We start from the raw sequence: 122736 nt of genomic DNA, 5'->3' as shown, positions 1-122736 counted from the left end.
GCTTTTTGGCGCCCCCAACCACTTGGCGCCGTAGGCGACTGCCTAGTTCGCCTAGTGGTTGCACCAGCCCTGCCTCCCCCATCCATGTGGGGCTGGCCCGAGCCCTGGGAGTCCCCCCCACACATGTGGGGCTGGCCTGAGCCACCCACCTGCCCGGGCACAGCCTGAGCCATTGGCTCGAGCTGCTTGCCACCCCCACAGCACGCTGGTGCTCACCCAAGCCTTCCCTCCCCCTATCCAGGACTGGCATCACTCTCCCCCCCTCCCCCCCGTACATCTCTCCACACCCCGCTTGGGGTCGCACCCCACTTTTTTTTTGCAAAACCAGTTTTGTCAAAAAACTTGGGCCAGCTGGGACACGGCAAAAACGGGATATATGGTCACCCCATCTCTCATCTATGTGGGTTGGAGGCAGCAACGTAGCACCTTCAACTCACAAAAGCTATGTAGGCCTTGATCCCTGGGAGAAGATGCAAGCAGCAGAAAGCACCAGCAACTCATTAACAATAAGTGAAATATTCAGTTTGGGTTTTAGTGGTGGTTCTTGTTAAAGCCATACCTGGATCATTGATAATATTCCCTCATGTATGTTCTATTTCCTCCTCCTCCTCCCTGCTCTTTGGCAAATCACCCATTTCCAACAGTCCCTTTCAGATGCAAATTTCTCCCCAAACAAGCATTGCTGATCTACGCTTCTTTTCTCCCAAGTTTTGCACATGTGTTCATTAGCTGCTCTACTGTAGGGCCAGGAACTCCGATACCACAATGATGATTGCTGTATGAAAATCAGAATAGACCCCTTTTAGAAGTGCTTCATTACTATACAAGTTAAGGAAGACCCTTTATATGCACCTCAAGACAGAGAGCTAGATCTTTAAACAGCATATATACAGAACACAAAACAAAGATTAAAGTCCACATTGTACAGGCTGGACACTACATGTCGCAACATGCAAACATGCTTTTATTTACTCTCTGCAGGCAGAGCCAGTCTTGTGATTTTTTTCCCTTGGCGGTGCAGGCATCATTTGGGGCATGGTTTGACAGTAATCAGACAACAAAAAGCAATCACTAAGCGATACATTTATAACAAAAAAAGTAGGGGCTCAAGAAGCTGCCCCATTTGATTGTGCATGCATGACTCTGAGGGCTTGTCTTCACTGCAGAGTTAACTTGGACCTTTAGTATGATGTTGCCTCAACCCAGCTCCCATCCACACGTATAGGGTGATCAGATGTCCCGATTTTTATAGGGATAGTCCTAATTTTGGGGTCTTTTTCTTAAATAGGCTCCTATTACCCCCCACCCTCGTCTCGATTTTTCACACTTGCTGTCTGGTCATCCTACACACGTATAACACTTTCACCTAAGTGCGATGGTACTTTACACTCAGGCTAACTGGTCTGACCTGGGATTTAAGCATAAGCCCAAGTGCTGCTAACATTCTAGCTGGTAACCTGCCCACTTTGCAGTGAGAATGCAGGTTAAACCACCTTTGTGCTGATAGTCCTTCAAAGCCTTCCCACGATTCCTCTGTGTGCCTATCAGGACAGACCACTTCTCCCACAATTCACTGGGAAAGAATTATAGAATGGTCCATCTTACTGCAGTGCTAAAAACCATTGGATATGCCCCCAGAATTCCTAGTAACACACACAAGTGAGTACAGCACCAGTGTGTACACAGTTGAGTGGACATGCTTACACTCAGCTAGGTCACCCCTGGTGCTGATCCCCCGAGTTAACTCCACAGTGAAGACACCTTGGGAGGCTAAACCCTGCAGAATATATATGATGAATCTAAAAATCAGAGGCCTTGAATCTGCTGCTATTTGCACATCAAAACTCAAATTAGTCAAGAACAATTGCAGCTGAAAATTAGTTTCTTGCCACACACAAAAAAGCTTTCCTGGAGAGTTTGTAGCCTCTGCACATACAAATAACAACTGTGCCATATGCTGCACACAGAAAAGTGTGATCACACATACTGAAATGTATACTGTCACCTGCTTTCTTTAGGCATTAAATTAAGTGTGAAAATGTTTTAAGACTTTCATTCTGTTGATAATGATAATGTAGTGCTGTACTATAGGTTTGAAACATACTTCTTTTTTTACCAGGGAAATCAACAGGCCTTCTAGAATCCAGAGAACCTAGTGCAGGGGTGGGCAAACTTTTTGGCCGAGGGCCACATCGGGGTTGTGCAACTGTATGGAGGGCCGGGTAGGGAAGGCTGTGCCTCCCCAAACAGCCTGGCCCCCGCCTCCTCCCACTTCCCGCCCCCTGACTGCCCCCTTCAGAACCCCTGACCCATCCAACACCCCCTGCTCCCTGTCCCCTGACTGCCCCGACTCCTATTCACACCCCCGCCCCCTGACGGCCCTCCCGGACTCCCACCCCCTATCCAACTTCCCTCTGCTCCTCGTCCCCTGACCATCCCCTCCTGGGACCCCATGCCCCTAACTGCCCCCCCGGGATCCCACCCCCTTATCCAAACCCCCCTACTCCCTGTCCCCTGACTGCCCTCCCGACCCCTATCCACATCCCCGCCCCCTGACAGGCCCCCCGGGACTCCCACTCCCAACCCTCCCTGTTCCCCATCCCCTGACTGCCCCCCCAGCACCTCCACCCCATCCAACTGCCCCCTCCTCCCTGACTGCCCCCAGAACCCCTGCTTCCATACCCAACCCCCCCGCTCCCTGCCCCCTTACCAGCAGCAGGAGCTCGCAGCCACAACACCCAGCCAGAGCCAGCTGCACTCCCCACGCTGCCCAGGGGAGCGGCGGGCCAGAGCACAGCCCACACGGCGGCGCGGCTGCGGGGGATGGGGGAGAGCGGGGGAGGGGCCGGGGACTAGGATCCAGCTCAGGGGCCAGCAGGACAGTCCCGCGGGCCGTAGTTTGCCCACGTCTGACCTAGTGCATACTCTGAGAAAAGGCTAGTTATGTGGGACCTTAGCAAAATTATCATAGAATCATAGAAATGTGGCGCTGAAAGGGACCTCTAGAAGTCATCAAGTGCAGCCCCCTGCACTGAGGCAGGACCAAGTAAACCTAGACCATCCCTGATAGGTGTTTGTCTGGCCTCTTGAAAGCATCTAGTGATGGAGATTCCACAACCTCCCTTGGAAGTCTATTCAAGAGCTTAACTGCCCTTGTAGTTAGAAAGTTTTCCCTCAGATCTAACCAAAATCTCCCTTGCTGTAGATTAAGCCAATTATTTCTTGTTCTACCTCCCGTGAACACAACTCATCACAACAGTCCTTTATATAGCAGCCTTTATATTTGAAGACTGTAATTAGGTTCCTCTTAGTCTTCTTTTCTCAAGACTAAACATGCCCAGTTTTTCTTAACCTTTTCGCATAGGTCAGGTTTTCTAAATCTTTTATCATTTTTGATGCTCTCCTCTGGACTCTCCCTAATTTGGCCACAATTTTCTTAAAATGTGGCACCCAGAACTGGACACAGTACTCCAGCTGAGGCCTGGGTGGGATGTTTATCTTCCATCTCTTACATACAACAGTCCTGTTAATACACCCCAGAATGATATTTGCCTTTTTTGCCACTGCATCACATTATTGATTCATATTCAATTTGTGATCCACTATAACCCCCAGATCCTTTTTAGCAGTACTATCACCTCGCCAGGTATTCCCCATTTTGTAGTTGTGCACTTGATTTTTTTTTTCTTCTTTGCACCTGTCTTCAGTGAATTTCATCTTGTTGATTTCAAATCCCCTCTCCAATTTTTAAGGTCATTTTGAATTCTAATCCTGTCCTCCAAGGTGCTTGCTACCTTTCCCGGCTTGGTATCATCTGCAGATTTTCTAAACATACTCTCTACTCCGTTATCCAAGTCATTAATAAAAATTTTGAATAGTACTAGACCCCTGTGGGACTTGCACTAGATATGTCTTCCCTTTTTGACAGTGAACTGTTGATAAGTATTTTTAGTATAGTCGTTCAGTCAGTTATTCACGCCCCTTACAGTAATTTCCTCTAGAGTCAGACCATATTTCTTTAGTTTGCTTATGAGAATTTGGGACTGTGTCAAAAGCCTTACTAAAATCAAGATATATCCCATCTCTAAGGAATTGATATCTTCAAGACTTCTCTAGACAGGTGAAAAAACATATTCCTCTATTTTTATGAAAACTATCGATGGTCAATATGTTTAATAAAAATGTGGCTTCTGTCCTTTCAGATATTCGCTTGCCTGAGAAAGATAATGTAACTTCCCAATTCCTATCCAAAAGCTTTAGTCTTCAGAAAGAATTCTTTCCAGATGGCTCAGGTTTAGAGCAATGTAAACCTAATTGCTTTTTACTTCCAGACACGTCTGTTTTCTGGCATATAGTAGATATCCAGGCCTCCCAATAATAGCACTGCGTTCAGACACATTTAACCATGAGAGATTCAAGAGCTTGGCATGTATCCCAGATCTTAAAGGAAGAGCCAGGAGGAAAAAATCCAATGGGCTCTACAAGAACCCTGAATTTTAGGCTGTAATCCAGGATTTTTTGCAAATGTTGCCCAACTGACCTATCCATTTGAAAAATGCCAGGCTGCACCCTCATTAAGAGAGTCCATCTCAATCATATGTGCCTTTAGAAAGGAATCCTAGTAAGTTTTTCAACAAAGGCTACTGACCTGCTTTTCAGCTACCTCAGCCTTTCCGGAAAAAAGATCTAATAGGAGGATTTAGCTTTAGTTTGTGGGTCAGAAAAGAAGTGAAAATTATTCCCCTCTATTCGGCACTGGTGAGGCCACATCTGGAGTACTGCATCCAGTTTTGGGCCCCCCATTACAGAAAGGGTGCTGGCTGTGGGAGGTGGGTCAGGGATGGGGCTTGGGGTGCAGGAGGGGGTTTGGGGTGCAGAAGGAGTATGGGGTGCTGGCTCCAGGAGGGGCTCAGGGCTGGGGATTGGGGTGCAGGAGGTGGTTTGGGGTGCAGGAGGGGGCTTGGGGTGCTGGCTCCGGGAGGGGGCTCAGGGTGGGGCTTGAGGTGCAGGAGGAGGTTTGAGGTGTTGGATCTGGGAGGGGGCTCAGGGCTGGGGGTTGGGGTGCAGCCTCCCACTGGGCAGCACTTACCTCCAGCGACTCCCGGTCGGTGGCGGGCGCAGCGAGGCTAAGGCAGGGTCCCTGCCTACCCCAGCCTCACATCGCTCCCAGAAGGGGCCAAAGCACCCCTGTGGCCCCTGGGGGAAGCAGGGGGCACGTGGCTCTGCACGCTGCCCCTCTCTGCAAGCACTGCCCTCACAGTTCTCCTGGTCAATGGGAGCTGCGAGGGCAGTGCTTACAGGCAGGAGCAGCGCGCAGAGGGAGAGCCCTGCCCCCCTGCCCCCCCCCCCCCCGGACCACACTGGCTACTTCTGGGAGCGGTGTGGGGCCAGGGTAGGGAGTCTGCCTTAGTGGCAGCCACACTGCACTGCCAGAGATCGCGATCAACTGGGAGATTCTCTAGGATCGACTAGTGACTAGTCAGTTGTGATCGACCGGTTGGTGACCACTAATCTAGAACATCCCTGACAGGTGTCTGTCTAACCTAGGGTTACCATTCGTCCGGATTTACCCGGACATGTCCTCCTTTTTGTGCTAAAAATAGCGTCCCGGGGAATTTGTAAATAACTCAAACTGTCCGGGATTTCCCCTCTCCCCGGCAGAGCAGAGCGAGCGGCTGGGAGGGCTGCAGGAAAGTCCCGGGGTGGACTCCGGAGCAGCTGTAGAGGAGCTCCTCCTCCCTCCCTGCATTCTGAGCCGGCAGCTCCTCCTCCTGCAGCCCAGTGTCCCGGTCCGGCAGCACTGTGCAGGGCCAGAGACCGGGTTTTGTGTTGCGCTGGGGAGCGCAGCCACGTGTCTGGCTCGCACAGAGCCCAACACCCTGTTCTGAGCAGCAGGGTAAGGGGGCCAGGGGGCAGGAGAAGGGGCAGGGAGGTTCTGGACGGGGCAGTCAAGAAACGGGGGGGGTCGGGAGTTCGGGGGGGGGCTTTTTGGGGTGAGTGGAGAAAGTTTTGGGCAGTCAGGGTACAGGTAGGGGGTAGGGTCCTGGGGGGCAGTTGGGGGGGTCTCAGGAGGGGGCAGTTAGGGGACAAGGCACAGGGAGGCTTAGGTAGGGGGTGGGGTTCTGGAGGGCAGTTAGGAGCAGGGGGTCCCAGGAGGGGGCAGTCAGGGGACAAGGAGCGGGGGGGTGGGGGGCTGGGAGTTCTGGGGGGGCTGTCAGGGGGCAGGAGTGGGGAGAGGGATCGGAGCAGTCAGGGGACAGGGAGCAGAGGGGTTTAGATGGGTTGGGAGTTCTGGGGGGGCTGTCAGGGGGTGGGGAGTGGTTGGATGGGGCGTCGGAGTCCCAGGGGTCTGTCTGGGGGTGGGGGTGTGGATAAGGGTTGGGGCAGTCAGGGGACAAGAGGCAGGGAGGCTTAGATAGGGGGTGGAGTCCTGGGGGGCAGTTAGGGGCAGGGGTCCCAGGAGGGGGCAGTCAGGGGACAAGGAACGGGGGGAGGGTTGGGGGTTCTGGGGGGGCGGGAAGTGGGAGGGGCTAGGGCGGGGCTCCTCCCGTCCTCTTTTTTGCTTGCTGAAATATGGTAACCCTATCTAACCTGCTCTTAAAAATCTCCAACGATGGAGATTTCACAACCTTCCTAGGCAATTTATTCCAGTGCTTAACCACCCTGACAGGAAGTTTTTCCTAATGTCCAACCTAAACCTCCCTTGCTGCAATTTAAGCCCATTACTTCTTGTCCTATCCTCAGAGGTTAAGAAGAACAATTCTTCTCTCTCCTCCTTGTAACAACCTTTTATGTACTTGAAAACTGTTATCATGTCCCCTCTCCATTCTCTCTTTTCCAGACTAAACAAACCCAATTTTTTAAATCTTCCCCCATAGGTCATGTTTTCTAGATCTTTAATCATTTTTGTTGCTCTTCTCTGGACTTTCTCCAATTTGTGCACATCTTTCCTGAAATGTGGTGCCCAAAACTGGACACAATACTCCGGTTGAGGCCTAATCAGTGTGGAGTAGAGCGGAAGAATTACTTCTTGTGCCTTGCTTGCAACACTCCTGCTAATACATCCCAGAATGATGTTCACTTTTTTTTGCAAGTGTTACACTGTTGACTTGGCTTGTGATCCACTATGACCCCTGTGATGGGTTAGATCACAGAAACCCCCTTGGGGCTGCCAACTGATGTGCCAAGACTACTTCTGCCCCTGCTTTCCCTGCCAGCTTGGGACTCCAGCACCCCGTCTTGTTGAGCCAGACACGCCAGTCTGCTCCAACACAGACCCAGGGTCTGAACCACATGCCCCAAAGCTGCAGACTTAACTGAAAGCAACTTAAGAAGTGTTTCTGTCTTTAACACTCAGATGCCCAACTTCCAATGGGGTCCAAACCCCAAATAAATCCGTTTTACCCTGTATAAAGCGTATACAGGGTAAACTCATAAATTGTTCGCCCTCTATAACACTGATAGAGAGAGATGCACAGCTGTTTGCCCCCCCCCCTTCCCCAGTATTACTACATACTCTGGGTTAATGAATAAGTAAAAAGTGATTTTATTAAATACAGAAAGTAGGATTTAAATGGTTCCAAGTAGTAACAGATAGAACAAAGTGAATTACCAGGTAAAATAAAACATGCCAGTCTAAGCCTAATACAGTAATAAAACTGTATACAGATAAAATCTCATCCTCAGAGATGTTTCAATAAGTTTCTTTCACAGACTGGACGCCTTCCTAGTCTGGGCACAATCCTTCCCCCTGGTACAGCCCTTGTTCCAGCTCAGGTGGTAGCTAGGGGATTTCTCATGATGGCCACCCCTTTGTTCTGTTCCACGCACTTATATATCTTTTGCATAAGGCAGAAATCCTTTGTCCCTCTGGGTTCCCACCCCTCCTTTTCAATGGAAAAACACTATCTTAAAGATGGATTCCAGTTCAGGTGACATGATCACATGTCACTGTAAGACCCCAAGCCTTCATTCCTCCCAGCCTGACTCACAGAAAGGCCTGCCTGCAAACAGAGCCATCCACAGTCAATTGTCCTGGTTGATGGGAGCCATCAAGATTCCAAACCACCATTAATGGCCCATGCTTTGCATAATTACAATAGGCCCTCAGAGTTATATTTCATATTTCTAGTTTCAGATACAAGAGTGATATATTTATACAAATAGGATGAACACACTCAGTAGATTATAAGATTTGTAATGATACCTTACAAAAGACCTTTTGCATGAAGCATATTTTAGTTACATTGAATTCACACCCATCAGCGTACTTCCATAAAATCATATAGATGCAACGTCACAACCCCCAGATCCCATTCTGCAGTACTCCTTCCTAGGCAGTATTTTCACATTTTGTATGTGTGCAAATGAGAAAAGGTCCTGCTTAATCTACAGGCAAAATTGCTTTCATCTGGTGTACCACCTTAATTCTCAGTAGTTGTCCCATCTGATTACTAGGTAACTGTTTATAAAGTAAGCTCTGGGTTGCCCCTGAATTCTCAGTTCAACTCTCTCATTACTTCAGTTTTGAGGCCTGCAAGAGACTTTAATAAGAGTGAGCTCCCTACCTGACAATGCACTGGCACAGCTTCTGCACCCTGTCACAGGGATGTTAAAAAGACTGTCAGTGCTATAACATCAGCGCTCTAAGATCTTGTGATGAATCTATCTCACTGAGATGCTGAAATGTATGCTACTGGATGGCATGGTAGCCCTGCTTGAGTGTATGTGCTTACAGTTGTATAGTTGCTGACCTAAAGAATGTATATATGACCTAGTATTACTGGGATGCAGTTTTCAGTGACATCTGTGCTGTATGAACTCATTGCAGATTTTTGTAGAACTTGCTTATAGTATGGTTCATCCCTGATTGCTCTGGCCAGCAAGTTGGCATACCACCAATAAGTACTGTTTAAACAAAACCGTACTTAATCACAATTCTGGCTAACTTGGTGTCTCTCTATGACCTATGTCGTGAGCATTACTAAAGCACTCGGCACCTTATAGAATCACAGAAATGTAGGGCTGGAAGGGACCTTCAGAGGTCATCTAGTGCAGCCCCCTGCACTGAGGTAGGACCAAAAATCTAAACCATCCTTGATAGGTGTTTGTCTAACCTGTTCCTAAAAACCTCCACTGATGGGGATTTCACAGTCTCCTTTGGAAGCCTATTCCAGTGCTTAACTATCCTTATGATGAGAGAGATTTTCCTAATATCAAGTCCTCCCCTCAGTCTTTGTTTTCAATATTTCTCATAGGGCAACAGACTTGTAATACTGTATCTAAAATGTCCAGGAGAAGGCTAGACAGTGCAGAACACATTTGGGGGGAAATTCAGGACTGGGTGTGTTTTGGAGTCATCCTGCAAGTAGTAACCAAGGCTGCTGGAAGCCAGAGTGTTGCTGTCAGGCTGATGGGGTCAGAGTTGCTGGACCAGGGCTGCAGCTATATACAGACCCACAGGGTATGACCTACATGCTGGCAGGCTGATTGTGAGCGATCCAAGTTAGGGGCTACAACAGCAAAACACTATGAGGCAACCAAGGTTGCAGGGCAAGCAGTGACACAACCCCTCACTGGTCTGGCTTGCACCCTGGAATGTAACGATAACACTCCTGTTAATACAACTCACAATATTAGCCTTTTTTGCAACTGCATCACATTGGTGATTCATATTCAACAGCAAACAATGAATAACTACCCTTTGAGTACAGTCTTTCAACAAGTTGTGCACCCACTTTACAGTAATTTCATCTAGAAAAAAATTCTCTAGTTTCCTTACGAGATATCATGTGGAATTGTGTCAAAAGTCTTACTAATATGAAGATATAGCATGTCTACAGCTTCCCCCCATCTATTAGGCCAGTAACCCTGTCAAAGGAGGAAAATAGGTTGGTTTGGCTTGATTTGTTCTTGACAAATCCATGTTGACTATTACTTGGCATCCTATTATCCTCTAGGTGGTTACAAATTGATTGTTTCATAATTTGTTCCAGTATCTTTACAGGTATTGAAGTTAGGCTGACTGGTCTATAATTCCCTGGTCCTCTTTGTTCCCCTTTGTAAAGATAGGTACTATGTTTGCCCTTCTCCAGTTATCTGGGACCTCACTGGTACTCCACAAATTCTCAAAGATAATCACTAATGATTCTGAAATTACTTCAGCTAGTTCCTTAAGTACCCTAGGATGAATTTCTTCAGGACCTGCTGACTTGAATCTAACATCTAAATATTCTTTAACCTCTTCGGCTTTTGTTCCTTCTCCCATTGTTGTTAATATTAATTGTGTTAAGTATCTGGTTGCAATTAACGATTTTAGTGAAGACTGAAACAAAATAGGCGTTAACACCTCAGGCTTCTTGTTGTCATCTGTCATCTTCTTACCTGCTAAGTAGAGGACCTACATTTTTCTTCATTTTTTTTCTTGCTCCTAATGTATTTATAGAACCTCTTCTTATTGCCTTCTATGTCCCTTGCTAGGTGTAACTCATTTTTAGTATCTAGGTATTTAATACCAAATCTTTGCTGTAGTATCTGAACACCTCCCAGCTTTTAATGTATTTTATCCTCAAAACACCCCTGTGACGTAGGGAAGTACCCCCATTTTACAAATGGGGATCTGAGGCAGTGAGAAGCTCAGTGACTTGCCCGAGGTCACACAAGAAGTCTGTAGTCGAGCAGGGACTTCAACCTAGGGTTGCCAGGTGTCTGGGTTTCGAATGGAACACCCAGTTGAAAAGGGACCCTTGCGGTTCCAGTCAGCACTGCTGACCAGGCTGTTAAAAGTCCGATCGGCAGTGCAGTGTGGGGGCTAAGATCCCGGAAGCAGCAGCATGTCCCCCTCTAGCTCCTACGTGCAGGGGTAGCCAGGGGGATCCGGGTACTGTCCCCGCCCCAAGCGCCAGCTCCGCAACTTCCATTGGCTGGGAACCATGGCCAATGAGAGCTGCGGGGGCGGCGCCTGCAGACGAGGCAGTGTGCAGAGCCACCTGGCTGCGCCTCCGCATAGGAGCCGGAGAAGGGACATGCCGCTGCTTCTGGGAGTCACCTGAGGTAAGCGCCGCCGGAGCCTGCACTCCTCCCATGCCCCAACTCCCTGCCCCAGCCCTGAGACCCCCTTCCACCCTCTGAACCCCACAGTCCCAGCCTGGAGCACCCTCCTACACCCCCAAACACCTCATCCCCAGCCCCACCCCAGAGCCTGCACCCCCAGCCGGAGCCCTCACCCCTCCACACGCAACCCCCTGCCCCATCTCAGAGCCCCCTCCTGAACTCAGAACCCCTCAGCGCCAGCCCGGAGCCCCCTCCTGCACCCCAAATCTCTCATCCCTGGCCCCACACCCGAGCCTGCACCCCCCCACACACACCCTAACCTCTTGCCCCAATCTGGAGCCCCCCCCCCCCCCACTGATCCCCTCATTTCTGGACCCATCCCAGAGCCCGCACCCCCAGCCTAGAGCGCGTACCTCCTCCCATGCCCCAACCCCCTCTTCAGCCTGGAGCCCCCTCCTATACTCCAAACCCTTCGGTTCCACCCCGGAGCCCCCTCCTGCACCCCAAGCCCCTCATCCCTGGCCCCACCCCAGAGCCCTCAATCCTTCCACGTCTGAACCCACTGCCTCAGCCTGAAGCCCCTTCCCACACCCTGAACTCCTCATTTCTGGCCTCACCCCAGAGCCCGCACCCCTTCCTGCACCCCAACCCCGAGCCAACCCAGTGAAAATGAGTGAGTGAGAGAGTGAGCAACGGGGGTGGGGGGGGGATAGAGTGAGCCAGGGCATAGCCTCAGAGAAGGGGTGAGGCCTTGGAGGTGGGGTAGAGCAAGGATGTTCGGTTTTGTGCGAGTAGAAAGTTGGCAACTCTACTTTAACCTAGTTCTTCCTAAGCTAGTGCCTTAACCACCGGACCATGCTTTCTCGTTTTACACCATGCTTCCTCTCTCCAGTTAAGAACTCCATTAAGAAGGGACTTGTCTCTTGATCATTCTTGGATGTAGCTGCTGCTTCTTTGACTTTATTTTTTAACTTCCTCAACCTTCTTCTTTTGCTTTTACCTTCCTCTTTGTTAGGGTTACCATATCTCATAAATAAAAAAAGAGGACCCTCCACGGGCCCTGGCCCCGCCCATTTCCCCACCCCGTAGCCCCGCCCCAACTCCGCCCCTTCCCCACCCTAACTCCGCCCCCTCCTCCCTCCCACTCCCAGCCAGGGGGAAAGGGCTGCCCCAGTGCTACCGGCTTCAGGGTTTGCCGGGAGGGGAAGCGCCCAGCCGGGGGCGCAGGGTCTGGAGGCTGCCCGGCAAACCGTGAAGCTGGTAGCGCTTGGGCTTTGGGCAGCCCCTATGCCTCCGGACCCTGCGCCCCCAGCCGGGCACTTCCCCTCCCGGGCTCCAGCGGCGCAGGGTCCGGAGGCACGGGGGCTGCCCGAAGCCGGTAGCGCTCGGGCAGCCCGGCTCTTAAACAGAGCCAAAGAGGAGCAGAGCCTCCAGCCGCGGCGGCTCTGCTCCTCCCCGACTCTTCGGCTCTGTTTAAGAGCCGGGCTGCCCGAGCGCTACCGGCTTCGGGCAGCCCCCGTGCCTCCGGACCCTGCGCCGCCGGAGCCCGGGAGGGGAAGTGCCCGGCTGGGGGCGCGTGGTCTGGAGGCACAGGGGCTGCCCGAAGCCGGTAGTGCTCGGGCAGCCCGGCTCTTAAACAGAGCCGAAGAGTCGGGGAGGAGCAGAGCCGCCATTTTCCCGGACATGTTCGGCTTTTTGGCAATTCCCCCTGGACGGGGGTTTGACTGCCGAAAAGCCGGACATGTCCGGGAAAAAGAGGACGTATGGTAACCCTATCTTTGTAGACACCTCTCTACTTAACTTTTCTGTGCCGACTTGGCAACATTTGGACTAAAATCTGTTTAAAAGAGACTTCTACAGTTGTACTCTTCTTCTAGAACTTGATTCAAAGCCCACTGAAGTCAATCAAATAATGGATCAGCCCTTAGCTCTTTGCACTTTTATTATGATTTATGGAGTGCTGACATGGATGCAGCACTTTGCGGTCACTAAAACACATGGTTTTAATCCAGATGTGTTCAGGATTTCCCCCATGAGATGAGGGATGTGTGCATGGTAGTCATGCTTAGAAAGACAATAAAAAATAATTCTTGTTCCTGATTTATTCCTTCTTTATTTTTTAAATTTCCACCCACCAAAAATAGAGAATAGATTAAAATACACCAATATTTTCTTATCTAATTGCTTTGTTCTTCAGTCTTCCCACCTTAAAGATCTATCGTGCATGTTGGTTCTTTAAGACTAAAAATAAGACACAGAGATATGCATACTTCAGCATCAGTAAGTGCAATTTTTTATCACTAGATGTCACCATCGATTCATTTACAATATCATATTGTCCTACATGTTTTTCTTTCATAAGAAAGGAAGAATTGCCATACTGAATCAGAACAATAGTCTCCCTCGTCTCCTCCAGCACAAACCGGTACCTGAATCCTTTCTTCACTCTTTTTTCTCTAAACAGAATGTTGCTTTCACTATTTCCTTGATTTGGATGATCGATATAATCATGAAAACCCTCATTCAGCCTGCTGATTTTATAATTTTTAGTATAAACAGCATCCACCGTGACTCTTGAGTAAAAACCAGGTGTGGAAGTCTATGGAGAACCACAGGAAGATCTAAGACTTCTCCAGACACAAACTGTAATGAGCAGGCCTATCAGGGTAATGTGCTATATGTGCTTTACACTGTTGGTTAATCCTGTAATTAAAGGGTTAATTATCTCAATGTGTCCACAGGGCATCCATGGAAACTATTCTCCTGTTATCTGGAAGTGTTTTGTTACAGCAAAAGATAAACACTCGGTTTCAACTAGTATTCTAACTTGAACCTGTTTTAATTAGTTTGCTTGACACTTTCTGGAGACAATGCAAAACAGTTTGAACTGCCCAGCAAGAAGTGTGCTTGACTTTTAAAATGGTTACATTGCTGATTTGAGCTCCTGCCCTTCTTTAAAACATTTGATTTAAGAAATGTGGGCCAAATTGTGCCTGGCCCCTGAGCTGCTGTGGAAGAGTCCGGGAGTGAGTATGAACTATCCCTTGTGTGGGCAACACTCTAAGAAGCACAGGGACTGCTTATTCCTGTTACCCAAAGAAGACTGGGATGCGGGGAGGGGAAGAAGCTGGGGTGGGAAGGAGACAGAGTGATAGTGTTGATTTCCCCATACCCTTCCCCCTTCACTGCCTTCATACACCAGGCAGTAGATCTGAGCTGATGCCTCCAAGGGAGCATTTTATGCCAGCCAAAAAGCTGAGGCCATCTGAGCACCCGAAGAAGTGGGCTGTAGTCCACGAAAGCTTATGCTCTAATAAATTTGTTAGTCTCTAAGGTGCCACAAGTACTCCTGTTCTTTTTGCGGATACAGACTAACACGGCTGCTACTCTGAAACCTGAGCACCCTGGTGCTCCTTGTTGGGCACTACAGCTCTTATTCAGGGCTTGTCACAGTCTAGGGCTCTGTTAAGAAAATCCAGCCGCAGGCCTTTTTTTTTCTTCACTGTAAACAGCTGATCAAGAAGAAGAACCCTTGTGCATACACTATTACACTTTGCTCTCATTATACTTCAAGGTGGTTACTGCATCGTGTGTGGACTTCTGCCTCAAGAGGCCATTATTGCACAAACTGCTGTAGTTAAAAAACCACATGAGCAGCAATCTACTGTTTTTGTGTCTGAGTCCTAGGCTAATCAGTGGCAGACTATATGTGGGAGGCTATACAAACACTGAAAGTCTAACGCTAAAACCTACTGATTAAAAGTCCTAACAAATATGTTGAAAAGACAAGGAAGTAAGGCATTTTTCTCCCTGGGACTCAGCGAAGTAGGATTTAGGTAATAATTGGCAGATAATGCTATAACTGAGAGAGTACATGTTGTACTTGGCAAGCCTAGTGCTGTAGATTTCCCACCTCCTGGGGATCGTCCATCTCTTTCCCTTTTTTTTTTTTAAACTGTTCCTGAAATGTTATTTTTTCCCCTTTACTTTCAAGCAGCAACTTGCCTCTGTCAAAAATGCAAGAGGTATGTAGCATTCAAGAAATTAGCAGCCTAAAGAAATGTACATTTTGTAAAAGAACTTGTGCTTGACTTGAAATTGTCTGCATCCAGTTTGAATCCTTTCCCAAGATTGTGATTTAATTCAATAATACTCACTCTAGGCCAGACTACAAACCCTATCTGTACTCATAATAGGGAGCAGTCTTCAGCCAGGAAGTCCCACTGGAGCCAATAGAAGCAACTGCTAACCAAGGTTAGGGGTTTGCAGTCTGGCACTCTGTACCTTGTAAGAGAAGACAAGATGTTTTGCAAGATTTTATTTTGACAGAATACCACTGTCTCATTCCTTAGCAACGGCGGAGAGTTGTGTTGTTAAAAAACTCATCAATTAGCAGGGATTGCTAGATGTTGACAAGTCCAGATCTGAAAACACGCGCAGGAAAGAGCAAATATAGCTTTCAGCTGTTTAAATAAATGGGGCATGATCTTCAAAGCAGAGATTTGTATTTTTTTTTTAGGCCTTTTCTATAATAGAGAAATGTGTACCGGTACACATCTAATGTAGACTGGACCACAGTTTGAGCCATTGCTTGTCTTCTTTTATACAATATTGTGTCTATGGTAGCAATGGCCAACACAGTACCTTCTGAAGGAAGGCAGCATAGAGGGAGCAGAGATGCAACCAAACATGCACACAAGAATAGGAGGGAGAAGTGATGTATTGTGCAATGTGGTATGTGTGCAAGCCCTAGTCATAGAGCAAATGGGGAACAAAATTAATTCAACCATGATTTAAGGGGGAGGAGCAGCAACAAAATAGGAGCGGGGAGGGATAGCTCAGTGGTCTGAGAATTGGCCTGCTAAACCCAGCGTTGTGAGTTCAATCCTTGAGGGGGCCACTTGGGGATCTGGGGCAAAATCAGAACTTGGTCCTGCCTAGTGAAGGCAGGGGGCTTGATGACCTTTCAAGGTCCCTTCCAGTTCTAGGAGATGGGATATCTCCATTAATTAATATTTTGGACTGATTATCAGTTAAAACAAGAAGTGCATATCTAATAGTGCCCAGCATAATGGAGCCATGGTCTATGATACCAATAATCTGTGTAGAATATCTTGAAAAAATAAACATTCACCATATTATAACAATTGTTATAATACAATATTTCTTAAAATATAACTAAATTACAGCATCCGCCACAGAGACAACTAGACATTCCTTGAGAACCCATTCCAAAATATTTGTTATTGTACCAAAAATAAAATAAAAAAGCTGAGCAAGACATCTAGCCCAAAATGGTGATTTTATTTTTAAAAGTATGTTTTTTGTGATCAAAATTCTTAAATTTGGACAGTCAACAGACAAAGTACAATATATTCTGTTTACAACATGATACAGAGTGCAGACAATGACTGGCAGAATGTAACTCAGATTTCTGTGAAGAGGGTAAATTTGAAACTATAAACATCAGTAATCCATACATTTCCAGAATAAACCTTTTAGGACCCAATCCTGCAAGGATTCAAGCACATATAATTTGTGAAGACTACTCACACTGCATAAAGTTAAGCACATTCACAAATCTCTGCAGGATTAGGACCAATTATCGCTACATAGTAAAATTAATCTTTGGTATAAATCCAAGACACTGGAATTACTTCAGAGTTAATAAAACAAATGCATATTATTGAGATTTGGCCAATCACCACCGTGATTATTTATCTTTATTTAAGGTGGCACCTCTTTAACCCATATCCGTTCTCTATTTGTCTTGTTAGAGTGTAAGATATTTGGGGCTGGGATTGTGATGTACAGTTATGCTTGTACATGTAGTGTATTGTGGGCACTACCTGAAGCAATGTTAATTTGGTTCATACCAAATAACAACAGATGCATTTGCAAAACTATGAATTAATGATATTTTGAAATCAGTACACTTTTTGTTTTAGCTGGAGTATATATGGTATATCAAACTATCTGAAATATAGGTCTAGTAAGATGAGGCCCTGAAACATAAACTCTTGCATCAGAGGCCTGGTATGATGCCTGAGGCCTGAACTAAAGTAATGGTCAAGACTTTGCTAACATAAAGCAAAGTTAATCTGTGAGCCAGAGGCAGGCCCTGCTCACAGAATGTGGCAAGAAGAGGGCTGATGTTGCAAAAATACACATACCTAAAAGGTACTGGGCACTAGTTATGGAAACACATGCCAGGATGGTACCAGAACACTCCGGTACTAGTACATTCCCCACAGATAACAGGAACAGGCTGACTTATCCTAAAGACAGGGGCAGGAGGATAATGTGGTAAAGTTGTTTTGTGAGAGGCAGCACTCTAACACGTCGAGGGGTTGCTCCTCTATGTGTCAGGAGTGATGTGTAACTTGTTTGTACCTGTGTATAAGAAAGCATCCCTGAGTGGATGTCTTTGTCTGGCCTAGGGGGCAGTGGTAAATCCCACCACTGACTGAGATGGTCCATTGTCAGGGAGCACATATGTACTAGCAGAACTATAGACATATGATCCGGGGAGCTAGAGACTTTGTTTCGTTTGGCAATAAACCTGGCTGGGTGCCTTCATACCTTATCAGAGTCTGTGGTCATTGGGGATTCTCTCGGGGTCTGCTGTGTCAGCAATCTGCAGAACCAGGGCAGCACACAGAGGGAACACACGCACGAAGCCGACTGTTATCAACATTGAACAGAGCAGAGCACCACACCGGTGACTTCTGACAATAGTTATGCCAGTAATGTTTGAAATATTAATTTGCATGATGTAATTAAAATATCAGTTGCCAGCTGGAGAAAGACATAGGAATCCAAATAGCAGAAAACTCACAACCAAGATGGGTATGTGTAGCACATGTGGTGGTATTGGCATGAGTACGGAATGGGAGCTTTTTCATTGGAGTATAGATATGAACAGATCTTAAAGCCATCTGGTCAACCTGACATTGGTTCAATATTAGCTGTTAACATGTAACTCGTGTATATCTCACATTTCTTATTTTAGAAGGAAGCAGCTGTCCTGTCTTGCTTCATTCTCCAAGCAATTGAACATTTAAATCCCCCATTTTCAATATCCAAGGAGTGGTGGTTGTCTGATGTTAGCTATATTTCTGTAAACATCTAAAATTTACAAAAATGTAAAGCTGCTATAGGAGGAAAAGGTCTTGCAGGCTAGAACTAATTTGTGAAGGTGCCTCTTCCAATGACAACCTGGTTCTCTAATTTGGTATCTAACCAGAAAATATAGTAGTCACAATTTTGTCAGGAATCTAAATTTCTATGTGTTATGTGCGTCACATCCACACAATAACACAATATACATATACTACCTGTATGGCCCTGAGGATGTCACATGGGCCGCAGCTGATTGGGCCATAAGTGACCTGTGGATCGAGAACCACTGATTTATTGGCTGACTGAGTTGAAATTGTTTCCTGTACTTGACTAATTCTATGCTGCTGGGAGGTTATTTTGTGACTGTCCGTCTAATTAACTGTTGGGACATTTTAAACTTTAGTATGGGCTGTATTGTTTAAATTAACTGGAATAGAATACACTTGAGCGTCAAACATCAGTGTTCCTATCAACAATGAACACTCAGCTGTTAAATCAACAGTAGGAGAATTTCTGAAAATATTTTGTTACGCTGAGCATTTTCAGAAAGTATTTTCAGAAATCCCTCCATTGTTTTTGCAGCTGTACTGGTACTAGGAATATGTGAACCGGGTGTAAGCACTCCAGACCTACACTGACAGGGCTGGACAACATGGTGGCCTGCAAAAAAAGAAAAAAAGCCTATGCCCACTCAACACTAGACCTCCCATTGCTAGAACAGGGTGAGCCGCAGGGGTACTAGACCAATAGTGGCAGAATTCCTGAAAATGCTCAGTGTAGCTCATTCAGGGTATCTCCTGCCTTGCTCACAAAACCACTAAGGCTCTGATCCCGCAACTTATTCTACTATGGCAGACCTCAGTGCCCACCTGAAGCCCCATTGACTTTAATGGTTTAAATGCACACCAACATTCGATGGCTGGGTTTAAACATTTTATTTGCTTTTAATCACAGCTGCAAACAGCATAAAAGTTGTCAGCACCAGTGTAATGTTTTGTATAGAAATTTTAAGGTTAAAGAACATTTTAAAACCCAGTTAAATAATCTTTGGTAGTAGTTATTCCACTAGTGTTATTATTGATATGGACATAGCTAGCTTGAGTAATTCAAATTTGCAATGTTGGAGAATTTACTGAAACATGAGAGCCTTGGGTTGATTTATAGAAAAGCTTTACAGTGATGTATCCTATTAAATGCAGACAATCATCCATATAGACAAACAGTTTATGCTGGGTGATTGATTGTAGGAATCCTACTCATAGATCCAATGCATGACATATTCAATCACATCATCTTTCTATTTTTAAAATATTAAATGATCTTTGCAGCCTGATGTGATCTGTCCAGTGGAGATTGAACCACTTATTCATAAATTCAATTGATAGGACCAAATCTGGCAGTCCTGCCCTATTAAAACTCTCATTAGTCAATAGGAGTTTTGTCTGAGTAAAAGACTAAGGGGGTTTAGAATTTTGCTCACATGCCCAGAAAATAAACATATGGGACAAGATCCTACCCCCATTCCTGCCCTTTCACACCATTCAGGTGGTATAAAGGCTGGCATCAGGCCTAAATGCTCAGATAAGAATTCCCCCAGCCTGGGAAATCTGTCAACTGGTGTAACCTGTTTCTGTGCCAACCACACCCATCCACTCTATTGCAGGTGGAGCATCTGGAGCAGGAAAGGATGTACTGAAGGCTGGGCAGAGATTAGGGTGACCAGATGTCCCGATTTTATAGGGACAGTCCCGATATTTGGGGCTTTTTCTTATATAGGCTCCTATTACTCCCCACCCTCTGTCCCGATTTTTCACACTTGCTATCTGGTCCCCGAGCAGAGATAGAACAATGCCAGCTGAGAATGATCAGAATAGTTGTAGTCCTTTTAGGGGACCATGGCCAGCCTGTGTAAATATCAGTAGCCCCTAGGCCCCTCTAACTTTTTGCTGTAGCAGCCATATTTGTGAATCAGGTAATGATAAACCTACTCTTTCCTGCAACAAGCAGATCTTGTTGCAGGAGAAAATCGGGACCATTATATCATATTAAAATCAAATTACTGGTTGTTACAGCTGTATCCTGAGTGGGAAATAGGTCTTCTAAGAATTTGTTGTGCTCCATAAACCTGTTGCTAAAGATTATGGATGATGTAATTTTTATGCTAAAATGTGGTTGATGTTTAAATTTTCAAATTTTACAGAGATCAGAATAAGATTATCTAAGGAATGGTCATTATATTCTTAGGTATTAGTTTTTCCATAGGGGGGAGTCTGCCTCCTAAGCCTTGTAATGATCCTCCTTCTAGAACCCAAACTCCCAGGTGCACTCAGCTATGCCTATACTCTAGTAACTGCAGTGAGTAATTTATGTCTTTTATACACTTCAGTGGAAAGTTCACTAATCTTAGGTTTTCATTCATGTAAAAACTGCCTGGTAAGAATGGAAGCTGCCCACACAATTTCTTTGAACACTATGCTGACATAACAGTACTCATTCATAGCTGCCCCATTTTAGGTGGTGTAGTACTATGTGTACACACTTGTTAGGATGACCAGACAGCAAGTGTGAAAAAGTCAGGACAGGGGGTGGGGGGTAATAGGACCCTATATAAGAAAAAGCCCCAAATATTGGGACTGTCCCTATAAAATTGGGACATCTGGTCACCCTAACACTTGTATACATCTGTTTCTGTGCACAGCAGCCAATGCAGTTCTGCATTGCTGCACATGACTGACAGCTATCTTAATGCATGTAGCTGTGCTTTTTAACTCCCTTCCCCCTTTATGGCATGCACTAGAACTGAATTATTAACTTTTAAAGATGAAGGGATAAATTCATCCCAGTGCAACTACACTGATGTCTGAATTTCCTAGCTTTTTGTGAAGTCCCAAGCACAAGGGTCATGTTTTTCAGTCTTTTCTCTACAGCCATAACGTTAGAAACTTTTTTTTAAAATGAAAGACAAATTTCTCCCCTAATCTCATGCTTCCAGGAGCTGGGTCTTCAAAAAACAAACAAAACCAAAAACCCCAAAAGAAACAAAAAAACAACCACAGCCCACTACCATCAGGAATCTGGGCAACAATGAATTTTAAGTAAATAGCTTTAAACCATTTAATTGCCCTTTCAAGAGACTCACAGAGAAAAGAGAACAAACCCTGAGCGGTGGTGTCCCGCAGCAGCCCTATTTTTGCTGCAACACACTTTGAAAATAGCTTTTGTATCTGTTTTGGCGCCCAGAGCGCTGGCTGTGCCCCGCTAGCCATCTGAGCTCTGCTCATCAAGCAGCAGCTGGGATCTGCACCCACCGGCATGGGGTTGGGAAGCAGTAACAGGTGGGCTAACTCTGCAGCAGCCCTTTCGGGCCTCTGGTCAGTGCAATCAGGGGCAATTCCTGGTTTTCCCCCCCGGTGCCAAAGAAGAGGGAGGCCCGCTCCCACGGCTCTCTGCCCTGCGAGAAGGGGCCACATTTCCCTCCTGTCCCCGCAATCACGGAGCCCAGCCTGCGCTCTATCTAGCGGGCCCCAGGTCAGGTGGCGGCGGGGTAAGAGGCCGGGCCCGCTATGGGTCTCCAGATAGCAGCAGGCGAGAGGCGTGACTAATAGCTGGGCTTGCCCGGCGCTGCTGGGGGGCGGCCCGGGCTGTACCTAGCTCGGGGGCGGCTCCAGCCCGAACCTCCAGTCCCCGGCCGCGCGCCGGTGCCGCCCCCCGGATGGCGACACACTAGGAGCGGCGCCCGCCCCTCGGCACAGCCACGCACGGCGGGCAGAGCGAGCGGCAGCAGCAGCGGCGGCGGCGGGGGATGGCGGCGGCGGCTGGGCTCGGCCCCCGGACAGTGGCGGCGGCAGTAGCAGCCGGAGCCAGCACCGCCCCGAGCGGCTCATGGTGGCGCCCGAGACCCGAGAGCAGCGGCCGCTCCGGCAACGCCAGCTGAGCCGGATCCCGGCTCTCACCTCCCCGCGCGTCCCTCGGGGGCTCGCTCCTGCCGGGGCCGCCCGTCCCCCGGGGCCGCCTCAGGGCAGCGGCGAAGGGCGCCGAGCGGCGCCAGCGGCGGGACTATGGGCGCCAAGCAGAGCGGCCCGGCCGCCGCCAACGGCCGCACCCGGGCGTACTCGGGCGGGGATTTGCCCTCCGGCAGCGGCGGCGCGAACGGGGCCGGCGGGCGCTCGGCGGGGGCCGGCGGGCGATACACGCCGCTGGCGCCTCAGGCAGCCCCCGGGAGCTCGGCGGCGGGAGCTGCGGCCGCTCCGCCCGTGGCTGCGCCCCGGAGCAGGTCCCTAGTCGGGGCGGCAGCCTCCGGGACCAGGGCCGCCCAGTCAGCCTTCAGCATCCCCCACAGCAGCGGCCCCTACGGCTCGCAGGACTCGGTGAACAGCGCGGCCGAGGAGGGCGGCCGGGGGCGGCCCGCAGGGGGCGGAGGACACGGCGGGCCCCGGCTCGTGATCGGCTCGCTGCCAGCGCACCTCTCACCGCACCTGTTCGGAGGTAAAGTACCCACCCGTGCCCCTGTGTGAGAGAGAGAGAGAGAGACTGCAACCGCCTCGCTACCCCTGCCTGGGGATGTGGGGGTGGGGAGAACTGGAACAGTGCTACTCCAGCCCTCTCCATGGTATGGGGGGAGAGGGGATAGAGAGACTGATATTCAGCCCTTCCCCAGACAGAGAGACCATAAACATACAGTACCACAGACGTGTGTGGTGGGGGTAGGGAGTAGGCACATTGGAACAGTTTGTATCCTGGGGGTGCTGAGAGGCATTGAACCAAACTGTAAACCCTGTATAGGGTGGAAACAGCTTCAACCCATGGGGTGTGTGGCAGCTCCCCCAGCACCCCTGATTCCAGCACCTATGGGAGTAGGTCTCTAACTCTCAGTGATGGGCCAGGGAGCGGCTTGAGGGGTAGCACTATTTTTGGTGGGGTTGAGGTAGTGAGTACCCGGCTTGGGGCCGATTCGGTAGTGTTGTGGAGAGTTTTGTGTGTGTGTGTGTGTGTGTGTTGGGGGAGTTAGCAGAGGAGGCTTTACCCTTCTCCTTTTCCTATGGAAATCTCAGGCCTGAATCTAGGTCACTACCCTCATGTTAAGAGGACAATATATTCTTTCGTTTCAGTGCACCTTTCTTAGTTAACTGAAGAACTGATTGATTTCCTGTTCCATGTTTCCACATTCTGAATATTTTGTAACTCTCAGACTTATAAAGTGAAGTGAGTGTTTTTTGTATAGCTCTTTTTTGGCTCTTACTTGGGAGAGTAGTTTGTGACTTTGAGGGGATTACAATGAATCATTTTGTGAAAGGGGCAGCTTTCTAGTTCCTCCAGGCTTCAGTTTTATCTATACATGCTTCCGCTGCTGTTTCTTGGCCATGTATATTTAAAAAAAAATTAGAGGTCTGAAAGCAGAAGGAAGGAATTTAATAATGAAATAACTCCCCCCCAGCAATGTAGTTTGCACAGTGAAAAGGAAAAAAGAACCTCTCTGTCTTGCCACTTTAGACTTTAATATCGAATCTGTGCCTGTGTAAATATGCCAGTCTGCCTACTACTTACATAATTAGGATTTAATTGGATCATGTATTTGTGCAGTTTATTTTAAATCAGACTGAAATCTGTTTTTAGGTACTGATTAAAATGTGGCTGCAGCTTGTTCCTGTTTCTGAGTCACTGAATTGTCTGTACTGAAACGTGGTTAATAAAATAGAAGTTATTGTAATGGAAAGTTTCTTTGAATTAGCTTATTCTTTTTTCCAAAAGAAGAAAATGTTTAGATGAGGGGAGATATTTTAAAAAACAGTCTTTAAGAAAATATAGCACTCTTTTTCTAAAGACTGCAGTATGTTTCCTGGAGGCGATAGAAATGGAGGAGGAGGAGCAAAATATTGAATCTATTGAAACTGAAGTTAAACGCTCTGTAAATAGTTTGAAAAGATGAACTTGTTAGTTGTTTTTCCTGTACAGAATATTGTACAATTGTTGTTTAAATGAAAGTTTTTGGTGCATATTATGCTCTCTTCTATCTCCCTTTCAAGTGTAGATTTTTAATTTTTTAGGTACGGTTATTGAGTTGACTTTTCTATGACATTTATTATAAAGGTTTCACTGCTCATACGAGTAAGGTGCAACAGGACTGTCCTTTAATGTGTTAATTCTTGTTGATAGCTGTTGTAATTGTCTAGATTAACTTAATACGTATGTGTTATAGCTTGTGTAAAGTCTGAATTAAAAATAGAATGAAATGTTGTTTTGGGGGGAAGGGAGTTTTGATGCAAGGTGCCTGTCTGTGTGAACTTACTTTCACTTTTGATAGTGATCAATGAAAGCATTATTTACAGCAGTGTGATAATGTAGTTCTATAATATAAAACGTCCGTAGCTTTATATTTGAGATTTTTAGCCTTCAATGTAACTGATATAGACTCAAGAACAGTAGGTCAAATTAAGATATTTTTTTTCCCCAGTCCTGGCACTTCCTGGATGGTCAACATGTATGTGACAGACACCCCTGCAAACAGATTTCTGTTCAGTTGTGTTTTTGTGTGTGGGGACCTGAAGACAGTCCTGAGTCTCCTGAAGACTAAGTCCGCTCCTAGTGCTGTGATTGAACATGCTAATGGAGAGCATCGAGCGTACCTTAACAAGGAGCATTTGCCCTTGAGAAGGAAAATTTAAGTGCAAGTGTTCATATAGTGCTGAGTTGCTGCAAGTTTATTAATTGTTAGTTAAGAGTAGCAGGGCTTTGATGCAAGGATGCTGCAGTGTTATCAGAGTAGTATGCATGAAAGCTGGTGTGTGCAATTCCTTTTGCAATCAAAGGGTACTGTGCTATTGCATATTTACTGTCTATACAGTGAGAGAAAAGTATTAAAACATAAAGCATGTCGCCAATTTGTCAGTCAAAAGTAGGATTCCTTGCTTAAACCTTGCATCACAGCCTTAATTAGATTAGTTACAGACCATATTTTCCTCATTAGAATTTCAGGTGATAATTTACATAATTGCTAAGTAGTACCGTATGTTTTCTTATTAATGAATCTATTAAACTAGAATGCAGAATATTAAATATTTATTGACTGAGATGATGATATAGAATGTATGCCCTCCACTTATGCAATAAGCTTTAACCTTGCAAGGTGACTAATTGATGATGGGTGTCAGATATTAGATTTTTGATGATCAAGATGCAAAATGTAACCAGCAAAACTGGTTACAATCTCTATATCACTTATATCTAAATCTATCTGTGAATCAGTCTGAAGTAGCTTTTCTTTTTTTCATATGAAAATGAATGGCTGCTTAATCTAATCCTAGCATTCAGTTTTGTTAACAAGGGAGGGGAGGACCTTTACATGTCAAACTTTCCTATTATATATTTTTTGCAATTTAAATATTTTGTAATGTGGGTGGCATAATAACTTTCCAGTGCAATTAACATAGTAAATGTCATAGCTATACACTTTTAAAAAATTCAATATAGTATTCAGATGCTTGGTTCAAACAAGTGGTCTTGTTCTAGATCATAATTTCATAAGACTATCCATGGAGGAAAGTAACTTGGAGGACTGCTTTTGTGCTGTTTCTGACTAGCTTAAGCTTGTCTAGGTATGGTGCTTGGCAGTTACTGTGTGTATTGTGCGCATGCTTCAAGCACCTTCCCTTGTTTTGTAAACTGCAGTTTTGTTGTTGTTGTTTTTTAAACTGAAAACTACAGACGTTTATTTTGAGAATCTGTTCAGCAGTTTCTTTGGAGAATTAGTTTAATATGTAAAGATTAAACTGTATTTTCCTGGCAGACTTCTTGGCTTTGACAATCAATAACGCATGTGTGTTGCACTTGTAAGACTACTATAATTAATTGGCACTTATTGAGTTGTACTCCATTGTGACTTTTGAATTACCCAGAACAATGTTTAAATATTAGCTATCTAATCTGTTCGTTTTAAACTACGTGATTAGTACTAGAGGTACACTAAAATGCAAAAAATGAAACATTGCTATATGCTGCGATGTGCAAAAGTATGATCAGTCTGTTATTTCTTTGGTACAAACTGTAGTAATGTTTAAAAAATAATTCATTCAAAGTCATAGTTCTCCTTTGAGTTAAGACGATCTTGTGTTCGTGCTAATTTTAGGCTTGCAATCCTTTATGATCAAATATTGCTATATATCTTGTGATTAAGTATCAGAGCTGATTCAGTTCAGTAACAAATTTTGCAGAATCAGGGCCTAAGACTTGAGCATATACTTAACTTTATGCACTGTGAATACAGGGGGGTCCCCGGTATACATTGGGGTCGAGTTCTTGAAAAGGGTGATGGGTACTGAAATGATGTATACTGTGGACCCCCAGTACTCATGGTCGCCCCGCCTCGTTCAACCCCCTCCTCCGAGCACGACCCGTCTCCGCTCCTCCTTCTCTCTCTCCACCCTCCCTCCCCCCGCCTCCTGAACGCTGCTGAACAGATGATCAGAGCAGTCAGGAGGCACTGGGAGGGAGGGGGAGTAGCTGATTGGCAGACAGGTGGTGCTGAGGGGGGAGGGCACTGGTGGGTGGTAAACGCCCACAGAAAAGTGACGCAAAAGGTGAAGCGAGTACCGTACTAAGTTGCAAACGATGGATATGCGGATTGGGACTGATGTGAATCGGAACATGTTCCCCTATTGATGAGCGATGGATATGCGAAAAAACAGATAAAGGGGAGACATATCGGGGACCCCCTGTAGTTCTGTTTGTCAGTGTGTTACAGGATCCAGGCCTTATGCTGTAGTTAGGCGTAGACTCCTAAATGTTACATGTTCTTCAGTCAGTTCTTTGCACTATAGTACAAAGTTCCAATTTTGTCTAAGGAGATAAAATAGAGGCATTACTCTCATCTGTAAGAGTTGTCTCACCATTTCTTGACAGAGAGAACATTCTTTTTTTACATGAGACTTCCTATTAAAAACAGCCTGTGGAAAAAGTTGGCTTTGAAAAGAGTGAATACAGTTTAAATTTATGTGCCTGACTAAATAATTTGTGTTTTCAACACTTTGTATTTCTGGTTAAGACTGATGTCTAGGTGTATCCTGTTTAACTCATACTGTACCAGAGTTATTACGGTAGGCCTTGTATATGCTAGGATTTTTTGCCAAAAATTTCCCTCTATTGGAACAGCTAGTTCAGTTCCAATAGGAGGAACTTCAGGGTAGGCAGGGGCAGAGACGATCGGTAACTCTTGGGGAGAGGGCACGATATAAAGGTCGGGGGGGGGGAATGAGACACCTGATCACCCCATGTGTTCCCTCTGGCCCCTTTCCCACTCACCTTGCACCTCCCATACCTGCTCCAAGCTGGCACTACCTTGCCCCCTCTCCCCTCATAGCTCCTTCCTTCTCCCATTTACCTCCCCACTGTGTGCATGGTGCGGGCAAGAGCGGGCTCCGCACACCTACTGTCAAGCAGGTAACTGCGGTTGTGGGCAAGGAAGCAATGGGTCTCAGCAGGCTTTTCTGTCTCTTTCTCCTCTTCTCCCCCCCCCCCCCCCCCAGGTGTCAGTTACTTTCACGGGCACATCTCCCTGAGCTGCACTCAACCTGGCTCCCACCCTGGCAGAAATCGGAGGGGGGGGGAGGTAACATTTGACCCTGTGTGCCCCCCATGCATAGCCTCTGGATCCAGGCAGCTGCTGGTGTGTTTAACCCCTGTGCCATCTAAAACACAGAGCTCTGTGTAGCTCAAAAACTTGTACCTTCCACCAACAGAAGTTGGTCCAATAAAAGATATTGCTCAACTAACTTGCCCCTCTCATACCCTGGGATCAACACAGCTACAACAGTGCTGTGCACATCTAAAACAACTGCTTAGGATTTTGTTTACACTGGTGCGCCCACCTTTGGAGCAGAACTAATGATCACAATGGGGAAACTTTCTGGCAAAAAAGTCTAATGTAAATAACCCACTTGTGTCTTGACATACAGTCTCTTCTTAAGAGTGGTCAGGCAGGGAGACGAGTAAGGCCTTTTAAATTGAACTCCTATTTGTCCATAAAAGACTCTTGGTGGGGAGTGAGTTACACCAACTGTAGATAACAGAAAATATTTAATATCTTTTCATTTCTACTTCAGCTATTTCTCTGCTAATGTAATTTAAACTATTAGTAAAATATTTAAAGGGGAACCATTGACTGAAAGTGCAGTATGCCATGCTGTCTGGAGTTCATGACCTTGAGTGCCAACCTCAGGGCAGACACTCCAAACTGGTTGTATGTTCTGTAATTAGATTCCACCCAGCCAGTAACAAATGTGAACTCCTGAACTCTTACCATGGAGTCACAGACAAACTGAACTGCCCAAGGAAACTATCTTGCCATCCAGGCAAGCTGGATTTAGTGATGGTTGGTTGCTATACACCAAAGATCACAAAAGATTCAGGTTGCTTCCAGTCCGAAGAGACCAGTCACTTACCTCAGGTCAATTTGTACCTCAGATCTTGGGCGAAAGAAACACTTGTAGCCAATCCTATAGTAAACTAAGGATTAATTAACTAGGAAAAAGAAATGAGAACTATTTATAGGTTAAAGCAGGCAAGCATACACAAATGAGTTATAATCTATGGTTCCAAAAGGTCATAGAATTATAGCAGTCTGTCAGCACTGAATATCTTTTAGGGATAAGCCAAGTTGATCCTGGGGAAGTCTCCTTCTGTTTTGTAGTTCCAACCTTTGTGAGAGTTCAAACAGCAAAAGAGCTGACAATTTTTCTTGTTCATTGTCTATTTCCTTCTTCCAGAATTCAAACTGATTGGATAAGCCCTTTTGTATGTAGCCTCTTTATGGGTGTGAAGGGGAAATTAATAAAGTCTTGTGATGTCCCACAGTTGCCCATTTAATTTTAATAGCCTTCTTAATGATAGAGGCAATCCTTTCTGACAGGTTGACTGTTTCAGGGCAATTTTTTTACAGTTATAAACAAAAACTTAAATATTTTTTAATATTGAATTTTACTCCCTTGTTATATAAGCTTGCATAAATGACACAGATATCTGACTATTCACACAGTGCTGTCAAATGCACGAAGTTACTGAATAAGTTGTTTTTTTGTGTGATATTTCCATTCCAAAACCTTAGATGTTGAAACTACAATTGTTTAAAATAGTCACTTCTGTCTGATTTCTTTTTCTTTAAGAAAAGATGATTATGTCCTTTCAAGATGCATTTAAACTGTGTGTTGGTGTAATTTTTTTGATCATTCTGAAGGGGAAAATCTTATGTAAAAAGTACTTTTATATAGAATACAGCTGATATAGGAATGGCCACCACTGATTTGCAGACACCTCTCGGGTATAATAATGCAGCTCTTTTGCACCAGTAACACTATACGTTAACCTTCAGGAGAAGATGTGAAGAATAAATTCTCCAAGTGAACCTTTAAACCTATAATAGGAATCGAGGGAAAGCAGAATATAAGGCTTGAAATGCTTGCTGGACTGTAGGTGGATGCTGATAGCAGAGGGGTGTGAAGTTTGGTTAAAGGAAAGGGAAGGTTTTTGGGTTCCCTCCAAGGTGTTACTCTGCCTGGAGGCCACTTTTTTTTAAGCTGACTTGTGTAGGTATGCAGTATATTTGGGCATGTTCCTATGCTTCCTTTTCTTTTCCTTCCCTTCACTTTTCTAGCTTCTGGGGTAGGAATTATCTTTTTCTCCCATCCCAAACCTGCTTTTGACTGGCAAGTTTTGTGGGGAGGCTTATCTTTTCTCTCTTATCCTTGGCTTTGTGGAAGGGTAAAGAGATCAAATGTCTTTTTTCCCCCAAATCATGCAGGTACCAATGACAATAGAACTCTTAAGATGAGTCTGTTTCATTCCTGTTGTCACTCTGTATAATCAAAGCTAGGGATGGGTGATTTTGCTTTCTGATTTGAGAGCAGAGGTGCCAAGTACACATGGCTGGGCATTTACTGTGATGCTCTTCTGTGTGTAGGAGAAGAATAGTGATGGGAAGCACTAAAGTTGACCACAAAAGTCTTGCTGTTGTTTCAGCCCACGAAGGGGTTGGTAGGACTTGAAAAAGCTACTCTCCTGTGGTTAATAGGAAGCTTTTCTTGGTGATTGAGGGGCTGCAATGCCACTAGATTCTCCATGGAATTAATCTTTTGCTTAAATAAGTTTCTAAATGCTGTGTATGCAGAGATAATCTGTGTTCTCAGACAAATCTAGTTCCATTGCTGCTCCTTGTAGCTTTCCCAAACTGCAGCCAAGTGAAGACTGATGGGTCTTTTTACCTTTGATTATTGCTGTCAAAACCCTGTGGGCAGCAGTGAAACAGGCAAGAATCATGTCCATGTTGCTTTGTTCAGCTTTGGAAAGCTCTGAGTGGCAGCCCTGGAGCTGTTGATTGCAAAAGAGGATTAAAATGGTCACAAGGTTGGAAGTGGACAGTCACAGAAAGATGTGCATACAAGGTTTTCTGCAGTGACTGTGGGTTAGGGAAGTGGGATAGAATAGCTGAGGGTAGCCACCTTTGGCAGTTCCTAAGGGATCTAGAATGTGTAGGTGAAGGAGCAGAGTGCTGATTCCTTCCAGCAGCTGGTGGAGATTGGGAGACCTATTAACTAGAGTTTAGATACAAATTGTGGTGCCCTCCAGCTAGTAGCCAGGGACATTACCCTCATAGGACTGTACACCCTCCATCTTCCTGACAGCTGAGGCTGGCTCCTTAGCAAGGCATTATCCCTGGACAGAGGGGGACTGCTATGTTTCATATTGGCCCTAATGTGTGGTAAACTGCTTCAGCCCTGGTGTTAGGCAAAACACTGCAGTTTTATATTCTCAAATATGTTGGAGGGATTGGTTCTGGTGCTCTGTGTATAGTGGACTCCTAGAAGTGTGAACCTCACAAGGATCATCTCAGTTTCATGTTGTTGCTATTTAGACACAAGCAGCATAGGCACATCAAGGGAAGGTGGATCGAGAAAGGGAGCTAAAGTCAGAAAGAATAAGAAATAAAATTGAGAATATGGGGAGTACTTAGAAGGGACAAAAACACAAACGGGAAGGGGGACGATACATTGGAGAGGGTCTAAGGACAGATTTCATTTCCTCTCTTGGGGCAATTGGAAGTAGGAGAACTGGGGAAGCATTTCACATTGGTGGTGTTTGACTCCTTCATCCCTGTTACTGAAGGAAATAGTATTGATGAGCTTCACAGGAATCCTTGTCCAGATCTCTCAGTTGAAGCGAGAGAGGCCACTGTGATAGGGTGGCTTTGCAAAGGGCCTAGTAAGTGATTGGAAGGGGGGAGTGGGAATTAGATGATGATTGAAAAGGCCCCCCTTTTCCTTCCTCTCCCAAAAGTAAGTAGAGGAACCAATTAATAGAATGGGCAGTACTGTAACTAGGGTTGGGGAGAAACTCAAATACAAAGATTTTGGTCTTGGGGAGAGAAGCAAACTGCTTAATTTTACTAGGGTGTGTAAATGTTTCTTCTGATACCAACATAACCGTAATGTCTGAGCCTTTGGGCTGTCAGTTCAAACAAAAACTCCTGCATAATTTGTGTGGGTGTATGCGCACACATGTACATTCTTCCTGTTTCCTTGGTATAATAGAAATGAAAAGCCCTGCTCTTCTAGGATGTTCCCTAATTTGGGAATAATTGCTCGAATCCTGACAGAATATCTCCCCATGTGTCCCCTTGCACACAATCGCACACTAGTTTCTAGCAGCCTTCCAAGTGGTATTTCTTTTTTCTAAACATCTCGTAAAGGAGACTTTTTTTATTATTACTGGTAGGAATCTGAATACACTTTAAATAATTCTAGAGCAGGCTGAGCACCAAAGGTTTTAAACTATTTTGGTAAGTTCTCCCTAGCCCTTGCCAGTCTTTTTTTAGGGAACCGTACCACATAGATATTCTTGATTCACTGTCTTTTATACAGCCACATTTGAAGCCTTTAACCTCTGAATAATTCTGTACGGAGATGAGATTTTTTTCTACTCAAGTTTTCCTGTAACTGCAGCTGCATGAGCCAAATAATGCTTTGTTTAGAGTTTTCTTCAATGCTCCTGCCCCTTGTTAATGGTTTAATTACTTGCTGTAATCACCTTCATTAATTTCCACAGGCTGTGTTCACTTACAATGGTGATGGAGCAGATTGCTCTCGTTCACAGGGATGTTATTCTGTGAACAGACGGAGTGGAAAGCCTTTGGTTTCTGCACTCTGAGACCTTATTTTTGAGCATCTTGAGTGTCTGTTTCTTCTGGATCAAGGGGAAAAAAATCTTCTGAAACACACAATTCCTGAAGTTTAAAATATTCATGATCAGGTGTATGAGCAATGATTTTTGCTTAACTACCCCAATTGTGAATGTGTTGAGCTCAAATTTTTCAAAAACAGGCATTAAAAGTTAGGCTTCAAAGGCCATATCCTGACTTTCAAAAGTGCTGAGTATCTAGCACCTCCCATTGGCTACCTGACAGGTTTCACAAAAGTAGGAACACAAACCAAAATAATCCATGAGACTTCTTTCCAACCTGAAATGGACATGCAACTCATTACCAGTGCATGTGTCCCTGTTCCCTATGCATATGCAGAGAATTAATATTGCTCTGAAAAGATCAGGAAACTTTCAGGGTTTCCCCTAGGGGGTTGAGATGGCTGATTCCAACTCACAACAAAACACAAGTGTTGCTTTAGATTTGGCTTTGTCACCTTTCCCTTCTCCGTTGGCAGTTGTCTTAAAAAGGCGAGAACTCCCAGATAAGCCTTGACCAGTCCCAAATGAGCGGGTGTGCTGCATATGAGGGTGGAGATTTTTAGGAAATTCTGCTATTGTGTTGACTGACTTAAATGTACCATAAATTTGAAGTTTGCATGGTGCGTGCACATGCATTTCTTCTAATTGACAAATATACCAAAAATAACAAAAAGATGAGCTTTTGTGAATTATTCTCCCTAATATATGAAAAGGGAGTTTACATAAAGGATTCACATGGCAGCAGCCTTTATTTGTAAATGTTTTAAAACTAATGCTGTTCACACATCCTTGCTAGCCACTCAGACTGAAATTATTACCTGCAGCAATCACTTTGTATTGTGATTTCATCACATTTTATAAGCGAGAGAAGGTCATATGCTTTCATGCTAGTTGAACATATAGGTGCTCCAGGCAGAAGTTTTGATTTCAGTAAAGTAGTACAGTAGTCTTCTTTTTGTCAGTACTGAAACAATGCCTAAGCATGTGGTATTAATGGACACTGTTGCTGAAATGGTGTTTTTATTGTTGTCGTGAAAGATTCTATGGCACCTTGTAAATCTGGTGTTCAAGTTTAAATTTGTTTGGGATAGTTACATACTTCGTTATTGAGGCTACTGGTACACAGAGCAAACAGACTTGTTTAAGTCCTATTAAAACTCAGGAAAATCAGCTTGCCAAAAGAAAAGGATGAGGTGATAATGAAAAATTTTGTCTTGAGCCATCTTGGGAGAGCATTGCATTTGTTCGGAGTGGCTTTCAATCAAGAGTGTTTGTTAAAGTGTGTCAAAGTGGGACCTTAGTTTCTACATTGTATTAGTATAGCAGAAGTTGTGTGATGACTGTCATTTGTGAACTGTCATTTGTGAACACATTCCTTCCTGACCCCCAAAACAGGCAGTCGGTCAGACCTGCAGTGTCCCCAAAATAAAGCTGCTGAAATGGAACGAAGAGAGGCTCCACATGGCTCAGGCTAAGGTTTAAGTTAATGAAAGGGCAGGGTGAGGGACCTGTCAGCTTCTTTCCTCCCGCAGCTGGCCAATGAGTGCCTAGAGACTCTGGAGGGGGAGGAGGCATCCTTACCATCTCCCCAGCGTATGTTCTCCTCCCCCATTCACTTGGGGCTGTCCTGATCACTGTCGGCCCAATCACATTTTTCACCAGTCAAGACGGATGAGTGGTATTCTCATAAGCTAGCTTTCTGGTTAACTCTCATCCCCTAAACTGAACCAAAGGGCTGAATTAGCAAATTGAAAAGGAGAAACCTCAAAAGTGTATTAGTGTAGCTAAGAGCATGTCTACACTGGCAAAGTTACAGCGCCAGTAGTTACAACACCGCTCAGAGAGCACTGAAGGAAAGCCAGTGTTCACACTGACAGCTGCCTGTGCAATAGCGTGTTCACACTTGCAGCATTTACGGTGCTATTCGGAGTGGTGCACTCTGGGCAGCTATTCCACAGAGCACCTCTTTCTTTTTTGCTGCTAAGACTTGTGGGAAGGCGGAAGGGGTCGCGGGGCATCCTGGGTCCTGTCATAATGCCCCATGATGCATTGCTTTGCATCCCAGTAATCCCTATGCTTCTGTCCACATTTGGGGCCAACTTTCAACAGTTTGTGTACTAGCTGCAGGAATGGATCCTGAGCTGTTGACCAGAATGCTGCTCACCCTGCCCAACATGTTATGAGTGGCAGTGGAGTTACTCCTTAAACTACAAAGGCAAGAGGAGTGCGACATGGATCTCACCACGTGTAGTAGCTATGACATGAGATTGCTTGTGACATTCACGGAGGTGCTGACCACAGTCGAACGCCATATTTGGGCTTGGGAAATAAGCACTGAGTGGTGGGATCACATTGTGATGCACTCTGGGATGACAAGCAGCGGCTGCAAAACTTTCGCATGAGGAAGGCCACGTTCATGGGACTGTGTGATGAGCTCGCCCCAGCCCTGCGGCACAAGGACACGAGAATGAGAGCTGCCCTGCCATTGGAGAAGCATGTAGCAATTGCACTGTGGAATCTGGCTACTCCAGACTATCAATCAGTCGCTAACCAGTTTGGAGTTGGAAAGTCGACTGTTTGACTTGTGTTGCCAGAAGTGTGCAGGGCCATTAATTGCATCCTGCTTCGAAAGACTGTGACTCTGGGCAACCTGCGTGAGATTGTGGATGGCTTTGTACAAATGGGCTTCCCTAACTGCAGAGGGGCGATAGATGGCTGGCATGCATATTCCAGTTCTGGCACCAGATCACCTAGCAACTGAGTACATTAATCGCAAGGGATATTTCTCAATAGTTCTCCAGGCGCTTGTGGATCACCGTGAGCATTTCACAGACATTAAAGCAGGCTGGACTGGAAAGGTGCATGATGCATGCATCTTTCGGAACACTGGCCTGTTCAAGAAGCTGCAAGTAGGGACTTTCCTCCTGGACCAGAAGATGACGGTAGCAAAAGTCAAACTGCCTATTGTGATCCGGGGAGACCCCGCTTACCCCTTAATGCAGTGGTTTATGAAGCCATACACGGGTACCTTGACAGCAGCAAGGAGCGGTTTAACAGGCTGAACAAGTGCAGAATGACTGAGTTTGCTTTTGGCTGTTTAAAGGCCTGCTGGCTCTGCCTATATGGGACGCTGGACCTGGCCAATGACAATATTCCTATGCTTATAGCTGTGTGCTGTACGCTCCATAATATTTGTGAAGGGAAGGGTGAAAGCTTCACTCAGGGCTGGACCACTGAGGCTCAGCTCCTGGAGGCTGAATTTGAATAGCCAGAGACCAGGGCTATTAGAGGGGCACAGTGCAGGGCCATGAGGATCAGGGATGCCTTGAAGCTTTTAACTTCAAATTGCTGCCACTAATATTTGTTGCTATGCTCGGGAGTGCATTATAATCTCATGGAGAAAGTCCTCCTTAGTTCTTTGTGTCCGCTTTCTAATTCTGTGCAGCCATTCAGCTGGCGATAACAAAGAGGGAGGCTGGGCTCCCAAGGTAACCTCTGTGAAGCCAAAACGCAACATTTTACAGAAGCAGTATTATTTGCAACACACAGAACGCTGATTCAGTGATTTAAAACGCAGCCGGTATTCACGTACCTGTCACTAACTGGCTGACCCCAGGCAAGCACACAAGAGCCGTAAGACCCCCAAAATGGTGAGCAGCTGCAGGGGCAGGGTAAATCAGTGTTCCTGGACCCTACTGTATACTGGCCACGTGACTCTTGGGGAGAACCAGCACTGTGTGTGGGGGTGGGGGACCTGATAATCATTCCTTTCCCCACGTTTTCCCCAGGCTGTGTTCATTATGGAAGGTTATCTTGCTGCTGACGGTGAGCAGGGAATCAAGGGAGGGTCTTCTCCAAGCCTGCGGCTTCCACCCTGTCCCTTATGCAGCTTGCTGCACAAAGGCAATGATCCCCTGTGACGGCAGAGTGATGAGGGAAAGTTACCGTTAATGGGGCAAGAAACAAAGCAGCTCTGCCAAAGAACCTTGTGGCAGCGGATTGCCCAGTATCTCCATGAGGGTTTCCTGGAGATCTGAGGCAGATTCCCGTGAAGTGAGGGAGTCAATCAACAGCCTGTTCCGCTGCTCAGACTAGGAGTGTGGTGTATGTGCATCATACAGATACAAGCCTGCTTTCTGAAACCCTCCTGCCCTCAAAACTCGCTTCAGCGATTCCCAAAATCAAATCCACTTACCAGGGGTCTCGTCTGCTGTTTGCGTTTCGCCAAGATCCGACAGCTGTGACTGGCTAGCTTCCTCCTGGGTAGAAAAGAGCTCCTGGCTGCATGCATCTGTGACCTCTGAGTCCTCCTCTGCCCCTGGGTCCCCCTCCACATCCTCATCCAAGATTTCCTCCTCCTGGCTTGGTCCACTCTCGACTGGCACGCGAGCCACCAAAGTATCCACAGTGGCCTTCACAGTGGAGATGGGGTTGCCACCAAATATTGTGTCCAGCTCTTTGTAGAATTGGCAGCTTGCGGGCACAGCACCGGAGCGGCGGTTTGCCTCCCTCATCTTGTGGTAGGCGTTCCGCAGCTCCTTCACTTTGACCCTGCACTGGAGTGTGTCCTGGTCATGGCCCCTTTCTGTCATGCATCGTGAAATCTGTCCGTAGGTGGTATAATTCCTACGGCTGGAGCACAGCTGGGACTGGACAGCCGCCTCTCCCCAAATGTTGATGAGGTCCAGCAGCTCGGCCTTGCTCCAAGCAGGGGATCACCTGGTGCGTGGAACAGGCATGACCACCTGGAAAGATGCACTGAGACACTGCATGCATCACCGAGCAAACAGAAAGGGGACTTTCAAAATTCCAAAGGAATTTACAGGGTGGGCATGAAGGTTGGTTACCTGAGGACAGGGTGGATTTGATTTAAATCACTAGTCAGGAAGACTTGATTTAATCATGGGCTTCTGCATAAAAGTGCATTCTTTTTGGTTGTTATACCCTTAATACATATTCTTCACAACTCAGAGGTGGATGTAGGTTTCATTTTTAGAAGGTACACACTATCCGTTTTAAAGTGATTTATTTTGAAAACTTTTCAGATTAGTTTTACAGCTATATTAGAAAATGAATGATTGGTTATTTCACTTACCAAAGGTAATTGAAGCAGATAGTTCAGCTCCCAGTAACTTCATAAATATCTTCAATTCAACAGGTTAATATTTGGAGGATTTTCTCGCCATGATCTATTAGGAGGAGAGCATCACCAGACAGACATTTAAATTGTTTTATTTAACTAAAACAACGTTATGTATTCTGGATTTTTTTCTTCAACAGCAAACAAAGTATTATAACAAAACAAGCATATGAATTTTTGAATTTAAACATTCAAGTTTTTTAAAATCAGGTTTGTTTTTGTTAATTGTGTTAAATGAAATATTTAAAAAACTAAAATTACATCGACTGTTAGCCAGGTCAACATGAGAAACTTAAAATATTGGCTTCTGCAGCTAACTCAGTCATCTTCACCTTCATTTTCCTGTTTGTTCATAATCCGGAAAAGAAAAACAAGCTTTCCTGCTTTTTCAGGTACCAAACGATTTCTCAATTTGGAATGAATTAGTGCAAAGGAAGAAAATATTCTTTCTACACTGTCAGAAAAAGCCACTGTTGTTAAGTGAGATTATCACTTCAACAGTCTCTGAATCCAAGTGCTTAAGTGACTAACTTTCTTTAAAACATCATCAGCAAACATATATTTCTTGAAGGTTCACCCTTCGCTCTGAAGTTTATTATAGTTGGCATTATGGAGGGATGATTGCTGGATGTCCATGTTATAGCCAGCTCCTCTTTTTCAGCAGTTAAGGTTTGACCCCGGTACCGAGTATTGAGAATATTTGCAAGAAAATGAGGTGGAGATGGTGCTTGTCCCATTCGATTTTTAATGCTTGTAATTTAACTCTGTCATTGCATATTTCTCTTTCTAAGATCTCACTCAGTTCCTTCCAAATTTCAACAATAAAACAGCTATTTCCCTGTATTTTGTTCAAGGCTACGGAAATAGGCTTCAGGATAACCAGCATGTGTTCAACATTTCTCTTAAGCCCAATGTTGAGAACTTTGGCTGTGACAGTGCCATCTATTTTTTTTTTCACGGTTTTGTTCACAAACGGTCATCAGATTAGGCCAGTTCTTAATATAGTGCTCAAAACAGTCCACTACTGAGTTCCATCGCACATCTTGTGGGAGAGTTAGCTTGGTTCCTCCCACATTTTTCAGAGCAGCTGCTGCAAAGTGGTTGTTAGGGAAGTATTTTGCAATTTCAACAACATTAGCTTTTATTTCTGAAACACTGAAGTCTTTGGCTAGGAGGTGCATCAAATGAGCACTGCAACCATATGTCATGAGCTTGGGACTCTCTTCTAAATAATTTCTTCTCATCTTGGATACATTTGCAGCATTGTCTGTGACCAAGCTTAATACTAGACATTTGAATCCCCTCCCCCACCACACACAGTTTGTTATAGCTTTTTTGCTGTTACTTGTAAGTATTCTGCTGTGTGTACATTTCCTAATGTATCAATGGCTTCTGTAAGGAAGACATCCCCTTCTGCTGTTGTCACACAAGCACATACAACAGGATCATTGTGGACATTGCTCCACCCATCAAGACTCAGGTTAACAATTTCACCCTCTCTACCTTTTGCACACTGCTCAATTTCTCTTTCATACAATTTCTTTTATCCAGCAATTTGCCTGTGACATCTGCTCTGTTGGGTGGACTGTATCCTGGTTTCAATGACTGAACCATGTTAATGAAGTGTGGGTTCTCAATCATATGGAAAGGAGAGTGTGTTGCATAAACAAACCAGGCAATTTTTTCATCAGTTACTACTTTTTGTAATCTGCTGGTTGTGATCACAAACTTATCTATGGTGGTTTTTGGATGATGGAGATTTTTTTTTTTTTTTGCTACAGGTGACATACGTGGTGTGACTGAAACACAATAATTGGCAGATAACTCTGAAACTATAGAAAACTATGGTGATCTTGAAGGTGTATAGTCTTCAGAATCCTGTATGTTGAGAATGGATTCTCCTAAACAAAATAAGTCAATGCAGTTATTTTAATTATTAACATACTGCTCATTTAGTATTACTGATTGCATTCACTGACACTCAGGACTGCTTTAAAAGTGAAATTGTAGAAGGAAGATCTGCCTATTTCAGCTATTTATTTTTTTATCACAATTGCATCTAAAATGATAGTACCATAAAGTAACACCTATATTTTTTTGCTCAAACATGAGAATTCAAGAATAGTCCAGAAGGAAGACAGGCAGTCCAAGTATGAAATAAAAAAGTTTACCAACCTGAAGATCCTGCATGTTCAGACATGTTCCTTTCATCATCTTCAACGCAGCTTCCTCCTGAGAAGGAACACTTTTCATGATGTTTCATTCAGGCAACCAGGCCTTGCATTTCTTTGTTGACTGTTTGCATGCATGCCTGTTTTACCCACAGGTAGAGGAAATTCATTAAAATATTCCCAAACTGGGTCTCTTTTATGGCCTGCTGCCATTATAGGTTTTCCCTTCTAGTGAGAGAATGGTATGGTAGATCTCCAATCAATGAAGGCTACACTCAGAAAGACCTCAAGACTTCTGGAATATGCTCCTCAAACAGTTTCACTTTTGTTTCTACTGCCTGTCCCTCCCTTCTCACATTTTATCTCCAGACTTCTTCTCCTTGTCCAGATCTATTCCACCCGCAACAGTCTATTCATTGAACTTTTAGAAACTTTGCACTTTTAGAGAGAGGTAAGGGATTGACTCTGGGTACACAAATTTGCAGAGGGACAATAGGGTTGAGGTCTGTTATTTCTCACCTCTAAATTTTATTTATTTAAAAACATTTTTGCTGTTATCTCTTGAGAGACAAATCCGCAGTTTGAGAACTGCAAAACTAAGCATCTCTGATAGTCTAGAAGATACCAAGTCCCATTGAGTAGATAGAAAGATTAACTTGAATTAGTCTATACAGAAGCCCCTGGAACCCCATAAGATTGGGTTCCTCATCCATGAACTATTGGAATTTATTTACAAAATTTTTCTTAAACCTTACATAAATATATTGTCTCATACTATAGAATTAGAATTTATAATCCCTATTCCATGATGAGATATCTTTGAGCTATAATGTGTCTTCATTAAAACTACCTTTAGATAGGTTTTTTTCCCCTCAAAAAGCATTTTATAAAATAATAATAATTAATAAAAAAAATCATTGATTTTTATCCACCCTGCCGGAGGGCAGGGCAGTAGAGGTCAAACAGATGACCAGAGAGGCAAGAACAGGCACGTGGGACACTTACCGGCGGCCAATCGCAGCGCTGTAATTGACCTGGGTGTCTACACTGGCACTGCAGCGCTGTACCCCGGCGCAGGAAGCTCTACGACTCTCGTTGGGGGGAGGGGGTGTGGTGGTTTTTTGTTTGTTTGTTTTTTTTTTGTTTTTTTTTTAGTGCTGCAACTGCGCAGTTTCTGTGCACTAAGTAGCTTGGCAGTGTGTACACCTCAGGAGTTACAACGCAGAAAGCTGCTTTACTGTGCAGAAACTTGCCAGTGTAGACAGGGCCTAAATAAGCTAATAGCAATTTCATTGCTATTTAGTTGCATCCGACGAAGTGGGTATTCACCCATGAAAGCTCATGCTCCAATACGTCTGTTAGTCTATAAGGTGCCACAGGACACTCTGCTGCTTTTAGCAATTTAATTGTAATATAGCATTGTGATCTGTTTTAAAGGAGAAGCTGTGCCTTTTGGGATGTATGCTTATCTCAGTTTTTAGAGCATTTGTATACCACAGAAAGCTTTCTGGATCTCTGTAAGCCCAGTTTGATGTCTGTTTCTACTGAGGAATGGCTCTGGTGGGAATGAAGCAGGCTGCATTGTTTTAAGGCAGTTCGTGTCTCTCAATACCTGATTTGCTTCAGTTGCTGTTGCATGTTCCAGCAGTGCTGTCTTCCATGCTACATTCAAAACAGGGTGGATCAATAAGGCAGTTTTTTTAAAAAAATATAGCATCCTATATATAGTAGATGCAGACAACTCTTTTTGTTAGTTGGTAAACTTGAAGCTTTTTCCAGTATCCATAATAAAACCAGATGCAGCTTCTTTTTAAAACTTGAAATGCATGACATGACTATTTGGAACACATTTCTTTTCAAAGCTCAGACAAATTATAATTAAGGTGATCTGGCCAAACTCAGACCTAGTAGGAGATGTTCTTGGTGATTTTTTTCTCCCCTTTTTAAATTCACTTGAAGGAGGAAGGGGGAGGTATTTTTGCTTATTTAAGTGTGAAAGTTTCAGGCTTCTTCTCTTGCAAAGATTCATTTTATGCCAGAAATTCTGAAACTCCCAGGAATTGCCGCAATCTGACTACTTTAGATAAGAGCTCCCTCCTAACAGAGGGCTTCCACATTCTTCATGGCTATATATGCTGACTACTTCCCCAGAGGGTAAATATAAAAACCAAAGATGCCTGATCATGGCCTGGCTGCACAAGATCTAATTTATGTATTTAACCTGTCTACTTATAGCCTCACTGTAGAATCTGAGCAACTGCAAGCATTTAAAAATAGAAATAACAATCACTTTATCTTCCTTTACTTTCTATAGGAGAAATAGTGTCAGGTTCTCTCTTTCTTTCTCACTCACTCATACACAGTCTCCTTTATAAAAACAACAAGAAAAAAGTTTGAACATCCTAGTCCAAAGATCTATTCAGCACCTAGACCCTGGACAGCTCAAACTATAAGATTGGTTCATGAGCATCTGCTCCAAGGCATAGGCTTTATCAGACGGGATTCTCCTTGCTAACCTCCAGAAGGCAAGGTACCTCCAAGAATCATGTGCTGTAAGTGGTTATGTGTATGTTTTTGTCTTAGAGTAGGGCTAGGGAATCCTGTGTTTCAGAGACTGGAGTTGCTTTAGTTGGCTTGGACAAAGTTATTCTTCAGTTCTCTTTAGATGTAGGAAGTAGCTTTAGCAGTGCTGAAGGGCATCAAAGATGGCCTTTCTCTGGAAGGCCACCTTGCAGTCTTCCTTAGTCAGAGTAGCTGTCCATCTTGAATACCTTATGGCTCTAGTTTCCTCTTGTATCTTTAAATGCTTGTTGAGGTTTGCCTTCTTTTGAACCTGCTACCAGTACCACAGTATCTCTTCAGTTTTGGTTCTGGAAAGTAGATTTCCTTGTTGGCATTGTTGCCACCCTATCCTATGTTTCTTTTCTGTTTTAGTTTTCCACCTGGATAAAGTGCTCCTAATTTTCTGCCCAAGTTATTGTCCGGCTTGCCTTTTAATCTGGATTTCTTTTGCTAGTTTCTGCCTTCCAACTGATGGAGGAAGAGGAAGGCCCTATGCAACTCATTTCCCTTGGCTCTCATCTTTTGGCTACCCTCCTTGGCCCTTTCTCTTCACACAACTTGCTCAACTCCCTTTGTACAGTCTGTTTCACACACTTTTCAAATGAAAACACGGTAACTATTTGACCTGAGAGAAATAAATCTGGAGGAACTTCAGAGCACATTATTCTGATATACTGTTTGAATTAATGTGGGGGAGAAGTCTTAAGCAATGAGGAAGTTCTCTGAAAGTGAGATTAACCTTTAAGTAACAAAGATTTGTTTTTACCAGATAAGAAGCTAGAAACATCTACTCTAAAATAGTCACTTAAGGTCAGGGTTGGCGCAACCTATTAGGCGACCTAGGCAGTCGCCTAGGGTGCTACAATTTGGGGGGCAGCGACCGCGGCAGTATTTCGGTGGCGGGACCTTCCGCCGCCTCTGTGGGGGGTGGCATTTCGGGGTGGGACCTTCCACTGCCTAGGGCGGCAGAAAAGCTGGCGGCGCTCCTGCTTAAGGTAAAGGCAATTTTGCATCTAGTGAAGCTGAAAGTAACATACAAAGATAGAGGAAGGAGAGAGAACACAGAACTAAATATTTAATTCGTTTAATAGCTTTTGAAGCAGAAATGGAAAACGTGGTAAGACTTTGACTCAGATGTTTGAACACAAGACTTGTAAACATTCCAATGACATTTTTCCCTTTCTCTTTATGACCCTGTCTTGAGAAAACTAAGAGGCCTGAATATTTTCCATTGTTAAATGAAGTCCATTTAAGATAATGGAGTAGACCTTTTTCTACTTAATGTTATCTTTTTACAAATATTTTGTGTTGCCCTTTGGGTAGCTGAATCCTATAGTAAATATTATCTCTTTCTACATTAAAGTCTCCTCTGTGTTTGTGCATCACTTGTGTTAGGCTGTTGCTTCTGACAGAACATTTAGCTTTACATTGTTTACAGTCAGTTTACAAAATCATTTCATTTTAAAAGCTTTTTTTCCTTACTGGAAGACATCGCCTGCATCTCAGGAAAATCTATTAAAATAGAATATAGATATTTCTATTTCTAACAACAATGGAAAGATCAGTAGTAAACAAAATGAGTTTTAAAGTTTTTCATTGCATTGTAAAAGCTGCACTTCCAATTAAGTGTCCTACTTAAGTGAACTGTAACTAAGGCTCCCCAACTGTGCTTTGTTTAGGTTGAATGTCTGCCAGATAACCTTGGGAACTGTGACAAAACTATTTGGTATTTGCTGGAGAAGCATTTACATTTTTTTTCTTTTTTAAATACTGCTGTTACTGTAAACTTCTCTTTATTGCACATAATTTTTGAAACCCTGAAATACAGTTCAGTATTACTGTATATTTGTAAAGTAATGCATCGATAAAAGCCTTACAGTTTGTAGGTAGAATTATGTTACTAGTATTTTTGTTCAGCTCTATTAAGTGGTGAATAGGAATACAAACAGTTTCATTATTTTTTATATCTTCACAAAAGGTACTGAGCCTGTAACTTGGAGGAGGCATTTATATTCGCTTGGGGTGGGTGGGTTAGGGGAACACCTTTACATTTAAAACCTGTTGTTTGCAGCCTACACAAAGCAAGAAAGGGAGTGTTTAAGGTGGTGAGCCATTGCTGAGATGGTGAAATGGTGATCATGAATAACAAGTTTCCTCCCTAAAATTATTGATGGAAGGGCACCTCTGAAAATAGGGGTGAATAATAGAAATGCTGACACAACAATTTCTATACCAGGGCACTGCATGTTTTGTAAAATTGGCTAAAATGCTAGAGGACAAGAACTTAGTTGATTATAAAACTATATAGCAGTTTTTGTAGCCGAAGGCTGAATTTTAGCCTGCACTAGTTCTGGCACTTCCTGTATATTCAAACTTGTCATATGTACTATTTTTTTTTCTGAACTACAATAGAATAGAAAGTTGTATTGCCCTTTTCAGCTGCTTCAAAATGACTTGGGATTTTTTTTTTTAACCACTGAACTTTTCCCAGTAATTCCAAACAATTTCTCTGGCATTTTTTAGGCATTTGAATGCTGAATGGTACCATTATCAGGCTTGTCAGATGTCCAGCTAGTCTAGAAGTAGAGCAAGCTATAAGCATTGGCATTTTAATCCTCTGTGTCTTGGGTACTGGAGGTAAATTGGTGTGTAGAGATTGCAGTCTAGCAAGTCTCAGTGTACATAGGCCAGTCTGAAACCTTTGATTCGAAGACCTCAGGTGATTTCATTTAGTTATTTAAAAAAAAAAAAAGCCTTCTGTGCTTGTCTTCCTGGAGTAACTAGCTTATTGCCTACATTGTGAAAACAAGATTGCCCTGTCTACATATTTAGTCTGCCTTTAACAAATCTTGGTAAATTTAGTAAACCAGTGAATTGAAGCATTGATTAGTTTCATTCCCTTCCTAAAGATTATTATATGTGCATAGTTCTTCAAATGTAGAAGCGGACAACTTTTTCTGTTAAACCAAACTTAATTGTAGTTCTGAATGTCTCTGAAACCAAGACACAATATTGTACTGTGCATACATTAGTGAAAGGAAAATCTGCATGTTGATTTGATTTTTACTGTAACTAATCTTTCTAGAAGTTCTTATAGGGATGTGACGTAAGCCCTCAAATGGCTTCTGTTTTATTTTTATTTGTATTCTTGCTGCTTTTGTGGTGGTTTTTATGCATTTCAGCTCAGTAGGATAGATTATTCTCATGGTTTAAAATCAGTCTTGTGCAGGGGTAGGCAACCTATGGCACGGGTGCCGAAGGCGGCACGCGAGCTGATTTTCAGTGGCACTCACACTGCCCGGGTCCTGGCCACCAGTCTAGGGGGCTCTGCATTTTAATTTAATTTTAAATGAAGTTTCTTAAACATTTTAAAAACTTTATTTACTTTACATACAACAATAGTTTAGTTATATATTATAGACTTATAGAACGAGACCTTCTAAAAACGTTAAAATGTATGACTGGCATGCGAAACCTTAAATCAGAGTGAATAAATGAAGTCTCGGCACACCACATCTGAAAGGTTGCCGACCCCTGGTCTTGTGCTTGTGTAAAGTATCAGATTGACAGCACTATAGAAGTCACTTATTCACAGAATAAGTTCAGCATTTAGTTGATGTTCTTCAGTACTGAATGAGGATCCACCCGGAAGATGAAAGAGAAGTTTAGTTTCCTTACCTGTAACACTTATTCATAATAGAGGGCATCCCCTGGTCTGGAGTCTACTTGGGAGTTAGACTTGCTCATTTCCCTAGAGTGGAGGCAATTTAGGCTGATGCCCTGCATCCATCCTTCCTCCAGTGAGTTCAGATTCCCTTTCCTGGTCTGCTGTAGCACTGCATGCTACCCCTAAGGAGAACTGAAACGATGTATAGTAGAAAACATTAATAAAATCACTGTAGATTATAAGATTATTAGAATGAAAGGTATAATAGCCAAACACTTCAGGCAGAGAAATAGATTGGTTTAATTGGCATTTTTTTTTAACTGTACAAACTCAAGACTTGGACTTAGGGTGACCAGATCACTGACAGGAAATATCGGGATGCGGGGGGGGAGCACCCCCCTCGTCCTGGCTCCTCAGCTGAGCGGCATTCCTCCTCCCTCCCAGGCTTGCAGCTGGAATGCTGGCACAAGCCTGGAGGGAGGGGGTGGTGGCCAGCTTCCAGTTCCTGGAGCTGGTGAGTAGGGGCACCGGGCAGGCAAGGGGGGCTGGCAAGGGGGTTGCTCCCCCAGGAGGGGGACAGGGGGGCTCAGCTGAGGAGCCAGGAGGAGGGGGGAGGGGTGGACGCTACCCCCCTACAGGGGCGAGGAACCGGCCGGGGTCCACCCCGAGTCGATAAACTTTACATGGCCACTCGTGTGGCCCCGAGCCACTCTCCCCTGCCATGGTCTGGAGCCCCTCCATCGCCCTCCTGGGGGAGCAGCCCCCTTGCCAGCCCCCCTGCCCGCCCGGTGCCCCTACTCACCAGCTCCAGGAACTGGAAACCGGCCACCACCCCCTCCCTCCTGGCTTGCTGCCAGTACAGCAACAAGCCTGGGAGGGAGGAGGAAAGCCACGTGCTTGGGTAAGAGGCGGGGCCAGGGTGGGGATTTGGGGAGGGAGCCAATGGGGGAAGGAGGAGGTGGAGTCGGGAGGGGACGGGGGGGGCGGGGGCGAGAGCCCTCCAGGGAGGGCAAAATTGCTTGTTTGTACAGTGTCCCGACCGCATATCAGTCGGGACGCGGGACAAACAAATAAATATTGGGACAGTCCCGATAAAATCGGGACGTCTGGTCACCCTACCAGGACTGCGTATTTTCTCTTAAGTAATAAAGGAAGATTTTTTTTTTTTAAATTGGCAGAGCTCCCAACTCATTTACTTTCCTAGCTGATGCAGTTGCCATAAAAGAGAAAAAAATATGGTGGGGCCTCCATTAGCGGCTTAAAGATTTTGTGAAGACTTTCAGAATGCCACAGTTCCGCTGGCAGTTTTTCTCTTCATGGCTTTTGTGCAAGAGAAACTGGAGATGTGAAGTGATGGTTGTGACAGGTTCTCCCTGGGGTACCACCTGGAACTGGGGTACCACTGAGCCCCCCCGACCCACCAGCCTAGGTTCCCTTTACACCAGGGGTGGGCAAACTTTTTGGCCCAAGGGCCACATCTGGGTATGGAAATTGTATGGCAGGCCATGAATGCTCACGAAATTGGGGGTGGGATGCGGGAGGGGGTGAGGGATCTGGGGTGGGGCCAGAAATGAGGAGTTCAGGGTGTGGGAGGGGCCTCCGGACTGGGGCAGGGGTTGGAGTGTGAGTGGGGGGTTAAGGGCTCTGGCTGGGGGTGTGGGCTCTGGGAGGGGGCTGGGAATGAGGGGTTGGGGGTATAGGAGGGTGCTCTGGGATGGGACTGAGAGGCTCGGGGAGGAGGGGATCAGGGCTAGGGCAGGGGGTTAGGGTGTGGGAGGGGTCAAGGGTGCAGGCTCTGGGCTGCGCTTACCTCAAGCAGCTCCCAGAAGCAGTGGCATGTCCCGTCTCTAGTTCCTATGTGGAGGCGTGGCCAGGCAGCTCTGCGTGCTGCCCAATCCGCAGGCGCAGACCCTGCAGCTCCTATTGGCCGTGGTTCCCAGCCAATGGGAGCTGCAGAGGCGGCACTTGGGGCAGGGGCAGCGTGCGGAGCCGCCTGGCTGCCCCTAGGCATAGGAGCCGGAGTCAGGACATGCCACTGCTTCTCGGAGCCATGTGGAGCCGCAGCACATGCGGAGCAGGGCAAGCCCTGGACCCCACTACCCGGCAGGAGCTCGAGGGCTGGATTAAAATGTCTGAAGGGCTGGATGTGGCCCCCGGGGTGTAGTCTGCCCACCCCTGTTTTACACTGTACTGCTGTGACCAGCCTGTCAAGCCCTCTCCCAGGCTCTAGCACACATACAGGTAGGGACACACCCAGCTGCAGCACATACAGAGCTGTGATCAGCTCTGCATGGGAAGGCTATAGCTGAGGAACTGCCCAGCTACCCAAGTGGCACCCAACTCTGGCATTGTAAACCCAAAATGATACTGTCTTGCACTGCACAGAGATCTCTATAGCGTAAGCTCATGAAATTCGCCCCCTCCTTCTATGTGGAGAAGGGTATGCCACAGCCTTCTGCCCCAAGTTATGATTACCACACACTGGTTTTAGACAAAGCAAAAATAAGTTTATTAACGACTAAAGATATAATCACTTAAAAAAATCTAAGGGATAGCAAACAGATCAAAGCAGATTACCTAGCAAACAAAGAAAACCTGAAAACTAAGCTTAATATACTAAAGAAATTGGATATGAGGAGCAAATTCTCATCCTAAATGATGATTCAAGCAGGCTGCAGAGATTCTTAAGGGCCATCTACACTTGCTTACAGCTTAAAAACCCCAGGTGTGTGTTTCATAGGCTAAAGATCCCTTTAGTTGGGTCCAGCACTACTCTTCCCTCCCCCCCCCCCCCGTTTTTTTTTCTTGTTTGTTTCTAGAGTCTCTTTGGGTGAAGAGTCCGTGAAGAATCACGGTAATGTCACTCCCCTGCCTTAAATAGCTTTTGCATATGGCGGGAACCCTTTGTCTCGAAGCTTGGTTCCCATGCCAGTCAGTCGGAAAACACTGGTATTCCAAGATGGAGTCCAGTACCAGGTGGCCTGGTTACATGTTCCTGTAGTGCCACAGCAGCCATTGCTCAGAAGCTGTTTGTAGCGTCATCAGTATCTTTAGTGTGATATAAACTTCTTCTAAGGCCTATTGTTTTCTCCTAATGGCTCATCAACCTGAATGGGCCCTTCCCAGCCATCCATAGACTGAGTGCATTCTGCCAAGTGGGTGTTCCCCAAGCGTAAATACATTCATGGTACAGATACATAGTCAATATTCCTAACTTCAGATACAGAAATGATACGTGCATACAAATAGGATAATCCTATTCAGTAAATCATAACCTTTCCAATGATATCACATGACCTGCCTTGCATAAAATATATTGATTGTCATAATATTACTGTGAAGAATATTGGGTGCAGTTTTACAAAGGTGAAAACAAATTCCAAAAATTTTATTAATATCGAAAGCAGAAGATTATAGAGGTGGAGGATTGAACCTTTTAGTTATTTGTGGCTTAATCCTTAACAGAAGCTACCCATGAGAAATTGGAGGGAGTCTCTGAGGTTATGTAGAGTTAATTGGAGTGATCAGCACCAGGTCTGAGCACCTGAAAAACTATAAAAGTTGTTGCATCCACACTGATGCTGTACTCATGTGAGATGCTTGGAGTTCTGGAGGCATATTCAATGACATAGAGTGGATTAAGGCTGAGGTCTATTGTGACAGATGATGTAACTGCATGCAGGATCTTTGGGAGGAACATATTGTATTAAGCTGTACCACTGTGGGCTAGGGGTTGAAAGTATGCTGGTGTTCTACTCCGTGGTGGAGGGTTTACCACCGCTAGTTTAGGAACTAAAACAGTGGGGGTGGGGAGGGGTGATTAAAATGAATCCCTCATATTGTAAACACTTCCAGAGAGGTACCACCCCCAGTACAGGTTCACATACTGTTGTTCAAACTGGGTTTCGAGAGATTAGGAAAACAAAGAAAGGGCTTTGGGCATGAAAGGGCTGTGTTAAGCTGACTCAGGGCCTTCTTTCTGATCTAGCAAGTGGACAAGATCTTCTGTCCAAGGACCCCAGACCTTCTGGAAGGTTTGGAAAGACTTTGACCTACCAGAGCCTCATAAGACCTCTGAGCTTTTAGCATGTGTGTAGGAACTTTTATTGTTTTTATGTTTTCAACTAATGTTTTTGCCTTAAAAATGTTTTGCTTGCTTAGAAAGAGCTGTGTGGTAATGTGTAACTGCTGGTAATACACTATTCATAGTCCTTGGAGAGAAAGCAAAGTGCAGATGCTAGCCTTTAGGCAGACTGTCTTGTTATGGATATTACAATATAATACAGGGAGCTGAGAAACCTTAAAACCCCTCGACAGGAGGGAGAGAGACACAGTGTCCACCCAAGAGAGGTGATTGCTGGGAGCAAGGAGCTCAGTGGTATTGTAACTTTCCCCCCAAAGGCATTGAAAGTACCACCTCCATATGTTAGAAATAAAATCTTTTAGGACTGACGATGGCCCAGACTAAAGAGATGGAATTCCTTTGGAAAACACAGGAAAATGCCTGCGGTGAACTAGGTTTTTCCATATACTTTTTTTGGTATTTGATCTTTTGAAAGGTGATACTGTAAAAATATTGCAGGAGTAAAAACATGGCAGTAAGAAATGCATTTGGTTGTGGGTCCTTTTTTTCCTATTTACTTTTTATTAAATTTTTAATTATGTACGTGCAGAAATTTCCTCAATGAGTTAACCATTTCCTACATAATTTTAACTATATTTGAAACATTTGATTATATATAATTAAAGCTACCTTTTAGTCACGGGTATTTTTAGTAAGTCACAGACAGGTCACGGGCAGTAAACAAAAATTCACGGCCCGTGACCTGTCCATGATTTTTACTATATACCCCTGACTAAAACTTTGGGAGGGTGGGCAGCCCAGGTGCTTGGGGGGGTAGAGGGGGGCAGTAGCCCAGGACTCCTGCTAGGGCTGGGGGGGGGGTGTTGGTGGGTTCAACAGGCTCCCTGCCTGGCTCTGTGCCCCCCCCCCCCTGCAGCAGAGTTTGGGTGTGGGAGGAGGCAGGAGGTTGGGGCTTGGGATGGGGTGAAGCAGGCTCTGAGCGGCGCTTTACCTGGGGGGGCTCTCCGGAAGTGGTGACATTCCCCCTTGCTCAGCTTCTAGGCGGAGGCGTGGTCAGGCAGCTCTGTGTGGTGCCTCAGCCCAGAATGAAAGCTTCGCAGTCCCCATTGGCCAGGAACTGTGGCCAATGGGATCTGTGGGGGCTGGTGGCTGTAGGCGGAGGCAGCGTACAGAGCTGCCTGGCCAGGCCTCTGCCTAGGAGGGTGAGTGAGAGGGAAGGCACCGCTTCTGGGGAGCCCTCCAGGCAAGCATCGCCCAGAGCCAACCTCACCCTGCCCCAACTCCCTACGCCCTCCCATACCCAAACTCTGCTGCTGCTGTTGGGGGGTGGTGGGCAGTGCAGTGGCCAGAGACTGCCCCAGCAGCAGCTGGTGCGACTGGTGCAGGGGCTGCCTGAGCTGCCCCTGAACCAGGTGCACTGGCTGCTGCAGAAGTCACAGAGGTCATGGAAAGTCACAGAATCCATGACAAACTCGCAGCCTTCTATATAATATGAATGGTTGGGTTTCTTTTTTTTTTTTTTTTTTTTTTTTTTAAACTCAAACCTCTGTGGGGAATTGGCTTGTATTTTTCATAAGAGATTTGACGCCTCTGGTGGGAAGCATGAACGTTTTAGGTAAAACTCTTGCTTGTCTTGCCCCAAGGGGGAAGAGGCTGCAATGTGAAAATGTTGGTATTCAATGGGTCCCCTATTGACTCCTCATTAGAACATTACATGTATTCTTACCTCAGGATGTGAAAGGTCTTTGAGAGGGATGGAAACTTTTACAGCTGTTTGCTAGTGACTCAGTTAATGACAACCTTGAATGTTCAGAGATATGCAGGAATTTCTAGCCATGCATGAGATTTCAAGAAGAATGGGTTACTGGACAGAAGTATTTGCATTTAGGGAAGAGTTCCTTGCTCTAACATGCACTGTATACAGATAAGTTTGAGTAGCAGCTGTGTTAGTCTGTATCCACAAAAAGAACAGGAGTACTTATGGCACCTTTGGCTAGGTCTACACTACCCGCCTGAATCGGCGGGTAGAAATCGATCTCTCGGGGATCGAATTATCGCGTCTCGTCGGGACGCGGCAATCGATCCCTGAATCGACTGCCTTACTCCACCAGCGGAGGTGGTAGTAAGCGCCGTCGACAGGGAGCCGTGGAGGTCGATTTTTGCCACCATCCTCACAGCGGGGTAAGTCGGCTCCGATACGTCGGCTCCGATACGTAGCTGAATTTGCGTATCTTAAATCGACCCCCACCCTGTAGTGAAGACCTGCCTTTAAAGACTAACAAATTTATTTGAGCATAAGCTTTTGTGGGCTACAGCCCACTTCATCAGATACATAGAATGGAACATATAGTGAGGATATATATATATATATATACACACACACACACACACACACAGAACATGAAAAGGAGGAGTTGCCCTACCAACTCTAAGAGGTTAATTAATTAAGATGAGCTGTTGTCAACAGGAGGAAAAAAAACCTTTTGTAGCGATAATCAAGATAGCCCATTTAAGACAGTTTGACAAGAAGGTGTGAGGATACTTAACATGGGGAAATAGATTCAATGTGTGTAATGGCTCAGCCATTCCCAGTCTCTATTTAAGCCTAAATTAATAGTATCTAGGTTGCATATTAATTCAAGTTCAGCATTTCTCTCTGGAGTCTGGTTTTTGAAACTTTTCTGTTGCGAAATTGCCACCTTTAAATCTGTTACTGAGTGGCCAGAGAGGTTGAAGTGTTCTCCTACTGGTCACCAGCACAGATAGACTGGGAGTTCTCATGCGCTCAACCAGGACTTCAGATTTGTTGTCTGGAGGTTGATGGTTGGAATGCAGCTACTGAAGAAGGAGATTGGCGTCCTCTCGGGGGGGGAGGGGGGGCTGTGACTCAAAATGCTGTTGTTGCGAATACTTCGTCTGGTGGTAGCGTTGGGTACATAATTTCTGTTTTTTCTTGGGTTTGGGTGTATAGATTCCCAAGGATTAGAGTGTCGCTCATGAATTCTTGAGCGAGTCGAGAGAGTCATCTGTCTTCAAAGAGTTTGGGACCATTCATCAAAGACAAGGCCATTCAGATCCTTACAGACAACATAGCCTGTATGTTTTATATAAACAGACAAGGGGGAGCACGATCACAGTCCCTATGTGTGGAAGCCATAAAACTCTGGCAATTGGTGCATTAGACACTATCCACATCTCCGCATCTTACCTACCTGGATGCCAGAACACCACAGCGGATGCCTTAAGCAGGCATTTTTCTCGGAACCACGAGTGGGAGCGCGACAACAGAGTACTTCTACGCATATTTCAGCAGTGGGGGTTCCCAACAATAGATCTTTTTGCAACCGCATAAAATACCAAATGCCCTCGGTTTTGCTCCAGGACAGGTCTCGGCATACAGTCCTTAGGCGACGCATTCCTCCTAGAGTGGAGCGCTCCCATCCTATATGCCTTCCCTCCCATTCCTCTCCTGATCCAAGTGATCCATAAGATCAGGCAGGATGGGGCCACAATAATCCTAATAGCCCCCACATTATCTCGCCAACCCTGGTATCCTTACCTCCTCAGGATAGCATCAATCACACTCCCACTTCGGCCTCCTCTGCTGTCCCAGGACTCAGGTCATGTCCTGCATCCAGCCCCGCAAAAACTCCATCTCGGAGCATGTCTCCTCCATGGCTCACAGGATCTGAGATGACCTCCTCGGAAGAGGTACAAAACATATTATTAAATAGTTGTAGAGCAACTACCTGTCATATGTACACGTTCAGGTGGTGGCAATTTGAAGCATCCTGTTGTCAAAAACAGATGGCATCCATCTTACGCTCATTACCCTCAATATTAGATTACCTGTTGGAGCTTAAAAGGTCTGACCTCGCCATGAGTTCAATAAAAGTCCACCTGTCCGCCATAACAGCCTTTCATCCCAAGGTGAATCCATATTCTGTTTTTGCTCACCTGCTATCCAAACGTTTCCTCAAAGGACTCAACAACGTCTACCCAGAACTACGTGAGCCAACTACACCATGGGCCTCACCCTGGTCATTCAGGCCCTCACCCGTTCCCCATTTGAACCCATGGTAACATGTTCACTATTACACCTTTCCATGAAAGTGGCATTCCTTATGGCAATTACATCTGCCAGATGTGTAGGAGAGCTGGGGGCCCTCATGGCAGATCCCCCATACTTTATCTTTAAAAGAGGCTGTGTATCCCTGAGACCGCACCCCAAGTTTTTACCAAAAGTCGTCTGTGTTCCACCTTAACCAATCCATTTACCTACCGACATTCTACCCCAAACCCCACACAGATAGAACACAGTCCATGCTTCATACTCTGGATATATGGCGGGCATTGGCCTTTTACATAGACAGAACAAGGCCATTTCGTAAATCACACAGACTGTTCGTATCCATCATCGAATGTTCCAAAGGGAGTGCCATATCTAAACAAGGACTCTCCAAGTGGATCTCTGATTGCAAAAAACTATGCTATCATCAGTGCATCCGCCAACCCCCCCAAGGGGGTTCGCACACATTCCACCAGAGCCCTATCAGCCTCCATGGCTTTCCTGAACAATGTATCCATCACAGGCATTTGTAGAGCTGCTATCTGGGCCTCAGCCCACACCTTTACATAGCACTATGCATTAGAGCAACAGGCAACATCTGATACCTCATTCAGACTCTCTCTACTGTCATGTCACAATTTCAACTCTGAAGCCCCCTCCTTCCACTGGAGGGCACTGCTCTGAAGTCACCTAAAATGGAGCACCCACAGGAACAGCACTCGAAGAAGAGAAGGTTACTCACCTTGTGCAGTAACTGAGGTTCTTCGAGATGTGTGTTCCTGTGGGTGTTCCATTATCCACCCTCCTCCCCTCTACTTTGGAGTTTCTTACTCAGCCTCTGCAGTAGAGAAGGAACAGAATGGGGGTTGGTCGCACAGCGTCAGTTAACTGTCAGAAGCCGCACGAGACGGGGACCGCGTGTGCGCTACCCAACCAGGTACTGCTATCAAAAGTCTCCAAGTACGAGCACAGGGGCGCACAAACACCTAAAATGGAGCACCCACAGTGACACACATCTTGAAGAATCTCAGTTACTGCACAGGGTGAGTACCCCTCTCTTTATTAAAGAAACTCATTCTGATTTGTCACCACCTGACTTCCTTTTAGTTCCTGAGGAGGAACAAAAAGGAATACGTTCTCATTACTTGCACATCATCTTTTGGATCTTTCTGTGGGTCTTGGTTCAGGGTCATGCAGGGTTATGAGAGAAGGGATGGACTTTCAGTTGAAGCACTGGATTAAAACTCTGATTTGAGTTCGGTTCCTGGCTCTGCCACAAACTTCTTGCTTAACCTTGGAGTTGCTCAATTTTCTGTGAAACTGAAAGTTTGCCTCAGTTCCATCTATATAATAGGGATAATACTTCCTTTTTCTCCATCCTTTGCTTTATCTATTTAGATTGTAAGGTCTTTGGGGAAGGGACTGTCTCTCACTATATGTATGTTCAACTTCTCACACAATAGGGTGCTGACCCTGTTACGGCTTTACTCTAATACAAACAGTAATTATACACATACTGCTTCTCCATGTGGGCCTTTTCTTGATTCTAATAAGGGAGGAGGCACAGAGGTGATTAACATATTTTAGTTTCATATTGATTATATCTGTGAGCTTGAAAACTGGACATTGTCCTGAGTTTAAATGTATGCATTACATTACAGCTATGTAAATCAAAATTTTGTTTGCTGTCAGTGTTTCAGCACTATTGATATGTGAACATAACTCTTAAACAAAGCTCTTTATTACTTGAAATATTATGAAAGGGTGAGATATTAAATACATCCTTTTTATTCCTTTTCAGGAAAGCTTTAATTATTGTGTAGATTGAAATGTTTTTATTATTACACCTCTACTTGAAATGCTGAAATGTCAAAATATATGTCAGTGTGTGTGTATGCGAGTGTAAATATATGTTCATGTTCACCTGAACAATATACACACAGTGTGTATATATCATGTATAAATAGTGTGTGTGTGTGTGTGTGTAATTGGTGTAATTATCATGATCCAGTTACTATGAGCAAATAAACATCAAATTTCAAACCACAAAATACTCAAATGTCTAAGAACAGAAACTTGCATAATACCTCTAGCAAATTTCTCAGCAATCTAGTTTAGCTGGTAGACCTGTACCTAGCAGCCAAATTCAGGGATATATTTAATACTGACTGTCTTGTCACTTGCTGTAGTATTTGGATTTATTGATCAGAAAGTAATGTTTGTTTTAGAAAGGAGTTTCCTGCAGAGCTTAAAGCATCTAAAACACCCTACAGCAAATGTGCTGTGAAAGTAGTAGTAACCAATGCATTACGCTGTGTATTCATCTTTTTGTATTTGAAACGCTGATTTTAAGTTAAGAACAATCTACTATTACAAAAAGTGTCTAACCCCCCTTTCCTTTGATAACATTAAAGAAAACTTGGATTGTCACAGTTAGCTGAAGATTTTGTTTGTTTAATGGTGATAGGTACTGCCATTATTGGGGAAGAAAAATAGAAATCTGTACTAAAGGTTATTTAATAATGTCAGTGATGCCCCTATTTGAGGGAATTCTTATGAAAGCTTTTTGCATTATGGTTCTTGTTAAAGAGAGTAATTCCCCAATGCAAGCTGTAGCCTAGGATTTCTGCAGTCCTACTGAAAAGTACTTTAATATGTTTTTGTGTTCTTCTGAATGTGAATCTCTGTCTCTTTAAGTTTCAAATATTCAGCTTCAAATATACAGATAGTTTTGTTTTTTAACATCTTTTGAATACGGTTTGGCATTATTTTTAACATGAAAGCAATAGTGTTCAAGAATGCAAGCATTCTGGATCCATTGCAGCAGCTTTTGTACATTTCCTTGTGACAGATTGCATCTCAGGGCAGGTCTATACTATGGGGATCAGTTGACCTAAGTTAAGCAACTGCAGCTACGTCAATAATATAGCTGGAGTCGACATAGCTTAGGTCAACCTTTTGCAGTGTCTACACCACGCTGGGTCGACGGGAGAAACTCTCCTGTCGACTTACCTTATGAGTCTCGTTCTGGTGGAGTACAGGAGTTGACAGAGTGATTGGCGGTCCATTTAGCAGGTCTTCCCACTAAATCGACCCCTGGTGGATCGATAGCTGCGTGTCCATCCCACAGTAAGTGGAGACAAGCCTTACATTCCTTTTGCATGTGGGCAACTGTCTAGAATAGTGACTTAAAAAGGATCTTTCTATGTAGCTGTTCATTTTGGATGTTGAGTTTTTGGAAAGCTAGTTCCTCCTCCACAAACTGTTTTTCATCACTTATAACATGTACAGAGACTTGTAAATGAAATATTACCTGACTCTCTTTGAAGAATTAGTCTCAAATTAGGCATAATTCTCGTCACATTGTGCTGGAATTGAAATCTCATTTGAAGTCTGTAAATACTCGTGAGAGCCAAATGGCTAAATCAATGCACAGTGTGCTGAAACTTCCTCTTGTTGCCCTTTGTTTTCCCATATATTCTCATTCTCCCCCCCCTCCCCTAAAAAATTGTATATTGGAGGGGGGTTCTAAGAAGTATATAGCACAATACTGTACAAAATACAAGAATATTTCTCCAATTAATAATCCATACATGAGGATAATTATATTCCTAGTCAAGATAATGGAGAATTCACTGACGCAGCATGGTCTTTCTATTAGATTGGAATTTTCCTGTAAAGTTTCACCCAATGAGTTGAAAGGAAGATGCTTTATTGTAAGTGAATATGATCATGCTTCTTAAAAAGGATCTCTTGGGCAACTGGATTCCTGTGGGCCAAGGATAGTGATGAAGATGTAGATACCCTCCAGTCCCACACCTTTCTACTCACCTCAACATAGCATCATTTATCTGAAGGAGAGAGACACTTAACTCTTCTGGCCCACTTGAGCTGACTTAAAGTGAAATAGGTTGTAGGCTGAATCCCCTCCCCCATCTCCTGCCCTGGCTGATCTAAGAAATTAATATTTTCTGGAGATGATGTTGTATAAAGAACAGCTAAATTGGGAAAACTGGAAGAGGGAAAATTGAAGTATGTAATAATATAGGAGAAGTCTGCTATCTTGCTCAGTTCACATAATTTTCTCTCAGGAAATTTATTTTTTAGCCATTTTCCAGCTTTTTCCATTTCTAAATGGAGATATGTTTTAAATAATATTTGAAGTGTTTTGTGACACTTTAATTATTAGCAAAATACTGCATAGTTTCATCTGTTAAATAGTATGACAAATGTAGAGAAGGCCCAAAATACGAAGATTACTGTTGAGATTTATAAATTAAGGATTGCTTTTAAAACATTAAAGTAAAAAGTTGCAATACTTAAGGTAAGTTTTATATACAACATTTAAAGTCTGGTGAGCAGACCACATAACTATTTAACTTTGAACTTTCTCTCGCTATTGCTTTGTCTTTCCTCCCAGATGTACATCTTAATATTGCATTCTATTTTTTTGTTGTTGATTGGTTTTCCTTTTTTCTTTATCACTGCTACCTCTATTCCTCCAGGAACCAATAGGTTATTGGTAAGTATTTCAATTAAATCCGATTTTACAAAGTTTTTGCTCTAGTGAGGAATTTTTACACTTCCTTACTTTTGGTGGAAACTTTGTAGGCTACAGACAATAGTCTGTTAACTGTGCTTTCTCAGGTCTCCATTATCGCCTTGTTTGTTTAGTAGAATGATAGTAGTATTAAATCTCTCTGAGATACTTTGTCTTCTGCATGCTGTCAAGTGGCATCCATTTCTCTGTGGTCCACTATGATGCTGCCTTCTTCTGGATCCTGTTTTTCTCTGTCTGCTCGGTTTTTCTTAAGTCTGATGTCTTTTTCTACCCCATTTATTTTTGTTCTTTATACATGTTTTGATCAGTCTGCTCATAAGATTCCTCAGCTTTTGGGAGGATGTTTGATCAAGTCTTTTATATGTAATTCTTGCTAACTGTCACTCACGCCTTATTTTGTGTCTTCTTTCCTTTGACTCTTCCATTAAATAGACTTGCTCAGCATGGTGTTCTGACCCTACCCCCTGTTGTTATGCTTCATATAATCTTCATCCTATTCATTATTGTCTTGTACAGTATTAAGTTTTCAAGATATATAAATCTGTACTTTCTATTAACCAAAACTTTCTTCTTTCTTCTTACCTTGGATCAGTTCTTTCCATCCTTCCTCTTAAACTACATGACAATAACTTTCAACTGAATTTTTTTAAATTTTTGATGTTGTATTAACTTTTACTCTAGAAAAATAATTAAATCATTTGAAAAATCCCATCTTATTTCATTATGCAACTTTTCATTGACATGAAACAAGGCCATCCTTTTGCTCAATGGCCGTTTCTGTGCACTTTTTGGTATGCTGCCATTAAATCTGTCCAACCTAGTCATTACAAGAATTTGTTAATGAAAGTAACAGTTTGGCATAAGATGCTTCAGAACTGTGTAATTGTTTTTTAGATTGTAAACTCAGCATGATGCTGTTTTTATTTTGTATAGGACAACATGCTGTCTGTAAAATTCATTTAACTTTTCTGTGCCTCAGTGTATGCTTATATATAAGGGAATAATTCTAGCTTCAATGGGAGTGTTGAGTCTTAATTTACTTTTTAAAAAAGAATCTTAAATAACTTTTCAAGGTCCTAAAATACTGCAATGGATTAAACAAAGTATTTTCTGCTACAAAACAGTATTTCAACCACTTGTAACTTCATGCTAGATGGTATATTGCTAGTACGTGCAAAATACCACATGGTTGATCTGTTTAAATGGAATGTACTCATTGATAATACTTAAATGATAACTCATATGCAGGTACTTATTGAAATACAGTTCACAATGTCAAATATATTTAAACTGTTTTGACTCTTCTGCCTGTGCATCCATGCAGCCGTTCAGCTGTGCAATTATGAAGCAGCACTGCATTGCTGAGATTTTTTTTTGTCTAGTTTGGCTTTGTAATAGCATAACAATGGCAATTAAGTGCTCAAATCTTCCGCTTATGTTCTCTGAGATTTTTCTTTACTGTTATGTATCTCATAGGAATTAGATTTGTATAGTCTTTCCATTAAAATATTATTTCTTATAGGTAAGAACAATAATTTCTTGGACCGTAATGTTTATGTAGCTTTCTAAGAGGATTGAGAATTTATATAAATCAGCAGTTCTCAAACTTTTTAGTAACACAAGTACCTCCATTTTGATTTAAAATTTTGTTGTGGACCCCCAAGTCCCCCGCTCAGCCCCAGACCCTACCCCCACTCCACCCCTTCTCCTAAGGCTCCATCCCTGCTCCACTCCTGCCCCTCCTCTTCCCTGCCTCTTTCTGCCCCTGTCCCTGCTCCCAGCACCTCCTTCATGCCAGGGCACAGCTGTCCTGCGGCGTGCAGGAGGGACTGGGAGGGAGAGGGAGGAGTTGATCAGCGGGGCCTGCAGACCCCTGGAGTACCCTTGCGGACCCCAGTTTGAGAAACTCTGATATGAATGATAACACTATGTAAAGGTACGTTTAATTGAAAAAACTGTAGTTGGAAGATGTTGGAAAACCAGCCTCAGAAGTGCTGTCTTCCAATTTCTTTAGGAGTCTACCCATTTCAGGCCCCCTCTCCTGGCGGTCCTATTGGTTACTTTTCAGGCAGATGCTTGGAGCCTGAGAAAAGAGTGCCTGAAATTGGTCCAGAAACTGTGCACTCTGGCAGTTCTTCCCCCTCATCCTCTTCTCCCCTCTCCTTTTTGTTCTGCAATAGCTGTTTTTACTTTTCCTCAATTTCCAAAAATGTGAAGCTGTCAAAGAAAACCATTAGCATGTTACTTTGGCAATAGGTCATATGGAGTCAGGACCAAACTTACACAGATGATAAACGAAATTCTTTCACTATATAAAAAAATTTGTCTTGTTTGTTCAACTTCTTTTCTTTTTCCCTTCACTCCAGTTTTTCCCCCCTTTCACTGTTTTTCTCTTATGCTATCTTTCAGAGTTTGGTATTGATGACTCTGCTTTCCCCAGTTAACAAAAGGAGAGGATTAAAGAATTTCATGTAGTAAGATTTTTTTTTTAATCTTTCACAAATGTTAACTTAGTTTATAAAGTATTCTCTAAACAAGTTCTTCCAGTTGTTGGCTTATTCAGTCGCTTTTTCTAGCTTTATTCAAATAAGGAGGGTGTTTGACTCTTCTTTACAATTGTCTTTTCTCTTGAGTGCTATGGAAGTTTTGAATAAGGAAAGGCAGGCCAGGTTCATATTTGACTGTATGCGTGTGGGGATATGGTGCAGGGATGAAGCAAAGTTTAAGCCACCTTTCTGCCACATTAATCCATGTGCTAAACTGGCCTCTTGTACAAGTTAAAGCAGCTACTGTGGTTTGGGCATGTCCTTGCTAATCCCCCATCCTGCTCCCTAAGCGGGAAAGGTAATGCTGACTACAGTACCTTTATTCCAATAGGGGATTCCTCTCTAAATGGACTCCCCAGATGCTCTTTTTAGACAACTTTTAAGGCCTCTTTACTGCTCTGAGCTGAGGATTTGTCCCTACAAGTATTTGACTAATTAGTACTTTGTTGCCTACCACATCTGTCTTCAGTACATGGTTTACTTCATTTTCTTGAGAGGCACAAAATAAAGGGGAAAACTAGGACATCAGCACAAAAGTCTAACTAATGGAAGGACTTGGCATTATCTGGTCATATTGCAGTTCCTAGAAAACTTATAACAATATTTTTGCTGTGGAACCGTAGCAGGATCTTCCATAGTTGCTGTGGTTTCCTATCCCTCCCTTCTGAAATCTAAGGAGATGATTCACTTCCACCTGTTTAACCTTTAAAAATCTTTCTGTTTGATGCTATATCCTCTAGCGGGATTAGGGAGCTGGATGTACAAGGGGACAGAAAACTGGCAACATTTCAGCTGGGGATTCCTCCAATATTGGGGAGTCCCAGGAGGCCTAGTGCTAGATTATCCTCTTCCACACCCCATGCAGCTTTTGGTGTAGGGGACATGACAGGAGCATGCTGTACTCTGGTAATCCCGAGGTGGCAGGTGGCCCATCGGGACCATAGTAATAGTCCTTTGTCCTTTTGACTCCTTTAAGACTTCTTTAGGAATAACTACAAACTCAACTTTTGTGTTTTCTTCTGTGTTCTGACATTAATTTAAACAGGTTTGTATCCACTTTTAGGTTAGGTGAGGGAAGGTTACAGGGGGAGGAACTAGAAATCTTGCTAAAAGGATATATTTTCACAAATAATAAAGATTTGAAGATGTGCAGTTCAGTGTGTGTTTGGAGATGGATTTATACTTCCCTTTTAGTTTTATTTGGATCTTTTGGGGAATTTTATTTATCCAATTGGTTCTGTTGCAGCAGCTTTCACTGAAAATCAGTTTGTTTAATTTTACAAAATAGTTGACTAGGGCGCAAAGTAATCAAGAAACTTTCCCAAGGTGTCTGGCTCAGCAAGAATTAGAGTTAGTTCCTTTGGTCCTCCTAGTTCCCTGTCCTTTTAATAATAACTGGTCCACTCTACAATTAAATGTAAATTCATTACACTCAAAGAATTTGGCTTGCACATGATGACAGTAAACCTTATGTGGGTGATCTTTTTGCAAATCTGTCATTTTTGATTGGTAGTCATAAATACAGATTGTATGGACCTTTAATTCTCCCAATGCTGAAGAACAAGCAGAAGTATGGTCTTTCTACAGCTGTTCTCCCCCACCCCACCCCAAACTTTTTATTTTATTGTAAGACTATACAAGTATGTAATGCTTTGCTTTTGTTTTCAACAACCTTTTACATTGTGAGCATAGCTAACGTATCTGTGTAATAATATCCAAGGGATATTAAATCTTTATGGTAGTAGGAAATATGTTTGTTTTGAAATAACTGAGGATTTTTTAAAATATACTTTCAAACTGGCCTGAGTTCTGTGGTGTTCTGCCAGAGACTTGCTCTGTTATAAGTGTATTCTGATCAGGTTGAGCCACAGTGTCCTTTCTGGGTTTGTTCATGGCCTTTTGGCCAGTGTTAACAATATTAACCGAGCATTTTACAACTATATTTTATGCAGCTGTAACATTTCCTTAATATTTTTTTAATGTAGATTTATGGCATCGGTTAATGTGCTGAGCGTGAGTTCCATGTCTCTCTTCCATGTCGCTTTTGTGGTTACTACAGAGCAGTTGTATGTACTCTTAATGAATTTGATATCACATTAACTGATTTCGGTCCCTTTGTTGCCCTGATGTATCTGCATTTACATTATTGACAACAGTTTATCTACTAAACACAAAGGACTTCCCACTATCTCAGAGAGCAGGCCAATTCGAACCTTCCTTTGATTGCTTCATCGACAATGACTTTAGGCCCCTGAAAGTCTCTTATGGAATTGGTTATTGGAATGTTTCCTTGAGCTGGTGATAAAAAGCAAACGGCCATAAATGCTTTTCTTGGGTCTGCCTTGCAGTAGCACAGCAGTTCCTTTGTTCTCTGAGTTATTTATACATTGTGAGTCACTGAAGGACTGCTTTCTGAGAAGTTCTTCTCCTTTCCCACTTAACTCACCTTTTTTGTTTAGTACATTCAGTACTATTCAAACTCTGGTTGTTGATAAAACAAGTACAGTAGAACTTCAGTTATGAACACCTCAGGAATGGAGGTTGTTCATAACTCTGAAATGATAACTCAACCATAACATTTTGTTCTTCTTTCAAAAGTTTACGATTGAACATTGACATAATATAAGTTTGAAACTTTACTATGCAGAAGGAAAATGCTGCTTTTAACCATCCTAATTTAAATTAAACAGCACAGAAGCAGTTTCTTTACTTTGTCAAATCTTTTTTTAAACTTTCCCTTTTTTTAAAGTAGGTTACATTTAACACTGTACTGTACTGTGTGTGTGTGTGTATCTATATCTATATCTAAAATAATAATTTATTTTGGTCGCTGCTGCTGCCTGATTGTGTACTTCTGGTTCCAAATGAGGTTTGTGTTTGACCGGCCAGTTTGTAACTCTGGTGTTCATAACTCTGAAGTTCTACTGTAGTTCTTTCCCCTTTAAATATATATATATTAGGGTTGTAAAGCAATTAAAAAGATTAATTGTGTGATTAAAAAGATTAATCATGATTATTCGCACTGTTAATAATAGAATACCATTTATTGAAATATTTTTGTTTTCTACATTTTCTACATTTCTATATTTATTTCAGTTGCAACACAATACAAAGTGTACAGTGCTCACTTTATATTTTTGATTACAAATATTTCCACTGTAAAAAACAAAGGAAATAGTATTTTTCAATTCACCTAATACAAGTACTGTAGTGCAATCTCTTTATCATGAAAGTTGAATTTACAAATGTAGCATTATGTGGTTTAAAAAAAAAGCATTCAAAAATAAAACAATGTAAAACTTTAGAGCCTTCAAGTCCACTCAGTCCTATTTCTTGTTCAGCCAATCGCAGACAAAGTTTGTTTACATTTGCAGGAGATAATGCTGCCCGCTTCTTGTTCAAATTGTCACCTGAAAGTGAGAACAGGCAATCGCATGGCACTGCTGTAGCCGGCGTCGGAAGATATTTATATGTCCCTTCATTCTTCAACCACCATTCCAGAGGACATGTGTCCATGCTGATATCGAGTTCTGCTCGATAACAATCAAAAGCGGTGTGGACCGATGCATGTTCATTTTTATCATGAGAGTTAGATGCCACCAGCAGAAGGTTGATTTTCTTTTTTAGTGGTTCGGGTTCTGTAGTTTCCACATCAGAGTGTTGTTCTTTTAAGACATCTGAAAGCATGCGCCACGCCTCGTCCCTCTCGGATTTTGGAAGGCACTTCAGCTTCTTAAACCTTGGGTCGAGTGCTGTAGCTATCTTTAGAAATCTCACATTGGTACCTTCTTGGGTTTTGTCAGATCTGCAGCAAAAGTGTTCTTAAATCGAACATGTGCTGAGTCATCATCCAAGACTACTATAACATGAAATATATGGCAGAATACGGGTAAAACAGAACCGGAGACATACAATTCTCCCCAAAGGAGTTCAGTCACAAATGTAATACATTATTTTTTAACAAGCATCATCAGCACGGAAGCATGTCCTCTGGAATGGTGGCCAAAGCATGAAGGAACATATGAATACTTTACATATCCGGCATGTAAATATCTTGCAATGGCAGCTACAAAAGTCCCATGCGAATGCCTGTTCTCACTTTCTGGTGACATTGTAAATAAGAAGTGGGCAGCATTATCTCCTGTAAATGTAAACAAACTTGTTTGTTTTAGTGATTGTCTAAACAAGAAGTAGGACTGAATGGACTTGTAGGCTCTAAAGTTTTACATTGTTTTGTTTTTGAGTGCAATTACGTAACAAAAAAACCCTACGTTTGTAAGTTGCACTTCACGATAAAGAGATTGCATTACAGGACTTGTATGAGGTGAACTGAAAAATACTTTATCATTTTTACAGTGCAAATTTTACAGTGCACTGTACACTTTGTATTGTAATTGAAGTCAATATATTTGAAAATGTAAAAAACATCCAAAAATATTTAATAGATTTCAATTGGTATTCTATTCTTTAACAGTGCAATTCAAATTGCGGTGAATCGTGATTAATTTTTGTAGTTAATCACGTGAGTTAACTGCGATTAATCGACAGCCCGTGTGTGTGTGTGTGTGTGTGTGTGTGTGTATTTAAAGGCAGCTAATTCAAAATGCGGCTCTAAATTTCTTAGAGATCAGGGTAAGTCGTTTGCAGTGGCAGGAAGCAATAGCTAGAGTGGAGAGAGCCTGCTCCCTTAAAAATCTTGCTTGCTGTAGCTTTTGTCAGCTGCTTCATCCTCTCTCTCTCTGGTGACAATGATGAAGAGACGGATGGTGATATTAGGTCAAATCTTTTCATTCCCTCCCTGTTACCCATTCTCTGCTGCAGAAGATAGTGATGAGCACCATACGCTTTATTTCAACTCTGCAGCTATTATTGGGTTGGTAGTCAAACAGTTTAGTTTTAAAATTTAGGTCTCAGGCAATATTTCTTCACTATACTCCCACCTCTGCTTCATATATAGTCTGCAATTCCCTTCTAATTCCTCTACTACAGTTGATCAAATAAGAATGTCTGCTCCTATATGCTTCATTCTTAATTATTTGTATCTGTCAAAACTGGGCTGAAAGCAACTTAAAGTAGAAACTTGTTAAATTGTTTCTATTTTGATCTGTCAAATGAATTCCAGTGGTACAGATTAAAAACAAATATATTAGGAAGGCTTTGCCGTAGAAATATTTGGCATAATGTTTATAGGGTATTTGTGGTGTTAATTTTGATCCTTCTTTCTTTCTGAACTAATGAAGATATAGGTGGATAATACCCAAATCTACAAGTACAGTGTTCTCAATCAGGGGTACACGTACCCCTGGGCGTATGCAGAGGTCTTCCACAGGTTACATCAACTCATCTAGATATTTGCCTACAGGCTACATAAAAAGCACTAGCTAAGTCATGAAACGTTAGTTTGTACTACAGACAATGACTTGTTTATACTGCTCTATATACTATACGCTGAAGTGTAAGTACAATATTTATATTCCAGTTGATTTATAATTATATGGTAATGAGAAAGTAAGCAATTTTCAGTAATAGCGTGCTGGGATACTTTTGTAGGCTTATGTCTGATTTTGTAAGCAAGAAGTTAAATGAGGTGAAACCTGGGGGTAGGCAAGACAAATCAGACTTCTGAAAAGGGTACAGTAGTCTAGAAAAGTTGAGAGCCACTGCTGTAGAAAACAGACCATTTCAGTTTGGTTAGTGGCTGAAGAGAGGTGCTCAGTACATATTTATAAATCACTTGGTAGAACACTTCCTGTTGTGTGAAATCACAAGACTGAAGAGACTTCACATGATCGCTTTCTTAAAGCTGTTCAGTCTTTGGTGTTCTGAACTCATCACACCCATCAACAGTCACTTATTTGTCTTCAATTTTTATCTTGCACCAAAAATTTATAGTGTGGGTTTTTTTTGTTTTTTGTTTTGTATAAAGAAGAAATTAACAGTGGGAAAAAATCTATTGCACAATATTGGAAGTAAATAATATGGTTTGAAAAGTTGACTCCACATCTGTATAATTTTTCACAGATCAAAGCTGGTAAGAATTATTAGCTTAAAAGTGTGGCATCAAGTCATATGATTATCTTTGACTGACTTCTCTGCATTATGAATGATTTAGTGCTAGAGAGAGAACTAGGAGTACCACTGAGGAATAATATTGCAAAAAGCCTGGGAGCAGCCCTTCATAAGAACAGCCACATTGGTCTAACACAATCGTCCATGTAGCCCAGTCTTCTGACATTGGCCAATGCCAGATGCTTCAGAGGGAATGAACAGAAAAGGGCAAGTTATCAAGGCTTCCATCCCCTGTCGTCCAGTCCCAGCTTCTGGCAGTAAGAGGTTTAGGGACGCCCAGAGCATGGGGTTGCATCCCTGACCATCTTGGCTAATAGCCATTGATGTACCTATCCTCCGTGAACTTATCTAATTTTTTTAACTCAGTTATACTTCTGGGTTTCACAACATCCCCTGGCAATGAGTTCCATAGTTTGTGCATTGTGTGAAGTACTTGCTTTTGTTTGTTTTAAACCTGCTGCCTAGTAATTTCATTGGTTGACTCCTGTTCCTTGTTTATGTGAAGGGGTAAATCACATTTCCCTATTCACTTTCTCCACACCATTCATGATTATATAGACCTCTTATTACATCCCCCCTCAGTTGTCTTTTTTCCCTTAGATGAGCAATCCCATGTTCAGTTGGACATGGAAATGGGAGACTCCGTGTTTAACTGTACCCACCTCCATAAATGCTCTCCACGGTAGTTTTTTCTTCATCTTCCTATTTCTCTTACGCTGTTAGCAGAGGATGATTGCTGAAGGCTAGCTTTGAATGTTTTAGGTTCACATTTTTTTTTTTGCTGTATGTTATACTCATTAACAAGCTGTTAGACCTTAAGATGAGCATTTTTTCTTTGAGACAGCTTATTGCACCAGTGCAAAGCAAACCAATTCCATTGATCAAAAGCAGTCTGCCACTTGAAATTTCCTTGGGATGTGGGTTCCAAGACTTGACCAGCCAACCTTGTTCTTTAATTAGAAAGCCACTGTTGTTGCTAATCACAGATATTACAGCAGTAAGCAAAGTGTCATGCACCATTATGGCATTGCATCAGAGTCCAGGCTATCTAATTATTCCTTATGTCAAATTAGCTTGGGCTGTCATCTCACAAGCTAAGCAGGGTCATGCCTGGTTAGTATTTCAATGAGAGAAGTCAAATTAAAACTCTGCTGCAGGAAGTAATATCAGTGATTCAGTAGGTGAGCTGACACCTCTGAGTTAATATTAAATCTGTGCCCCAGTATGTGGTATTAGAGGATGTGATAGTATTGAAGCTGCAGTCTAGTGTTCCTAGTCACTTGTGATCACTAAAGGTTCATAGCATTCTTTGTAAGAGTGAAGGTGTTAACTCGGAGCTTCTGCCCAAATTCAAATTTTACTGACTACATTCTGTCTACCTTTTTAATTCCCATAGCCATTTCAGTTGGTTAAGATATTCTCCACCTACTGTCCTGAACTGTTTCTAAAGTTGCTCTGAGTTATTAAACAACTGTATATTCCATTCCAGCAGTATGTCTGTGCTAGGTGAAGAGACTCAAATACATTATAGGTAAAGATGAAATACTTTTGGGGCCTGATTTTCAAACAGGGCCCGAGGGTTTTCTTTGAAGACACAACTTTGTGCTTGCAGGATTTGCACCTGCAAAGCATTGCCAGGAAAAAGCATTCATGAAGTGTGAGACTGATATAATAGGGTCAGTTTCACAGAGTGCAAAACTGTGCCTTCCAAAAATAGTGTTCTGTTTGAACACCCATGTTCTTTGAGATTTTTCAGAATCCAGGGAACTATACAAATGTCAGACATATTATTTCTGTTAAATCCATAAAAGCCACTAGTTCGCTTTTGGTTTTTAATGTGTGTAAAATTTTGGATTCAGTACAAATATATAGCTTTCCATCAGAATAGTTCCTGTGATCAGTAGCTCTATATATTTATATATATGTATATATATTTTTTTAATAGGATTCAAGTGTCCTGTATGTTCAAAGTTTGTATCTTCAGATGAAATGGATTTGCATCTTGTGATGTGTTTGACGAAGCCAAGGATAACCTACAATGGTAAGTAAGAAGTAACCCAATATTTATTCATTTTAACTGTTAACTGGGATAAACATTCTTTTATTTTAGCTGTTGAGAAGCTCTTCTGATCGTGTGTGTGTGTGTGTGTGTGTGTGTGTATATATATATATATGTATATATTTAGACATGTATGCTAAAACTACATTGCTTCTAAGATGCACATAAGTAGTATCACTTCTAACAATATAGGTTTGCATTTCAAAGTTCTAGCCTACCTAACATGAATGGCCCTAATTACTATTCGCATACCTTTCTAAGGTGACTGTAAAGGTTGGCTTTGGGTCATTCAGCCTGCAAGCTGTTTAACCCTTTCTGGCCATGAGTTACTCTTTTTATAAGATTCGTTGCAAGTATACAACAGTGGTAGCAATAATGATTTACATGGTTATATTTTAATTAGACAACGTCACAGAGTGGTACAGCTGATAGCATAAAGGAGACTGTTCAGGAAGGGAGGGTTTTGAGCCACACCCTTCAGAAAGCTTCAAGGAAAGTGGGTGATGGACTCAGTTTGTTTGGAAACCTTGGAATAGTGCTGGGGGATGCTGAGCAATAGAGAAGAATGGGCTAACTATCCCCCAGTTAGGAGAGAGTAAAGCAGTTGGGCAGTAGTCAGAGTGGAGCAGGAGGGAAGCTGGCAGGGAGGAAACAGGCTATGGAGAATTCTCACCGCAATCGAACCATATGAGTGAGTAGCTGGTACGCGCACACTGCCTGCTGAGTGTCTGAAGTCTCTTGTCCTTGCCCAGAGGCAAGTGCATATGCTCAGCAGCTGATGGGTTAGCCCAGGGGTAGGCAACCTATGGCATGCGTGCCAAAGGCGGCACGCGAGCTGATTTTCAGTGGCACTCTCAGTGCCTGGGTCCTTGCCACAAGTCCGGGGGACCCTGCATTTTAATTTAATTTTAAATGAAGCTTCTTAAACATTTAAAAAACCTTATTTACTTTACATACAACAATAGTTTAGTTCTATATTATAGACTTATAGAAAGAGACCTTCTAAAAACGTTAAGATGTATTCCTGGCACGCGAAACCTTAAATTAGAGTGAATAAATGAAGACTCGGCACACCTCTTCTGAAAGGTTGCCAACCCATGGTCTAGCCAAAAAGATGATAGTAATCCACCTTGTGATTATAAGGAATGGTGAAGGAATATGCCAGGTTTCTCTGTACAATAGAACCTCAGAGTTATGAACATCTCGGGAAAGGAGGTTGTTTGTAACTCTGAACAAAAGGTTATGGTTGTTGTTTTTTTTTCAAAAGTTTACAACTGAACATTGATTTATACATCTTTGAAACTTTACTATGCAAAAGAAAAATGCTGCTTTCCCTTTATTTTTTAGTAGTTTACGTTTAACACAATACCATACTGTATTTGCTTTTTTTGTCTCTGCTGCCCAGTTCCAAATGAGGTTTGTGGTTGACTGATTGGTCAGTTCTTAACTCTTAAGTTCTACTGTAACTTGTAAGCATTGGATTGGCTTGATTTAATTGTTCTTTGATGGACTTTTTTCACTCTGAAATAATGGACTCTACTTAATTAGATGGACATCAGACATCTGCCGTTTTGGACTCGATAAGTTAAGTGTGATTTTTTTTTTTTTTTTTTTTTTTTTTTTTTATAATGAGTTTAAAGGAAGTGTAAGTGATGGAATTTGCTTTCCTGCCTTTACATTGCTGTTGTAATTTTTTCCTGGGTACAGCTTAATCTTTCCATCAAATTGCTTCTGGAAAGGTATTTTTGTATGTTTCCCTCTACTTCCCATACTTAACCATTGCTGCCTTGACAAAATCTATCCAAAAGGAGCAGAATGTTTCCTTATGCCAGCCAATGGCTATTTTAGAAACCTACTAAAGATGACAAGAAAAACATCCATTCTTCCTTCTCCTTTCTCTGAATTCTCTCTCTCAGGAAAACAAAGGCAGTCTTACACCTGGAAGTGTAAGCAGTTTAAGAACTGGACAGCTACTAAAGAAGTGAACTCCTTTATGTGATCAGTTTATTTAGTTCTCTATTAATTGTTCCTTCTGATATTGTAAATGTGTGAAGATTGCTTACTTCAACTCGAGGATGTCTAGCAGCATTTTTTATGCTACTGGAATAGATTAACATTATTTGCCCTTTTATTATTGAACAGTGTGGTAAATTTATATCCACTCTCCCCCAGCAAATTCATAAATCTGTTGAACTATTAACCTGGATTTAACAAAAATAACGGAGTCTCTTTTTTCAACTAATTTTTCTCTCTATCACTTTTCTTTGGACATGGCATTTTTGGCAGTTATAACTTCAGCAAGGAGGGTCCGTGAACAACAAGATCTGGTAGTTGATTGCTTCACATGTTCTTTTGCAAAGAGAGAATGGTTTTACAAATGTGCCCTAATTTCATGCTGACAGTTGCTGACAGTTTATATTTCATAAAATTGGTATATCTTGTCCTTATTCTTTCCAAGATTATATGACCTGCTAGGGGAGATTATGTTGCTTTATTGTATCTATTGTGTAAGAAGAGCCCTTTTTTATTTCTCTAGAATTATCTGTTCCATATATCTCCTAGATTAGTTGTTCTCTTCAGAGAACAACTGGTTCAATACTGCTGAAAAGGATCTGGGAGTTGTGATGGATCATAGCCTCAACCTGAGTCAGCAATGCAATGCTGTTGCAAAAAAAAGCAAATGCAGTTTTCGGTTGCATTAACAGAAGCATAGCATGCAAGTCATTGGAGGTGATAGTACCACTCTACATGGTGCTGGTTAGGCCTCAGCTGGAGTATTGTGCCCAATTTTGGTCACCAATGTATAGAAAGGATGCAGAGAAACTGGAAAGGATCCAGAGTCCAGCGACAAAGATGATCAAAGAGATGGAATGCAAGCCATATGAGCAAAGGCTGAAGGAACTGGGTATGTTTAGTTTGGAAAAGAGGAGAGTAAGGGGGGGGACATGATAGTGGTTTTCAGATACTTGAAAGGATGCCACAAAAAAGATCGAGAAAAGTTGTTCTCTCTTGCCACAGAGGGCAGGACATGGGGCAATGGGTTCAAACTACAGCATAGCAGATTTGGATTAAATCTCAGGAAAAACTTCCTAATTATAAGAACAGTAGGACAATGGAACAGACTGCCTAGGGAGCTTGTGGAAGCTTCTTCACCTTTGCGGTCTCTTCTAACCCTATGATTCTAGAAGTCAATCAAGGTAATTGGATTAAGATGTGCACTGTAATCTGCTACAATATAGCAGGAATCTTGGTTCCAGAAAGGGAAGCACTCACTCCACTGTGGGCAAAGCCATTTACAGCAATTTGCTTACGTAATGTAACCATCTGATTGTTTGCAGAGCTGTTTTTTGGAGTTCTGTCCATACTCCTGCTAAGCAGTACTCTTGGTTCAGATACAGTCAGCTGTTGGGTTTGAGCAGCGGCATGCGCAGGAATTTAAATGTGACCACTTTTGGAGGGCATGTTCTGTGCTGCCGTGACCCCAGGACTGGAGCAGCTGTCAGCTCCTGCTGATTATTGGGGGGGAGTGCCCCTGCTTGCTCTCCCCCTTGTGCATGCTCCTGGGTTTGAGTGAGGATTGCTTAAGTAGTATTCTCTTCTTTGTGGGTTATCTCTAGTAGCTTGCCTCCATACTATGGGGACCTACAGAGTCAAAGTGATGAAGCTGAAGGCAAAGTTACTTACTAAATTAACTGGGTTTTCAGAAAGTTTTTGCCTCTCCAGAACCATTGCGTGCGCACACTAGTACCTCCCATCATCCTCTCTTCTTCAGAATGTTGGTTGGGAACTTTATGGCCTCTGTAGAATGTTAATGGGTGACTTTTGAGTATTAGTGAAAGATGGTTTACAGAAAAAGGCCCACAACTCCTTACAGTGTGGATGGGCAAGAGCAATATATTTGGAGAACCCCACGCCTCCGCAGCTCCACTAATTAGGTGGATGGCCCTTCATTCTCTCGTGTGGCTGCCCAGGCACGCACCTTAGAGGGAACTATCCGCGGACCACCTGAATGGAGCTTGCGGACCACAGGTTCTCAAACTGTGGTCCGCAAGCTCCATTCAGGTGGTCCGCGGATAGTTCCCTCTAAGGTGTGTTCCCTCTAAGGCATAAAGCCATGGCAGAGGCCAAGAGTCATGTTTGCCCAGCTGACTCTGATGATGCTGGGACAACATCCAACTGCTTTTGTCCACAAGATGTCCTCCTTCCTCACATGACTATGAAGTTGCCAACTACTTCCTTGAGTAGTGCACATTCACTACCTGTTTCTCCAAAAATCCTTACTTTAATCAAAAACATACCAGGACTTAGTCTTAATGGTGTCCATGTTTGGTGGGTTAGAACTTGGATCACCTTATTGTGTTGCCTTTGTGCTCTTGCAGAAGCATGGACATGGAAGGGAGGACTGCTCTGCAGAACCTCTTACCTTTCTGGTAATATTAAAGTATAGGTGCTTCAGAGAGTGATATACATGAATGAGCATAGAGTGTGTGCGCAATCTGTGCAGAATATTTTCCAAAAGCCTTTGAAGGGAAAAAAATTAAGGAAAAGGAGTAGCAAACACAGTAGTGTCTGTGGCACTGAACTAGTTTTAGTTTCCATCTCAGAGAAATTGATTCCTTTTTTGACAAACCCTGCAACCTTATTCTGTTTTGAAATAATCCTTGCTATCATGTTAGACTTCCAGTCCTCTTTTTATTTCTTAGAGTATCTAAAGATTTTAAGAAGTCCTCTGTTTCTACAGCTGGTTTTATCTCAGAAGTTGTGGTCTTTCTCTTGCTCTTCCTCCTTGATATCAGTCTAAGTTAGATGAAACCAAAATGTGTCAGTCTCTCTCACTATTGGAGAGAATTTTTTCAAGGTAGTAAAGTTTTTGCGTAGACTGACTAATCATTAGTGTAATTTTAAAGGGAGAATGTCAAGGCATTTAGTGTGTAAACATAGTGTTGAACATTTTCTTACGCAAGGTAACTTTGTTGATATTCATTTGTTCAGCTACTAAAATAAGTGAAATTTGAGCCCTATCATCCAAAGAGACATTTCGACAGTTAAACTATGTCAACAGTATAGAATTGCCTATGGCTTTTGGATTTATATTTAAAATTAATTCAGGTTTTTTCTAAATCATAAGATAGTATGTGGCTACTGCTTTTATATTCAACGATCTCGAAAATTAAAGTAGAAGATTAAAGTAACAAAATATTTGATGGAAAATAAAGGTCAATATTCTCTCACTACAATCAGTTGTAGTTGTGTGTGAGCTAAACAGAGCATACACATGGCTCAATATTCCAATATTCTATAGCAGCATTCAAAGTGACTTGAGCCACAGCACTGCAACTGATCTTAATTAACAGAGGAAAGCAGAGTGGAGGGAGAAAATGCTACAAATATACATCCTAGTTTTTCTTATTATCCTGTACTGGCCCAGACACATGATATAGTTCCTTTCCATGGAGAGAAAGTAGAACTGATTTTTGATTACATTCAGGCCTATATGTAAGAGGGTTACTGGCTCAGAATCCTGAGTTGAAACTGCCTAAGTAATAAACCGGCTGTATGAATTAAAAGTAATCAGCATCTTGATCAGTTTAATTATTCATTTTCATTAACATATACACTCTTAATGCTGTGTTGACTAGCAAGGAGGGAGTTGGGGCTGGTATAAATAACTAAACAAAATTAAAGCACTAAATAAGCTATTGCTTTTATTCTTTTATCCAAATGCTTGGGATTTTCAAAAATCACTTTTCAAGAAAAGATGGGCTTACTGTCTTATGGCTGTTTGACAGAAAGGTTTTGCAAAGTTGTTTCAATAAGCTGTTGAGAAGGTATGTATTGCTGGAGATGTTGATCCAGCCTCTAAGGCTCTCTTGATTGACCTGTTAATGGGATGCATACTGTCATTCGGGTGTAGGCTTAATTAAGTGAGTTAAGAGCTGTTTGGACAAAAATGCCATTGCTTAATAATTCACCACCGCTAACAATAAAAAAACCAAACAAACCCAACAACCCTCCACTGATTCTGCATTTCTGAAGGTGAGCAAAAGAGTCAGTTTTGGTCAGTCTCAAAAGAAATGTTGCTGGACGCTAGACATACAATCAGTACATTGGAATATGTCCTTTAAAGAAACTCCTCCACTGCATTTCTATTTTAATCTATAATACTTAAGAAGGGATAAAAGTGAAGCGGAGTGCAGAAAGGCATGATCCTGGTGTGTCTCTAGGTTGGCTGTCAAGCTGCTGCCTCTAGAGACTTGTTCTCAGCAAGGAATCAAAAATATTGCCTAAATTGTTTCGGTGAGAGTCTGTGTCTTCTTCCCAAGAGGCACAACACAGAACTCTCAGACCTGGGAAAGTGGGGACTAAGGCAGCTTTAAGCCCTGTTTTGTGCTCTCCAAATCCTGGGATGTTCTGGAGGCTGGAGTGGCCTGCAGCATAATTTAGACATAAGAACAGCCGTACTGGGTCAGCCCAATGGCCCCTTTAACCCAGAATCCTGTTTAACAGTGGCCAGAGGAAATGAACAGAATAGGGCATTTTGAGTGATCCATCCCTTGTCATCCAGTCCCAGCTTCTGGTAGTTGGATGTTTAGGGACAACCGGAGCATGAGGTTGCTTTCCCTGACCATCTTGGTTAATAGCCATTGATGGACGTAGCCCTTAGATCAGTGGGTTCTCAAACTTTTTTTCACGGACTACTTGAAAATTGCTGGAGGTCTCGGCGAACCACTTAATGATCCAAATGAGGGCCGTTTCTCCCTGGCAGCCGCAGTCCTGGAGCTGGGGAAAGCTGCCTCTTTCTCTGACCGCAGCAGCCCTGCATGTTCCAAATTCCCCCCCACCCCCTCTCCACCCCACTGCCCCCTCATTCCCCCTGAAGCCACCACCTCATCTTCCATGTACATCTTCTCCAGGGTCCAGGCACCTAATTACTGTAGCCACGCCTCCGCAGCTCCACTAATTAGGTGGGTGGCCCTTCATTGTCTCATGTGCGGCTGCCCAGGCACGCACCTTAGAGGGAACTATCCACGGACCACCTGAATGGAGCTTGCGGACCACTGGTGGCTCACGGACCACAGTTTGAGAACCTCTGCCTTAAATGGTATAAGACGATGCCTGCACTATGGGTACTATAGTGACATACATATGGCATAACTATGCCACTGGAAGCCCATGATGTGGGCGCATACTACATTGACTGAAGGGGTTTTTCTGTTATGGTAAGAACTCGACCTTCCCAAGCGATGGTAGCTAGGTTAACAGAAGCGTTATTCTATCAGCCAAGATGGTCAAGGGCGCAACCCCATGCTCCGGATATCCCTAAATCTCCAACTGCCAGAAGCTGGGACTGGATGACTGGATGGAGCAGTCAAAATTGCTCTGTTCTGTTCATTCCCTCTGAAGCATCTGGTGCTGACCGCTGTCAGAAGACTGGATACTGGGCTAGGTGAATCATTGGGCTGACCCAGTATGGCTGTTCTTAGGTTCTAAGTCTTTAGAATTGGTACTGTGTCTACCTGTTGGTAAGGAAGGCTTTGCAGTTTCCATATTGGTACAAAAGAACTTGTCCAAAAAAATTCTGCATAAAAAATGTCTTATCCTTGACCCTTTTGTCTTTTGTGGCTCACATGGAATGCTGAGGGCTGACCACTGGCTTCTTCTCAACAAGCTATAATTCCCTTTAAACCCATCCCACAGTAATGATCTCCATACAGCATGGGACAAATCAATCAAGGTTTTTGAAAGAGCATGTAGAACCAATGAAACCTGATACATATTGCTGAACGTTTTAGAGGAAAAGTCATCCATATATTAAGTAACTAAAATTCCAATGGTTCTTCATTCTTCCCTTCATACACTGTTGCTAAGCCTATTCGTCATACGTAATCATATCTTTTTATCTTGTTTTGGTACTGACCATAAAAGGAAGTGCTAAAGGTAAATATTTTCATCGTTGTAGTATCTAAATGCCCTTCAAAACTAAGGATATACCTGTGAGGTAGTCCAGAATTTTTTTTTATTGTTTCAGAAAAAAGTCATTAAAAGCAGGTTAGAGAAAATATTTATATTCTGCTGCATTCCTTTTTATATGTGTGCACATCCATTGCACTGCTTTTATATGATGAAACTGCTGGGTAGTGAGCTGCAGAAACCTGAAATGCTATATACATGCCCAGTAGCAAATGCAAACTCATTACACACTGCATCATGTGATCCACCTGGATAGGAACTACCTACCACGTCCTACACTTAATCAGTCTTTCTCTTTGAGAGGTCATTCAGAGGATGTCATAAATCGTGTCTGCAACTGCCGCAGTCTTGTGACTGCTGGGAATTTTGCTACAGGGCAGACATTGTTCCTTGTCTTTCAGGTCATTTCTGCAGTGTTTAAATTTGATATTTTAAAACATTGGCGATTTTAGCATTTTGTCAGAAGGGAAGTGACTTATTTTGTGGAGGGGGGTCAGGAGATTTTGATGGTAAAGTAAAAAAAAAAAAATTTTTTTTTTTTTAAAACCACTGTCCAAAATAAATTGAGTAAGACTACATGTAGTAGTGAGAGCGAAGTCCTTTCATATATAAATCAGGGATTATCCTCAGTCTTTACAGAGGAGATATTTACCAGCTTTATGTATTATTTGCAATTGGATCCAATGATCCTGCAATAATTTTAAAACTGTGTCTACTTGGTGATTATATAGTGACAGTATTAGGTTAATATATTGCCAGTAATGGAATTATTTCTCTTTCTAAGGTTTGCATAATTGTCAGTCTTTCTTAGCTATATTTTGTTCTACTAAGGATTGAACCTACAGTACTAGTACAAAACTGAAATATGAAATACTGCCCTGCTACATTCATAGTAATGGGAAATGTTACAGTTGAATGATATTAACATTATGGAAACTCATTAAAACTTCGTAGTTAAGGCTGTAGGATGGTTTCAATTCAAAGACTCATTTTAACCCTGTGTTCCTCTGATACCTTTATTAACTTAACAAAAATTGCCCTGAAATTTCATATCCTAGTCTTGGATTAGAGGAGATTGCTTTCTTCAAAATATCTCATTTAATCATATAAGCCCTTCTGAGTTTTGAATAGTTGGGTGAACTATTCATAGCAAATTATTTATTTAGCTATTTGTCTGCAAACCGTATTTGAATTATGAACTTTGCTCAAAATTGTTCAAATACTTTGTGAACATATTTTAAGTCTATGGGTTGATTTACAGAGTGCTTGCTTCACATCTGTTTATTAGTGACACTGGTTATGTAGGCCATTCCTGTTGTTTCTTCTAGATTGGTGATAGAAACTTTGAAAATTACTTTTGAAATCAAAGAACTAGAATGTTTTGTCTCTGTGGCTTTATAGTGTAGGGAAACAGAGTCACTGTCACTGCCAGAATTGCCTGAGCTATTCACCATTAGTGTAGAGGACTACAGTAGGTTGAGTTAATGTAAAGCAGGCCAGTATAAATCAGCATATTTTTTTTTTTTTTTTTTTTTTTTTTTTACATTTGCTCATAATTTGAGGTTGGAGGGTTTTTTAACCTTTATCTGAAGCGTGTACTTTGAATTAAGTTTATATGCCCAAGGTGGTTGTGTTTTGGAATAGGAGTAGTTTGCAAAGTCGTTTGCCTTGAGCAGGAGAAATAATTTTGAGGAAATGTTTTGCAGTGACTTTGCTTCACTGCCCTAATTTTTCTGATTCTTGCTTCAATCCAAACTGTCCTTGCAAAACATAATTCTAGCACCATGGCTGCCACTAGTGCACTTTCTCAGCCTAGTTCTGTCTCTTGGCAATCATGCAAAAGATATGGAATCCATACGCAAAGATTTCTGGCATGAACATCTCCACCTCAGGTTCTTCCGTTATTCTGTCTGCCTAATCACTGATGCCAGGAAAAAAGTTTTTCAGGGAGAGACTTTGTGCCTTTTGATTTTAGCTTTCTGTTGATAACCATGAATTAGACTAGAAAACTGAAGTAATCCCCAGATTGCAACCTTCACTCCCATTTTATATAGTGTGGCCTGAGTGTACTGACACTACATGAAATCCAACCCCATTCCAGGCTTGTGCAGGGATGCCTCAGTCATCTGGTAAATTTCTGAAAGTGGAAAAGAACTAGGCAAGCTAGCTGTGCTTCAGTTCTGGGACTAGCAACAGGACTTGGTAGAGGAGAAGAAGACATGGAACTAAGGCACACCTTCAAATTAGATATTTTTCATCCCTACAGTTTGCCCCCTCTCCCTTCATACTGTCAAAGTATTCCACATCCAGGAGAAGCTTCTAAGGATAAAGGCTCTCATGACTCCTTTTCCCCCCCATAACAACAGACTTTTATTCCAGACATGCATGTCCATCATAGGTACACTAGTGTCATTCTAGAGCTTAGTACTATGTGCTCAGTTCCACTCAAGGACTTTGCATTGGTTTCTCATCCAGATTCTCTCATTGGTAGGAGAGAATTTAAGACTTCAGAGTCCTTCTCCCAGTAATAGTAAAGAACCCAGTCTGATGGATGAATAGTTACAATGTCCCAAGGGATACCTCTTCAGGAACCATGCTACCCTTGGAATCAGCCTAACCATAGATATGAACAAATTCAGCTAGGACGGGGCCTGTTCAATGGAAGAACTTGACCAGGGATGATAGGCAGGCAAGGAGCAGAACCCTTCGAATTATGAGCTGGAGTCAAGTCCATCCACTGATAGTGTTACCAGGAAGAAGTCCAGCTTGTCACCATGTCTTCATTGGGACCAACAGTGTGGTGGTGATGATGGTATGAGAACTGATAGGAGTCACACACACACACACACACACACACACACACACACACACACACACACACACACACACACACACACACACACACTTTTTTCTGTTCCACTTACCTAAAAAAAGACCATTGGCTACCCTGAGAGGACTTAACATCCCGGGGTACCTAAACCTGCAGGCAGATCAACTCAACAGAAGTTGGAAACAGGGCAATAGCATGTGTAGAAAGAACAGTAAATATGGCAGGCGACCAGCTTGGCTTAACAGTGAAATCCTTGCTGATCTTAAATGCAAAAAAGAAGCTTACAAGAAGTGGAAGATTGGACAAATGAACAAGGAGGAGTATAAAAATATTGCTCAGGCATGCATGCAGGAGTGAAATCAGAAAGGCCAAATCACACTTGGAGTTGCAGCTAGCAAGAGATGTTAAGAGTAACAAGAAGGGTTTCTTCAGGTATGTTAGCAACAAGAAGAAAGTCAAGGAAAGTATGGGCCCCTTACTGAATGAGGGAGGCAACCTAGTGACCGAGGATGTGGAAAAAGCTAATGTACTTGATTTTTTTTTTTTTTTGCCTCTGTCTTCACCAACAAGGTCAGCTCCCAGACTGCTGCACTGGGCTGCACAGTATGGGGAGAAGGTGACCAGCCCTCTGTGGAGAAAGAAGTGGTTCAGGACTATTTAGAAAAACTGGACGAGCACAAGTCCATGGGGCCGGATGTGCTGCATTCAAGGGTGCTAAAGGAGTTGGCGGATGTGATTGCAGAGCCATTGGCCATTATCTTTGAAAACTCCTGGTGATCCGGGGAGGTCCCGGACGACTGGAAAAAGGCTAATGTAGTGCCCATCTTTAAAAAAGGGAAGGAGGAGGATCCGGGGAACTACAGCAGCCTCACCTCAGTCCCTGGAACAATCATGGAGCAGGTCCTCAAGGAATCAATTCTGAAGCACTTAGAGGAGAGGAAAGTGATCAGGAACAGTCAGCATGGATTCACCAAGGGCAAGTCATGCCTCACTAACCTAATTGCCGTCTATGAGGAGATAACTGGGTCTGTGGATGAGGGGAAAGCAGTAGATGTGTTATTCCTTGACTTTACCAAAGCTTTTGTTAGTCTCCCACAGTATTCTTGCCAGCAAGTTAAAGTATGGGCTGGATGAATGGACTACAAGGTGGATAGAAAGCTGGCTAGATCGTCGGGATCAACGGCTCCATGTCTAGTAGGTAGCCGGTTTCAAGCGGAGTGCCCCAAGGGTCGGTCCTGGGGCTGGTTTTGTTCAATATCTTCATTAAAGATCTGGAGGATGGCGTGAACTGCACTCTCAGCAAGTTTGCAGATGACACTAAACTGGGAGGAGTGATAGATACGCTGGAGGGTAGGGATAGGATACAGAGGGACCTAGACAAATTAGAGGATTGGGCCAAAAGAAACCTGATGAAGTTCAACAAGGACAAGTGCAGAGTCCTGCATTTAGGACGGAAGAATCCCATTCACTATTACAGACTAGGGACCGAATGGCTAGGAAGCAGTTCTGCAGAAAAGGACGTAGGGGTTATAGTGGACGAGAAGCTGGATATGAGTCAACAGTGTGCCCTTGTTGCCAAGAAGGCTAATGGCATTTTGGGCTGTATAAGTAGGGGCATTGCCAGCAGATCGAGGGACGTGATCATTCCTCTCTATTCGACATTGGTGAGGCCTCATCTGGAGTACTGTGTCCGGTTTTGGGCCCCACACTACAAGAAGGATGTATAAAAATTGGAAAGAGTCCAGTGGAGGGCAACTAAAATGATTAGGGGGCTGGAGCACATGACTTATGAGGAGAGGCTGAGGGAACTGGGATTGTTTAGTCTGCAGAAGAGAAGAATGAGGGGGGATTTGATAGCTGCTTTCAACTACTTGAAAGGGGGTTCCAAAGAGGATGGATATAGACTGTTCTCAGTGGTACCTGATGACAGAACAAGGAGTAATGGTTTCAAGTTGCAGTGGAGGAGCTTTAGGTTGGATATTATGAAAAACTTTTTCACTAGGAGGGTGGTGAAGCACCGGAATATGGGTTACCTAGGGAGGTGGTGGAATCTCCTTCCTAAGAGGTTTTTAAGGTCAGGCTTGACAAAGCCCTGGCTGGCATGATTTAGTTGGAAATTGGTCCTGCTTTGAGCAGGGGGTTGGACTAGATGACGACCTGAGGTCCCTTCCAACCCTGATATTCTATGATCAGATGGTCACAAATTCCCACCTGTGTAGAACAACCTGGATCTTTCCTCACAAGAGATGAAGCCTGGCTTAATTTGAGTTTTGGGCCATGTGTCCTATAGAGCAGTTCTCTCAAACTGATTTTCTTCGGGGCTGTGCTGCTGTTTTTCTTTAGTGGGGGAGTTCTGTTTTATTCCCTTGCATCCAATACTCAGTTCTTCTGGTTGTTCCCTAATCTTAAATTTTAGTTTAACTAAACTAAAAATATAAATTCAGGTCCATCCCAAGGTAAAAAGTGAATTGAGAAGAAGTTGTAGCTGTTTCCTCTGCTTCTTCAGACCACCACCGTGGATGTCTAGTCATGATGGTTGCATAGAATAAAGTCAATAACTTAAATGTTCTCAGGTTTTCTTTAATTTTTCATTTGTAGTTTTTAGATGTAGTTTACCCTATGTATATATGTAGGTAAGCAAGCTCTCATTGCTGACTACCGTTGGATCACACCATTTCTATAAATTAGCAACTATATCATTTAATGAAGAATGGATCTCCTACACAAACTTTGTCTTCAACCTTTTGGATTGTCTTTTGTAGGTAGATAACTAGTTATTTTACTACAGTAAACTCCTTAACATGTTGAGTCATGAGCCATTTTTGCCTGCTCTAGTCCTGTTAAGAGCACAGAAGATGAAGTTTTAGTTTAAATAAGTCAGTATTTCAACTATTAGGATAGAGCATTGGTCTCCAAAGTGGGGCACGCAAGAGGATACTTGGGGGTGCGCAGCAGAAGAAGCGCTTATTTATTTATTTCATTTTTTTGCTTTGGCAGTTCAGGCGGGAGTCCGAGTGGCTTTTTTTTTTTTTTTTTTTTTTTTTATTCCTTCGGCAAAAATGGTAGAGCTGGCGCAGCAGGGGGTGCATGCTCAAAATTTTTTTACTGGTAGGGGTGCACGATCAAAAAAGTTTGGAGACCACTGGGATAGAGGATGAAGATTGAAATTGCAAGATCTTTAAGTATTGAAAGACAACTACCATTGGCCTAAAATTGTATTCCATACATAGTTGCTGCTGAACTATTAATGTGGAAAACATATTGTCACTCTTGATTTTCTAGGAAAGTGCACATTTGAGCTGTTTTTGTTTTCTACTGCTATCATTGAGGGTTTAAGAACAAAACAAAACAAAAAATTTCCAGGTAAAATGCTTGACATTTCTCTAACAAGTTATAGTGCCTGTCTTTTACACAGCTGAAAAAGAGAGTTTGTTTTGGATGCTTGGTCTGAATGGTGACTGTTCCCATTATGAAATAAAGCATGGAATTTCCTTGGATGCCTTTTATAAAACCAATATATTTTTCTCTTGAAAATATAGATTATTATTATTATTAATTTGCTGTCTGCTTTAATCATATTGCCTTGACCTACATTTACAGTAGAGGTATTTGTTTAGAGATGGTAATTCGTATTTGATTTTGCATCTTTGGCAGCATGAAAGTTAAGTATAAGACTTTGACTTAAATGGTCTTTGCAGAATTGCACTTTGTTGAAATATTATTCAAAGTAGTGGACACAATTTAGAAGTAGATTTTTGAATCCTGGTCTCTGCTAATGTGACTTATGTAATTACCACAGAATAGGATGGCCAGACAGTAAGTGTGAAAAATCGGGACGGGGGTGGGGGGTAATAGGAGCCTATATAAGAAAAAGCCCCCAAAATTGGGACTGTCCCTATAAAATCGGGACATCTGGTCACCCTACCACAGAACAGTATCATTGGTATACAAAATCTCTGCGGTTCCAAATTATTTAACAGGGCTAATCCAATTTAGAATTAGATCAAGATGTCTAGAGCTATCAGCTTTTAGTTGATTCCCCTCCCCCCCGAATAATTAATTATAAAATATTTAACTTATTTGTGCTTTCTTTGCTTTATTCATAATACTGATGATATTTTTACTGAAAACTGTCAGTATGTGTCCAAAAGAGAGGAACCTACTTATTTCTCAGGATTGATTTCTGGGTACATTTTTCATGTGTGAAGTTTGTATTCTCCAAAAAAACTTTTAAATAAAATCTTGACAGTCTGCAAATGCAGAATTAAGTGTTCACAAATAACCTTTTCTCCCTTTTCCTCTCAGTATGCCTGTAGATTAGCTTCTATGCTATTTCAAATACTTTTTCAAAATTTTCCACCTTTGTTCTATATGTAGTATTGGTAAAGTTATGTTTATTTGTGAATATGAGGTTGCAGAACTGAGCACGGTAACCAGTGTTTGTATAGTATACGTTAGTCACAGTGGATATCTGCTTATATGTTGATGTCGGAACAACATTGAGAGGGAAAATAGGTAGTGTTTGTACTCCACGTAGAACATTGTGATGTGTTAGTGATGGTTTGGGAGGACAATACTTAGATCGTGGGATATAAAAATGATACCCATACTATAACGGGAATAGATAGAGAGGAGAGGGAGGGACAGGTATTTGACTGGCATCTGGTAAATGTCAAACTGTTGTAGCAGGTTCATTACAGAACGATGAATTTTGTATCTTGGTAGGTGGCTCCAAGTGCAGCTTGTTCATTAGAGTATGGGCTGAAATAGCAAGGACAGGTGATATATGTTATGTGGTGCATCATGGAAATGTCTGAAAAGGCACAATGTGAATATGTTTTGGTACCAATGGGATGTTAGTGGTAGGTTGTTAAAGGATACAGGAAGAGGGGAAAGTTAAGGTTTTGCAAGCAACCTTAACTCTGATTTTCTAGATTTACTCATGTAGCATTAATATAGAATTCCTTGTGGTTTCAATAAATGCAATAGTTTATAGGGGATTTTAGCAGAAGCAATTGATGATACCCAGGCTTGAAAATTCCACTTGCTTGTGATCAGCAATCAGTGTCCTGATTTAAGAGCCAGTAACTTTTGCAGAATGTAAGTTTTCAGTTAAAAAAAAAAAAAAAATGCTTCCCAGTCTCCTAGTTTTGAAGAAAACTTTCCACATGTGAACTAAATGTAACTGTTTAGCCCTGCCTTCCTAAGGCTGGGTCTACACTACCCGGAATCGGCGGGTAGAAATTGACCTCTCGGGGATCGATTTATCGCGTCCCATCGGGATGCGACAATCGATCCCCGAATCGACGCTCTTACTCCACCAGCGGAGGTAGGAGTAAGCGCCGTCGACGGGAAGCCGCAGAGGTCGATTTTGCCGCCGTCCCTACAGCGGGGTAAGTCGGCTGCGATACGTATTTGCGTATCTTAAATCCCATCCTTCCCCCCCCCCCCTCCCCGTAGTGTAGATGTAGCCTAAGACTGCAGACAGGCAACATTGTTGGCAACCTATGAGCAGCAGCAGAGGCAGTCTGCTTTGGAGTGACAACTGACTGGTCTTCTCATTTTTTGCTACTGATACTTCGAGAACCCTATGAACAGCAAATAATCAGATCTTTGTTTTGTTGCTGCGTGGACAAGTTTAAGTAAAGATACATCATGATCTTCTGTAGGAAAGGGAGAGGAGAAAATAGTGAAGATGGGAATGGGGGAAAATAACAAGCCGGAAAGATGTAATAAAATAGACTGATAAATTAGTATTTAATAAATATATTCAATGAATTTTCACCAGTATGTTGATTTGGCAATATTTATTTGTGGTGGTTAACCAATTTTTGAGTTGGTCAAATACTATTCAGTGAATAGATAAATTATTTTGAAAAATTTCAATTGTATTTCTAGAACAATATATTATTCAAATGTTCTTCTGTACTATTTGGTCAGCCTTGGTAGCAAATTACACTTGATTTGATTAAATAACTTGTGTCAATGTTCTAATTAAAAGCACAATACACAGCTGTTTTTGTTTGTTTGAATGTGGGTAGGCTTGGTCTTCGGAGAGGCTGTCATCAGATTTCCCCCCCCCCCCCCCCCCATCCTCCACTTGTGAGTAAGCTTTAGTCCTTGGGCTAGTTGGTGGTGGTAGTGGTGTATAAATATTTCAATCTCTGCTTGTAACTATTTTAATTTAGTGTATATATAATTATAATTATTAATATAATTGTATTTGGGGCGTTTTTAAAGACTTTAAAAAAGCTGTGGTGATGTTTTTTTTTTTAATTGATACAGTGTGTGAAAACTTGCTGTGATGGTTGTACCTTCATCCAGTACTATATATTTTAGTCTAAGAACAGGTATGGTGTGTAAACTGTACTCCATGAATCCCAAGAGAAGATTTTAGAAAAATCTACCACATACCTACTAGTTGAAATACTAATCCTGTTAGCCAGAGGTAGATAAATATAAGGGTGGGGACTTGGGCAAAACATGGTAAGAAGCACCAAACCCTGCTTGGATGCTCCATCTTTTATATCCAACTCTGGCTAGTAGGAGTCTCTAATACGGGGGGGGAGGGTGGGCAAAGTTTTTGGCCCGAGGGCCACATCGGGGTTGTGAAATGGTATGGAGGGCCAGGTAGGGAAGGCTGTGCCACCCCAAACAGCCTGGCCACTGCCCCCTATCTGCCCCCTCCCCCTATCCGCCCCCTGACTGCCCCCCTCAGAACTCTTGACCCATCCAATCCCCCCTGCTCTTTGTCCCCTGACCACCCCCTCCCGGGACCCCCTGCCCCTAACCGCCCCCTGGGACCCCACCCCTTTCGGAATGTGGCCCTGCGAGCATGGGAGGAGGACTCAGGAGGAGCAGGGGCAGCCATGTAGCTGGAGAGAAGCAGCGGTTTCCCCTTCAAAGCGCTGCTTCTCTCCGGCTGGCTGCACGGCCATCCAGTGCTCCTCCTGAGTTCTCGGCCGCGTTTCCTGCCACCCGCACCACCCGCCTGCTCTCCTGCCCCCGCAGTGCAGCCCCTCCCCCCCACAGAGGGGGTGCGCCAGTGCTGAGCTCCCGAGTGCCCGGCCCTCGGGCCCCCTGCTGTTGTTGGGGGCCCCGTGCCGGGGCACCCTGTGTTCACCTGTAAATCTGCCCCTGAGCCACACTGCCTGACCAAAGCCAGCCACGCCACTGCACTCCAGACACGGTGAGCTGAGGCTGTGGGGGGGGAGGGGGGAGAGGCGGGAAAGACAGCAGGGGAGAGGCTGGGGCCGGCTGAGAGCTCAGGGGCTCGACAGGACGGATGTGGCCTGCAGGCCATAGTTTGCCCACCTCTGCTCTAACAGCTGAAAGGGAGGATGAGTTTGCCTCACCCCTTTCATTCCTAGTTAGTGAAAAATGTCTCCACTCTTCTCCCTCTTTCCCTAACCTCCATTTTTATAATACCTATAATGTAGTAACATCAGCGTATATTATGATTAAAACCTTTTAAAAGACTTTGAACTATTTTCCCTTTCTTTGTTAGTGTGGAATCATTTGATCCTTTCACAGCCAGGGAAACATGAGAAATGTAATTGTCTGCTGCACACGACAAGTGGATCAGCAAAATATTATTTAGCCACGTGTTTCCATGACACATGCATTTAAAAATCTGTGTTAAATGGACCTTAAACTGACTTCCATCTGGAGTGATCTAGGGCTGGTACCCACAACTGGGTGGTTGTGTATAATGGGGACAGTTGGAAATTGACTAGATCAAGGCATGAGGGTTCCCCCCCCCCCATTCTTTATGGTTTATCCAGTTCTGCTAATTTGACTACATTTCATCTCTTTTATATAAAAGTTAAATATGAAGTCTCTTGGGTCCCCTGACTACAGTCAGATTCACTGTCGTCATTCTGTAGATGTTATCAAATGTGAGAGCAATTTATGTTCGCTTGGAATCTATTAATGTGTTGTGCCAAGTTTTGCATTTATAATTGGATATTTTCAGTTAGATATCTTAAAGATTTAGACAGGTGAGTGTTTTCCTTGTGCACATGAGTGGGTGGGAAGGTGAAGAAATGCAAGAAGTTTGACTTGCTCACAATATATTTGGAAGGGTGAGCATACAAACATTGGAAACTTCATAACCTGTTACAAAGTCTAATAGTATCTTTGGGTACCAGGTAGAAAAAGAACACTTTTTGTAGAACCAGATGTATTACCCAAGAGTATTGCAAAGATACAGAAAACTGGTATCAGGACTATGTAATACAAGTTTGTGCAGTATACAATAACCCTAGTGTATAATGTAAAGAATAGTGCATACAACAATTCATATAAATGTTTAATGTCTTATGAGCCTTTTAACCATATTAAATGATTTTTTTTTTAAATTGACAGGGGTTTGGCTTTGTCTCTTGTAAGAATGTTTTCAGTCATGTAAATGTTTGTTTTTAAAGTACTTTATACAAAAGCCTGCAGGATTCCTGCAGTCAGTTTTGGGACTGACTAAAGTGACACCATGCTTGAGTGTACCGGGGGAGAAGAACCTAGTGCATGGTTCTGTGTGCCAGTTGCAACTCTGAATATAGTGAAACTTCTGATTAGAGCGAAGTTGTTCTGTGACAAAAATGTTCTCGTTGAGAGTGTGTGATCTATATGCAAGTGAATTATTTTTAACAGCATTTATTTATGTGGCCATAATGAGGATGTAGAATAGATATGTTCAGAGAACTATGTTGCAGCAGTACCTGTAAAGAGAGGAGTTGAAGGGGAGGGAAGCAGTGAGATGAGTAAACCCTTGGAGAAAGCCTAGAATCTCCCTGTGAAACAGACAAATGTAATTGTCTTTGTCTTTTTTCTTTTTTGTTGTTGCCTTCTTCCAGATATTGAAACATCTGTTAATTCAAGAGGTCAAGTGAAAAATGTGTACCCCTAGCACCCTCTTCTGGACAAATTCTTAATGTCTTTGATGGAAGTTTCAGCAGTAAATGTGAGATTCTGCAAGATAATATGGCAGTTTCCATCTTTTTATCACTTGAGAATAGTAAATGCCCCTAATGTTCATGTAAAGTTCCACTTCTCTGTTAAAGCACAACAGAAACCAACTGGAACTCTCCCCCCCCCCCACCCCCTTTTTTTTTTTTTTTTGGTAGATCGCCTACAAACAGTGCAAATATATGCTGCGTTTTTCCTTTTCTTCATTACTAGAGTATGTTGTTTCTTAAGAATTAGTTTGTCTACTCATGCTCCTCAGATAACCATCTTGGATTCCCTCTGGTTCGGGGAGGGGGGGAGGAGGAGGAACCTTCCCCCAGGTGCCATAGAAACTTTGAAAGCTTTGTGCACAATTTTAAAGGAAACCTGCACATTTTTAAAAAATCTAGTGATTTTGGAGTGATGTGCTGAATGCCATAAGTCAGATTCCCAAACATTTTTGCTAAGCCCTCCTTCTCCATGGGAGTCCCATAACAGGCCCTTCCCCAACCATCCAGGGGCCAGCGTAGAAAGTGACTTCCTAAGGGAAGCAGGCGGCTTATGCCAGGGGTGATAGCAAGGATTATTTCAAAACAGAATAAGGTTGCAGGGTTTGTCAAAAAAGGAATCAATTTCTCTGAGATGGAAACAAAAACTAGTTCATTGCCACAGACACTACTGTGTTTGCTACTCCTTTTCCTTAATTTTTTTCCCTTCAAAGGCTTTTGGAAAATATTCTGCACAGATTGCGCACACACTCTATGCTCATTCATGTATATCACTCTCTGAAGCACCTATACTTTAATATTACCAGAAAGGTAAGGGGTTCTGCAGAGCAGTCCTCCCTTCCATGTCCATGCTTCTGCGAGAGCACAAAGGCAACACAATAAGGTGATCCAAGTTCTAACCCACAAAACATGGACACCATTAAGACCAAGTCCTGGTATGTTTTTGATTAAAGTAAGGATTTTTGGAGAAACAGGTAGTGAATGTGCACTACTCAAGGAAGTAGTTGGCAACTTCATGGTCATGTGAGGAAGGAGGACATCTTGTGGACAAAAGCAGTTGGATGTTGTCCCAGCATCATCAGAGTCAGCTGGGCAAACATGACTCTTGGCCTCTGCCATGTCGTAAAGCAGAGGTTCTCAAACTGTGGTCCGCAAGCTCCATTCAGGTGGTCCACGGATAGTTCCCTCTAAGGTGCATGCCTGGGCAGCCGCACATGAGAGAATGAAGGGCCATCCACCTAATTAGTGGAGCTGCGGAGGCATGCGGTTCTCCAAATATATCGCTCTTGCCCATCCACACTGTAAGGAGTTGTGGGCCTTTTTCTGTAAACCATCTTTCACTAATACTCAAAAGTCACCCATTAACATTCTACAGAGGGCATAAAGTCCCCAACCAACATTCTGAAGAAGAAAGGATGATGGGAGGTACTAGTGTGCCTACACAATGGTTCTGGAGAGGCAAAAACTTTTTGAAAACCCAGTTAATTTAATAAGTAACTTTGCCTTCAGCTTCATCACTTTGACTCTGTAGGTCCCCATAGTATGGAGGCAAGCTACTAGAGATAACCCACAAAGAAGAGAAGAATACTACTTAAGCAATCCTCACTCAAACCCAGGAGCATGCACAAGGGGGAGAGCAAGCAGGGGCACAGCCCCCTACCCCCTCCAATAATCAGCAGGAGCTGACAGCTGCTCCAGCCCTGGGGTCACGGCGGCTTATGCCAGGGGTGCAGCAAAACGTAGTTGGCTCCATCCCTGGAGGAGCTCATGGCAGCATGATGCAGACTCAGGCTTCTCATCTCTTCCTCTTCTCTACCCCCCTCCCTTCCCCCCGGCACAGAGTACCTTGCTTCTGCAGACTCTGAAGGGTTTAAAATACACACTGCTGTGGCTGAATGAATTGTTGGACTGGGGCAAGCATGCAGAGTCTGAGTCCCCAATGGTTGGGAAGGAGTGGGGAGGAGCAGCAGGCTACTGCTGGGGAAGGGCTGCGCCCTGTACCCTCTCTCTGCTGTTGCCTGGTCCTGCATCCCCAGTGATCTCCTTGTACACTTTGAAAACCAGTATCCTAAAGAGTTAGTCAAAAGGGGCATTCAGCACACACGTTACCCTTTTTAGGAGTGCAACATTCAGCTCTGCCATGGATTGCCAGCTCTTTTGCTGTGACACCCTGAATGTGCCTTTTGTTTATGGTCCTTGCACTGTGTCAATCCATGTTAGGCTATGTCTTGTACTCTACAGTACAATGGGCCTAAATTCGGGTAGTCAGGCCTCTTGATTTGTGTTGTCCTGATGCTGAATTCTGCATCATGCACTGCTGCTTTAAAAAAAAAAAAAAAAAAAAAAAAAAAAGTATCCTGAAAATACAGCTTTTACTATATCACTCTAATATTTTTCATGAAAACTTCCATTTTAAAAGTGTCTTCTGTGCATTTCTGGCAACTACCTAATCTTCCCCTTAACTACAGGATGTAGTATTGATTCCACAAAATCAGGGGACCTTACAGAATTTAGGGTCTGTGAGCCATACCATATACCAGTTTGCAGTGATGGAGAATTCTGGTTCCTCTTGAAGAGCAGGACGATAGGAATGGGAGGGAAGCAAGTGGGGAGGGGAAACAGGCTGATAGTTGGGGTAGGTGGGAGGCAACAGCAGAACCAGGTGCTCACAGGAGAGCTGGTGTGGAAGGGGCCAGGCATACAGTGGAGGAATGAATGGGAGGAAGCAAGGGGGGGACTGGATACTGAGAGGGAGGATGCCAATGGGGTCTCTACCTAGTTAATTACTCTGGGGGTGGAGGATGTAGAAGGTGTCAGGCTGCAGCGTTCTTTTCAGAGAAGCCACTTGTCCAGGCTCAGTCGTAGCCTCTAGCTCAAGTGTGTATTTAAAGCAGAATATGTGCACTTGAGGAGGAGGCGGCAATGAGGACAAAACCCTTTATCCATAAAATGAACTGGAGCCATTAGGGTCCTGAGAATCCAACTTCTTCAATGTTTAGTACTGGTACTGAGTTACAGCTTCTATGCTGTGTAGTGTGCAGATGCTCTGAACTCAGAACTAGGGTGATGGTAGTGGTGGGTTCTTTGTCTCTGTCAATTTTAAGAGTAACTGACCCTTAATTATAGCAGCACTGCTTCAGTATGGTGGTGTTTGTTATTTAGTCCTACAGTACTTCCCTTTGTTGTACAACTGCGTTTAGTCAGAGACTAGATCACAGCCGTAGTTTAATTTGATCTCTTAAGACTCCTGATAACAGACCTCTTACATCAGGGGTCGGCAACCTTTCAGAAGTGGTGTGCCGAGTCTTCATTTATTCACTCTAATTTAAGGTTTCGTGTGCCAGTAATACATGATAACGTTTTTAGAAGGTCTCTTTCTATGAGTCTATAATATAGAACTAAACTATTGTTGTATGTAAAGTAAATAAGGTTTTTAAAATGTTTAAGAAGCTTCATTTAAAATTAAATTAAAATGCAGAGCCCCCGGACCGGTGGCCAGGACCTGGGCAGTGTGAGTGCCACTGAAAATCAGCTCACTTGCTGCCTTCGGCACGCGTGCCATAGGTTGCCTACCCCTGTCTTACATCATCAGACATTATAAACATGCTTAATTTCACATCTTGTACTGAAAGGGAACATTTTGTGTTGTATAATTGTGTTAATGTTATGAAAGTTTTGCCTTAAGTGTTGATTTTTTTTTACCATTTAAAACTGCCCTGTTTCTACAGAGGATGTGCTGAGTAAAGATGCTGGGGAGTGTGCAATATGCCTGGAAGAGCTGCAGCAAGGGGATACTATAGCACGGCTGCCTTGTCTATGCATATATCATAAAGGGCAAGTATTCTTCATGCTGTATTCTTCCCAGATAAAATGCCATATGCCAACATTGGCTGAGTAATTTTTAGAAGGGATTTTTAAAGGGACAATTAACATCTTGTCACTTTAAAAACAAACAAAACTTAGCTAAAAGTACTTTGAGGTACTACATCTTGAGTTATCCTCCCCTACCCAAGTATATTTGCTCTTACAGTCAAATTTTCCTTTTATGTTTTTCTCTTGTTGCTGTTTGAAAAACTCCCAGAAACAAAAGGGGGACATTTTCTATACAGGGGAAACAGTAAAAATCACTATATGTGCACACAGGGTCTGTTGAATGCACAGAGTAAAATTGAAAAAGTATATATTTTTTTCTCTGATCTGTTAATCATTTTAGATGATGTTTGTAACAATGGGCAAAAATTGCAGGCAGCAGAGTGATTAGGGTGATGGTGTCCCTCTTAAGAAATGAAAAAACACAAAAAGTAATTTGTAAATTTTTTAAAACTTCTGAAATAAACAGTTACAACAACTTACACATTGAGTTCTCTAATGTTTAATGCGTGGTACCATATGCTTTATTTTATTGGGTTTTAGGGATGTTAAAAATGATTAGTGAATGTTGAAAAATACTGTGCCACGCATTCTAGCTGAAGTAGCTTAGGTCTTAAAACACATTCTCTCCCTCCCCACTCTCAAATGTTTCTAGTCACTTTATTTTAACTATGATAAAATTATTTAGTACGCACAACAATTGCAGGTAATTGTATTTAATATACTTACCTTCCATTTATTCTCTTATGTTCTAACAGCTGCATAGATGAGTGGTTTGAAGTAAATAGATCTTGTCCTGAACACCCTTCAGATTGAGACGACAAGAGTCCTCTTTTGTAGGTAACTTCTCTTTTTACGTATTTAATTGATCTTGTCAGTAATAAGAACTAAATAAATAAATACATTAAATATGCACTCAGATCTAAGTTTGACCTAAAATAATTGGTAAATTCATTGTAGTTCCAGTATATTTACTATCTATTTAAATTACTAGAATTCATAAATGGTTTCTACACCCTCACATCCAGTAGTCTGGAATAAGTTGCAGTTTAACTACTGCAAAGTGACAAGCAGCAGTGCCATTGAAATTTTAATTAGCCTTTTAAGATTATTTTGTTGTGTAACCTAAACCTACTTAAAATACCAAATCCCCAGAATTTTTGATAGTTTAGTGAATGACCATTCTTTCTGGACTGAAATCTACTTTTTCATTTGGAATGTTACATAGTTTTCAGTGAGATCCTGCTTTTTACTTTCAACACACATTTGATCGTGCATTGTTTTTCCTGCAATGCATGTAAAATGTTACAACCCAGCCTGCTCCACCCCCATTCACACAGATGCAAAGCTTTTCTTCTTTAGTATTGTGCATTATTGGTTTAGATTGGAAACCAGTTAGTCAAAGGACTAAAGGGGCATTTTTATTCTTTCAGGTAACTTGCTTACACTAAACTACCAGCTCCAACCATTATAAAACACGTTAGGGTTTATATTAAACACTATGGCAATCAGGGAATATGAACTTTGCCCCAAACAATGAAGTGGCTTTTTGAAGCACTGTTTGTGTTCTGCTTTCTTTTTTACTTCACAAGTATGTGTTGCAGCTCACACTGCAGTCATATTAGCGAGGGTTATGCACTGTCACACTTGCCAAAGAACACATTACTGCAGGGACAACTGTTTTTCCCATAGCCCAAGACTAATTTTTCACTTGGACATGTATATAGAGCGTCACATGTTGTCCCTGGTGTATTGAACCATAGGAGAAGCACAAGATGCTGTTTGCAATGATGTTTATCTTTGAAAATACTTAAGGATGTTTCACTCAGGATGCTAAATCAAATGTGTTTAAATTGTAGAAGATAGGAGTGATACACTAGGAAATATGAAGTAGGGAAATGTAGATTTTCCTTGGATTTTTTTTGTTTTAGCAAGTAATGCCTTACTGTGTATAATTTACTGAACTAGCTGAGAAAGTAATATTTGTCATCTTTATTGGTTTTCTCACAGCTTCTTACATGGATCAGAAAATGTAGAGGATTTGAGATTCTGTCTTTGAACACAAATTTGAGAACATACTTGGCTTAAACTTGTGTTCTTGTGTGTCTGGAAAAGGCAAAGATAGACAATCGTGTGGAACAAAAACTGCCGAGTCCAATTGCTTGCCAGTAGAGTCAGCATACCAAACATGCATATAAAGGACACGCAGGGATTTTGAAAATGCTGCACATCCTGTAATCTTCTCGTCACAGATGTTATCGATGATTTGTATTTGAAAGGCCAAAGTTACTAATTTCAATCTAACTTTTAAGTTCTCTGCAGAAGCAGGTTATGGTTGTCTCTCTTCTTACCCCAAATGGAAATTGATGCATTCTAAATCAACACTGAAACATTTTCATGAGGATCACCATATTTTTGAGTGGAAGTGTTTTAATCTTCTCTTAGGCTGAAGAAGAGTAAATGGCAAGCAATCTAGCAGTGTGACCTTATTCACTGAATTCACACCCTGTCCTCAGTACATTCTTCACCTTCTTCAAGAACAGGAAATGAAAACTACTTCTGCATAGGAAAACTGTATTTCAAAGTTTTTTTTTTTTTAACTAAACCTTTGTCAGAATGCTGTCCAAAGAATAAAACCAAGGCAGCTGACTAACTTATATTGATTGAGCTATAGAATTGTTGAAATCTGGATGCTGTATTGCTATTTAAGTGTACTAAAATTTCTCTGTTTTACAGCTTGTCGTTAAAAAATGCAGCAAAGCATAACCTTGCAGCTATGCAATTTTTTTTAATGGGAGAATTTACCAATTTTAAGTGCTGCCAGTTAAGGTAATTTGTTTAACGGGTATTTTTTTTAAATGTTTCAGGTAATTATTTTATTGTACTACTTTCATCTCCAGGCTGCCTCTTTAGGTTTAGGGGAATAACTGCAAAAACGGGCACAGTGAAGTTTCCTAGGCATTAGAGTAATGATATTACGCGGGGGTGGGATTTACATTAACTTTTGAAACACTTTTTATACGTAAATTTTTTAATTGAAATTTTCTTGATAGCAGAGCCATGGTAATTTGCACCTAACATCACTTATCTGTTTATGTGGACATTAGCATTTGGCAGTATTTTTAACACGCACCTGCATTTGTTTAATTTATTACTATTTTCCTATATTACTATATTTGTCTTTATATATCAGGGCTTATCAAACATGGGATATCCATAGGGGGAAACAGCAAACAAAATGTGGATAAATATTCCCATAAAACATCACAATTATTTAAAAAAACAAAAACAAACTGGAACAGCTTAGAAGGAAAACGTTATTTTATTTCAAAAACGGATATGTAGCAGCTTCTGAATTTTCACATTACAGGGATAGATTGACTATTAGTGACTGCAATTTTTAGTTAAGTTTCAATAGCAAAAATAAATTACACAACACCTTTTTCTTAAGTGTCTAAGTATTGTCTTGTGTGCTTAATTTGGCTGGCATTGTATTCTTAATTCTATATTTTTCTCCTCTGTTGCTGCTCTTTCATATTAAAAAGGGCAAGTACAGGAGCAACTGCTGCCACCCAGAAGAACTAATGCATTGCACGCTATAAGAATCCCCCATTTTGCTTGTCAAATGACTTTAGTCTAGAGAACCTTTTTCCTTAAACTTTATGCTGTGAAATGCCTTTTGTTATGCTGCAAATCTGACACAATCAAAACTGGTTAATGCTGACAACTGACAGTACAGTTTCTATGGGGCTTTTTTCCCTTGCATAATCACACTCTCAATTGAATCTATAGTTATAGGTCCCAATCATACTCTCTGATTTCAGGGGGAGCAGGATCAGACTCTGGCGTGTTTTAAACTGTGTAGTCACATCAAACAAGTTCTCCTGACCAACAATTGACAGTAGTTTCCAGTATGGGTTTTGTTGTTGCAGGGAATTGTTTTGCTGCCTTGTATTAAGGAGAAAAAGTTGCAGCAGCTGTAATATTTTATTAGGGATGTTGTTGCCTAGAAGCTTACTTTCCTGGTATTTTGAATCACTTATCTTCTGAAAGTAAGTTTTTTGCATTTATATTGATTTAACATTTGCTGTTAGCTTCATGCCATACAGTGTCAATGCACAATACGCTTTAGTGCTCATCATCCTCCATCCACAACAAACTATGGGCTCAACTGCTGGAGCAGAAATTCCTCTAATTTACAATGAACGTTTGGGGTGTTTTGGTGTCCTGTGCTTCAAGGTTGTAGGTAGTTTTTGGCTTAGGGATTAAGTAGATCGTATTTAAACATGAATCTGTTTACAATTTGTGTGATTTCAGTAGTTCACTCTTTCAATTAATCTGCTGCTTTTTCAAAACCTGAATCTTCTAGTTTTAAATGCATAAGTAAATAGTTGAAAGAACAAACTCCCCAGCATTTATCATCACAGTCAGAAGTTTAAGGCCCGTGTCCATGCTGTAGTTGAAACATGCCAGCAGCTGTCACTTTTATATATGGTGGTTGCTTGCAGGTTTTTCCCCCTGGCCATTGGAGAGAGTGGATTTTTTTTTGGACTGTTTGGGGTTGTTAGGATGGCTTCAGTCCTGGGGCCTAATCCTAGATTTCTGGTTCATCCAAAACTCCTTCTGAGGTCAATGGAAGTTTTGACTGAGCCAAGGAAAGAAGGGTTAGATCCTTAATGTGGACAAAACTTGGAAGGATATGGAAAAATTAAACATAAGCTTGTATTCAGAACTCCTTATGGAAGTTCATGTATGTAAGCTTTCATCTCAAACTATTATGAAAAACATTGGGTACGCATAACTACATAATTAAGCCTATCCTCATTTTAAAAATATCCCCTCACTGTGTTTCAATAGGGGGAAAGTGTTCACTCTTTTTGAGTAGAGGAAGATCACACTTGCACACATTAGAAGCCAATAGGTTATGATAAAATTTAGATGTGCCACATTTTCTGCCTGTAAATATATAGATTGCCAATTTATATTGCTTCAGTTTTTCTTTCATCTGACCTATATCTTGCCCAAGTATGTAAGAGTGAACAAATTCCCATACTCAGGTTTGCCATATACATGCTGCTTACCGAAAAGAGAAGAGTAGACATAGGTTATCTTGAAATGTGAGGTTTTTCAAAACCTCATTGTATAGCAAACATCTCAAGTAAAAGTTTCATTTAAAGGTGATAGGGAGTGGTTATGATTTGGGTTTTGTATGATCATCCCATATGGTATCAAGAGAGCCATGCTGCTAATAGTTACAGGACTGTGATTATCCTGTCTTTTGTATCTTTAATGCATCGGTTATCACTTATGTTTTAAATAGTGAGCTAGTTTTCACTGTGCATGTACTCTAGACATTGATTTGAGTGGAATATAAAAGGAAAGATGATGAAGCCTACTGCAAATTTGAAGTAAGCTATTTTATTTTGGGGGAAAATGAGTTTAAATAGATTATAAACTAGAGCCTCTCCCAATTCTAGTGTGCAAGGGGAAGTGTACTGCAGTATTTCTAAATGGGGCATTTGAAGGTAACCCACAATGGTGGGAGTGAATTCTTTGTGATCTTTTTTGCTTTTTTATGATGTAAAGGGTGTTTTATGATTTCAAAAACAAACTCCCCTGAAAAATTACAAGTATCTCATTTTGAGTTCCATTTTTGCTAAAGGACTGGAGAGCTAGTAAGTTTATGACCTCACAAAAGACTAAAACCTGAGCAATTGTGGGAAAAGGAATTTTAAGTCAGAACTTTTGCAACTTTGTTTTGGTTATATCATCTAACTTCTCCTGACACAAACTTGGGATAAAAGCTTTCTTACTGAAAGATTGAGCACTCCTGTTCTTTTATTTGAGGGCTTAAGACGTTCCCTCTTCAATCTTCCAGGAAAAAAAAAGGAAGTTAAAACTTAATATCCTTGATATCTCTAAGGAAACAGGGACAAACCAATATTTTTTTTAAATGCAGTTGCTTTCAGTTTCTTTCCAAGTTTCTGTGACTCTGAGCTGCTTTATCACATGGAATAGAATGATTCCACTTGGATTCAGTGTAGCTGTTTGTATTTGCTAATTCTGTGGTAGAGAGAGAGAGTTTCCTGACAGAATACAGAAGTGCTAACATGAAGATTCCCAACTTATCTGTGCCAATGGGTTATCTGAGCTCTGATTTGACCAGTGCAAAATTTTGCTGTTCATGCGTCTCTCCCTCAAACTTTATATATAAGCTTCAAAGCTCTTTCTTCTTTTCTTCCTCCTCCTACCCCAACATGCTATGATTTTTAGGAATTTATTCTACCCTCCTTCTTTGGACAAAGCTCCCATTGATGTCAGTTAGAAATACATTACACTATCTCATTGGAAGAGGAACGTTTGTCAGAACTCTAGCTTCAACCACTTCTCAAGTGCTTTTGTCAGCAGGTGCAGCTTGCACCAGTTAAGTTCTTGCCATCTGAAATGACCTTGGGCAGGAGATTCTGAACAAAACAGTGGCCACATTTTCTTTATGAAATATAGAACTTGCACTGTGCTCTATTGCACACGTTGAACAGAGAAGTGCATTGCTCTCTTCTAAAATCAGCTTTGTCATGACACATTCAAGAGGTTTTCCCTGTTGGAATGGAGGACCCTGACTGCTTCAGTTGTGCATTTGTCTGTCTTGTGGTTGTGCTTCCGAAATTGAAACTGAGGGTTTGAAATCCTTGTTCCAGAAATTTCTCAGGCCACTGTACAGTGTTCTATAGACTACAGGCTATCTTATCTTCCTAATGGGTATGTCAGAGTCACCGACTGGATAAATTGTAAACTAATTTAATGAGAGTTAACTGAAGATTTGTTCCGATAAATAACTATAGCATATTTGCATTTTCAGGAGGTTGGACTTGATTGGCTAGTATGCCTTTCCTGGCTCTGGCAATGATGATCCTTCCCTAACGAGTTGCCAATGTACAGTAGCTAGTGTGCCTGCTGCCTACCCATTTGCTATTTGCTCATCTCCTTGTGTCCGCTTCTAATTAACATGTTTGTATGAGACTTTTGCCCTGGGGTCTGCTTTGACAAAGGTCGACTCTGGCAGAGTTTCAAATGTAAGTAAATCCGCCCACCCGCCAGTAAATAGGCTGTTGCTGAATCCTGTTCTTGTTTTCCTCAGAAGCTCTCCTTTTATTTTACATTTTTTAAACCCCTACTTTGTTATATTGGAAACTACTTGAATGGTAAATATAGGTGATCACAAGCTCCCAAGGGTTATGATGATTAATGGGAACATCCAGGTATGGCCTTGTGTATGAGGGGTTCTGTTAAAATACATGTCAAAGTAAAGCTGATCATTGTATAGCAGGTAACACTCTTCTGGCTGACTTTGCCAAACTGCTGCACTTGGGGAGCGGGGGGCAGCTCAGTTATTGATGGGATGTTTTAATGGATGTCTTCATTTTAAAAATTCAACCTACTTTAACAAGTGGTGATTCAGCCTGGAACCTTTCCACTTGCCTGAGAAACTCGCCTACTCTCTTCTTATCATTAAGCAGCAATCTCATGGTAGAAGGTGAAGTGTAGCCACCGGTTCACGTACCTGTTTCCACAAAATTAAGTGTCCACAAAGTGCTAGATGGAACTCTGTAGTAGTTTATGAATGCTACAATTATTTGTAATGGTAATGGACAAGAAGTCTTCCTTCATTACCCTGAGCATAAGTAAGAATGTAATTTGCAATGTAAAACATGTTTGTAAATTTTGTAATTGAGCAGTGTGATTGGAAGATGACTTGTGTTAAGGTACATTTTTTTGATGGTCTGTCAGTATGTAATCCTGAATTAAATATTTTTTTATTGATTTAGGTTATATGTTTAACATTCCATTCATGTAAAATATGTACAACTATATGTAATAAATCTTTTGAAGCCCAGTTTCTGTCACGATTCCAGGTGACTTTAGTATTGATAGAAAGAATAATGCTGTAGATTGGGCAGAGTTGTCTCCATGTTCTATTAAATACTATGGAACCCCCATAAATACAGGAGAAACAGTTGTCCTCGAGGCGGCTATAGCCCTAGAGGTAGGAATTCAGACATATCCTGCAAGCTTCTGACTCCCGATATGGCCCCTTTGGATCCTGCACTACAAAGAGGATGTAAAGCCGGCTTAACTTGCCAGCTCAAGGTTCCTCTAGCAGCATAGAGCTGAGGTAGCTGACACTACTCTGCTTCCAGTGTCGTGTGTGGAGCTGGAGAAAGGACATGACTGGAGTGTTGTACCTTCTGGGAATCTCTGGATGGCATAACTGCCCTTTGGGATCAGTACAAATTGGAGCAGCCCTGAGACCCACTGTCCAGCCTCAGAATAATGGAGGTGAGAGGAGGATGGGGGTGGTAAAAGTGGCAGAAAGCCTCCTTTATGCATCTCTTGTCTCAGCTAGACCAGAGGGTGAAGCATCATATGTTAGTACATTGGTCATTTAATTGAAACTTTTGTGCTACAACTCCTGTTTCTCTTAAAATGTAATGCTTCATTGATATGTCCACAGTTCAGTTGTGAGTGGATTTCCTTATTGCCCCAGATGATCATCAGTGCCCCACATCTGCCTCTGACCATTAGGCAAAATGCTAATGGGAAAGCTTTCCTGGAGACATGCTTGCTGCTAAAGGAGCTGATCGCCAGACAGTGCTGCGGAAGAAGCAGATGCTGGCAAACCAGCATACAAATGAGTTCTCTGGTGAGGGTAGAGCAATTTGTACAGGTAAGTGGCTTCTGCAAATGTAATCTCTTGTTAGAAGAGGGCAGATAAAAGAGCGGATGGCTTATCTGGGCTGTGCACTGTGAGGTAATGGTGGAAGGCCTAACAATGCCATTAGGACTATTATACCAGCACTTCCTGTCTGCACTGACGTTGACCACATGCTGGCTATACAGGTGTTGCATGTGCCCCATTGGGAACATTTAGGTGCATGGTCTCGTGGTGGGTATGAGCTTGCCAGGGAGATCAAAAAGCAATTGACATACCAAATTTCACTAGCATAGACAGTGGCTTATGGCCAACTCCTCATACTCGGTGCAAAATCAGAATAAAGGGGCCTTTTGCAGGGGAACTATAGCAGATTTGAGGAGGGAATAAAATCCTTTTTACCCCCATTCACTCCCAAACTGCCAGCAGGACATGACTCCCACGCTGTTCTCCCTGTGATCAGTTTTGGCCATTTCTATGTAGACATTTCTCTACTGCTTACATCCTGATCCACTCCCAAACCAGCACCCAGGCTGTTGCAAACGGCCGTTGTGGTGCTCTACAGTACACAAGGATACAGAATTGATTGTGGCCATTCATGCGGTGAAACAATACAGGCTCTACTGCATGATGACGCTGCTGCTGGAAAGATTTCTCTTTGAATCTGTCAACTCAATGCGGTGTATGGAAGAAACTTGAAACAAAACATCAACAGTGACAGCAGCACACAGTTTCCCAAATTGGAGAAAAGTGAGCCTAGAGAGTGGACAGCTGCAGCTTTCTGGAAAGAGTTTCTCAAGCCCTCTGTTGCCTTGTTGTTTAATTCACTTCAGCGTGGCCAAGAGAAGTTCTAAGAGGTTTGGGGGAGGAAACCAATCTGTCCTGGGGAGTAACACTTTCTGGCAGATGCCAGTTGTGTTCAGTTTTGTGGCTATGTTCCAGGTGGTGCTTTGTTGTGATATAGGTGGGAATCTGTAGTAGCTCCACAGGACCAATAGTTATTCCAAACTTAGACCAGTTTGATTGAGAGCAGAATTTGGTCCTTCCCTCCTCCCACTCCTGGCCTATGTTGCCTCCTAGCCAGGGAGACAGTGTGGTCTGGTGTGTGGGGTACTGGACTGGAAGCCCAGGACCTGGGTTCTATTCCTGGTTCTGGCACTGACCTCTTGCATGACCTTGGGCAAGTCACTTCACTGCTCTGTGCCTCAGTTTTCCCTTTGCTCCCTGTTCCTATCTTTCCTATTTAACTTGTAAGCTCTTCAAGGCAGGGACTGTCCCTCACTGTGTTTGTGCCTTTGCCTTGAAGCATAAGCCTTCAATTCCATGTGGGCCTGTAGGCACTACCATAATAATAATAATAGCCCCAGGCTGAGGTTTGCACATTATACAGTGGCCAAGTTTCTCACCCTATATAGTGCCGTCAAGAGTTAATTTGCCAGCTACTTGAAACAAGTTCATTGTAACTGGAAAATGGTTAAAAATGGCAGCATGGGGCAATATAAAGCTCTTTGCTATTCAGAAAAACTGACCATAAAACTCTCAGGTTCTTTCTGGGCTTAGCCCAAGTTTCCTCAAAGGCCGTCCATCACCACACCATGATGGGTGTCTGCCCCTCCCCCCCCCCTTCTATGGAGACCACCTGGGGCAACCAATGTAAAGCAATAGAAGCAAAGCCAGTCAGGGAAATATAACCATTTATCACTGCTAAGATTCTTTCTGGGGGAGTCCATAGAGTTTAATACATGAATTATTCACACTCATGTCTTCACCAACAGGGAGTTGGCTATAGTTACGATGAAATGTGCCCACATTTTTTGCTACTGTGATTTCTCCTCTCCTCTCCCCCCCCCCCCCCCCCCCCGGATCGGCTTTTGCTAAGCTTTAGTTCCTTCGTTGTCATTAATGCATGTGCTCTTCTCTCCTGCCCCCGCCCCCCATTCTGGACACATGAAAAGAGCTTTATTGTGGAAGCAGTTGATAATTAGTCAGGATAACCATGTCTGGCTTAGCAACAGGAATTCTGCTGGAAATTATTCCAATCCAGCAGGTACAGAAGTTCATGTGTTGAATTTAAATTGGTGGCATCTGTTGGTTTCATACTATGCCTGACTACATATCACTAGAACACATCAGCTCTGCCTTCAATTAGTAGAGCTGTGCTTCAATGGGCGTGGCAGTTAATCTACCGTAGATGCCTGTACCAGAATGTTAATCAGGTGCTCTAGGGATTACAGTGCACAAAGGTGGACCTTTTTTGTGGGGCTATTAGCATGAAATGTTAGAGCTGCACAGTCTACAGCTGGGCCCAAAGTTCAGGTGCGGTAAAACTTGTCTGCCTTGCATGTGAGGATTGAGCTACGTTTTGGCCTATGTGTTTGCCATACGTGTGTGTTATGGATGAGAGAGGGAGAACCTAATAGGAGCTAAAATTACTTACCAGCTGGAAGGGAAGGAGTAGCCTGCAGCAGTCCGTGTCAAATGGCCACCTTAGGGAGGCAACTGTATTCCTCTCCTAGATTTAAAGGATCAGAAGAGAGCTGAAAAAAGCTCTTTAAAGGAGTTCAGTGGTGACCAGGCAGCCCCAGAGAAGGAAGAGGAAGGATAATCTAGTGGTTGGGACACAAGGCTCTGACTCTGGAAACCCTGTTCTGTGTATCTGTATCTCAGTTCCCTTCCTCTGTGACATTGGGCAAATCACTGAGCCTCTCTGGTCTCTGTTTCCCATCTGTAAAATGGTGATCATAGCACTCCCGTTGCTCCCCGGTTATTGTGAGGATAAATAGATCAAAGATTATGAGGTGCTCAGGCAGTATGGTTATGGGAGGCATATAAATAGTTAAGATGGAGAAAATAGTTCCAGTAGAAAGCTCTGAATTCCCAACTCTCTGATGGGCAAGGATCTGTAGAGAAAGCTCTGAGAGATTGTTCAGAGATGGCTAATGTCTTCCTATCCCCGTGACATTTTCTGTAGTAAACATCTAGGTGATTTTTGAATGCCAGCTAGTTTTTGTACTTAAAATGTACCGTAGGCATTTCTATTGGGGGTGAAGAGAAAGCAGGACTGATCCCCAAAGAGCAGATTGGGGTGGAGGGCATGTCTCTCCCTTCTGTCCTTGCAGATTCACTGGAAATGCACTTGTCTAAGGAGGGGCTTATGAAATGGAGAGATGTGTGAAGGAAAATCCCGTAGTTGAAGCTGTAATTGGTATCCCAGGCAGTAGCCAGGGCAGGGACAGCCACTGACTAAGCTGAACTCAGCAGCACGTGTGTCAGGCACCTACTGGTGCCAAAAAGTGTCCTCACGAGCCCCGAGTACTGCTAGGAGCATGCTTGAGGAGAGGGGGTGTTTGTGTTAGGGAAGTGGAGCGATGATAAAGGATTCTGTTACAAATGACTTGTTCCATGTCATCACTGTGATGTTTGGGAAACCAAAATGGAAAAAAGGATGCGATTCCTGCCCCTCTCCCAGCTCCCTGGGCTGCTAGTGCAGAGACAGGCTGTAAGTGCCACAGCCTGTACTGATAAATCAAGTTTGTAGGATTGCAGAGAGCAACCAGGCAAAGATTGGTGCCTACCCTAGCCATGACTTCTGCTCCTTCAGCTCAGGCTGTAATACTATTTTCAATGCAGTGCCTCTTCCTTTCGTTTGGCTGTCCTGTATGCCCTCAGCTTTGGGAAGTAACCCATGTGGCAAGTTCTGCTAATGCAGTCACTGCTGATTTGGAGAGTGGTGGTTGTAGGGACAAGGAAGAATGCAGGTTAAATCAATGTCCTCCTGAAGGATATTGGGACTGTCCCCTTGTCCCTTAAATAATTAAACCAAGCAAGAGACAGGCATGAATTTCTCTGTGGCTGCTCCCCATTCCACTGTAAGCACGGCAGAAATCACTGCTACCCAAAGAGTTGCTTCTAGGATTTAGGAAGCTCTAGTCAAATGGACCAAGTATCTCACTGCTGTGACGTCAGTGCTTTTGAAGGCCTCTTCTCATGGCTGTTCTAGATGAAATCTGCATCTCCGGATAAGCCTTGTTGCAGCCCTGGATCAATGTTTCATTTTCAGGCTGTGCTTACTGGAGTTCCTTAATATGATGGTGTTTCAAGGGGCATGCACTGAGCCCGCTGCTGTTGCTCTGATGTCTGCTCTGATGTCACAGCAGGGACCAGGGAAAGTCAAGAGAACTCAACAAAGCCATAGGACATGCTTGACGTTTACTATCAAAGCAGAATTACAGAAGCTACGCAGCCGGCTTCATGCAACGTTGTAAAGTGTTGCTATTGGTACGGGCATTAATTTTGCTTCGGAGCTGGGCGAGTCTGTCGCAAAATGATTCACGATGTTGCTCGCTGAGGCTTTTCCATTCCGTTCACGTACATTGTCTCACTATTAGCCAAATGTGAAATAGCAAGAAGCCTGTCAAACACCATCCCCTCAGTCTCAAAAAGGAGTTCTCCAGCTGTCATGTAATAAAGCCTCCATTTTTGGAGTGGGATGAGATTGGGGTGTGTGTGTGGGGCTGTTAGAGAGGGCTTGCCATAAATAAGTAATGGTATAAAACCCATAGTCAGTAGCAAGCTGACTCGCTCCCTCTAAAGGCAGCAGGATAAACCAAAATTTGACTGGATTCCATCTCTTGCTGCCACTGATGTCCGTGGGAATGGCAGGCACTCAGTGCCTCAGGCTTTGGCCCATTATTTAAGTGATGTTTAATGTCAGGCTTCGGTGTAGCTTTCCTTCCCCCGTTACAGATCTGTCTGTGTGAATGTGTCAAAAATTCACAAATCGCTTCTCTGCGTATTGTCAATGTTGTTCCTGTCCAGACTTCACATTTTCACAAAGAACAAGGCAGAGAGAAACCTAACCAGCCTCCCTCGAGTGCCTATGCTAAATCGCTCTGCCTCTGACTTCCCGCCTTAGGCTGAGGCCAGCAAACCCACAGTTTCAAAACAAAGGACTTAGAAGGGCAGGCTCATCCGTAGGACACATTGCCATGCTCTGACCCCGCCCTGGCAGAGATAAAATGCAGCACATCAAAGAGAGATGGGGCATACTCTTGGGCTTTATTTAAGCAGAGTTGGTCTCAGCCATATTACCTAGGAGTGTGTTTATAATGGACTAAGCAGCGCACGCCTGCTGCCCTCTAGTGATCTAGTAGTGTCCCCGTATCCCATGGCGGCAGGCTCGACTTGAATTTTTGTTCTGTACTTGAAAGATGACTGACGTAGTTGGGGAATAGAGACCATAGCTGCGAAAGGACCAGGGTAACTATATAAGGGAAGGAAGCAACTCTAACCCCCTCTATGGGGCACAATACCAAAGAAGTCTTAAAGAATGAATAGGAAGATAAGATCTTCAGTGCTTGCGCTTTAAACTCTAGGTTAAGGCAAAGAACAGCAAGTGGAAGTGACAACACTGGTTGAATGAGGTGGAAAGGAGGAACCACCCCCAGAACTTTTCGATCTGTATCTTGATCTTCTGTTTGCAATCCTGACCACTACATTTAGCGTTTATTTTTGTAAGGTAGAGACGGTGCCTGTTTCAGTGCCTATGGGCACACAAAACCGAAGAGAAACATCTGAAAATTACAGCTCAGGTTGCTTCAAGTTATCAAAGGCAAACTCACAACATTGCCACCCCTAAACCCTACCAAAAAGGAGATTAATTACAAAAGTAATCAAAACCACAGCCCCTACACTAAGCAGAGTTTTGAACTCTAGAAAAGAGAAGTGCTAGAGCCTCCGTGAAGAGCATTAGTGAGTTCACTATTGCTAGGGTTACCATATTTTGTGCCTCCAAATGGAGGACACTTCACGGCCCCCGGCCCCGCCCCCAGCCCCGCCCACACCCTGCCCAACCCCGCCCCCTCCCCAAAGTCTCCGCCCCCTCCCCTGCTTCCCGCGAATATTTGATTCGCGGGAAGCCTGAAGCAGGTAAGGGGGGTGTGGGGGGAGGAGGCGCGGCCCAGGCTGGCCCCCCGGCGTTTCCAGCCTGGGTCAGCTCGGGCCCTGGGGTGCCGGCCCCGGCCGACCACCCCCGGCCCGCCCAGCACTGCCGGCCCCCGGCGGCCCGGCGCACCCCCCGGCTCGGCTCCCCGCGGGCCCGGCTGACCCGGCTCCCCGCCGGCCCGGCTGACCCGGCTCCGCGCCGGCCGGGGTCCCCGCGGGCCTGGCTGACCCGGCTCCCCCCCGGCCCGGCTGACCTCCCGATTTTCCCGGACATGCCCGGCTTTTGGGGATTTCCCCCCGGACGGGGATTTGAGCCCCCAAAAGCCGGACATGTCCGGGAAAATCCGGACATATGGTAACCCTACTATTGCAATTGATTTTATGTAGAAGGTGCTCAGATACTGCAGTGATGGGCAACAGTATAACTGCCTAAGGCTTGGTCTACACTACCCCCCTAATTCGAACTAAGGTACGCAACTTCAGCTACGTGAATAACGTAGCTGAAGTTCGAAGTACCTTAGTTCGAACTTACCTTGGTCCACACTCGGCAGGCAGGCTCCCCCGTCGACTCCGCGGTACTCCTCTCGCCGAGCTGGAGTACCGCAGTCGACGGCGAGCACTTCCGGGTTCGACTTATCGCGTCCAGACTAGACGCGATAAGTCGAACCCAGAAGTTCGATTGCCAGCCGCCGAACTAGCGGGTAAGTGTAGCCAAGGCCTAAGACAGAAACGAAACAAACCAAACCCATCTGCTCAGAAAAAGGCCTGTATAACTAGACCTTGCAGCATCCCCAGAAGCAGAGCAAACTCTGTCAAACTAAAAGGGGAGCAAATTCCCCGAAAGTGAGGAGGGGATTGATTACCCATGCACCCAGCCAGTGCTGTTTGCAGAGGGTCTCCTATTGCTGCAGTTTTCTGACTTTCTTCCATGTGTGACAGTAATTGGATGTCTCTCTCCTGGGCTCATTGCGAGTGGATTTAAATTCAGCACAAAGTGTAATTTGCTCTTGGATTGCAGCCCACACAACTGTTCTCTGCTAAGCTGAAAACAGATCATGGACTGTGCTTTGACGTGATTCCATTGACCCACGCCAGGCAGCTCCCTGAGGACTTGAGTGACGCATTGGCTATGCGGTGTTAGGTCTATTCACCTATCAGTCTGTTCATGGCTGTGAGCCAGGGGAGGGCAGAATCACAAAGTTTAGGGTTAAAAGCAACAGAGGGTCCTGTGGCACCTTTGAGACTAACAGAAGTACTGGGAGCATAAGCTTTCATGGGTAAGAACCTCACTTCTTCAGATGCAAGACTTCATGACTTGCATCTGAAGAAGTGAGGTTCTTACCCACGAAAGCTTATGCTCCCAGTACTTCTGTTAGTCTCAAAGGTGCCACAGGACCCTCTGTTGCTTTTTACAGATTCAGACTAACACGGCTACCCCTCTGAAAGTTTAGGGTTGCAATTGAAGGAACCTGTAGGATGACTGCTCCCCAAGCCAGCAGTGACAACACTCTAAGCTAAATTTTGACCCCCCCATTACACTAACCTGGTCATCAAAATTTAACCCGTTGAATCGTGCTTCTTGGGAAGCTTCATGTTCTGTGCACATAGCTCATTTGAAATGTATAGCGAGGCGGGTGGGCAGACTGGCTCAGGGACTCTGTAATGGGAGTTGGAGACTTTCACCTCCAGGGCTTTAGTTCAAATCCAGCCTTGGCTGGTCATTGGCTGATGAAAGCTCTGTGAAATGAGTTGTCCCAATCCAATTCCTAGGATACCTGTGCCCATATCACCAAATCACTAGTGAGAATAATTGGCAGCCTCTGCAGAAAAGTCACGGGCTGAATAGGCATTGGAGATGCCCGGAGAGCTGGTGCCCTGCTATTTGTGTGTGGATCCTTTAAGAGCATGCTACATATAGCTCGCGCTCTCTCTGTAACTCTATGTAGGGATAATTCTGAAAGCAGCAGCGCCCCATAGTGTGCAGGTTCTGGAAGTGCGGGTGATGCTGCAGTCAGGGCAGAGGCATGGTCATGCATGCCCTGAGAGGCTGTGGACCAGGTGGAAGAAACAAGTCAGAAAAGAAGAGCTAACAGATTCTGGAAACTAATGAATTAGAGCAATAAAGCTGCTTCCCTGTGAGTAACTCTGAAGTGCCCTGTTCTGAGTCAGTCGACTTCTCTTCCCGTCTTTCCCACCCTACTGTGCTGAGCTACACCCAGCCCAGCCTATTGTTACTGACTGTACACAGTACGTTGGAAAAAGAACAAGAGTACTTGTGGCACCTTAGAGACTAACAAATTTATTAGAGCATAAGCTTTCGTGGGCTGCAGCCCACTTCCACTTGGGATGCATATAGAGTGGAACATATATTGAGATATATATACACACATACAGAGAGCATGAACAGGTGGGAGTTGTCTTACCAACTCTGAGAGGCCAATTAAGTAAAAGGAAAAAAAATGTTGTCAACAAGTCAGGCTCCACCAAGGAAATTATGGTGGGATCCCTCAGTTTGCTTGTAGCTTAGAAATCTGGCATCAGGACTAGGACTTACCCCCACCTCCTCCAAATAAATAATGTTTTAGAAGCCTGAACTGTTCCTAGTGGCAGGCTGAGATACTGGCCGGATGCATCCCTGGCTGCCCTGAGGCAGCTAACAGCCAGGAGCAGTGTAAAGATGAACTGAGACAATCCCTGAGTGCAGCAGGCTGTAGTCCTACCAGGAGTACATTTTCATCTATCATGCTCAATTTTTTTTACATCCCCTATAGTGATAGGTAACCTGCTCTTGGGCTGCTCCTGTCTTCTCAGGGAATGGAATGTACATTTTGTTGTTACTTCCCGTTCTAGTTACTATCCCCTTTCCAGGCTTCTGCAGCCTCAGTGCCTATGGCCGGGTGTGCTCTGAGTTAAACTCCTTGGCTCTTAAATGCTGTTGTCTATGGCACAAGGTTTTATGAAAGGCGGGGGATGCTAAGAGTGTCAGTCTAGCTAACTTTGCCAAGGTGATAAACAAAAAGAAATGAACAGGGACAGAAATGGACTCTCCTGCTTTTAGCATTCTGTAAAATTCATGGGTGTAGATCTGGCACGGGTTGGAAGGGATGCAATGATTCTGTGCTGCTCCTGTGTTAAAATGGCAGAAGGCTGCATACAGTAACTTTATTGGGGCATTACTAGGAGCAGAATCAAACTGTTAAAGATCCACATCAGTTTCACTCATGCTAGTGAAGTGGTGTGTCCTGGAGCACAGAGGCAATGCTCTGGGCGTAATATACACTGGCTTTTAGAGCAACTGGAAACTCCTTGGGGCTTCTCATCCCTTGCATTGTCCTTCTAGTAGCAACTATCAACATGGAGAGTGTCTACTGGACACTGTAAGGCCTGATCAATGCTGCAGTTCACACATCCTGACCGTCTATCAAGAACCAACTCTTAAATGCTTGTTTAAAAACAGTTTCTGGGTGATACTTACATCAGCTTGTTCATGATATTAAAACAGCCTTTAAACATTCTCTCCAACCACAGGGTTAGGACTGAATGTGCAGAAGTGAGAGACTGAGTTGAACCAGGTTGTTCCAAAGGCCAGTGCGTTAGAAACTCACATCCCAGCTTTGTACAAAGACTAACAAACGTGCTAGGCCCGTGCCAGCCAAGTACAAATGACACTTTCCTGAGCCAGTGGGGAGTCCACCCCTGGGACGAAGGGGAGCACAGAGCGATTGCTAGGGTCATCTCATGACCAGGACTCCACAGGCAAAGCGCTAACAGTGCAGTCTAAGCTGCTCTGCCCATACCCTCTGCCTGGCTAGTATTGCCCCTGGTTTGGCTAGCTGTAGGACCCCTCCAGGAGGGCTAATTGTGCACCCATTGAGCAGCTGCAACTGCTCTTCCCACCAGCTGAAGAATTTTCATTAATAGCGTTCTGTAGCCTGAGCTACGCTGTCTCAGCCAGGGCTGAATCTACCCCGTGTCTCCCTGGCAGGACTGAAATAAACCCCAATGAATCACAGGAGCAGGCTAGAGAAGCTCTGAAAAAGCCGTTTATTAACAAAGGGATGAAAAAATACATGGTTCTGTAGAAAGGACTTTAAGTAAATTAATTCCAAGTTCAAAAATATGTATTTAATTACAATCTGTGTCTTTCTCAGAGACCTGAATTCTGGTAAACAAGGCCCCCTTTGTAGGTGGCCAAGCTATAGCTTGGGAGCTCACTGCAAATAGCCCATTAAGTTTCTCTGAAGAAAAAAGTGCAGCCCAAAGCTCTGTGCCAGGAAATTCAAGCTTCTCCACGCACGACAGCCATGTTCTCCCTAAGCTGAAGCTATGAAGTAATGCGGGAAGTAAATCGCTGTCACGGTTTCACTTGGAACAGAAATCTGCTACGGCTTCAGTATCAACACTACAGCCTGCCCTCTTCCCACAGCCAAGGTGCAGTCCTCTGAGCTCTCTGTATGTGGATCCTCCTTTGATGCTAATGAGTAGTTGGACAGGAGTGTTTAACAGGCCCACAGTCTACAGCATGTGGTTTAACACAAGCCCTGTTCCTGCAGGCATTTCCTGCCACATGCAGCGCTTGCTTCCCTGAGCAGTTCAGCAAACATTAGGCCCCACCGTAAGTGCTTGCAGCATCAGACCCATGCTTTGTAACAGGTATGCATGTAACAGGGTGTGCACCAGCACTAGTGTCAAACCCAGTGCAGAAGAAGCTGAAGGGAGAAGCCCCAAACGAGCATATTAAATTCATGGACATTCTGTATTTTCACATCAGTAACTGGTCAGCAAAAGGAGGACAAGGCTTGGAACATGAAAATGCATTTTTCCCCTCACTGATGCTCTAGGGTTTAATTCTGCTATCAACACCTCCTGGGACGTGCTGAGCACAGTAGGAACTAAGGGGACTCGCCCTTTTTTGGTGGTGGTTGTATCTGCCACCTGGCGAGAGACTGGGAAGACCTTAGTGCGACTTACACTATGTCTACACTGCACACCTTACAACGGCGCAGCTGTGTCCCTAACAGTGTGCCATTGTAGCTGCTCTCTGTGGCCAAGAGAGAGCTCTCCTAATGACAAAATAAAACCACCTCTAACGAGGGGCGGTAGCTTCATCAGCGGGAGAGTCTCCTGCCGACAAAGCGGTGTCCACACGGGTGCTTTTTGTCATTAAAACTTTTGTCATTCAAGGCGGTGTTTTTTCACACCCCGAGCAACAAAAGTTTTAATGAAAGTGCCAATGTAGACATAGCCTAAGAGAAAAGTGGGTTTTTCCCCCCTAAAAATAGCCTTTAACAGAGTTTTATTTATTTTGTGTTGGCAGATGTTTTTACAGCTGAAATATACTGCATGTCTAAGTGTGCACCTCTCTGCTTCAGTAACCAGTGGCCCAGATGCATGAAGCATTCCAGTTAGCTGATTTCTCTAGGAAGACATGGAAATGTCACTTCACTCAGTGGGCAGAGAGCCACATCATTGACATAACAACCAGTGAGAAAAGCCCACTGAAAATAACAAATGCTAATATTTTTCTTTACAGTGTTTGAAAGTCTGTTTTGGGGAAAAAGGGAATAAATGGGGGTGGGAAAGAGGAGGGTGCTACGACCAAAAAGAGGTGGGTGTGGATTTAAAAATAGAAAGAAAACCTTTTAATATTTTTACTTTGTGGAGATCTAAGATTGTTTTTACTAGAAACTACACCACAGCTTGTTTCCTTCCTTCATCCCACCCAGCTTCATGGGCAAGTTAGTAAATGGAGAATCCAACACACACCTCTAGGTAATTTGGTTTTTTTTTTTTTAATCTATTGATGAATGAAAATTTATTTAACTAAAGGAAAATTAAGGACCATCGACTAAGCTTTTGCACAGTGTCTAATACTTCTGGGTGCTTCAATGCTTGAGATGTATTAAAAAGGACATGATTTTCATAAAGTACTGCACACCTGGCCTCTGAGAATCAGGCTTCTTTAAGGCATCTCAGGTTGGCTCCCAAAATCACTAGTTCCTACTGAAAATCATTTTGCTTCTCACTAGTCTAGCTCAAGATTGTGGCTTGTCATTCCAATCTCCCTCCATCTCCTACCACCACTCTCACTGTTTCTATTAATTCAGGTAGGACTGGCAGGGACGTCTTACATTCGCTAACGGTTTTTAGCACTTCCCTGTTGTTGGGAAAGATTTCTGCTCCACTCAATTAGTTTTTCAGTTCTACTTTCTCCATGCTGGAGCTCTTTGCTGGTGGTGCGCTGCTAGCAGCAGCGTGTCAGAGTCCAAGGCCAGAAGGGACGATTGAGAACCCCCGGACTAGATGATCACAAACTTTTGTACTGGTGACCCCTTTCACACAGCAAGCCTCTGAGTGCGACCCTCCCCCCTTCGATATATTAAAAAAGTGTTTTAAATTTATATTTCACACTATTCTAAATGCTGGAGGTGAAGCAGGGTTTGGGGGTTGAGGTTGACAGTTTGTGACCCCTAGTTTGAGAATCTCTGATCTAGTCTGACCTCCAGTACAACCCAGGCCCTCGAACTTCCCCCACTATAATTCCTAGAGCAGATCTTTCAGAAAACTATCCAACCTTGATTTAAAAATCATCAGTGATAGAGAATCCATGCTGGCCCTATGTAAATGGTTCCAATGGCTAACTAGTCTCATAAAAAATTTATACTGTGTAAGTCCAGTCTAAATTTGTCTAGTATCTGAAGCTAGAGGCCCCTTCTTCAGGTTTATCTCCAAAATCCTCCAAAACGGAACACTGTACTTACAGGGGCTGGCTCGATACAGATCACACAACTTTCTAACAACATGGCAGGAGTGTTGCGGAGTATCTGGGGGCAGTGGTGTTAATACTCCTTAGTGGAGCGAATTCACAACAGCCAAAGCCTAAAGTCCAAGTTCCGGCTTTTCAGGAGTGCTGAGCGCCCACACCTCCATTGACAGTTGATGGGAAAATTAGACCTCAGGTACCCGGCAGGAACGAGTATCGGTGCTGAAGGCACCAGCAGAAATACTTTGCAGGGCTGGTTTACAGTTCTGCTCAGGATTTCCAAATGCTCACAAGCTTTTCCTCAGTCCACGGGGGATATTGCTGTGAGCTTGTGGCTCTTCCATAAGATCTTGCACCCTTAATTGTACATATAAACAAGCTATACAGAGACTTATTTACATAATCCATAGACCTGCCGGGGGTTTGGTTTGATGACACAGACATAGCACTTTTGTACGGTGCTTAGACGATTTAATGTAGTTCTCTAAGGCACCGTCCCACTCAGCAAAAGTGTGGAGTAACAACACAGGCACCTTGCTGGAGGGGGAAGGGTAGAGTGTTCTGAAAAAGCCACTTAATCAGACTCTTACATGCTGTGACGTCCCCAGTGCAGATGGATGCCTTGGTAACCCTGCAGTCTCCAAGTGCTGGAACAGTACTTGTAATACTGAGCTTGTCCAAACTGGAAAGAACACACTCAAAAGCAAATAATCCGCTCTTCATTTGCAAAGGCTTTGGCCTCTTCTTGGTTGATCAGGTTTCCATTTAAGCTAACGGGGAGGGAGAGGAAACAAAAATGAAGAATTTTTGCTTATTTTGCATTTTTTGGTAATTTCATGTCTTCTGCTTTTTTAAGCTTTTGGAGTGACAATCAAAGTTTCCTAGACCTCTGTGTGCTACTCACTGGGCACAAACCCCAAATGGGGCTCCCCCCAACTAGGTCACACTGTAGTTCTGATGAGACACGGGGGGCAAGATTTTTCAAAAAGTGGTGCCTAAATTAGTTTCTCTCTAGGCACTCTAATGTGCTGAGCACCCAACAGCTCCCACGTAAGTGAATCAGAGCTGGTTGGGTGCTTGGTGCTCTTGAGAACCCAAGCCCCTTATAATAGAGGTCGAAGGCTAACTTTAGGCAGCCAGCATTAGATGTTTTAGCTTTATGCTAGTCAAGGTGACTCTGCAGTTGGAGTAAGACAATCCCCTACTGCTTTGAACTGCCCAGAAGGTGAACAGTAGGTTTGATTCTATTATGGCAGTATGAAAGGAGGGATCCAGCTGACTAAGGTTCCCCAGGTGCGGGAATCTTGTGTAACCAGATGAATAGAGACTTGTTCACACTTTCGCCCTCATTATTCCTTCTCCTCCTGAGCAGGGCAAAATATACTAAGGGCAACTTAATTTGCTGAGATGTTTCCTTTAGTAATTTTTTTTATTAGTGATATTGCTTTAGGTCAACATTTTCAATTGCTGCTGCCTAAAGTTATGCCCCTGTATATAAATAGCCTGGTTTTCAGAAGGGCTGAGCACTCAATCCTACCACCACTCAGCACCTCTGAGAAACAAACCACTTTTATTTAGAAACCTAAATACAGACTTGGGAACCTTCCTGTGGTTTGAAAATATTAGAGGGGGTGGGTGGGTGACTGCAGCTCTGTAACAGAAAACCTCCCCCATGCCTGCTGCAGTGGAACACAGGTGGTGACTGACAAGCTTTCAAAGCAGGAACATCGTGGCCTGGCACTTAAGAAAAATACATTTTGTTTAAAAAAAAAAAAAAAATGTATGTTGTACACAATCAGGGCCTGAAAGCAGTAGCGCTAAAAATAGCCCAATTCTACTGGCTATTCCACTCCTAGGAGCTGGCAGAAGGAACTGTCTTTGGCTTTGTGTGTCAAAACACAAGTGGCTTGTGATGCCTACCTAATCTAAAACAAGCAAATCTTGCAAAAAGTTAATCTCCTTGTAGCTTAGCACCTTGACTGTGCATGGAGTGCTGTCTGAAAAAAGAAAATCAAAGCACAAATTCTGTGAACCAAATTATTAATGTTAATTAAATGCAGCCATCACCTGCTTGTCTGGCTTTGGCTCGTTGGTAGCAGAAACATGATGAGAAGAAAGCTTGAAAATAATACTCCGATCAAACAGAACTCAGGCTACAAAATTAGGCCGTAATTCATGAAACACTTATGCATATGCTTTGCTTTCTCCAGGAAAGCGATCAGATTGAAGCCAAAGGGACTGCTCACGTGAGCAAAGCAGAGTGGAAGTGGTGGAAGGAGCGGGTCCTTCAAAATCTGAATCCCACAGGCTGGAGATACAACATCCCCTCCTAAAATTTGCTCTAAACCAGCGGTTCTCAACCAGGAGTCTGGGGCTCACTGGGGCTAAGGGCAGAAAGCACAAGCAACTTCGCTTCACGGGACCCCGGGCAATTGCCCTGCTATCTACCCCGTAATGCCAGCCTTGGCTTTTAATCTACGGGATATGCAGAAAAACAGTTGTGGCACAAGTGGGCCGTGGAATTTTTATAGCATTTGGTTGGGGTTGGGGGGGGAGGGGAGGGGCCTCAGAAAGAAAAAGGTCGAGACCCCCTGCTCTAAATTCTGATTTACTGCAAGAGTCACATGGTCAAAGCATTTCAAAGGAAAGTGTTACAAAGCAACCCTCCAAAAAGTGGGATCTTACCAGATTTCTTTAATGGTTGTGTTCTCCTGGAGAGCTTCGCTGAGGTATTTGGCCCCTTTGGCTGTAATCTGATTCTGTATAAGCCTAAAAATAAAGCACCATGTCAAACAAACTGTTTAGCTCTGACTTGTAGCATCCCCTCTCTTGCACACTTGGGATATTTGATGCAGAAATCAACAGTGGGAGGTAAGCTCTGCTTGATACTGATGAGCAGGGTTAACTGTTTGCCAAGAAGAGGTGGTTTCTGATTACCATCTGCATGGATGGCATGCCAGCATCAGACAATCTCCCCACAGCTGTGCTACTACCAGCAAAACCAAGAGTCTTAGAGCCTCTTGATTTTAAAGTGTTTGCATGTGTGTTTCAGGGTTAGTGAGCTGAATTATGCAATTGATGATACATCTGCTGTCTGGTAAGTGGGAGCTGATTACTATCAGTGTGGAATTATGAACACTGGATCTGTTGATACATTAAAAGTTCTTTACGCTGTTGCTTTAGTCCATCATAATTATATTTTCTACTTAACAAGGACTCTTCATGGAGTAGCAGACCAATTCTGTGCATAAATCCTGGGGCAGGCAGGGTGTTTTTAGTGGTCACTATTTGCCATGTGAGCAATCCAAATGAAATTCTAAATGATAGTCTCTTGAGTATCAGGCCAGCAAGGATTGGGATCTCTTTGGAGACACTGCACCAAACAGCCCTAGTGTCAGCAAATGCAACGCCCAATGAAGTCAACAGGAGTTGCCACTGCTTATGCCAGGGATGAAATAAGGTCAATATATTCCACCTCATGTGGGCAGGGGGGGAAAGTGTGCACCATGTATTGTTCACAGGTGACCCTTCCAGTAAATTAGTTATGAGCTACAGGTATTAATTCCAAATGGAGTTCTGTCTAGTCTATGGTTTTATTATGAAGAAATATAGCTGCAGTAATATATAGGTAAGATGATCACTCACTAGACATAAACCACACTTGATATAAGAGTTGAAATTGAAAGATACAAAAGACATAAGAATAGAAACGGAGACAGCCTGGGATCCTCATGAACTGCTCTAGAGTAGAACTGTTGTCTCCAATTCAAAAACTACCCCCTGCTGAAATATTGTAAAAATACTCAGCCAAGGTGACCACCACCCCACCTTGTAGCTTGTCATGATATGCCACACACTCTATAAGCTCCTGGGATTGGCTGAGATTCAGGACTCAGCTAGAAAAACAAATTAATTCTCAAAAATCTCTCTCAGTGGGGAGAAAAGGAAGAATTGCCTTGAAGAACTTTCTGAACTTGGCCAACAAATTGAAAGGTTGAGTGTTTTCAGCTACTGGAACAATAGTTGGCTCAGTCTCAAGTACAAATATCTACCCTGGTCAATTTGCCATTTCAAAGCATCAGGTAGCTTAACCAAGAAAGCCAGGATATAAACTTGTCCACTGGCAGCAGCACCCATGCTTTGCTGAGCCACTGGGCCAGCTCTGGCCCAAAGGGTGCTGTGCTCCCACTATTTTAAGGCAGATTTATAATAAACTATGGCCAAAATGTTCAAATGTAGTTGCTTAAAAGCTAAGCACCCTAAATCAAGGCCCCTTTTTGCTTTCAGAGGTGCTTATTGCCCGGAGCGTCCACTCTTTGCAATAGGTGCTCAGAATGTTTACTGAGGCATCTAAAGGCAGATTCAGGTGCCCAACTTTATGCAAGTTTTTTCAAAAGTTTAAAACAAAAAAAGCAAAGCAGAAGCTCGTTTCACTTGTCCCGACCACGTCCAGGCATTGCAGAGATGGCTCGCTGGGACCTGCATAGACTTGGAAGTTGAAGATTTTATGTGGTGGCTGACAAAGAGCCACGCTTGTCTAAATGTAATTAACTCACCATAAATGCGCTAGCTTCTTGTTGACTCTCAGCATCTCTGCAAAGCTCTCTGCAGCATCGTCATCTATCGCATTTTTAGTCAACCTAATTAGACAGAGTGTTTGTTCAGAAACTCTCTTTCACATTTTGACATTTGCTACTCAATTATTTAAGTGCTGGCAGTGCACTCAGCTTTGGACAAGCCACAAACAGTTCCTGTCCTGAGCAGCTTCCGAAGACTGGACACAAAACCCCCCTAGACAGAAGGTAGGAGCAGCAAAGAGACTGCCTACTTGATTTTTATTAACAATGGGGTGGTGACACGGGTTAGGTGTGGGCCTTGCAGAATGGGACAGGGATGTGTATGAGAGGGTAGATACAATGCACTGGAAGACACGGACAGGTCCAGACATGGGAGTAGCATTGGAGAAGCCATGAAGGCTGTGGGAACAAACAAACAAAAAAAAAACTTGTCTCACATAACAAAAGTGATAGGAGATGAGACTCAGGTCTACACTTAAAAAGCTGCAGAGGCATAGCTGCACTGCTGTAGCACTCCACTGAAGACACTATTATGCCAGCAGGAGGGCAGTTAATCCACCACCATGAGAGGCGGTAGCTATATCAACACAAGAAGCCCTCCAGTCAACACAGCGCTACCTGCACTTGGGGTTAGGTTGGTGTAACGATATTGCTCAGGGGTGGGTGAGCAACGCAGTTATACTGATGAAAGTTTGAAGTGTAGACCTAGCCTAAAGATACGTCTATACGTCAAGCTGGGGGTGTGATTCCCAGCTCGAGGAGACATTCCTGCACCGGTTAGATAAGAGCTAGCACTCCAACGCAGCTCTGGAAAAGACCTGTCATAAAGCACACATAATCGTCCTTTACCTTCACACCCATTCTAAAGTGAAATGTTTACTTTCTCATTGGGAAATAATGATAAGTTGCAGCTTTCCTTTGCAACCCATTAACAATGAGTAAGAGGGCAGATATTTCCATAGAATGAACGGATACTGATTACCAAAATATTTTCACGGTGTTGTTGTGCTTCAAAGCTTCGGCAATGCTTTTGCCTCCCTCTGGCGTGATGCCATTGAATGCAAGACTGGGAAATGAGAGAGGAATATATAAAAATAGCCAACATCTCCATTTTACAAAAAGCCTGAATTGTCTTTTAATCAATCCTAATACATAGCATAGAGAGAGTGATTTACATGTTCAAAAGGCTCCACAAACTGTAACTAATTAAGACTTTACAAGCGGAAGCATTTTAACTACATGCTTCTGTTACTGTCGTACAGTCTGGGTCCAACTCTGCCCTCAGTTACACAGGTCACAAGGTTTGGCATCAGAGAGTTGTACTTATGAGACTGACAGCAGAATTGTGACTGGTGGCTTTGAGTGCCAGGGCAGAAAATGTTTTTGGCACCAGTGCCATCCCCACCAGTAGCTAATCCAAAAAAAAAAAAAAAAAACCCCAAACCACCAGGGACCCAGACAGCCATAAAGCTGCAAGTCTGTCACGGATTCCATGACTTTCCAGGACCTCCAGGACTTCTGCAGCAGCTAGTGCATCTGGCCTGGGGCCACCTGAGCAGTTCGGGCAGCCCCTGGGCCAGCTGCACCGGCCACTGCTGGGGCAGTCTCGGGCCACACCGCTCGCCTCTCCCAGCACCAGTGAGGGTCCTGAGCCACGCGCCACCACTCCCCCAGCTGCAGCATGGGTCCCAGGCCACATGCCACCCTCTCCTCCCCCAGCACCCAAGACGCCCTCCCACCCCAGAGCACCTGCAGTGCCCCCAGGCCGTCCAATACCCCAGAGCCCTCAAGATTTAGTCGGGTATATAGTACAAGTCATGGACAGGTCACGAGCCGTGAATTTTTGTTTACTGCCCGTGACCTGTCCATGACTTTTACTAAAAATACCCACGACTAAAACGTAGCCTTACATTCACACAGTTTTCAGTGCAGATTATAGGGTTTTTAAATCTTTCCCTCTATCTTCAGCTAGACATTGGTAAGAGGATCTGCCTAATACTAAGCTCCAAGTTTCAGGTCTTTAAAAAGCAGTTTTTCTAAGTCCCTCTAGAAGCCAAACATGAGCTGGCAGTATTGCAGAGATGACTAGTGAGATTAGGCCTTGTGCTAGCTAGCTGCCCAGGACTGGGCAACCACTTACCGTATATACTCGATCATAAGCCGGTTCATTCATAAGATGACCCCCCCCCAAGATGGATAAGTAAAAATGGAAAAAAATTTCTGACCCATTTATAAGCCAACCCTATAATTCAGGGGTCAGCAAACTTTGGCTCCTGGGCCATCAGGATAAGCCGCTGGTGGGCCGAGATGGTTTGTTTACCTCGAGCATCCGCAGGCAAGGAGGTAAACGTAAGTAAACAAAGTTTCCCGGCATGCCAGTTGCTTACCCTGATGGGCTGGGACAGTAACTGGTGGGGAAATGTTATTTGGGGGGGGAGAAGCTGGGAGTCAGGTGAGTAACCCCTGTGACCACCCCCCACGTGACCCCACCCTTGGCCCGGGACCCCCACACTCTCCCCATCCCTTCCCACCTTATCTGGGGATGACCGGAGGAGGATGTCTCTGACCTGGCTGGAGCTGCTCTGGCAGGCTGGACAGCACAGCCGCAGCTTGCTCCGGCGGGCCAGACCGGGCGCTGTGGCCGCAGCATGTTCCAGCGAGCTGGGCCGGGTGGTGCGGTCGCAGCGTGCTCCAGTGCCCGGGTGGCGTGGTCACAGCCTGCTCTGGGGGGTGGGGCCGAGCGGCATGGCTGCAGCCTGCCAGCCCTGGAACTACAGCTGCTTCGGAGGCTGGGGGGAGAGCAGCGTGGGCAGAAGCGGAGAGACTCTGGCCCCGCCTCCTCCCTTCTGTCTCTGCTGCCTCTCCTTGCTCCTCTGTTGGGGGGAGGGTTGTGTCCCACTTCTCCCTCTCTATACCTGTTTATAAGCCGACCCCCTTCTCTGGGGCTTCCCTTTTTTACTAAAAAATTCGGCTTATGAACGAGTGTATACGGTAATTCTCATACGAGTGGTCAAAATAGGGCAGTTGGGGGATGTAAGTGCACAAAGGCTTTGTGTTTGCCTGCTGCACAGGAGTGAATTTCACCCACTATTTTCATTGGATACCAATGAAGCCCAAATTCAAATCAGTCACCCGTATACATTTTACATCAGATATAGTAAACTGAATTCATACAGTTAACACAGCGGGGGGGCGGGTGTGATTCTTGGAGCGGAGAACCAGGAGAATTTACTAACTACCCACATTTCCAACTCATCCTCCACAACTTATTCCTTGGATACAAACACAACCATAGGCGCAGACTAATGTGCCTGGGGGGTGCTCCCCCCATCCCCATCCCCACTCTGTCCCTTCTGCCAAAGCCCCACACCCATCCTGTCTCTTCCTGCCCCCTCCCTGAAGCACGCCCTGCCCTCGCTCCTCCCCCTTCTCACCCCTCAGCACTTCCTGCAGGCTGTGGAACAGCTGATCGCAGTGAGCGGGAGGCACTGGAAGGGAGGGAGGCGCTGATCGGCAGGGCCACCAGCAGGCAGGAGATGCTGGGGGAGGGGGGAGGAGGCAGCGCTGATAGGAGGGCTGCCAGTGAGTGCTCTGCACCCATCATTTTTTTCCATGGGTGCTCCAGCCCTGGCTGCACATGGGCATAGAGGGGAAGAACACCACCATGCAAAGTCAGACCTTCCATTGATTCCTAATTGCCAGCAACCAAGACTCTGAACTAGCCACGAGCATGCTAGGCTCTGACACTCAATGAAATGAAAGGACAAGCCTGGGAGAACAAATACAAGACCATATT

The 122736-nt window shown here is 43.4% G+C and overlaps 2 protein-coding genes across 4 annotated transcripts; one reads left to right on the top strand and one right to left on the bottom strand.

Annotated features, from left to right (window-relative positions):
• Nucleotides 1-21724: 21724 nt before the first annotated feature.
• On the top strand, nucleotides 21725-100841 carry ZNRF2 (zinc and ring finger 2). Of its 2 annotated transcripts, XM_005278668.3 has the most exons (5): nucleotides 21725-22659; nucleotides 69212-69307; nucleotides 92806-92911; nucleotides 93706-93787; nucleotides 94958-100841. In XM_005278668.3, the coding sequence occupies exons 1-4, from the start codon at nucleotides 22233-22235 to the stop codon at nucleotides 93761-93763; spliced, it is 687 nt and encodes a 228-aa protein (XP_005278725.3). In that variant the 5' UTR covers nucleotides 21725-22232; the 3' UTR covers nucleotides 93764-93787; nucleotides 94958-100841. The 2 variants fall into 2 exon arrangements, with proteins under 2 accessions (XP_005278725.3, XP_065439652.1); XM_065583580.1 differs by lacking the exon at nucleotides 69212-69307.
• A 10784-nt stretch (nucleotides 100842-111625) lies between these two features.
• Nucleotides 111626-121723, bottom strand: NOD1 (nucleotide binding oligomerization domain containing 1). 2 transcript variants are annotated; one of them, XM_065583578.1, is made up of 5 exons: nucleotides 121472-121723; nucleotides 119923-120006; nucleotides 118920-119003; nucleotides 117049-117132; nucleotides 111626-115133 (listed from the first exon to the last, which is right to left on the bottom strand). In XM_065583578.1, the coding sequence occupies exons 1-5, from the start codon at nucleotides 121588-121590 to the stop codon at nucleotides 115061-115063; spliced, it is 444 nt and encodes a 147-aa protein (XP_065439650.1). In that variant the 5' UTR covers nucleotides 121591-121723; the 3' UTR covers nucleotides 111626-115060. The 2 variants fall into 2 exon arrangements, with proteins under 2 accessions (XP_065439650.1, XP_065439651.1); XM_065583579.1 differs by having other exon boundaries at nucleotides 121508-121722.
• Between the last annotated feature and the right edge of the window lie 1013 nt (nucleotides 121724-122736).

Source organism: Chrysemys picta, chromosome 2 (assembly GCF_011386835.1).
Source record: "Chrysemys picta bellii isolate R12L10 chromosome 2, ASM1138683v2, whole genome shotgun sequence".
Classification (NCBI taxonomy): domain Eukaryota; kingdom Metazoa; phylum Chordata; order Testudines; family Emydidae; genus Chrysemys; species Chrysemys picta.
The sequence above is the reverse complement of the archived record's forward strand: the minus strand, read 5'-3'. Positions and strand labels throughout refer to the sequence as shown.

Coding starts and splice junctions, on each gene's coding strand:
- ZNRF2 (XM_005278668.3), top strand. CDS start 22,233: ATGGGCGCCAAGCAGAGCGGCCCGGCCGCCGCCAACGGCCGCACCCGG. Junction 22,660..69,211: donor CTCACCGCACCTGTTCGGAG/GTAAAGTACCCA, acceptor TTTTTTTAATAG/GATTCAAGTGTCCTGTATGT. Junction 92,912..93,705: donor CTATGCATATATCATAAAGG/GCAAGTATTCTT, acceptor ATGTTCTAACAG/CTGCATAGATGAGTGGTTTG.
- NOD1 (XM_065583578.1), bottom strand. CDS start 121,590: ATGCTGCGGCCACAGCGCCCGGTCTGGCCCGCCGGAGCAAGCTGCGGC. Junction 120,007..121,471: donor TCCGGTCATCCCCAGATAAG/GTGGGAAGGGAT, acceptor CTCATTTCCCAG/TCTTGCATTCAATGGCATCA. Junction 119,004..119,922: donor AACACCGTGAAAATATTTTG/GTAATCAGTATC, acceptor CTGTCTAATTAG/GTTGACTAAAAATGCGATAG.